This window comes from Pongo abelii, chromosome 1, assembly GCF_028885655.2.
Source record: "Pongo abelii isolate AG06213 chromosome 1, NHGRI_mPonAbe1-v2.0_pri, whole genome shotgun sequence".
Taxonomy (NCBI): Eukaryota; Metazoa; Chordata; class Mammalia; order Primates; family Hominidae; genus Pongo; species Pongo abelii.
Window position 1 is genome coordinate 99,929,813 of NC_071985.2, and position 130,381 is coordinate 100,060,193.

The window sequence follows — 130,381 nt, forward strand, 5'->3', positions numbered from 1 at the left end:
TGGGTAACAAGAATGAAACTCTGTCTCAAGAAAAAAAAGAGACAATCTAAAAGATATTCTAGTGGTCTATATGTGTGGTGATAAAGCCCTAAACTAACTAAATATATCATTTCTGAAAACAGCAAAAAAATAAAAATAAAGCAAATCTGGGAGCCATCACAGAGTAAAAGTTGACAGAATTTTAAAACGTATAATAAAAGTAAAGAAACAGTGCTCGCTTTGGCAGCACATATACTAAAATTTGAATGATACAGAGAAGATTAACCAAAAAATTTGAAAAATTATATTAAAAAAAGAAACAAGAAGATTTAAATATTCCAGAACTAGGCATCCATGAGACAATGCCATTAAAACATGTAACATAAATATGACAGATACTTAGTATTTCCTTTCTCTTGTCTTTTTTCCTTTCTTTTTTTTTTTTTTTTTGAGACAGGGTCTCGCTCTGTCACCCAGGCTGGAGTGCAGTGGTGCCATCACTACTCACTGCAGCCTTGAACTCTTGAACTTAAGCTATTTTCTCACCTCACACACCTTCCCCACCCCTCCACTAGCTGGGACTAGAGGTGCAAGCCACCATTTCTGGCGTGTGTGTGTGTGTGTGTGTGTGTGTGTGTGTGTGTGTGTGTGTGTGTGTGTGTGTGTGTGTGTGTGTGTGTGTGTGTGTGTGTGTGTGTGTGTGTGTGTGTGTGTGTGTGTGTGTGTGTGTGTGTGTGTGTAGAGATGGGAGTCTCATTATGTTGCCCAGGCTGGTCTCCAACTCTTGGCCTCAAGTGATCCTCCCACTTTGGTCTCCCAAAGTACTGGGATTACAGGCATAAGACTTATTATTTCTTTGAATCAAATTATTATTTTCTGACTCTTCTCTTCTTGATGATGCTTCAAGTATGCATACTCTAAGTTAGCAGAAAGACTATAAATCAGAACATGTAACAAAGGGGGCCAGGTGCAGTGGCTCATGCCTGTAATCCCAGCACTTTGGGAGGCCAATGCAAGCCGATCACCTGAGGTCAGGAGTTCGAGGCTAGCCTGGCCAACATGGCAAAATGCCGCCTCTACTAAAAATACAAAGATTAGCCTGGCGTGGTGGTGGACGCCTGTAATCCCAGTTACTTGGGAGGCTGAGGCAGGAGAATTGCTTGAACCCAGGAAGGGGAGGTTGCAGTGAGCCAAGATCATGCCACTGCACTCCAGTCTGGGTGACAGAGCAAGACTCTGTCCCAAAAAAAATGAAAATAGGCCTGGCATAGTAGTTAATGCCTGAAACACTTTGGCAGGCTAAGGCAGGAGTATCACTTAAGGCCAGTAGTTCAAGATCAGTCTACATAACATAGCAAGACCCTGACTCTACAAAAAAATTAAAAAGTAGCCGAGAGTTGTGGCACACACCTGCAGTCCTAGTTGTTACAGAGGCTGAGGAGGGAGGATTGCTTGAGCCAGGAGTTTGAGGCTGCAGTGAGGTATGATTGCACCACTGCACTCCAGCCTGGGAGACTGAAAGAGACCCTGCCTCTAAAGAAAAAAAAGTGGCTGGGCACAGTGGCTCACGCCTGTAATCCCAGCATTTTGGGAGTTCAAGGTGGGCGAATCACCTGAGGTCAGGAGTTCAAGACCAGTCTGGCCAACATGGTGAAACCTCGTCTCTACTAAAAATACAAAAATTAGTTGGATGTGGTGGTGCATGCCTGTAATCCCAGCTACTGGGGAGGCTGAGGCAGGAGAATCCCTTGAACCCGGGAGGTGGAGGTTGCAGTGAGCCAAGATTGTGCCACTGCACTCCAGCCTGGGCAAAAGAGTGAGACTCCGTCTCAAAAACAACAACAACAACAACCAAAAAAAAAAATACACACACAAAACAATGACTTAATTATAATTCAAAATAATTATTAGACCAAGATTTTCACTATTTTTAATCCTAGTAACAAGGTTCTAGTCTTCATTTTTCTCCTAGTTGAATGACTTTGGGCAAATCTTTTCATATCTAGTGGCTGTTTTCTCCTTTGTAATGAAGATATGTCAAAGTTTATGAGTACAGGCTTATCTTGTTTTATTGTGCTTTGCTTTATTGTGCTTTGCAGATATTGCTTTTTTTAAATAAATTGCAGGTTTGTAGCAACCCAGCATCAAGTAAGTCTGTCAGTGCCGTTTCCCAACAGCATATGCTTACTTCATGTCTTTGTGTCACATTTTGGTAATTCTTGCAATATTTTAAACTTTTTCATTATTATTATTATCTGCTATGGTGATCTGTGATCAGTGATCTTTGATGTTACTATATAATTGTCATAGGATGTCAAAAACCGCACCCATGTAAAATGGCGAATATAATCAATAAATGTGTGTGTTCTAACTGCTCCATTTACTGGCTGTGTCCCCATCTCTCTCCCTCTCCTTGGGCCTCCCTATTTTCTAAGACACAACAATATTAAATTAAGCCAATTCATAACCCTACAATGTTGTCTATGTGTTCAAGTGAAAGAAAGAGTTGCATGCCTCTCACTTAAAAGCTAAAAATGATTAAGCTTAGTGAGGAAGGCATGCCAAAAGCCAAGATAGGCTGAAAGGCCTCTTGTGCCAAATAGTTCACCAAGTTGTGAATGTAAAGGGAAAGTTCTTGGAGGAAATTACAAGTGCTACTCCAGTGAACACATGAATGATAAGAAAGTGAAGCAGCTTTATTGGTGATATGGAGAAAGTTTGAGTGGTCTAGATAGAAGATTGAGCCAGCCACAACATGCTCTTCAACCAAAGTCTAATCCAGAGCAACGCCCTAACTCCTCAATTCTAGAAAGGCTGACAGAGATGCAGAAGCTGCAGAAGAAAAGTCTGAAGCTAGCAGATGTTGGTTCATGAGGTTTCAGGGATGAAGCCATTCTCCATAACACAAAAGTGCTGAGATCGCGCCACTGCACTCCAGCCTGGGCGACAGAGTGAGACTCCGTCTCAAAAAAAAAAAAAAAAAAAAGTGCAAGGTGGAGCATCAAGGGCTGATGTGGAAGCTGCAGCAAGTTATCCAGAAGATCTAGCTAAGATAACTGATGCAGGTGGCTATACTAAACAGCACATTTTCCACATAGGTGAAACAGCTTTGTGGAAGAAGATTCCACTGAAAACTTTCATAGCTAGAGAAGAGAAATTAATGCCTTCAAAGCTTTAAAGGACAGGATGAATTTCTCATACGAGGATAATGCAGCTGGTGACTTACATTTGAAGCCAATGCTCCCTTAACATTCTGCAAATTCTAGGGCGGTTAAGAATTATACTAAATCTACTCTGCCTGTGATCTATAAATGGAACAACAAAGGCTGGATGACACCACATCTGCTTACAACATAGTTTACTGGATATTTTAAGCACATGGTTGAGACCTACTGCTGCTTAGGAAAAAAGATTCCTTTCAACATATTACTCATATTGCTCATTGTCAATGCACTTGGTCACTCAAGAGCTCTAATGGAGATGAACATGGAGATTAATGTTGTCTTCATGCCTGCTAACAAAAAGACCATTCTGCAGCCCATGGATCAAGAAGTAATTTTGACTTTCAAGCCTTATAAGTTAAGAAATACATTTTAAAAGGGCTGTAGCTGCCATAGTGATTCCTCTGATGGATGTAGACAAAGAAAATTGAAAACCTTCTGGAAAGGAGTCACTATTCTAGATGCCATTAAGAATATCTGTGATTCATAGGAGGGGGTCAAAATATCAACATTAGCAGAAGTTTAGAAGAAGTTACTCCAATCCTCATGGATGACTTTGAGAAGTTCGAGACTGCCATGGAGGAAGTAACTGCAGATGTGGAAATAGCAAGAGTACCAGAACTGGAAGTAGAACCTGAAGATGAGAAGATGGGACTGAATTGCTACAATCTCATGACAAAATTTGAACTGCTGAGAAATTGCTTCTTTTTTTTATTTAGATGGTGTCTTGCTCTGTTGCCCAGGCTGGAGTGCAGTGGCATGATTTCAGCTCACTGCAACCTCAGCTTCCTGGGTTCAAGCGATTCTCCCACCTCAGCCTCCCTAGTAGCTGGGATTATAGGTGTGCTATCACGCCTGGCTGATTTTTGTATTTTTAGTAGAGACGGGGTTTCACCATATTGGCCAGACTAGTCTCAAACTCCTGACTTCGTGATCCACCCGCCTCAGCCTCCCAAAGTGCTGGGATTACAGGTGTGAGCCACTACTCCCAGCCGAATTGCTTCTTATGGATGATTGAGGAAAGTGATTTATTGAGATGGAATCGATGGAATCTACTCCTGGTGAAGATGCTGAGAACAAGGTTGAAATGGTAACAAAGGATTTATTTAGAATGTTACATAAACTTAGTTGACAAAGTAGCAGCAGGGTTTGAAAGGACTGACTCCAATTCTGAAGGAATTTCTACTGTGGGTAAAATGCTGTAAAACAGCATCACATGCTACAGAGAAATCTTTTGTAAAAGGAAGAGTCAATCGATGTGGTGAATGTCATTGTTGTCCTAATTTAAGAAATTGCCACAGACATCCCAACATGCAGAAACACTTCCCTGATCAGTCAGCAGCCATTAACATCAAGGCAAGACCCTCCACCAGCAAAAAGATGATTATTCAGATGATCATTAGCACTTTTTAGCAATAAAGTATTTTTAAATTAAAGTATGTGCGTTGTGTTTCTAGACATTATGCTCCTGCACACTTAACAGACTACAGTAAGCATAAGATATGTACAATAAATATATTAAGATATTAATAGTGTAACTATAATTTTTTTTTTTTTTTTGAAACAAGAGTCTCACTCTGTCGCCTAGGCAGGAGTGCAGTGGCTCAAACAGGGCTCACTGCAACTGCAGACTCCTGGGCTCAAGGGATCCTCCTGCCTAAGCATCCTGAGTAGCTGGGACTACAGGTGTGTGCCACTACCTCTGCCTAATTTTTTTTATTTTTTGTAGAGACAGGGTCTCACTTTGTTGCCCAAGCTGATCCCTAATTTCTGGCCTCAAGCAATCGTTCTGCCTCAGCCTCCCAAAGCGCTGGGATTATTGGCATGAGCCACCACATCCAGCCAACATAATCTTTATACATATGGAAAACTAAAAAATTGTGTAATTTGCTTTATTGTGTTATTTGCTTTATTGGATGGTCTGGAACTGAACTTGCAATATCTCCAAGGTATGCCTGTAATTGAATGTTTACACTGGTAAGAAATGTATTTGGATATATAATAATCTGTAAACTAAGAAGCTTGTACTACTGAATAATCTCCAACTATTAATACCTACCCACTCTGATTTTATTTTATTTCTAAATGAGACAAATTACATTCAAAGCTATCCATTGTCCCCAATGACATAACACAGTGGAAGTGGCTAAGTAGAAGACTGCTAAAGCAAATGGTTTCCTGAAGATACAGGAAAGGTGGGAATGCAATTTGTGGTAGTTCCAATAAGAAAATCAAAAGTCAGCCGGGTGTGGTGGCTCACGACTGTAATCCCAGCACTTTGGGAGGCCGAGGGAGGCAGGTCACCTGAGGTCGGGAGTTTGAGACCAGCTTGGCCAACATGGCAAAACCCCGTCTCTACTAAAAATACAAAAATTAGCTGGGCGTGGTGGCGGGCGCCTGTAATCCCAGCTACTTGGGAGGCTGAGGCAGGAGAATCACTTGAACCCTGGAGGCAGAGGTTGCAGTGAGCCAAGATCATGCCACTGCACTTCAGCCTGGAGGACAAGAGCAAAACTCCGTCTCAAAAAAAAAAAAAAAAAGAAACAAAATCAAAAGTCAGAAAACGATCAGAAATTCAGTAACTGCACATGCAGTTACTTAACCTTCCCCCTTCTGTCTGGCTTTTCTCCTCCCTGAGACGTGGAGCTGAGCCTTCCCGTGTCTGAGGCTCCCAGTGCGCCTTGCGCTGCGCTTGGCGGGAAAGGTGACCTCGACCAGGGATCAAAAAGCCACTGTCGCGCCCCAGCGGGTGACCGTTGAAGGAAAGCGCATGCGCGTCGGGCACAGCGCGTGCAGCCTCGTGCAGCTCTTCTGGTCTCCGGCGCCCGCCCCTCAGACGTAATGTAATATATATTAGTGTGTATATATGTGTGTGTGTGTGCGTATATTTTACTTTTTAATCTCTTTGTCTGTCAGCTTCCCCCTACTTTTAAGTTTCTTAAGGTCTTAGTGGTAAAACATTTGCGGTAAAAATGTATACCCACTTACTTGTCAACAGAGGTTCTTGAGATGGGGTGAGTACAGACGGCGAATTCAGGATTTGTCGGGATAAATTTAAACGTTTAACGTAAATAGGTTCTTCTATGAAGTTTGCCTCTTTAGTAAACTCTTCCAGCTGAATTGTCTGATTAAGAAAAGTGAAATTGGGGCCGGACACGGTGGTTCATGCCTGTAATCCCAGCAAGTTGGGCGGCTGAGGCCGGAGGATCATTTGAGACCAGCCTGACCAACATGGCGAAACCCCGTCTCTACTAAAAATAGAAAAAAAATTAGCGGCCGGGCACGGTGCTTCACGCCTATAATCCCAACACTTTGGGGGCCGAGGCGGGCAGATCACGAGGTCAGGAGTTTCCTGGCCAACATGGTGAAACCCCGTGTCTACTAGAAATACAAAAATTAGCTGGGCGTGGTGGCGCGCCTGGAGTCCCAGCTACTCGGGAGGCTGAGGCAGGAGAAACGCTTGAACCCGGGAGGCGGAGCTTGCAGTGAGCTGAGATCGCGCCACTGCACTCCAGCCTGGCGACAGAGCGAGACTCCGTCTCAAAAAAATGAAAAATAAAAAGAAATAAAACTGAAAAAGTTTAGAGGGTTTGCCAGGCAATTTTTCATTACTGAATACCTACCTGTACAATGTTATCATTGTTTGAATATGTATAGGGAATAAAAATAGGAAGATTGTGCCTTTTTAAAAAGTTCTCTTAAACAGTTTCTTAATAACCCATTTGTTTGAGACTTGCTAGTCAAATGGCTTCAAATCAGGACCCTACTCAAAATAGTTCTACTGCAATATCGACCTGTACGTTTTTGAAGACTCTATTTTAATTAAAGAAATTCAAATTTATTCACATAAAATTGTTTTGAATTTTATATGTGGTAAACTGAAATGTTAGAGAAAAAAATGAGCTCTAAGTTAAAGCTTGTATTTGTGTCACAAGGTTGAATTAAAGAAAATACTTTATCAGAAGAAGATGGCCACTGCCCAGTTGCAGAGGACTCCCATGGTATGATTTCTTGTATTTTGGTATATCTTAATATAGCTGCTTTTATTGTTTCTTGAAGTCTCAACTACTCTGTTGGAAGTTAGGGCTCAACTGTTTGAGGGTTTTATGATACCAGGAAACTACATGTTTTAAGAAATGAAGATATTTGCTAAAGTATTTTGAATTAATTGAGACTTCTATTGGATGTTTGCTGCATTGCATTAAATTGCTCATTCACATTTAATTTACATTAGGTATTAATGAATACTGCTTTATTGCTTTGATTGTTGTTCATAGCAGTCCACCTCCAGAACATGAATGTTCAATATATAAGCAGAATAAAAATAAATAAATAAGAAAATGAGGCCGGGCACGGTGGCTCACGCCTGTAATCCCAGCTATGAAGGTGGCTGAGGCAGGAGAATCACTTGAACTCAGAAAGGGGAGGTTGCAGTGAGCCGAGATCACACCACTGCACTCCAGCCTTCTTTTGAGACTCCGTCTCAAAAAGAAAGAAAATGAATGTTTGTAACCCAGAGACAAATATGCATTGCTATATTTGTATAGGATTTTGCATTACACTTAACCTCTGTTAAACCTACTCAGTGACCAAAGAGAAAAATCAATGTAATCTATCCATGTGTTATGCATTTACAGACAGTTAATCTGCAAAGGGATTCTTAAGATTTTTAGGTACTTTTTGAGCTGAGACTGAGGTGAGAGGATCGCTTGAGCGCAAGAGTTTGAGATCAGCCTGGGTAACATAGTGAGATCTCATCTCTACAAAAAAAAAAAAAAAAATTAGCCAGGCATGGTGGTGCATGCCTGTAGTTTCAGCTGCTTTAGAGGTTGTGCGAGGATATATGAAATGTCATATATGAAATGTCTAGAATAGGCAAATTTATAGGGACAGATAGGCTAATGGGTAGGACATGGGATGGGATAAGGGACAGGGAGTGATTGCTAATTGGTATGGGTTTCCTTTTTGGGATGAAGAAAATGTTATGAAATTGATGTTGATTGTTGCACACATATTTCTGTGAATAAACTAAAAACCATTAAACTGAAAAACACTTTATATGGGTGTCCCAAAAAGGCGTTTTTAAAATACCAGCCACTATTAACATTTGTTTTATTCATCCTCAAAATACTAGCATTTGATATATTTGAATATAATCTGAAGAATTATATAATTATTATATACTTTTTTTTTTTTGAGATGGAGTCTCGCTTTGTCACTCAGGCTGGAGTGCAGTGGTGCGATCTTGGCTCACAGCAACCTCTGCCGCCTGGGCTCAAGCAATTCCCTGCCTCAGTCTCCCGAGTGCTGGGATTACAAGAGTAGCTGGGATTACAGGCGCCTGCCACCACGCCCAGCTAATTTTTGTATTTTTAGTAGAGACAGGGTTTCACCATTTGGCCAGGCTGGTCTTGAACTCCTGACCTCGTGATCCACCCGCCTCAGCCTCCCAAAGTGCTGGGATTACAGGCGTGAGCCACTGCACCTGGCCTCTGCTTTTTTAATGAAATACTTTGTGCCCATCAACTTGCATCCAATGGAGGTTGTAGGCAGCTGTGATCGTGCCACTGCACTCCAGCCTGGGCAATAGAGTGAGACCCTGTCTCAATTTTTTAAAAAATAAAAAAAAATTTAAAAGATTTTTAGGTACTTTTTGCATATGTCCTTTAGGCTATTACCCTAGAAATACCCTCACATTTTACATGCCGCTCTGACTTTTTGGGGATTACTAACCAATATAGGGAGGAATTCTTGGGGCGAGTACTATGCTTATACAAAATTGGATCTATGTTAAGTCAAGAGAAACTTTATTTTTAATAAATTTAAATAAAGTGTTCTACTTTCCCTTGAATTTTAGAGTGCACTGGTATTTCCCAATAAGATATCAACTGAACACCAGTCTTTGGTGTTAGTGAAGAGGCTTCTAGCAGTTTCAGTATCCTGTATCACGTATTTGAGAGGAATATTCCCAGAATGCGCTTATGGAACAAGATATCTAGATGGTAATACAATATTTATTTTAAAGCTTTCTTTTAAAATGGTATTTTTATTTTTGCTTGCTCTAAAACTATAATTTTTGACTTAGAAATTTTATTTTAATAGAAGCTTTATTAATACAATTCACATAACTGACAGTTCACTTGTTTAAAGTGTACATTTCAATGATTTTTTTTTTTTTGAGACGGGGTCTCGCACTGTCACCCGGGCTGGAGTGCAGTGGCGCCATCTCAGCTCACTGCAAGCTCCGCCTCCTGGGTTCACACCATTCTCCTGCCTCAGCCTCCCGAGTAGCTGGGACTACAGGCGCCCGCCACCACGCCCGGCTAATTTTTTGTATTTTCAGTAGAGACGGGGTTTCACCGTGTTAGCCGGGATGGTCTCGATCTCCTCACCTTATGATCTGCCCGCCTCGGCCTCCCAAAGTGCTGTGATTACAGGCGTGAGCCACCGCGCCCGGCCCATTTCAATGATTTTTAATAAATTAACAGATTTGTACAACCATCACCACAGTCAGTTTTAGAACATTTCTTCATCCCAAAAAGAAACTCCATACCCCTTAAGCTACTATGCACTTCCCCTCAACCTTCCCAGTCCTAGGCAATCACCAATCTACTTTCTGTCTGTACAGATTTACTTATTCTGGACATTTCATATAAATGAAATAATATAAAATATGGTCCTGGCCGGGTGCAGTGGCTCACGCCTGTAATCCCAGCACTTTGGGAGGCCGAGGCGAGTGGATCACAAAGTCAAGCGATGGAGACCATCCTGGCCAACATGGTGAAACCCTGTCTCTACAAAAAATACAAAAATTAGCCAGGCATGGTGGTGCATGCCTGCAGTCCCAGCTACTTGGGAGGCTGAGCAGGAGAATCGCTTCAACACGGGAGGCGGAGGTTGCAGTGAGCCCAGATTGTGCCACTGCACTCCAGTCTGGCAACAGAGCAAGTCTCAGTCTCAAAAAAAAAAAAAAAAGTGGTCCTTTGTGACTGGCTTTCACTTAGCATGTTTTCAAGTTTCCTCCATATTGTAGCATGGATAAGTGCTTCATCCCTTTTTGTTGCTGAATAATGTTCTATTGTATGGCTGTACCACATTTTATTTATCCCTTTATCAGTTGATGAACATTTGGGTTCTCTTTTTGGCTATTATGAATAATGCTGCGTTGATGTACAAGTTTTTGTTTGGATACCTAAATGGTTTTAAAATATATACATATATATATTCAATACCTTTAGAAGCACTTAATCATAAAATTTTTCCTCAGTTTCTCAAGTATAATTTTACCTGAAATTATGCTTATAATGATGAAAGAAATCGATAGAAAACATACAGTAGTAGTGTATGTTCTTGTGCTATTTTAAGGAATTAAAAATAATACAGCCAGGGCCAGGCATGGAAGCTCATGTCTGTAATCCCAGCACTTTGGGAGGCTGAGGCAGGAGGATCACTTGAGGCCAGGAGTTCAAGACCAGCCTGGTCAACATAGGGAGACTCCATCTCTATTTTTTTAATTAAAATAATAATAATAATACAGCCAGTTTATTCTACAATAATAACTTATTTCTCAGTACATTATACATGCATACTATTGTACACCAGTTATGTGCTGGGCAATATGGTAAGCACTATGTTATGTACGATATCTTATTAATTCATGTAACAGTCCTACAAATACCTGTTTTTCAATTAAGGAACCTGAGGATATGAGATATTCTCAGTCTTTTCCACTGTGTTACATGTTGCTTCTTTGCAGGCCTCTTTGTTTTTGATAGCCAGTTAACTTCTTGGCCTTTACAAGTATTTTACTGGGATAAGATTCTAAGATTCTTGTATAACAATGGCATGAAAGCAACATATCTAATTTCATGGATTCTATAATTTTTTTACGAAATATTTTTGTACCCATCAACTTGCATCCTAATTATCATGATGGCATCTTATAATAAATATTAAAAGACTACTTTCATATAACCTTTCTTCCTTTAATTACATTAATAATATTAATTATTGCTATTAATAATTTACCTATGCTGGGCAAGGTGGCTCATGCCTGTAATCCCAGCACTTTGGGAGGTTGAGGCAAGCAGGTCACCTGAGGTCAGGAGTTCGAGACTAGCCTGGCCAACATGAGGAAACCCTGTCTCTACCAAGAAATACAAAAATTAGCCAGTCATGGTGGCGCACCTGAAGTCCCAGCTACTGGGGAGGCTGAGATGGGAGAATGGCTTGAACTTGGAAGGCAGAAGTTCCAGTGAGCTGAGATCATGTCACTGCACTCCATCCTGGGTGATAGAGTGAGACCCTGTCTCAAAATAATAATAATTATAATAATAATTTGCCTGTAATACACAGCTGAAGAAAATAAACTTCATTTAAAATTTCTAGTTGTTTACTTTTCCTAAGTAACTATATTTCATCATTTTTGTGTTTAGATCTTTGTGTCAAAATACTGAGAGAAGATAGAAATTGCCCAGGATCTACACAGTTAGTGAAATGGCAAGTAAAAGAATACCTAAAGAGAGAAAATTATTTTTTTCTCATTTTACTTTTTTTTGTACCTTGGATACCTTTTGGTGTTTAACCAAATTTTAGTGAATCACCCTTTAATGCTAGATAGCATTTTTGTAGGTCATTAAATTTTCCACTGAAGTTTTCCTCTCCTTGAAGTCTGGGTATTTGGAAGAATAAATTTTAAAAATAAATGTTTCTTTATTTTATGCCCCATGCAAGCAGGCTTTATTTATTTTATTATCGTTCCCCACAAATAGCTATCAGATATTTTGTATTTTCCCTTCCATCTCTATCATCATTTTACATTTCTGCCACATTGTTTTTTATGTTGTCTTGTTTTAAGCTAGTTAATAAGAAGGGAGCTTTAATAAGACATTTTTGTATTATTTAGTAATGAGATAATATGGAAATTTATGAAAATAACTATTTTCTGGAAATGCATTCAGTCTAAAAATGAATCCTTGATTTTTTTTTTTTTAGGATGCTAGGATGTTATGATGCTTTACAGAAAAAATATGTAAGTCTTGCAATCTCTTTATCCTTTTTTTCTATAGTTTATGATCTACAAATATAACTGGAATTATCATGTAGTAAAACATTCATTTGAACTAACTTGAGTGTAGGTCAGTCTGAGTTACTGAAAAGCCTGAACATTTGAATATTTTAAAGACTAATCATCAACTCATTTAAAGCTAATGGAATTAATACTAAACAAATTTTTCCAAGCTATTTTTTTAAGACTTATTTGTATTAATAACACATGTTAACTTATAAAAAAATTAATGAATTAAAGAGTCTTTTCAAATAGTTTATTCATTAGTTTCACATGCATTCTACAAGCTTGTTTATACTAATAATTTAATAAATTATTTCCTTGTTAGGGTTCAAAAATAAATTTCCACATAATCTAGGTTAAATTGTCACAAATTCTGAATTAGCAAAATTAAGAAGGTTTTAAGATGTATTGTAATCCTTTTTGCATACTTAGTATAATTTAGTATCAACATGCACAATGAAGTCCAGCACTAGGCTAATTGTGAAGAAGATGATTTTTTTTTTTTTTTTTTTGTGTTGGAGTCTTGCTCTGTCGCCCAGGCTGGAGTGCAGTGGCACCATCTCGGCTCACTGCAAGCTCCGCCTCCCAGGTTCATGCCATTCTCTTGCCTCAGTCTCAAGAAGATGAATTTTTATTCATGGTTCCTAACCTTCCCCCTTAAGGCGTAGTAAATATTGAGCACCTGTTATGTGCTAGGCATCTCTTCTGGGTAGGAACTGGGTAAGCTAACAGTGATCAACAAAACAAAAAGGGTCCCTTGTATCGTAGGAAAACAAGTAGTTAATAAAACAAATCATATATTTTTCAATAATGTTAAATTGCCATTAAAATTTTTAGCAAAAGTATGTGGTAAATGGAAAGGTGAAGTAACTTTAGATGGGATGGTCATAGGAGCTTCTCTGAGGAAGTGACATTTAAGAGACCTGAATGAGAAGAAACCAGCCAGGCGTTGATTTTAGGAGAGAATATTCCTGGCAGAGCAGCAAATGCAAAGAATTGGAAGGAAGTTTAGAGAGTTCCAGGAACAAAAAGAAGGCCAATATGACTGAGGGCAATTGTGCAGTGGGGGAGAATAACATGAGATGAGCCCGGGCAGATAAGCAGGGCCAGAGCACTCAGTGGCTTTTATTTTAGGTGCAAAGAAAAGCCATTCAAAGGTTATACATACAAATGTAATATTTTATTTACATTTAAAAATTGTTTTAGGCCAGGCATGGTGGCTCACGCCTGTAATCCTAACACCTTGGGAGGCCAAAACAGGTGGGTCACCTGGGGTTAGGAGTTTGAGACCAGCCTGGCCAACATGGTGAAACCTTGTCTCTACTAAAAATACAAAAATGAGCTAGGCGTGGTGGCGTGCCTGTAATCCCAGCTACTCAGGAGGCTGAGGCAGGAGAATCGCTTGAACCTGGGAGGTGGAGATTGCAGTAAGCTGAGATCATGCCACTATACTCCAGCCTGAGTGACAGAGTGATACTCTGTCTTAAAAAAAAATTGTTTTAAATCACTTTCCCACAACTTAGAGAATATGCTGTAGAAGGAGAATAAGATTGGGAGTAAGGAGAATAGCACCTAGGCCATTACTGTAGTACTGGTGAGAAATAATGGTTGCTTAGACCAGGATAGCAGAGAGAGGAGATTCAGGATAGATTTGGCAGTAGAACTGATTGGATTTGTTGATGGACTGGCTGTGTAATACAAGGAAAAGATCAGAATCAAGGTTGACTCTTAGATTTTTGGCAGATCACTTGATTAAATTATTTTCTATGATTTTATTTTCCTATGGTCTCCAAAACTTCCTCCCTCTGTTAAATTCATAGGGCCCTCAACTCTGCTTTTTCTTTTTTCAAAATCAGTTCTCATTGTTTTCAGTATAACACATATATTGTGTTATTTCACAATATATATATTTTTTCCTTGTAACTGGCAGTAATGTCCTTTTTGCTTAAGTCAATGAAATAAAGTGCTGACATGAATTTCAATCATCAGTAATTTTAGTAGCAATAGATATTTCAGGGGATAGGGAAGCATATCTAAGGTACTGCGTTATAGGCATTGATCTTATGCAGTCAAGATCTGCAATGATTATTTGTTATTAGGAATACATGTTGAAATAGGACAAAGAATTCTTATGATTCGTAATGAAAAAATATTTTACAGACTACAAGTAAGATTTTTGTTCTTTGTTGTATTTCAGCTAAGGATGGTTGTTCTGGCTGTAAGTATTTTTAAATTGTGTGTTCTTTTCTTAATACTGCCAAATTTGGCCTTGCTTAATTAAATGACACTAAAACTATCAATTGATTATGTCACATTATTCAAATAACTGATCTATTCAATGGAATGAAAAAGTAATATTTTGGGTGGTCATTTTTATTTGTTTGTTTTGCTGAGTTCACATGAAGTTTAGTCTAAACATCTAATTTAGTTCTTGAATACTTAGCCTTAGATAACTCAATTGTAAATTGTTTTTAAATAGGTATACACAAACCCAGAAGATCCTCAGGTAAGTGTGCTTGAGTTACTAAAGAAACATAATGCCTCTAATATCTAAAAATAACACGAAACATAATATAAGAATATCTTATGCTTTTAATTATGCTTTAATCAATATACTTTCATATATATTTTCACATTTGAACTTCATAAAACTCTTCTGAGGTAAGGCAGGGCTTGGATTGTTACCTTTAAACAGATTAGCATGACAGAGATTATATGACTGATCTTAGGCCACAAAGCTTACAAACTGTTAGAAATAACTTAAATCTCCTGACGTCTAATTCTTTACAGTATTTTTTATACTATATTTTAGAATTATGAAAGGGCTTGAGTTTTAGGAAAGTAAGAAGGTCATCCTTAGACTTCGAATATTCATCCCAATCCATTCATAGCTACCTATTTATCTTACCATTAAAGGAGAGAAGGGAGAACATGGAAGGGAAAACCAGAAGATAAAAAACAAGGGGGAAAGATCTACTGAGTGCTTACTTTATATTAGGCTCTGTTCTTTGGGGCTTTATGTGCATTATCTCATTTATTCATCCCAACCTTCATGAGGTAACCACTATTAGCATCTCCACTTCACAGATTAGGAAATCTAAGTACAAGGGGTTTCTTGCCTAAGGTCATAGTGGCTGAAGTGGCAGAACGAGGTTTTTGAACCTAGGAAGGCCAGTTCACAATTTGGGTGTTTACCCATTAGGCTATAGCTGTTACAATATAATGTTTCATTTAGTCAAGCAGAGGTAGATTTAAACTGGTGTTAAAAATAGATGTTTAAAAACATCACTATGTAAACAATGAAATATAAAGAAAGCAATAAAAGTATTCACGCTTCAGGAGGGCTGAGAATGTGTCTTTTCTTTGATACTCACACCTGCAATTAATGCTTAATATGTGTCCATGCTGACAAAGCAGATCATTTGGGTTAAGGCTGTGAATTAATAGATTGTGTTCAGAAAACTAATTGATTGTTCAGAAAATGTTCATTTATTTTCATATGTTTTATAATTGTGCATTTTTTCTATCAGTAAATTAGCAACCTTGTTGATACAATAATAATATTTATTGAATGTTTACTATATGTCAGGCACTTTATAAAGTACCCTGTATAAATTATCCCATTTGTGAATATTTATTCATAACTACCAATGAGATATGTACTGTCTTTAATCTCTTTTTTAGCTGGGGAAACTAAAACTTAAACTAAGGCTTAAGTGGCTTGCCTGTGGTTACAGTATAGCAAAGATTTAAGCCCTGTGTTAGCCACTCTGCTGAGGTATGTTGCCTCCCTTATCTTCCTGCTAAGGAGTTCCTTCCATGTGGTATAAATAACTGAAGGGGTGGCCTGCCCCTCCACACCTGTGGGTATTTCTAGTCGGGTGGGATGAGAGACTGAGAAAAGAAATAAGACAGAGACAAAGTATAGAGAAACAATAGTAGGCCCAGGGGACCGGCACTCAGCATACCAAGGACCTGCACCGGCACCGGTCTCTGAGTTCCCTCAGTTTTTATTGATTATTATCTTCATTATTTTAGTAAAAAGAAATGTAGGAGGGCAAGATGATAATAAGGAGAAGGTCAGCAACAAACATGTGAGCAATAGAATCTATGTCACAATTAAGTTCAAGGGAAGGTACTATGACTGGACGTACACGTAAGCCAGATTTGTTTCTCTCCACCCAAACATCTCAGTGGAGTAAAGAATAACAAGGCAGCATTGCTGCAAACATGTCTCGCCTCCCACCATAGGGCGGTTTTTCTCCTATCTCAGAATTGAACAAATGTACAATCGGGTTTTATACCGAGACATTCAGTTCCCAGGGGCAGGCCGGAGACAGTGGCCTTCCTCTATCTCAACTGCAAGAGGCTTTCCTCTTTTACTAATCCACCTCAGCACAGACCCTTTACGGGTGTCGGGCTGGGGGACGGTCAGGTCTTTCTCATCCCACGAGGCCATATTTCAGACTATCACATGGGGAGAAACCTTGGACAATACCCCGCTTTCAAGGGCAGGGGTCCCTGCGGCTTTCCGCAGTGCATTGTGCCCCTGGTTTATTGAGACTAGAGAATGGCAATGACTTTTACTAAGTATACTGCTTGTAAACATTTTGTTAACAAGGCACGTCCTGCACAGCCCTAGATCCCTTAAACCTTGATTTCATACAACATATGTTTCTGTGAGCTCCAGATTGGATCAAAGTGGTTGGGTCAAAGTGGCTGGGGCAAAGCTACAAATTAACAACATCTCAGCAAAGCAATTATTTAAAGTACAGGTCTTTTTCAAAATGGAGTCTCTTATGTCTTCCCTTTCTACATAGACACAGTAACAGTCTGATCTCTCTTTCTTTTCCCTACAATAACATACATTACAATGAGTTGGGAAATAAATGTCTCTCCAAGACTGAAGCCCCAAACCCAAACCATGAAAACTGACTATGAGGAATCAAAAGCTTCAATGGATCAATAGGGATTAATATAGCAGAAAAAAGTATTGACTAAATGTTGAGTCATACAAAACAGAATATAGCTATTTAGCAGCTAGTACTGAATATCAGAAGCATAACTGCAATATTTTCTATTTAAGACAATTTCAGAATGTTACCAATTCAAATTCAAATACACCAATAATGGACCACTCATGGACTTCATAAGGTATTGTTCTGTAGTTTTTTGTATTACAGATTGCCACTTATTCATATTAATGCTATATAGCTAAACTTCAGGATTTATTCTGAAACTGCGGGGACATCCCCAATTAACCATCAAGCTGTGGCTATGCAAAATGGAGTGGTGGCTTGGAGTAGCTTCAAGCCAGGATTCTGTGGCTAATAATAAGCAATTTTAATTGTGGAAAGAGAACTTAGGTGATTAGAAATATAGAAATATAATTTTAAAACATCATTTGCTTTCTTTAAACACTTCATATAAAATGCACTTAAGTAAAACTAAGTTATTATTTATAGCAATGATATTAATATTAAAATTTTATAATAGTAACATTAAAACACAAGGTAACTTTCAAGTTAACAGCTTAATGCTATAATAGAAATAAGAATCTCAAATAGTTAAAATGTAAAGTTATGATATTAGAAGCCACAGGTTTTATAAAATAAATTAATATGTGATTCTCTTCTAGTAAAAACCAAAGCAACGAATCTAGCATGTCATCTACTGACACCAAGAAAGCAAGCATTCTCCTCATTCGCAAGATTTATATCCTAATGCAAAATCTGGGGCCTTTACCTAATGATGTTTGTTTGACCATGAAACTTTTTTACTATGATGAAGGTACTATTTGCAGTACATCCTGTTTCAGTTGGTACCTATGTTTTATCATTATTGAAACAATTGGTTTCCATTCCAAATATTTTTAGCACCTAAATTTTTTGAAATTATAAAATTTACACTTAATATCACTATTCAAGAAAGAAAGATTTGCAAAATTAAGCTTTAAAATAGATGCTTCTCTAGTGATAGGAACATATCCATGTGAAGTATAACCTCACTCAAATTTAACAATGAGTTAACAGTTTTCACTTATCGGATTGGTAAAACGTGTTAATCCGTTATTGATAAGGATGTGGGGAAACAGGAACTTTTTTTTGTTTGAGACAGAGTCTTGCTCTGTCTCCCAGGCTGGAGTGTAGTGGCACAATCTTGGCTCACTGCAGCCTCCACCTCCTGGGTTCAAGCGATTCTCCTGCCTCAGCCTCCTGAGTAGCTGGGACTACAGGCACTCGCCACTATGTCTGGCTAATTTTTGTATTTTTAGTACAGACGGGGTTTCACCGTGTTGGCCAGGCTAGTCTTGAACTCCTGATCTCAAGTGATTCACCCGCCTTGGCCTCCCAAAGTACTGGGATAACAGGCGTGAGCCACCACACCCGGCCGAGCAGGCACTTTTATACACTCGAGGGACTGTATGCAGGTGCAACATTTTTAGAGGACAATTTGGCAGTATCAAAATTTTAAATGCACATTATCTTTAATCCAGAAATTCTATAGTGAGAAAAATATATTGAAAATATAATTGTGCAAATATGCAAAGTTATATAAGGATTTTGATTATAGCATTGGCTAAAATAGGAAAAAAATGGAAACAGCTTGAGTGTCCTTCATTGGGGAGTGAGTAAATAAATTATGATCTATCTGCATAATAGAATACTACACAAGCTGTTAAAAAGAAGGTGCTGATAAATTACGTTATCCAAGATATATTATTAAGTTAAAACCAGCTAGGTATGGAACGGTATGAGCTCATTTGTGTTTTTTAAGGAATTTTATATATATTTCCTAAAACCTATGTAAATATGAAATATCTTTTATTATATGCATGTCTTCTAGAAGAACATAAAGCAACAAAAATAGCAACTAACATTTATTGAGTATTTACTATGTGCCAGTTCTGTTCTCAACATTTTACAACACTTTATTTTATTCCCACAATGACCCTATGAAGTAGGTACTATTATTTTCACCATTTGACAGATGAGAAAATCAAATCAGGGATGATGAATAGTTTACTCAAGGTCACAGACAATCAAAGAAAACAAAGCTTACCTTTAGGGAATAAAATGGGGACTTGGACATAGTAGGAGAGTAATTCTTATGTTTTACCTTGAAATACCTGCAATCTGCATGTGTTTTTATAATAATAATAATATTTTCTTTAATTTCATGAACAGCACAGTTTACACTTACTTTTTTGCAGTTACACCCCCAGATTACCAGCCTCCCGGTTTTAAGGATGGTGATTGTGAAGGAGTTATATTTGAAGGGGAGCCTATGTATTTAAATGTGGGAGAAGTCTCAACACCTTTTCACATCTTCAAAGTAAAAGTGACCACTGAGAGAGAACGAATGGAAAATATTGATTCAACTATACTATCACCAAAACAAATAAAAACACCATTTCAAAAAATCCTGAGGGACAAAGATGTAGAAGATGAACAGGAGCATTATACAAGTGTAAGTGTATTTCAAGAGTTATAAAGAACAATAATAACAAATGTTTGACTCAATTCTGAAGATTTTTCATAGCTCCCATTAACATTTGTGTAAATTCTGTGTTATAATCATAAACTCAAGGTTGAAAGGGACCTTAAAGTCTAGGCCTATGTTTTAAAACTTTTTACTTAGCCCAAACAACATTGTACTAGAACTTAAAAGCACAACTATTCTGGTTGAAGTAGGGAATGTTCCTGGAGGCTCTGCCACTCCCTATGTCACTTACCTTCATAGCGGACTCTGAGGAAACCCCTAGGACTCTAAGGCATAATTTGAAAAGCATTGCACTAGTCTAACTCCTGGCTAATGATGGAATCTTTTCTACAACATGTCTACTAAGTGTTCAGGTAGGCTGTGCTTGAATTTCTCTAGGGCCTGGAAAGTCACTGTTCTGAAGCAGCCTGGAAGTTCCTGGAAGTCAGGAAAAGTGTCTCATTCAACTTTTTAATCATCCTGTGCCTAGCACTTGGATTTCTAGTTAGTGCGTCCTAAGTATTAGTCGAGTGAATGGATGAATAGAAGTATAAAAGAGTTTTTTTGTTGCCTCACTTCCAGCAATTGTGAAAGTCATTATTGCTTTAATCTTTCAAGCATTAACATTATGTTCTTTAATCTCACCTCTCTTGTATTCTCTGTCTCAATTTATTCTAAATTATGACTACAGTACTTATGTACAGAGATTCACTATTCTGATTAGGCTGTCTTACCACATCTTTACACATGGAAAATTCAATCAATTTTCAACCAATTCAGTCAAAGAAAAAAACTTTTTTCTAAGACCTAAATCCCAGTCTTGCTTTATAACAAATACAGCTGAGGTGTTTGTAGCATTCTTTAAAATATTTAAATCTCTTTCACATGTATCACAAAGGGAACAATAATTGTAATGTAGACATTAAACCTGTTGCAATTTCTACCATAACATGACTGAGCTTATCCTTCAATAACTCTCTGAAGAGTTTTTGTTTATTACTTTTTTCTTTGAGACAGAGTTTCACTCTTGTTGCCCAGGCTGGAGTGCAATGGCACGATCTCAGCTCACAGCAACCTCCTCCTCCTGGGTTCAAGCGATTCTCCTGCCTCAGCTTCCCAAGTAGCTGGGATTACAAGCATGTGCCACCATGCTTGGCTACTTTTGTATTTTTAGTAGAGACAGGGTTTCTCCATGTTGGTCAGGCTAGTCTCGAACTCTTGACCTCAGGTGATCCGCCCACCTCTGCCTCCCAAAGTGCTGGGATTACAGGCATGAGCCACCACACCTGGCCGAAAGTTGTATATTTTTATCATTTGTCCTTAAAGCAACCCTGCAAAATAAAGAAAAATAGTATTTTGTACTTTATTTGGATTAATAAATTGCCTTTTGATAGAAATTCTAGGAACACTTTTATTTCTAGCAAGCATAAGGTAGTTGTAGGTTTTTGGGGTTTTCTGGTTTGTTTGTTTTGTTTGTTTTGTTTTTTGAGACAGAGTCTTGCTCTGTTGCCCAGGCTGGAGTGCAGTGGCAGATCTTGGTTCACTGCAACCTCTAGCCTCCTGGGTTCAAGGTATTCTCCTGCCTCAGCCTCCTGAGTAGCTGGGATTACAAGCGTGTGCCACCACGCCAGGCTAATTTTTGTATTTTTAGTAGAGACGGGATTTCACCATGTTAGCCAGGCTGGTCTCCAACTCCTGACCCCAAGTGATCTGCCCACCTCAGCCTCCCAAAGTGCTGGGATTACAGGCGTAAGCCATTGCGCCCGGCCTAGGTTTTTTTGTTTGTTTGTTTTTGAGTCAGGGTCTCGTCCTGTCTCCCAGGCTGGAGTGCAGTGGGATGATCACGGCTACTGCAGCCTCAAACTTCTGGGCTCAAGCAATCCTCTCACCTCAGCCTCAGGTGACAGAAACATGCCACCACACCTGGCTAATTTATAAAATTTTTTCATAGAGATGAGGTCTCATCATATTGCCCAGGCTAATCTGGAACTACTAGTCTCAAGCAATCCTCCCTCCATGGCCTTCCAAAGTGCTAGGAATACAAGCATGAGCCACCATGCCCAGCCAGTAGTTTTATATTGTATTTAGTCTTCACATGAAACAAATTTGTTCATAAATGCTTTCTGCTCAGTTGTTTTAATACCTTTTTGAAATGTGTCAATTTTTTTCTTCACATAATTATGTAGGATGATTTGGACATTGAAACTAAAATGGAAGAACAGGAAAAAAACCCTGCATCTTCCGAACTTGGAGGTAAGAAGTTAATGAAAATGTACATTAACTCGCTTCCAACTCAATTTTATACCCGTGTAACTTTTTTTTTTTTTTTTTTTTTTTTACAGAACCAAGTTTAGTTTGTGAGGAAGATGAAATTATGAGGTCTAAAGAAAGTCCAGATCTTTCTATTTCTCATTCTCAGGTATAAACTTGATAGTTCCATCTCACTTTTGTTTTGTTCACAGGACAGTTGCTTATATGCTATTTTTTTATTTTTCAGATTTTCTTATTCCAGGTCTTTTAGAATAAAATTCAATATTTAGAATGCTTGTTATTAACTAAATCTGGAAATTATATGTTGATGAATTTTGAGTATATTACTGGTGGATTTGTTTAGTAATAAACCTAAATACTATTGGTAGAATCTGAGAATTTCAGAGCTGGATGGAATCTTACGCAGTTATTTATTCCGCCCTGCTTTGTATTTATAAGTGGAATATATAACACATTTGTGTTGCCTTGGAGCATACATGTTTTATTTTGCTTTTCAAATACAGTAAAATCCTGAAATAAGAGATTTAGGTAATATGAACTTGGAAATAATATGATTGATGATTGATTGTCTGTATTCCTCTGCCCAGCCCATTTCTCAAATAAGTAGACTAAATTTCTTGTCTTCTGGAAGGGTGGTGCCTGGTAATCATTTGGTACTTTCTCAGTTCAGTGGTTGGCCAATTATGTAAAGTGTCAGTTTCACTATCTTTAATTTGTGCTTTTTGAACAGTATGAACCAACTCAAAATTATTGGTTTTAACTTGACAAGACCCTAAATTTTATGTGGTTAAATTTTTGGACCCCATTTATTGTGTTATGAAAAGGTTTTATTATACTAAGTTATATTTTTTGTAATTATTTTCTTTTTTAGGTTGAGCAGTTAGTCAATAAAACATCTGAACTTGATATGTCTGAAAGCAAAACAAGAAGTGGAAAAGTCTTTCAGAATAAAATGGTAAATATCCCTTTAGGTTTGTTTTCCATTGTAACCTTGCAATTCTCCCTCATATGTGAGTTTATTTTAATATTTCATTTATTAGACCAGTATTTTTTAAGTACCTATTATGTGTCAGGTACTTTACTAGGTGCTTAGGATATAACCTGAATAACACATACTTCTTGGTCTTAGCTAAAGTTTAGTAACTGGAAATAAACAAACAATGATATAGAGCCGTTATAGAAGTCTGAATAGGCTACATAGGCACAAAGAAAGGAATGGTTAATTTTACTGAAGGTATATTAAAGAGAGGGATCCAGGAAAGGTTTTGGGAAGAAGTGATACTATCATCCAGACTCCCAGAGAAATTTCCTAGAATGCCAGAATGTTCCCATGCTTGATCTTTTTTTTCTTTTTAAATTTCATTTAATTTAAATTCCAAGATACATGTGCAGGACGTGCAGGTTTGTTACACAGGTAAACGTGTGCCAGTGATTTGCTGCACCTATCAATCTGTTACCTAGATATTAAGCCCCACATGCATTAGCTATTTATCCTAATGCTCTCCCTCTCTCCAACCCCCTGACAGGCCCCAGTGTGTATTGTTCCCCTTTTTGTGTCCATGTGTTCTCATTGTTTAGCTACCACTTATAAGCGAGAACATGTGGTGTTTGGTTTTCTGTGCCTGTGTTAGTTTGCTGAGGATAATGGCTTCCAGCTCCATCCATGTCCCTGCAAAGGACATGATTTCATTTCTTTTTATGGCTGCATATTTTCTTTATCCAGTCTGTCACTGATGGGCATGTGGGTTGATTCTGTCTTTGCTATTGTGAATAGTGGTGCAGTGAACATATGGGTGCATGTATCTTTGTAATAGAATAATTTATATTCCTCTGGGTATATACCTAGTAATGGGATTACTGGGTCAAATGGTATTTCTGGTTCTAGGTCTTTGAAGAATCACCACACTGTCTTCTACAATGGTTGAACTAATTTACATTCCAACCAACAGTGTAAAAGTGTTCCTATTTCTCCATAGCCTCGCCAGCATCTGTTGTTTCTTAACTTTTAATAATCACCATTCTGACTGGCATGAGATGGTATCTCACTGTGGTTTTGATTTGCATTTCTCTAATGATCAGTGATGTTGAGTGTTTTTCATATGCTTGTTGGCCACATAAATGTCTTCTTTTGAGAAGTATCTGTTCATGTCCTTTACCCACTTTTTAATGGGGTTGTTTTTTTTTTTCTTGTAAATTTGTTTAAGTTCCTTATAGATTCTGGATGTTAGACTGTTTAAGTTCCTTATAGATTCTGGATATTAGTCAGATGGATAGATTGCAGAAATTTTCTCCCATTCTGTAGGTTCTCTGTTCACTCTGAAAAATATGGAATGCTTCATGAATTTGCATGTCATCCTTGTGCAAGGGACATGCTAATCTTCTCTATATTGTTCTAGTTTTAGTATATGTGCTGCTGAAGTGAGCACCATGCTCAATCTTATAAATTGAGTATCTTGTTAATAAGACATTACAAATTAATCTTTTGTATATATCTTGTATAAAATGAATCTCATATTCTTAAGGGAAAAAAATCACTGCTTTATTTTAGCTTTTGGTATGAATTATACTAAATCAAAATTCACATTTGATTTTAGACCTTTAAGTTGCTCTCAAAGGTTCATTGGGTGAAGAAAAGCATTCTGTAAAATACATAAAATATCCAAAGTTTAGGAAATAAATAGCTCACTCTGTTAGTGGTGTGCTAGAACATTTCTTCCCAACTCCTCACTCGGAGATATCATGTTGGTAGCTTAAATTGGACATGTTGGTAGTATTCACAGCACAGAAATCAGCAAATGCCTCAGGTTTGTTTCTCTCCTAGAGCTGGTTATTAAACATTTATCGGAACACTACTCGTTATAGTGCCATTTTTAAGTGTCTTCCCCCACCCCTATTCTCAATGGGAAGTTAGAACTGGCAGAAGGCAGCATTCAAATGAGTATCTCATGAAAGCAAGAGATAAAGGAATGTCAAGATTTACTACTTCTAGAAGCAAAATGTTCATCCTAGCCAGTTTATATGTAGGATGAATAACCTTTGCTAGGATATAGGGATAGAGACCAGCATTTTAGAAATTATTAAGCAAGATCTCCTTGTAATGTAACATTAAGATGCTTTGGGGACATAAATTTATTTCTGAAATTGCACATGTTTTTGGATATGAACTCTGAGCCAGTGTACTCCTGATTTTGAGAATTATTACTGAATTGTGGTTAGAAAATGGCAAGAAATGAAAATATTCATTATTATATATACTAAGGAATTATCATTGGAAAGCTCATTTCAAGCATCAGAAAAGAAGTATGTCCTTTTAGAGAATAGTTATATGACACCTAATCATTAGTCATTTTCCAATATTCATTTTAATAACTATATATACAGCATTATTCACAATAGCCAAAAGATGGGAAAAGCCTAAATATACATCAGCAGATGAATGGATAAAAAAATGTGGTATATTCATACAATTGAATATCAGCCATAAAAAAAATGAAGTGCCAATACAGGCCACAACTTAGATGAACCTTGAAAACATGCTAATTAAAGGAAGTTACTCACAAAAGTCCACATATTATATTATTCCATTCATTTGAAAGTCAGAACTGGGAAAGTTATTGAGACAGTCTTAAGGCTGGTGGGAGGATGGCAGAATAAGAGAGTGATAGCTAAGGTATATGGGGTTTGTTTTTGGGGTGATGAAAGTGATCTAAAATTGATTGTAGTGATGGTTGTACAACTCTGTGAATGTACTGAAAATCATTGAATTGTACACTTATAAATGGGTGAATCATATAGTATCTAAATTATATCTCAATAAAGCTGTTTTTTAAAAAAATTGTATATCCAGCTGGGCACTGTAGCTCATTCCTGTAATCCCAGCACTTTGGCAGGCTGAGGCAGGAGGATCGCTTGAGGCCAGAAGTTTCAGGCTGCAGTGAGCCATGATGGTGCCACTGCATTCTAGCCTGGGTGACAGAGGGAGACCCTGACCCTAAAAAGTAAATAAATAAATAAATATTGCATATCATTGCATAAGATTGAAAAATCAAATGTTGGCTGTTCTTTGAGAAATAACCAATTAGTAATTATTCTATCTTTGTGGAGGCAAATGGAAATCAACCAGTAAAATCTTCCAAAGAAAATCGGAAGAGAAGTCAACATGAATCTGGGAGAATAGTAAGTCTTATGATAATGTATAGTTTGAATACAATGGCAAGGATCAGAATATCATTACTACAGATTAAATTTAAAATGACGAATTTGATATCTTTCGATGTACCTGAGAGTTCTGATATTCAAATTTTGTTTAAATATATTTTGTTCTAAAAATCGAGGTGATTTTCAAATAAGATGCCCTATGTTGGTTTATTAGTTTTTTCCATGTAAACATCTCCTGTCTCATTCCATGAATGATTTAAATTGGAGGAATTTATAATATATAAATTAAAAATCGGCTGGGCGCAGTGGCTCACACCTGTAATCCCAGCACTTTGGGAGGCTGAGGCAGGTGGATCACGAGGTCAAGAGATCGAGACCATCCTGGCCAATATGGTGAAACCCTGTCTCTACCAAAAATACAAAAAAAAAAAAAAAAAAATAGCTGGGCATGGTGGCGCACGCCTGTAGTCCCAGCTACTTGGGAGGGTGAGGCAGGAGAATCGCTTGAACCTGGGAGGTGGAGGTTGCAGTGAGCTGAGACTGAGATCACGCCACTGTACTATAGCCTGGCGACAGACCAAGACTCCGTCTTAAAAAAAAAAAAAAAAAAAAATCAGTGCCAGGAAAAATATAAGAGAATATAGAATGAGAAAGTGACAGTACAAGAATACTAAGGCCATTTTGTTTATATAGAACTGAAATTGGGCCACAAATTTGATCTGAGCTTTCTAGAAACCAAAACTGAAGTAGAAGGAGGATAATTTACTAAATACATGTGTTCCCTAAAAATATAGGGTCTCCTCCTAGTACCTCTGGAGAAAAAAATCTTTTCCTGACTTAAACCCTATAGTTGTTTCATATTTAGAACCTTATTTTACCAAATCAGATAATGTATTTGCCATTTCTGAGATGATTATTCATATTTTTCCAACTAGATATTTTAGTATTATTAGTAGGTTAGAATTAGACAACTGAAAACCTAAGACTATTTTTAAAACTCAAATGTTAACGTCTCAAGAGTACAAAAGCAAGACATTATTTAAATCTTACATGATTCCAAGGTAGAATGTTTTTCTATTTGTAGTTCATTTTTAAATCTTTTTTCCCTTCTTATTGCTCTGAAATATTTGGCTATTTTGAGGACATAATGTTAAATCTATCTTCTCACTTCTACAGCAACCCTACTGAAGATTATACATTTTGCAAGTACATACTTGCAGCAGCCATTGGAAGATGTTAATAATAAATTTTACTCTACTTTTAAGAAACCCAGATACAGTTATGCTAGGTATGCTAGGCATAAATTTTTTAAAAAAGAATAGAAATCTCAGATACATGAAAAAATCTACAATTAAAGATATTTAAACAGGAAAGTATCTATTCTTAGTAGTTGTTTTCTTTTGACAGGTCCTCCATCACTTTGATTCTTCTAGTCAAGAGTCACTGCCAAAAAGGAGAAAGTTTAGTGAACCAAAGGAACATATATAAAAATTATTTTTGTTCTGCAGGCTTGCAGAGTTCTTCTCAACATTTAAACTGAAGGACCCTATATTATATTTCCCTAACTCTGAAGATGTATATGTAGTTTAAAGCAGTTTGTATACTAAAATTAAGTTTTTGGCTGACTGTCATATTGTGGTCCTTAATCTTGAGATAAATCCAATAGAACTTTTGAATAAAAGCAAGAGTACAAATGTCATAATTGATTCTGTAATAAGTAAAATTTCAAAATTGATTTTGTTCATTACCTACTTAATATTTCCTTTAAATATATACTGTTAAGGCCCTCTAATGCCATTTTTCTAAACAGTAATGTTTACTTTGTTATTAAAATTTGGTATGGATTCACTTTTTACTTATGTTAAAATTATACCATTTAACTGGCTCTTTTGTCATTGTGCTGTTATTAAAACAATGTTCTTCAATATTTTGATATAATGTATTAACATTTTAATATATAATGTACAATTTAAAAATTGGTGCTTTACCTTTACTATACTTTTTTTACAGGACAAAAAGACTGATTTTTAAAGTATGGCATTTTTTGCAGCATAAATAAAATATGGTTCAGTACGTAGGTCCTTTCATCGCTTCTAATTTTTGTTTAAGTAGCAGGAAATATGGCTCCATTCATTTGAAAGGCTGGTAGGAGGATGGGGTGATAGGGAATACTAATTTTTAGATGATTTCGGTAGCTATTACTTTGCAAGAAGAGTTGAGCACACTTTCTAGAATTTTTGAGTGGTAGTATGAAAAATGCTGTGCTTTTAATGAGAAACCTGGGAGCTAGTTCCAGCCCTGCCTGCTTTCTTTGCTTTAGAAAAAGGAAGACTCAAAACTTGGTCTGTTTGCCTCTTGTAGTTTCAGCAGCCATATTCCAAAAACATACACATCCATGGGTTTGTCATTAATAAGCGCTATAGGGAATGCTGGTAGGTATGCGATGGTAGAAATGTATTCATCCTGTTTAAGGTAAACCACATAAACGTACACAAACTGATCCAGATCATGTTTTTCTGGAACAGTCGTCAAGGATAAACTGACTGTCAGAAACAACCAATGTAAAAATATTTATTTATTCTTAGCTGTATTGCTTGGATCCCAACACATCTCACTTAATTGTCCCGGTATACGTTACTACAGCAACACACCTGCTACACTGAAATTAACCAACAGAAACCTTTCGAGATAGGCAGCCCAAGTTAGCTCACTCAGCGCTTTGATTGGCTGATTTAATGGGGGTGGGGAGCGCAGCCCTCTTTCCTCTCTTCCACCAAGGTTCCTTCATTGGATTGACCAGCTGTCAGGTTGAACGCAAACCTGCCTCCTTTTGGTGGTGTTTGTCTGGATCGCAACAGAATAGCTGGGGGAGAGCCTCCCCCTATGAGCTCCGATTGGCGGGACTCAACCTTGGTGATTTCTGATTGGCCCAATGAAGAAATACCAAGGTAGGTTGCCTAGTGATCCTGAGGAAGCTGATGTGTTATTCTTTCTCTGCATCGAAGGATCAGGAAGTTTGTGCTCTCTGCGTGGCTAAGTTTTTCACCTACTAGGACGGGGGTGGGGTGGGGGGAACAGGTGTCCTTCTAAAATACAGCACAAGCTACAGCCTGCGTCCAGCCATAACCCAGGAGTAACATCAGGTAAGCAACGAGAAAATTACATTTCCTAACGTCCCTTCCCCCCACCAAAAAAACCCCTCTATTTTTTAAAATTATTATTTTATGGGAGGGAAAGGTTTTTATTCATTTGGGCCATTTGTTTTCTTTCAAGTAGGATTTTTAACTAGTAAATGTCCAGATGAAACTAATTTCTCAAAGAAACCGTCCCCCCGCCCCCCCGCCCCGCGAAGGTTTAAAGTTTCTTGGATTGGTTTAGGAAATAGTCCCTATTCACAGTGCCAGATAGGCTTGGTGCCCTTAAGCATTTATTTCATGGTTCTCTTCCTCCTTCACTTTTCTTCCCACCTCCCATAACAAATTATATGTGAAATATACCCTTGTACAAAAAACCTTTTGTAGCTCACTTCATTTGTATTTCTATTTTAAATGTTCACATGCACTTCTGAGTATTCATTTTAATCAGTATAAATTTATTGAGCAATTACAATGTTAAAGACACTGGTAGTTGCTATGGAGAATATATAAACCCAAGAAGACAATATCCCTGTTCTTAAGTTTACAGTTGAGAGACAGCTATACCAAGAGAAAGACTATAATAAATACTTTAAAGGAAGTGAGTATAAATAAAGCTCTGTGAAAGTACAGCTGAGGGAGTGGCCATGAGACACATAGGTAATAGAAAAGAAGAAGTCACTTAAAGGCCTTCACAAGGCCTTTAAAGAATGGGTAGAATGTAGAGAGGAAGAGAAAAGGGTGAGGACCCCAGCAAGTACAGAGGAGCAGAAGCAGAAAGAAACCATGAGACATTTTTGAGAAAAAGTCTGGCAACACTACTTATTAGGAGTAATGGGAAATATTGCTAGAGGAGTAGAAACGAGTCCAGTCATAGCAACTCTTAAATACCATTATTTTGATCTTGAAAAAGATGCTCTTTTATATAATTGCGGATTTAAAATATTTGTTGTATATTATCTTAAAAACTGATATCTAGATTTATATAAAATAAAGTATGCTAACTATAAACTTTATCACAAATGATTTAGTGCAGTTTCTTTTGACCGTAGTACATAGAATAAAAGACATGTTCTTTGATTTTTTTAAAAAAAATTGAGAACATTTGTTAATCTTTCAACACTCTCTTGCCAGTAATTTTGGTTTGCAGCTCCTTGTGTATTTGCAAGATATGGCTAGCTAGGACTAGAGCTGCTAAGTTTACTGACTGGAATTACTACACATGATTTTCTGAATGTTATCGTCTAGACTCGTGGTCTCCAAAGTGAATACATGAAATGAGTCATTAGGGTATGGGAAGAAAATCTAGAACATGTATTTCTATTTAGTTTTTCGTATTCTTTTTTACTTTCTATTTTTTGTGTATGTTTTATAATGTGGTACCATTGAATGTTTATAGAAATTAGATACAAATTATTATATGCATTTTCGGGCTGGATGCTCACAATTTTTTGTTGTTCCATCTTACTTAACTTGGGATCCATTTTGTGAAAGAGGAGTGACAATAGTGGACATTCACTCCTTCTTTATAGATTATGCAGAAAAAATCAGCAGGCTTGGCTGGGCCTGGTGGCTCGTGCCTGTAATCCTAGCACTTTGGGAAGCCCAGGCAGGCAGATTACTTGAGGTCAGGAGTTCAAGACCAGCCTGGCCAACATGGTGAAACCCCGTCTCTACTAAAAATACAAAAATTAGCCAGACATGGTGGCGCACACCTGTAATCCCAACTACTCAGGAGGCTGAGGCACAAGAATCACTTGAACCTGGGAAGCGGAGGTTGCAGTGAGCCAACATCGCACCACTGCACTCCAGCCTGGGCAACAGAGCAAGACTCCCTCTCGAGAAAAAATAAGAAGAAGAAGAAGAAAAAAAGAAGTCAACAGGCTTGAAAGATGACCATTTCTACTGGAGTTTAGAATTACTCATTTGATCTTTTGTCAGTGCCATCTGTGAAGTCCAAGCTATTGTACTTTGGAAAAGATACTGTATTACCCACCCATTTTTTTCTGGTCATTACTCCTTCCTTTCTTTCTATATTTAAATCTGTAAATATTTCCTATTTGTATGGATGTTTAGTATGCATGTATGAATATATGATTTATTTACGTAAGCATACACATGGATTTTTTTTTTCACCACTCCCTCCAGAAACAGGTGAGAATGACCACTTTAACTCACCGGGCCCGTCGCACTGAAGTAAGCAAGAACTCTGAAAAGAAGATGGAAAGTGAGGAAGACAGTAATTGGGAGAAAAGTCCAGACAATGAAGATTCTGCAGACTCTAAGGATATCCGCCTTACTCTTATGGAAGAAGTATTGCTTCTGGGATTAAAAGATAAAGAGGTAATGCAGTTAGGTTTGCTAGGCTATCTCAAAGACTATTAAATATTGGAATGTTTTAGGAAGTAATCTAATGGAATATATTTAATAATAAATTGGTCTTAGAATTGTGCTCCAACCATCTGGAAGATGGAGGAGTTGGGACAGTGACCGATACTTGGAGGGTAAAAATCCAGAAATAGAATTACGTGAAGTGTATTTAATTACAAAATTACTCCAAAATTTTAGAAGATACAGGACAGGAGGATATAGTATAAAGTTTTGTACTTGTAGTTTCCCAAGTCAGATTAAGGCGAAATAATACCCCTTATTAAAGTAAGAACGAGGGCCCACACATTGAAGTCTTCTTCAGCTTTGAGGAGAAATAGTCTTTTACATGAAAAGACAAGGAACATGTGTGATTAGTTGCCTTACAGAAATAGACAATTGGTAGGTTTCTTATAGCAGAAATAATTTTTTATTTTCCTCTGTGCATCTTTATAAGTCAAATATCAACAATTGGATCGGGCATGGTGGCTCACGCCTGTAATCCCAGCACTTTGGGGAGCCGAGGTGAGTGAATCACTTGAGGCCAGGAGTTCAAGACTAGCCTGGCCAACATGGTGAAACTCCGTCTCTACTAAAAATACAAAAATTAGCCGTGTGTGGCAGCGGGTGCCTGTAATCCCAGGTACTCAGGAGGCTGAGGCAGGAGAATCCCTTGAACCTGGGAGGCGGAGGTTGCAGTGAGCCAAGATTGCACCACTGCACTCCCGCCTGGATGACAGTATATATATACACACACACATACACACACACACACATAAACAATTGAGGATTATTTTAATTTTTGAAAATTTTTAAAAATAATTTTAGCTTTTCCCTTTTTTCCCTAAATGTCTCCTATTTAATGGAACATTTATTTTATAGTACAGTTAGTCTTAAGGTCCTGAGTCTTGTGATATAACCAGAAATTTTCCTGGCTTCTCTACTACTAATATACATCATCATCCTTCATTCGTAACTTTTTACTGTGTTTTCTCGTCACACTATTCCCTCATGAAGAAGTTACGAAGGTAACATTTTAAACAATCTGCTTTCTTTCCAGGAAAGCCTTAGTAAATAACCGCCCCCACCCGCCCACCACCTGCAAAAAAAGAAAGAGGTATATTTATTACTGGCCTCAGTTTTGAAAACATACAAAATTAGAATGTTATTTTAGATTTTAAAAGTACTAAATTTGGCTTTGATAATTATCCTTAGCTAGAAGTGAATTGGCTGCATACAAGTAGTAACAGCTCTTCTTTTCTACATCAATTCTTCGACTTGGGAATACCATTGTTGTTTAGATTTTGCCTTTCATTTATTTACTATTTTCCTTTTTACTTTTTTTCTTGTTAAATTACCAACTTGAACAAAATTTACAGACCAGTTATAGTCTGTGTATTGTTAAAACTAATATTAGAGACATGCTTATGTGTACCTGGCCAAGATATAGGTATATCAGAAATTCTTGCCCGGAAATATATTTTCCTGTTTGCTGAGAAGTTGATGAGGCTTCAGTTTTATAAAAGGCAAATAAATGAAAAGGCAAAACCAGCTCTCCAAGAGAATGTCAGAATAGGACTGAAGATTAGGTGGTATAAATACTCTTTTGAGACGTTTACACATTACCTAGGAAACAGTCACTGACTGTATAAAAAGAGGATATAGAACTAAAAGCTATTTGGTTTGTTTTAGCTTTGAATAGGAATGATTAATTTCCTGCTGACCTTATGCACTGGAATTTTTGCTTTGGGGCTTGTCTTCATGTGTTTATAATGGTTAATATAAATTTTAGGAAATAGAATAAAAAATAAAGCAGCTCATTAAGAGCTATGGCCATGGTGAGTACTTAACATATTGGTGAGATACTGTACAAAATAAGCAGATGGCTGGATGCAATGACTAATTCCTGTAATCCTAACACTTGGGAGGCCAAGGTGAGAGGATTGCTTGGGCCCAGGAGTTCAAGACCAGCCTGGGCAACATGGTGAGACCCCATCTCTGCAAAAAATTTAAAACAAAAAAATTAGCTGGGCATGGCGGCACATGCCTGTAGTCCTAGCTACTCAGGAGGCCGAGTCAAGAGGATTGCTTAAGCCTGGGAGGTCGAGGCTTCAGTGAACCGAGATTGTGTCACTGCACTTCAGCCTGAACAACAGAGCAAGGCCTCAAAAAATAAATAAATAAATAAGAGCACATAACAATTAACCACCTTTTGAATTGCTCTCATTTTATTTTTGAGGATAGTTAACAAATATTTAGCTTTTATTTGGCTCAGGAAGAATAAAAGACAATAAATCCTTAGGTATAAATGAATAGAAGAGGTAAAACCTTGTGATTTATTTAAATAGTAGTAGTTACAAAAGGCCAGTTACATAACTATCTCTAAAAATATTAAATTGATTCGCAACTGTACTTATTTTTTTCTTACCTCTCAAACTATCAATAGATTCATTTAATCAATATTTAATGTGATTGAGGACACCCTTTATGTGCTTAGGATTATGCTAAATATTAATACTAAGGTAAATATAAAATAGTATAGTATATGGTCCCTGCCTTCAAGAAACTTGCATTCTAGCTGGAGAGACAAAAAGATACATACTTTTTAAAAGTTAAGTAACCGAAAGGTCCATCAACAGCAGAAAGGATAAAAATGAATCATCAAAAAAAAAAAAGAATCATCTATTTGTTTAAATGAGTATAAATATGTTTTCTATACAGAATGAAAATGAACATTGTTATACAACATGTATATTTCTCACATTATGTTCAATAAAAAAAGCCAAACACAAAAATATACATACTGTATGATTCCATTTATATGAAACTCAAAAAACTATTGTATCTGAGGTTGCATATTTAGGTGGTACAATTATAAACAAAATCAAGCCAGGAATTACTATAGTTTTTAGAATAGTGATTATCTTTTTGTAAGGGACAGGGGAAAGAAAAGGGTGTTAGTGATTAGGAAGGAAAATGAAGAGGATTTCTAGATAGTAACAATTTTCTGTTTCTGGACCTAGAGGAAGTTTCATAGTTTTGTTTTTGTTTTTAAGACAGAGTCTTGCTCTGTCACCCAGGTTGGAGTATAGTGGCACCATCTTGGCTCACTGCAACCTCCGCCTCCCGAGTTCAAGCAATTCTCCTGTCTCAATCTCCTGAGTAGCTGGGATTACAGGTGCCCGCCACCATACCTGGCTAATTTTTGTATTTTTAGTAGAGATGGGGTTTCACCATATTGGTCAGGCTGGCTTGAACTCCTGACCTCTCAGGTGACCCGCCCACTTTGGCCTCCCAAAGTGCTGGGATTATAGGTGTGGCCTTCCAAAGTGCTGGGATTACAGGCGTAAACTACTGCTCCTGGCCTTTTTTATTTATTTATTTATTTTTGATACGGAGTCTTGCTCTGTCACTTCTGGCTAATTTTTGTATTCTTAGTAGGGAAGGGTTTTCACCATGTTAGCCAGGCTAGTCTTGAACTCCTGATCTCAAGTGATCCACCTGCCTTGGCCTCCCAAAGTGCTGGGATTACAAGCATGAGCCACTGCACCTGGGCCATAGATCTTCACTTTGGAATAATTAAGCTTCTTACTTTGTTTTGTTTATTCTTCTGTGTGTACCTTATATTTCACAATGCAAAATATTTTTTTTTTAAGTAAACAACAATAAAAAGCAAGTTTTTGCATGTTAGAATGAGCCAAGGGAGTTAGAGAGAGGAGAAACCATCATGAGATAGAGTAATTCGGGGAAGAATAGAAAAAGGCAGTAAAACAAGCCATGCCTTTAAAAATGGGAGGATTAACATGAATGGAGAAAAGGAAACACGTTCTGGATGAGGGAACCTGAGTGAGCAAAGGTATCATGAGCTTGATGAGTTTGGGAGATAACTGTGAGTAGACCAGTATGACTGAAGTAGGTGGAGAACAATGGGATTCAAAATCAGTAAATTCGATTTGGACCAGATTATAGATTTTGTTACCAGGCAGAGACTTTTAGACTCTTTCCTTTAGGGAAAAGAGAATCAGCCTAATGAAAACAGCAAAGCCCATTTAATTTTTGTGTCCAAATTAAGGACTTAATGACATTTTTATGTTCTTTGTGAGTATATGTTTTAATGTGTATGTAATTGCTTGTTTTTACATGGTTTGAGATTTATGACAAGTCAAAAAAAGAAAAAATCCTAAATGTTAAATTTTGTGTCCCAAACTCCCAAACTTTTACTGGAGAGTTCCCTAAGATCCTCTGTTTAGAACCCAGTATTATCATTTTTTTAGAAACTATGTCTCTTTCAAGCAGGCACGGTGGCTCCTGTCTGTAATCCCAGCACTTTGGGAGACAGAAGGATTGCCTGAGGCCAGGAATTCTAGACCAACCTGGGCAACATAGTGAGACCTCATCTCTACAAAAAATATAAAAATTAGCCTGGCATGGTGTCACACACCTGTAGTTTCAGCTACTTGGGAGGCTGAGGCGAGAGGATTGCTTGAGCCCAGGAGTTCAAGGCTGGAGTGAGCTATGATTGTGCCACTGTACTCCAACCTGGGTGACAGAGTGAGACCCTGTCTTAAAAGAAAAAAAAAATTCTTCTGAGGGGTAACTACCACAGACTGGTTTTAAAATATTAAGCATCTGGCCAGACGCAGTGGCTCACATCTATAATCCCAGCACTTTGGGAGGTTTGAGGTGGGCAGATCACTTGAGGCCAGGAGTTCAAGACCAGCCTGACCAACATGGCGAAACCCCATCTCTACTAAAGGAAAAAAAAATTAGCTGAGCGCGGTGGCATGCACCTGTAATCCTAGCTATGCTGATGGGAGAATCTCTTGAACCCAAGAGGCAGAGGCTGCAATGAGCCAAGGGTCACACTACTGCACTCTAGCCTGGGTGACAGAGTAAGACTGCCTCAAAAAATATAAACTAATTAAATTGAATATTAAGCATCATTGTCTTATAAAAACAATCAAGAAATTTAAATATAATTTGAAGAGTGTAACCTTTCAAGCACAGTTAAAATTAGATACTATCTCAGTTCAATAACACTGACCTCAACTGAGAAAGTAAACATTGAGCACAAGCCTGACCAAAATAAAATAGGTTTATCTCCTGTTGAAATCAGGAATCTGCTTATTTGTTATTATTGCCTTTGATAAGAGTTTTGATGTAGATTATTAACTCATGAACAGTGTTTTAATTGACTTGCTAATATATAAAACTTTTCATTTATTAGAATCGTTTCTTAAGTTACCTGTAAGGGGAGTGAGCCTATTACTGCTTTTGACTCCTAGTGATCTTTTCATTTCTCATCTATTTAATTTGTGGATAATGTTTTTCAACTGTCCTCTCTTTCTTGGAAAGCTTTCTCCTAGCAATGCCATTTATTGAATACTTACTACTTACTGTGAAAGAAAAGCTTTTCATCATATTTCTCATGTCACTGTAGTAAAAATTGGCAAGAAGTATTATCCATTGGAAATATGGAAATACATTTTCACTTATTTGTTTAATCACCAGAAATTTTATTGAATGCCTCATGTGTCATAGAAAGAGAGAACAAAAACAATTGTCCCTGCTTTTGAGGTCAATTTATGGTTTAGTGGCATAGGGATAGTTGGAGATGCTGGGAGTAGAAGCCAGAAAGTCAGCAGACCATTTCAGGACAATGTGATATGTGTATAAGTGTGTTCTGAGTAGGAAGGAAACACAGAGGAAAAGCACGTAAGTCAGATGGGTGGTGGGAAGGAGCAGTAGGAGAGGGAAGGAGAAGAGATGTTGGGAAAGACTTACAGGAGGTGATAACTCTTTTTCTTGTTGTTGTTTGTTTGTTTGAGATGGCATCTCATTCTGTCACCCAGGCTGCAGTGCGGTGGCTTGATCATGGCTCACTGCAACCTCCACCTCCTGGGTTCAAGCGATTCTGCTTCCTCAGCCTCCCAAGTAGCTGGTATTACACGCACCTGCCACCATCCCTGGCTAATTTTTGTATTTTTGTAGAGACGGGGTTTCACCATGTTGGCCAGGCTGGTCTCGAATTCCTGACCTCAGGTGATCCAACCGCCTCGGCCTCCCAAAGTGCTGGGATTACAGGCGTGAGCCACCACACCCCACCGGGAGGTAACAACTCTTAACTGGAATAAGAGTGAGTTAGTCTGTAAAGAGACAGGTTCTAGGAAAAAAGAACATCAACTGGATGTTCGTAATAATTTCAGTGATTTGCAACTGGAATAACCACAGATGTCTGAAAGCATCCCATCTCCTTTTAATGAACGCCAGTGTTTTAAAACTGAAGTATCAGAGCTGAATATCCAGTTACATGCTTTATTGTTTAAGTTTTCTAAAATTGTGAAATACAGTGTATCCAGAAAATTGTATAAAGCACATATATACAGTTTAACAAGTAGTTTGAAAGCCAACAGTCATGTAATCACCAATAGAACAATATCAGCATCCTGGAAGGCTTCTCTTATGCCTGCCCCTAATCACATGCTGCCCACCTCCCTGTAGTTTTGACATGTATGTATATCCCTAAACAATATATTTTAGTTTTGCCTGTTTTTAAACTCTATTATATTGGGTTAATATTTTAGTGTATTCTTTTGATCAATATAATGTTTGTGAAATTTATCCATGTTGTTGCATATAATTTAATTTAATCCAGTTCAGCCTGATTAATATTTCATTATGTGAATATACCCCTATTCATTCTATGGGTTAATGCACATTCAAGAGTTCATTATGAACAGTGCTGCTAAAATTCCCCTGGTACTTGTCAGTTATCTTTTTTCAAACAATCTACTATTATCCACTATATGTATGGGAATTATACGTATGAAATTCATATGTATTTTTAATTATAAAGTATGTTAATGCTACGCTTTTTCAAGCTGCTAATGATCCTCCATCAAGTATAGTTCATCTTTATTAGCAATAGATTAGAAGTAAAAGCTTCTTTAAAGCTGGTAAAAAAAAATTCACTAATCAAAAAGTTTTTTTGTTTTTTTTTGAGACAGAGTTTCGCTCTTGTTACCCAAGCTAGAGTGCAGTGGCACCATCTTGGCTCACTGCAACCTCTGCCTCCCGCATTCAATTCTCCTGTGTCAGCCTCCCCAGTAGCTGGGATTACAGGCATGCACCACCACGCCCGGCTAATTTTTTGTATTTTTAGTAGAAATGGGGTTTCACCATGTTAGCCAGGCTGGTGTCGAGCTCCTGACCTCAGGTGATCCGCCTGCCTCGGCCTCCCAAAGTGCTGGGATTACAGATGTGAGCCACCGCGCCCAGCCCAAAAAGGTTTTTAAAATCTGTCACAGTCAGTCAGTGTCCAACTTGTCGATTATTGGCTATGAATGAAGAAAATTGCTCTCCTTAAAAAGTGACTCAATCCTAAAGCATTTTATTATAATTAAAATATTAATAGCAGGCTGAGCAAAGAACAAGACCTTGTCTTAAAAAAAAAAATTAAAAGTCTAATTTAAGTTACTACCTGGTCTTTCCTTTTAGTTTCCTGATTGCGCAAAATGAACAATAAGTCTCCCAGTAGTTACTGCGATTGTGAATAGGGCAACTGTATCAGAAGGGCTTGTTTGTCAGGTTTTTTTCTTTAAACATAAGCTGTTAAAAAAAATTAACTTTTGTTTTTTATTATATCCAGGCATATTAACCCCAAATAACTATTTACTATTGGTATAAAAGGAAATAAACTGGAAGACCAAAGACCTGTTTTAATAGTAGGAAAATATAGCTTAAGCTATTTCATTAAGATCTTGTCCCTAATTCTCCCAATCCCCAAATGCACACAGTACTCTTCCAAAATATAAAATATCTAGTATTGATATTGAGACAAAGCTGCCCACTTGAATTTGGGATTTTGGCTGTAACCACTGTGCCTATAAACTTGCTGTCAGCCATTTCATCACTTTTGCCTCCATATTTTGTTTGTATAATTTATTTTCAAAACATTTTGCAGTTTCTATTGTTTAATCCTGCAAGGCAGGTATCATTCTCTTTATAGGAGTCAAAGTTAAATGATCATTTGGGCAATAAATTGTGGAATTTACATTCAAACTGACTCTGCAACTGGGCGTAGTGTTTCACTGCCTGTATTCCCAGCAGTTTGGGAGGCCAAAATGAGAGGACTGCTTCAGGCCAGGAGTTCAAGACAAGCCAGGACAACAAAATGAGACCCAGTCTCTACAAAAAAATGAAAACAGCCCTGCATGAACCTATAGTCCCAGCTACTCAGGAGGTTGAGGTGAGAGGATCACTTGAGCCCAGGAGTTCGAAGCTGCAGTGAGCTACGATCACAGCACTGTGCTCCAGCCTGGGCCACAGAGCAAGACTCTGTCTCAAAACAGGAAAAACAAAACAAAAACAAATATCTGACTTTGCAGTTTAAAAAGGACATGCTGGCTGGGTGCGGTAGCTCACGCCTGTTATCCTAGCACTTTGGGAGGCCGAGGCAGGCGGATCATGAGGTCAGGAATTCAAGACCAGCCTGGCCAATATGGTGAAACCCCATCCGTACTAAAAATACAAAAATTAGCCAGGTGTGGTGGCGCGAACCTGTAATCTCAGCTACTCGGGAGGCTGAGGCAGGAGAATTGCTTGAACCAGGGAGGCAGAGGTTGCAGTGAGCCAAGGGTGCACCACTGCACTCTAGCCTGGGCAACAGAGCAAGACTCTGTCTCAAAAAAAAAAAAAAAAAGACATGCTTACAAAGCAAGTTTCACATGTTTCTCTGTATTTCTTCCTGAAATAAAGAGAATTGTTCAGGATCGTTAACTGTTTAGTGTGACCCAAATAATTTCACCTCCTTGAGTAGATTCATATGGATTTTATTTTTTATATTTTTATTTTTTGAGACGGACTCTCATTCTGTTGCCCAGGCTAGAGTGCAGTGGTGCGATCTCAACCCACTGCAAGTTCCACCTCACGGGTTCAAGCAATTCTCTTGCCTCAGCCTCCTGAGTAGCTGGGACTATAAGGTGCATGCCACCATGCCTGGCTAATTTTTTATTTTTAGTAGAGACAGGGTTTCACTATGTTGGCTAGGCTAGTCTCAAACTCCTGACCTCAAGTGATCCACCTGCTTCAGCCTCCCAAAGTGCCAGGATTACAGGCGTAAGCCACTGCATCTGGCCAGATTCATATGGATTTTAATTTATGCCTCCTATTAAGATAAAAGATTATTATGTTTCACAATAATATTTGGCATATGAGTTATTTTTCATATCCATATCTTTCTTGTTCAAATGTTTAATACCCCAGCAAAGCTCACTCCTGGAAAAAGATTTTGGGATCCTATAAAAAACATTAACTAGGCATCAGTAATGTCAGAAAAAGGGAAAATACTACTGTAAGGAATTCGGAATGATTTTATTAGTTTTATTTTTACTTCAAATTTTCCATTCCATTGCCTCAAATATTAAGGAGGAAATAGGAAAATTCTATACATTATTTTTCCCTTCTCCTTTTTCAAACAAGGTATTCTAGTCATAAAGGGCAGTAAGTCCAAGTAAGAAGTTTGAATAACCCAACTGGCAAAAGGAAGATACGTTTAAAGAAGAAGTAAATAATATTTAATTATAATTATCATATTATCACCGGGCACGGTGGCTCATGCCTGTAATCCCAGCACTTTGGGAGGCCGAGGCGGGTGGATCACCTGAGGTCAGGAATTCGAGACCAGCCTGGCCAACATGGTGAAACCCCATCTCTACTAATAATACAAAAATTAGCTGGGCGTGGTGCTGCATGCCTGTAATCCCAGCTACTTGGGAGGCTGAGGCAGAAGAATTGCTTAAACCTGGGAGGCGGAGTTTGTAGTGAGCTGAGATCACGCCATTGCACTACAGTCTTGGCAACAAGAGTGAAACTCTGTCTCCAAAAAAAATTAAAATAAAAATAATCACATCAGAAGGTCTAGTGTACAGTCATTATTTTTCTTGTCAGTTCACTCTTCAGTTATAGATTAGAACCCATGTCACGCATGTTCCTTATGGAAGGAAGGAGAGACCATTATACTAAAAAGAGATAAATATGAGTAAGCAAATAGTTATTTTTTCTTGCATCTTAAAGCTTAAAACCAAGGCTGGGCATTGTGTCTCACGCCTGTAATCTCGGCACTTTGGGAGGCTGAGGCAGGAGGATTGTTTGAGCCCAGGAGTTTGAAACCAGCCTAGGCAACATAGTGAGACTCTGTCTCTAAAAATAAATAAAACATTAAAAAAGCTTAAGACTAAATGAATAGACAAGCCTCTTCTTGATTTTTCTGTGAGAGTAGGATTATATTAGTTTGCTAAAGATGCCGTGCTAAAATACCACAGACTTAGTGGCTTAAATGACAGAAATTAATTTTCTCACAGTTCTAGGGATGAGAAGTCCAAGATCAAGATTGATGGGTTTGGTTTCTTCTGAGACTTCTCACCTTGCCCTGCAGTCTTCTTGCTGTGTCCTCTATGCAAATGCCTTCCTGGTGTCTCTAGGTGTCCAAATCTCCTCCTCTCAAAAGAACACCAGTCAGATTGGTTTAGGGCCCACTGTAACACCCTCATTTTAAGTTAATCACCTCTTCTAAAAGCCCTATCTCCAAAGACAGGTGTATTCTGAGGTACTGGGGGTTATAACTTCAACATATGAAATTTGAGGGGACACAATTCAGCTCATAACAATGATTTAGAAAGGTTTTAGAAAAAATAGGTTATGAAGATAATTGCATAGTTATTTATGTACATCGGCCCGACGGGCAGCTCACTCTCAGGAAGTATCATTAAATTGTCTAATGATGTGATTTTTTTTCTTCAGCTCAAGTCAGCCAACATTTATTGAGTATCTCTTTTTCTGTTTTTTTTGAGACGGAGTCTCGCTCTGTCACCCAAGCTGGAGTGCAGCAGCGTGATCTTGGCTCGCTGCCTCCGCCTCCTGGGTTCAGGCACTTCTCGTACCTCAGCCTCCCAAGTAGCTGGGATTACAGGCTCCCACCACCAAGCCCAGCTAATTTTTTTTTTTTGAGACAGTCTCTGTCACCCAGGCTGGAGTGCAGTGGCGCGATCTCGGCTCACTGCAAGCTCCGCCTCCCAGGTTCACGCCATTCTCCTGCCTCAGCCTCCCGAGTAGCTGGGACTACAGGCGCCCACCACCATGCCCGGCTAATTTTTTGTATTTTTAGTAGAGACGGGGTTTCACCATGTTGACCAGGATGGTCTCGATCTCCTGACCTCGTGATCCGCCCGCCTCGGCCTCCCAAAGTGCTGGGATTACAGGCGTGAGCCACCGCGTCAGGCCAATTTTTGTATTTTTAATAGCGATGGGGTTTCGCCATGTTGCCCAGGCAGGTCGTGAACTCCTGGCCTCATGTGATCTGCCTGCCTCGGCCTCCCAGAGTGCTGGGACTACAGGCATGAGCCACTGCACCCGGCCTTGAGTACCTCCTTGATGCAAGGCACTGAGAAAAGTAAGGAAAATATAAAAGTAAGTAAGATGCGCTTATCTTCCTACAGAAGCATAGGGATTTGATAGAGGAGAAAAGATATTTATGCAATAACCATACAGCTAGACACAGTATGTAAGTACTAGGAGAAAGGTACCAAAAAAGTGCTATAGGAACATGGAAGAGGAAGAAAGTCCGTGCCAGTTATTCTTTATTTTCTCTGTTTGACCTTACCTATTCACAGTTGTCCAAGAAGTTTAAGGTAGGAATGGCAAATAGAAAAAAATACAGAATCAAAGGGTTTGAAGTTACTGTATTCTTTTTTATTTGTTTTCTTTTTTTACTTAGTTTTTAAAATTTGTCTAAGATATAAAAGTAATTTTATTACTTTCTGATATTTTAAAAGTGAAATACATTTACCCTGAGAAATTCAGACAGAGATCTACATGAGAACACTTTTTTTTTTTTTTTTTTTTTTTTTGAGAAAGAGTCTGTCACCAAGGCTGGAGTGCAGTGGCACTATCAGGGCTCACTGAAGCCTCGCCTTCCCCAGGAGCAGGTGATCCCCCTGCCTTAGCTTCTCAAGTAGCTGGAACTACAGGTGCAGGCCACCACGCCCAGCTAATTCTTTGTAATTTTTATAGAGATGGGATTTTGCCATGTTGCCCAGGCTGGTCTCAAACTCCTAGACTCAAGTGATCTACCTGCCTCAGCCTCCCAAAGTGCTGGGATTACAGGTGTGAGCCACCACTCCTGGCCCTCCATGAGAACACTTACTGGGATAATAGAAGTGTTCCAGATCTTGCTTGGAGTGTGAGATAACATGGATATATGCTTCTGTCAAAACTCACTGAACTTAACATCTGTGCATTTCACTCTATGTAAATTATACCTTTTTTTTTAAAGGTGTAAAAAAGAAAATAAAAACCACCTATAATCTTGCACCTTTACACCTGTAATCTATACACCTTTATACCTATAAAGGTGTAAAGAAGAAAATAAAAACCACCTATAATCTTGCTTCCCAAGATGGGATTACAGGCGCCTGCCACATACTCGGCTAATTTTTGTATTTTTAATAGAGACAGGGCTTTGCCACGCTGGCCAGGCTGGTCTCGAATTCATGGCCTCAAGTGATCCACCTGCCTCAGCCTCCCAAAGTGCTAGGATTACAGGTGTGAACCACCATGCCCAGCCGCAGATGCATAATTACCAAAAAATTGATTATAATCAGACATATCATTTTGTAGCCTTCTTTTTCCATGTATTATAATGTGGACACATTTTATGCCAATCAATATAAACATGCCCCATTATTTTTAATGGTTTCATAGGATTCCATTGAATAAATGTATATTATTATTAACTTTAAGGTTAGTCTGCAACCTCCCTGAGGGCAGGACTGTGTTTTCCTGGCTTTCTAAGCCCCACTTCATCTGACTAACCTTATTTCTTGCTGCTCAGTCTACTTACCACTCCAGTCCCATTTGTCTGTTTTATATATTCCTGCCATGTTTCCTTCCCATATTTTATTTTAAAGCCCATCACAAATCCAGCACTGAACTTTACATTCTCTGAATTCTCTTGCATTTATCATACCTCTCAGTGTGCTTAGTAACCATCTTTTATTTTCTAATTTTTTTATTAGCAGTGGATAAAAGCACAGGCTTTGGAATCAGACACATCTACATTCAAATCCAAGTTCTACCACTTATCAGCTGTATGACTTGGGCTCCATTTTCACATTTTTTCCCTTCATTCTTATTTAATAGAGATAATATTGACTTGATAGTGCTATTGTAGGATTAGATTAACTAACTATATTAAAAAAAAAAATTTTTTTTTGAGGCGGAGTTTCGCTCTTGTCACCCAGACTGGAGTGCAGTGGTGCGATCTCAGCTCACTGCATTCGCCTCCCAGGTTCAAGTGGTTCTCCTGCCTCAGCCTCCCGAGTAGCTGGGATTCTAGGTGTCCACCACCATGCCTGGCTAGTTTTTGTATTTTCGGTAGAGACAGGGTTCCACCATGTTGCCCAGTATGGTCTTGAACTCCTGACCTCAGGTGCCTCAGCCTCCCAAAGTGCTGGGATTACAGGCGTGAGCCACTGCGCCCAGCCTGATTATATAAAAATTTTAACTCAGAGCATGACACATGTAAATGCTCAATAAATAATAACCATTATTATTATGTTTTTGTTGTTGTTTAAACCATTAGTCTTGGCTCTTAATTAAATGGTCATTTTCTTATGGCCAAAGAGACCTTAGTTGAATGCTGGGCATAAATAGCCACTTACATGCTTTAAAGTAAATATCTGTAGGATAGCCTTAAACTTTCAAAGCAGTAGTTTCTTATTTTAGACTTGAAAATGATCAGTTGAATCAGCTCTTACAAACTGAGCAACCAATGGCCTGACCTTAGTTGTTGGAACAAAAGGGCACTGAAAAATGTTTCCTAGAAGAGAGCCTAACCTAGTATTCTTAGTAATCTTTGACTTTTATTTCAGTGGCCTCACACATAGGATGAAAAAAAGTAAATACAATTGTTCACTATTTTCTTACTTGGATAATGTATCATCCTTTAAAAAAAACTCTAAATTTACTTGGGGATATAATCTGGGGGATAGAAAACCCACTTGATATCTGAATTAGTTCTGTGTGGCTTCTAGGGATTTTAGATGAATTATTGAGGTGTAGAGGAAGGGTAACAGTTTATTTTGTTTTCATATACCTCTCTCTGGGTACTGGTGGTAGTTCCAGAGTTGGAAATACATAAAAGAATTCTTGCAGTCTTAGATCTGCACTCTTTGCCATTAATACCTCCTTTCCATTCCCATTTTTGCTTCTTTATTTTATTACCTCCAATCTAAACTGTTGCAGAAGCGTCCTGTTGAAACTCCCTACTTCTCTGGATTTTGTTCCCTCTGCTAAATAAGGAATCATTTCTGTGGAGTCTAGCTCTTAAATTCATCTGAATTAGGATTCGATAAAAATTTAGCAATAATCATTTTATTCTTTATTATTATTCTTTTTTTTTTTAATAGAGACAGGGTTTCACTGTGTTAGCCAGGTGGGTCTCGAACTCCCAGCCTCAAGTGATCTGCCTGCTTCAGTCTCCCGAAGTGTGGGGATTACAGGCGTGAGCCACCACACTTGGCCTTTTTATTATTATTTTTTTTTGGGTAACAGTCTCCACTCTGTTGTCCAGGCTGGGGTGAACATGCCTCACTGCAGCCTCCACCTCTTGGGCTCAAGGGATATTCTCACCTTGGCCTCCCAAATAGCTGGTACTACAGACGTATGCCACCATGCCGGGCTAATTTTTTTTATTTTCTTGTAGAGACAGGGAGTTTCACTTTGTTGCCCAGGCTGGTCTCTTAACTCCTGACCTCAAGCAGTCCTGCTTTGGTCTCTCAAAGTGCTAGGATTGCAGGTGCGAGCCATTGCACTCAGCCCTTTTTATTATTTCTAATCAGCTTTAAATTTTGGCTAATTAACTTTTGAGATAAGATTTGTGACTGCATGCAATTAAGTTTTGGGGTCTTTCATTTTGGTAATAGGTGAGGAACTTAAATGTCTGCCAGAAGACTAAATTCTAGATTTCATTTTCAACTTTAATCTAGAATTTCTGCCTAGTAGAATAGTGAGAAAACTGTGCTGTGATTTCTGAGCTTCTGTACATTGCTATTTGGGGTAGTGCTTTGGGTTGGTCAAGTAGAATACTGCAGACATAATACCACTGCCCATTCTATGTATGCATCTAATTGTACTATTTATGCTAACGTGATAAATCTTTCTCAGCACTATCACCCTTTTGACATTTTCACTCATAAGAAAGATTTAAAGGAATAATACCGGTCTTAAAATTGTGAAGGTTCACACAAACTTATTTTTCCTGTTTGTTTTAGGAAAAAAATGCTCTTGATAAAGAATTTAAGCAATAAAGGGAAGTATAATTAACAACATTAAAAAAAAGAAGAAATCTTACTTCCCAGAAATACTGTAAATATTGTTAAACTTTTTTTTTTTTTTTTGAGACGGAGCCTTGCTCCCTCGCCAGGCTGGATCTTGGCTCTCGGCTCACTGCAACCTCTGCCTCCCAGGTTCAAGCAGTTCTGCCTCAGGCTCCTGAGTAGCTGGGACTACAGGCGTGTGCCACCATGCCAGCTAATTTTTGTGTTTTTACTAGAGATGGGGTTTCACCATGTTGGCCGGGATGGTCTTGATCTCTTGACCTTATGATCTGCCTGCCTCGGTGGCATGAGCCACCGCACCCTGCCAAACATCATTTTTTAGTTTAAAACATTCCTTTTTTTCTAAATTACAAATAATTCAGGCATACAAAAATGTGTAAAAAACAATATAATAAACTCTTATGTAACCAGCATCAGCTCTCTATGCATACATTCAGATAAAGTAGAGCAGATCTGGTGAATTATAGTTATAGAATAGAATATACATATTATGAGTCTCCACAGAATAAAAGTTTTAAAATTGGGAAGTAAGGTAATAAAATATGGGAAGGATATTAACTTGTATCTTTCACAATAAGGAGTCACTTAGACATTATCTAAAATTGAAACATCTAGTTTTTAAAAATGACCCCAACCTCTTAATAATCTCTTTTTTAAATCTTAGAAAGAAATTTGTAGGACATTTGTCCTTTTTTTTTTGAGACGGAGTTTCGATCTTGTTGCCCAGGGCGATCTCGGCTCACTGAAACCTCCGCCTCCCGAGTTCAAGCGATTCTCCTGCCTCAGCCTCCCGAGTAGCTGGGATTACAGGTATGTGTCACCACGCCCAGCTAATTTTGTATTTTTAGTAGAGACGGGGTTTCTCCACGTTGGTAAGGCTGGTCTCGAACTCCTGACCTCAGGTGATCCGCCCCCATCAGCCTCCCAAAGTGCTGAGATTACAGGCATGAGCCACCGTGCGCAGCCACATTTCTCTTTAAAAAAATTTTTTTTTTCCCGTTTACTTGATAACACATAGCCAACATCATGACATATCTCTTATAATAAAGAACTGTTTGAGGCCAGATGTGGTGGCTCATGCCTGTAATCCTAGCACTTTGGGAGGCCAAGGTGGGAGGATCACTTGAGTATGAGTTTGAGACGAGCCTGGGCAACATAGCGAGACCCTCATCTCTAAAAGAATTAAAAAATTAGATGGGCATGGTGGCATGTGCCCGTAGTTCCATCCACTTAGGAGGCTGAGGTGGTAGGATTGCTTGAGCTCGAGAGGTAGGGGGTGCAGTGAGCTACGATTATGCACTCCAGCGTGGGTGACCGAGTGAGACCCTGTCTCAAATTAAAAAAAAAAAAAAAAAAGGAAAGAAATGTTTGAAGTTTAGTAATTGTTTCACTTCATTTTTTTTCTGTTAAGTAAAATTATATTTCATTTTACTTTTAAAATTACACATGTAGGCTGGGCACGGTGGCTCATGCCTGTAATCCCAGCATTTTTTGGAGGCTGAGGCAGGTGGGTCACCTGAGGTCAGGAGTTCAAGACCAGCCTGGCCAACATGATGAAACCCCATCTCTACTAAAAATACAAAAAATTAGCCGGGCACAGTGACATAACGCCTGTAATCCCAGCTACTCAGGTGGTTGAGGCAAGAGAATCGCTTGGACCCAGGAGGCAGAGGTTGCGGTAAGCCAAGATCAGACCACTGCACTCCAGCCTGGGCAATGGAGCAAGACTCTGTCTCAAAAATAAATAAATAAATAGGCCAGGCACGGTGGCTCATGCCTGTAATCCCAGCTACTCAGGAGGCTGAAACAGGAGAATTGCTTGAACCTGGGAGGTAGAGGTTGCAGTGAGCCAAGATTGCGCCACTGCACTCCAGCTTGGGTGACAGAGCGAGACTCCATGTCATAAATAAATAAATAAATAAATAAATAAATAAAATTAAACATGTAGCCTGGTACGGTGGCTCACACCTGTAATCTCAGCACTTTGGGAGTCTGAGGCCCCAAATGAAATGAAATTATATTTCATTTTACTTTTAAAATTACACATGTAGTGTGGGCACGGTGGCTCACACCTGTAATGCCAGCATTTTTTGGAGGCTGAGGCAGGAGGATCACCTGAGGTCAGGAGTTCAAGACCACCCTGGCCAACATGATGAAACCCAGTCTCTACTAAAAATACAAAAATTAGCCAGGCTTGGTGGCGGGTGGCTGTAATCCCAACTACTCGGGAGTCTGAGGCAGGAGAATTGCTTGAACCTGGGAGGCGGAGGTTGCAGTGAGCCAAGATCGAGCCATTGCATTCCAGCCTGCTAGCCTGGGTGACAGAGCGAAACTCCATCTCAAAAAAAAAAGAAAAATAGAATGTATGAAATCCAGAAGACTAAGTATGGACTTTGGCTCCGGATTCAAACAAAGCAAATGTAAAAAAAAATTTACTAAACAATTGATGGAATATGAAGGCTTACTGGAGTTCTTATTGGGTTGTTTTAGGTATGATATTGGTATTACAGTTCTTTTTTTAAAAAATCCTAATCTCTTGGGGAGAATATGCAGTATTTTTTGGATGAAATTACATAGTAGCTGGAATTTGTACAGAAATAATCTGGGTTTGGGTGGGGTGGGTGATAAAGATGAAAGATTATATTGATAACTGTTGAAACTAGGTGATGGCTACGTAGAGCTACATAATCTCTCTACTTTGTGTATGTTTGAAACTGTTGGCTGGGCGTGGTGGCTCAGCCTGTAATCCCAGCACTTTGAGAGGCCAAGGCGGGAGCATCACCTGAGCTCAGGAGTTGGAGACTAGCTTGGACAACATCAGGAAACCTTGTCTCTGCAAAAAATACAAAAATTAGCCAGGCATGGTGGCATGCGCCAGTAGTTCCAGCTAATTAGGAGGCTGAGGCCAGAGGATTGTTTGAGCCTAGGAGGTTGGGGCTACAGTGAGCCATGTTCACACCATTGCACCTCTACTGCAGCCTGGTTGAGTGACAAAGAGAGACACAAAAAAAAAGGAAGGAAGGGAGGGAGGGAGGGAGGAGTTCAATCAAAAATGTTAAAAAAAAATTGGGGTTGTGTTTTCTTACCACATTACTCAGTTTTAGACAATATCCTACTGACTCCCTGTAGTGAAAGATGATGAAATCAGTACTCTTCACCGTTTCTTCTATCTCTACTCCTCAATACTTTTTTTTTTTTTTTTGGAGAGAGAGTCTCTTTTACTCTGTCACCCAGGCTGGGGTGTAGTGGCGCAAGCTTGGCTCACCGCAACCTCCACCTCCCACCTTCCAGATTCAAGCAGTTCTCCTGCCTCAGCCTCCCAAGTAGCTGGGACTACAGGCACATGCCACCACACCTAGCTAATTTTTTGTATTTTTAGTAGAGACGGGGTTTCAACATGCTGCCCAGGCTGGTAATATTTTGTTGAGGTTTATAACATATATCATACTGTTGTTCTGTAATTCACACAAACTTTTGCTATGAAGGGACGCCCCAGAATTGGGGTTGGGAGAGAAGGAGATGGGAAAATAGGTTGATGGGTAGAAGATACATGTATTTTATGTATACAGAAAAGTTTGGTTGTACATACAGCCATATGATGCAGCCATATGATACAGCCATATGATCATAGGGTGATCAAAAATTTATGGGTGATTTTTATTTTTTATGAATTTTTTTGTTTTCAAATTTTCTACAATGTGTATATGCTAGTAATCAAGGAGAGAAAAGCTATTTGACCACAAAAAAAAAAAAAATCTACACTTACCTAGTTTTGCTCTTCTAAGGTTTGAACGTAACATAATTGCTTGTGTTTCTAAGTCCATTTTAAATCATTGGAAGCCAGGCCAGGTGGCTCACATCTGTAATCCTAGCTACTTGGGAGGCTGAGGTGGGAGGATCACTCGAGGCCAGGTCTTCAACACCAGCCTGGGCAACATAGCCAGACCCTATTGCTACAAAATTTTTTTTTTTAAATTAGCCAGACGTGGTGGTGCACACCTGTAGGCCTAACCACAAGGGAGGATAATTCAAGCCTAGGAGTTTGAGGCTGCAGTGAGCCATGATTGTGCCACTGTACTCCAGCCTGTGTGACAGAGTGAAACCCTGTTTCTCTCTTTTTTTTCCTTTGAGACAGGGTCTCACTCTCTTGCCCAGGCTGGAGTGCAGTGGCATGATCATGGCTCACTGCCCCCTTGACTTCCTGGGCTTGAGGGATCCTTCCACCTCAGCCTCCTGAGTAAGTGGGACTACAGGCATGCGCCACCACTCCTGGCTAATTTTTTAAATTTTTTATATAGATGAGGTCTCAGTATGTTGCCTAGGCTGTTTACGAACTTTGGGCTCAAGTGATCCTCCTGCCTCAGCTATCCTCCCGCCTCAGCTTGGCAAAGTGCTGGGATTATAGGTAGGAGACGCCATACCAGGCCAAGACCTCATCTCTTTAAAAAAAAAGAAAAAGGCCGGGTGCGGTGGTTCACACCTGTAATACCAGCACTTTGGGAGGCCAAGGCAGGCAGATCACCTGAGGTCAAGAGTTCGAAACTACCCTGGCCAACATGGTGAAACCCTGTCTGTACTCAAAGTACAAAAAAAATTAGCTAGGCATAGTGACATATGCCTGTAATCCCAGCTACTGGGGAGGCTGAGGCAGGAGAATCGCTTGAACCCAGGAGGCGGAGGTTGCATTGAGCCGAGATCATGTCACTGCACTCCAGCCTGGGTGACAGGGAAAGACTCCATCTCAAAAAAAAAAAAAAAAAAAATTCTCCCACTCTGTAGGTTACCTGTTCACTCTAATGATAGTTTATTTTGCTCTTTTAACAAACATATGAAAACTTCTGTATTCAAAAGAGTACTGCCTCTTTTGAAGTTGTCCCTTAAGATGGCTAAATACTTATTGTAATGATACTATAATTGGTCAAAATATGCTTGGAAATATTTGGACTACCATTTATAGATATATTGCTTTGAGAATCCTTATATAAGGAAAAATGTCTTTTGGGGATGGATTTTAATTTCTAAAATTTCCATAAGTCATTCAGAGTCAAGCTAAATATAATGGATGAATAAATTGATAAATATTTTATTGTTTAAAAAAATCACTGAGTTGTGGGGAGATAGAGCCTGGACATGTTTTCCATTTTTTTTCTCTTTTTTTTTTTTTTTTTTTTTTTGGAGATGGGAGTCTCACTTTGTCACCCAGGTTGGAGTACAGCGGTACAATCTCTGCTCACTGCAACCTCCACCTCCCGGGTTCAAGCAGTTCTCCTGCCTCAGCCTCCCAAGTAGCTGGGACTCGCAGATGCACCCGGCCAGTTTTTTTTGTATTTTTGGTAGAGACAGGGTTTCACTGTGTTGCCCAGGCTGGTCCTAAACTCCCGGGCTCAGGCAGTCCTCCCACCTTGGCCTCCCAAAGTACTAGGATTACTGGCGTGAGCCACCGAGCCTGGCCTGTTTTCAAATTTTTGCTCCCCCTTCTCAACTTTCTCTTTTCTTCTGTTTTCTTTTGTTTTTTGTTTTGTTTTGTTTTTTGAGACGGAGTCTTGCACTGTCACCCGGGCTGGAGTGCAGTGGTGCGATCTCAGCTCACTGCAACCTCCGCCTCCGGATTCACACGGTTCTCCTGCCTCAGCCTCCCAAGTAGCTGGGATTACAGGCACCCGCCACCACGCCCAGCTGATTTTTTGTATTTTTAGTAGAGACAGAGTTTCACTATGTTGGCCAGCCTGGTCTCGAACTTCTAACCTTGTGATCCGCCCACCTCGGCCTCCCAAAGTGCTGGGATTACAGGCGTGAGCCACCACACCCGGCCTTTCTTCTGTTTTCTTTGGACAATGTGTAGCAATTAAAATTCCTTTTTCTGGCCAGGTCACTCCAGCCTGGGTGACAGAGGGAGACTATGTCTCAAAAACAAAAAATAAAAAAAATAAAAATTTTTAGAGTAAAACAACTAATGATATTTTTACTGACCAGAATGAGATTTAAAGCTTATATAGGAATTCAGAGATGACCAGTTGCTTTCCTTTATTTTGCATTTCTCTTTCACTGACAATACATTAGCATGTTGTTTTTATTTGCTAAACTTTTGATAAGGAAAAAAAAAAACAGAAGCCCTGCAAAAACTAATAAACTGATCATTGTAACTAGCTTTGCATCTTTCTACCCACCTTTTAAAATAAACCTGAAAGGATATAATCTTCATTTTGTTCATTGAGAAATCCTGTCCATTTGCCTATATTTATAATCCATTCCTCACGATCAGGCTGAAATTATCTGTTAAACCAGAACAACATCAGGTCACAGTTCTTCATTCTCCAGTAGGATTAAACAGAGTGGGCTTTTAATGCTTGATCTATTTTATAAAATGTCTTGGCCAGGCGCCATGGCTCACACCTGTAATCCCAGCACTTTGGGAGGCTGAGGTGGGTGGATCACCTGAGGTCAGGAGTTCGAGACCAGCCTGGCCAACATGATGAAACCCCGTCTCTACTAAAAATACAAAAATTAACTGGACGTGGTGGCAGGCCCCTGTAATCCTAGGGAGGCTGAGGCAGGAGAATCGCTTGAACCCGGGAGGCAGAGGTTGCAGTGAGCCATGATTGTGCCACTGCACTCCAGCCTGGGCAATAGATTGAGACTCCATCTCAAATACATACATACGTACATACATACATACATACATACATACATACATACATACATAAAATGTCTTTATGAGCTGTGTGGATGTAGATATAGGAATTGGAGTTTCGATGAATCACATTAATTTGTAAAAGAGGAATTTACATCAAATCCTAAATACCACTCTTTTAATAGAGTGATTCAAGGACAAACAGTACACTAACTTTTCTTAGAGTAATTTTTTAGGAGGAAAAAATAATAAAATTAGTTTTGCTTGTAGAATTTTTGATAACCCCTGAAGATCATTATACTTTCCTTTGGCTTTGGAATTGGGCAGATATAAAAGGGTTCAAAGCAACATGATAACATTCCTTCTCTCGTGGAAGGTGAAGCAATTTTAATGTTAAATCTTCAGACTTGGGGAGATGGAAGGGTTCTTTTTTTCTGAAAATTTTCCTTTAAAAAGTGATATTTTCTCACTGTAGATAATTTGGAAAGGTTAAAAAGCCATGTTTTAATGTAGACATTATTTTATATCATTGTAATAATCCTGGATACTCAATTATATATCTGGCTATTTTTCATTCAGCTTTATCACAAGTATTTTCTAATGTTATTTTAAAAACTCCTTATGAGCATATTTTTTAATGATGCTTTAAGTTGTTTTGTTTTCTTTCCTTTTTTTTTGAGACGGAGTTTTGCTCTTGTTGTCCAGGTTGGAGTGCAATGGTGTGATCTTGGCTCACTGCAACCTCCGCCTCCTGGGTTCAAGCGATTCTGCTTGTCTCAGCCTCCCGAATAGCTGGGATTACAGGCATGCGCCACCACGCCTGGCTAATTTTGTATGACAGATTTTCACCATGTTGGCCAGGCTGGTCTCAAACTCTGACCTTAGGTGATCCGCCCGCCTCAGCCTCCCAAAGTGCTGGGATTACAGGCGTGAGCCACCGTGCGGCCCTTCTTTCCTCTTTTTTTGCCAAGCAGGCAACTTTTAAGATCTTTAACCTTCAGAGTTGTTTTAAGGTGTGTCTTCAAGGAAGTTTGAATAAGGAAGGGCACTTTGAATACTTGACTAAGTGGAAATTCAGCATAAAGTGTTGACTGTCTGAATTTATTGAATTCCCACTGTACAGTCTTTAAAGTTTAAATATGTGTAATATTTGACCCAGAATTTTCTTCTAGGTATTCAACAGAAATACACACACAAACGAATACTTCTTTACTTTTTTTTTTTTTTTGAGATGGAGTCTTACTCTGCCGCCCAGGCTGGAGTGCAGTGGCACGAACTCACCTCACTGCAGCCTCTGCCTCCTGGATTCATGGGATTCTTCTGCCTCACCCTCCCGAGTAGCTGGGATTACAGGCACGAGCCACCATGCCCAGCTAATTTTTTTGTATTTTTAGTAGAGACTGGGTTTCATCATGTTGGCCAGGCTGGTCTCAAACTCCTGACCTCAGGTGATCCGCCCACCATGGCCTCCCAAAGTGCTGGGATTACAGGCTTGAGCCACCATGCCCAGCCAACATTTTTTAATAATAGCAAAATACTGTCAGCAACCTAAATGTACATCAGTAGGGGCTTGGATAGATAAAATTATAGTGCATCTAAAATGCAATACTATGCAGTCATTACAAGGGATGAAGAAGTATATTTACTGATGTGGAATGATACCCAAAATAATGGGTTAATGAAAAAAGTTACCACTCAGTGTAATGCCATTTCTATAAATAATATTAATAAGTGTAAACATAGAATATGTATATAAAAATCTAGAAAAGTACCCATTAAACTGTTAATAGTGATCCTCTAGAGGGGATAAGATTCTAGAACACTTTTACTTTCTAAAGTCTACATTTCTTTTTATTTATTTATTTATTTTTTGAGACAGAGTCTTGCTCTGTTTCCCAAGCTGGAGTGCAGTGGTGCAATCTCAGCTCACTGCAAGCTCCGCCTCCTGGATTCATGCCATTCTCCTGCCTCAGCCTCCCGAGTAGCTGGGACTACAGGCGCCCACCACCACGCCCGGCTAATTTTTTGTATTTTTAGTAGAGACGGGGTTTTACCGTGTTAGCCAGGATGGTCTCGATCTCCTGACCTCACGATCCACTCTCCTCAGCCTCCCAAAGTGCTGGGATTACAGGCGTGAGCCACCACACCCAGCCTAAAGTATACATTTCTATAATGGGATTTTTCTTTCTTTTTTACAATTTTTTTTTTTTTGAGATAGAGTTTCAATCTTGTCGCCCAGGCTGGAATGCAGTGGCGTGATCTCAGCTCACTGCAACCTCCGCCTCTGGGGTTCAAGCAATTCTCCTGCCTCAGCTTCCTGCGTGGCTGGGATTACAGGCGTCTACCACCACGCCTGGCCAATTTTTGTATTTTTAGTAGAAACGGAGTTTCACCATGTTGGCCAGGCTGGTCTTGAACTGCTGACCTCAGGTTATCCACCCACGACAGCCTCCCAAAATGCTGGGATTACAGGCGTGAGTGACCACGCTGAGCCTGCAGTTTTTTTTTTGAGACGGAGTTTTGCTCTTGTTGCCCAGGGTGGAGTGCGGTGGTGTGATCTCGGCTAACTGCAACCTCCGCCTCCCAGGTTCAAGCGATTATCCTGCCTCAGCCTCCTGAGTAGCTGGGATTACAGGCACGTGCCGCCATGCCCAGCTAATTTTTGTATTTTTAGTAGGGATGGGGTTTCATCGTGTTGGCCAGGCTGGTCTCGAACTCCTGACCTCAGGTGATCCACCCGCCTTGGCCTCCCAAAGTGCAGGGATTACAGGTGTGAGCCACCATGCCTGGCCTACAGATGTATATTAAAGTACACTATCTGAATATCTTATTCTGCAAATTCTCTGAGATTCTCCATTAGTCATGAGACAATGTGCAATTCCATCTGTGTTGAGTAGGTCCTAAAATTTTCTTTAGATAGCCTTTGGTAATGAGATTTAATGATCAAATGGTGAAGTTTAGTATGTACTGTTAGGTCTTCCTGCTCAGACATACCAAAGCATTGGCCCTTTAATATAGAATCTTTATTATGAATGGCTGGAGAATTCACTAAGTTAGACAGATACACTAAGAGGAAAATGACCTTTAAATATAAATAATTGTATTTTCCCTTACCTCCAGGCTATTCTGCACCTAAATTTGTTTCAGTCTGTTCTAAGCTATTACTATAGATTACAATATTATAGTCTTTATTGGTCATATGTACCCACAGTACAGGGGGACATTTACTATCATGTTCTCTCTTTTCTCAGTTATTTTCTTTTTCTAAATCCAGTCTCTTTCTTGTAGTTATACAGGTGTTTGTTTTATAATTATTTTCTTAAAACTCTACATATATGTTTTTATACTTTTGTCTATTATTGCATATTCTTAATAAAGTTACGAACTCATTTGGAAAGTTTTGTATGTTTTGAGATGCTACAATAGGAAAGTGTGACATTCAAAAATGTAGTTTCTTTATCCTGATCTTCGTCATTTCCTTATACTGCTTCTCATTTATAGTTTTTTGACAATCTGATGTCACTGTCACTGAAACAGAAGTTACATGGTCAGGAGGAAATGAGACAACAAAAGAAAATTTTCTTCCAGTTGCTTTAATATTGGCTAAAATGTTTGCACACCTGTTAAGATTTATTACCAGAATAAATAATGCCTACATAATTATGTGTTCTGAAGGAAGTTATAGTTTAACTTTAATTAGGTAGCTAAACTATAAAAAAAAAACAAGTGTTAACCTAAAAAAATAGCCTACCCCCTTCCTTAAAGAGGAGTCACAAATATGAGTTGGGGCCAAGCACAGTGGCTCACACCTGTAATTTTAGTACTTCAGGAGACTGAGATGGGCATATCACTTGAGCTCAGGAGTTCGAGACCAGCCTGGGCAACATAGCAAAACCCCATCTCCACTAAAAATACAAATATTAGCTGGGTGTGGTGGCACGCTCCTGTAGTCCCAACTACTTGGGAGGCTGAGGTGAGAGGATTGCTTGAACCAGGGAGGTGGAGGTTGCAGTGAGATGAGATCATGCCACTGCACCCCAGCCTGGGCGACAGAACGATACCCTGTCTCAAAACAAAAACAAAACCAGAAAAACAAATATGACTTGGAGTAGCCATGAGGCAGTCAGGGGAGGGAACTAATCCCAACCTTGAGTCAAAGATCAGACCCTAGGAAATTTGGAGATGTCTAAGGAATATTTTATGGCTCAAGCTGAGCTTTTGCCAGGTTAACATTTACTTTTAAGCATAAATTTATGCTTTCAAAAATATTTTTGAGGCATAAGGGATATTCTCTCCTTAAGGAGTTTGTAGTCTGGTCAGGAGAAATAGTTGATTGCAATATGATATAGTAGAAGTTATGAGAGAAGTATGTATGGGCACACCCAGGTGCAGAACCTAATACAGAGGGTGGAGTGGAGAAGTAAAAAATGTTAGAGAAGGTTATGTGGAAATGTGACCTCTGTACTTAATGCTTAACTACAAGGAGGAGTTGTGGAAGGAAGAATATTGGTTCTTCTCAACAGAGCAGTGTGTGCAAAGGCCAATAGGGGAAAGAGGCCAAAGAAAAGACTAGTGGGCCGGGCACGGTGGCTCACGCCTGTAATCCCAGCACTTTGGGAGGCCGAGGCAGGTGGGTCACGAGGTCAGGAGATCGAGACCATCCTGGCTAATACGGTGAAACCCCATCTCTACCAAAAATATAAAAAAATTTAGCTGGGCGTGGTGGCGGGCGCCTGTAGTCCAAGCTACTCGGAGGCTGAGGCAGGAGAATGGCGTGAACCCAGGAGGCGGAGCTTACAGTCAGCCGAGATTGCGCCACTGCACTCCAGCCTGGGTGACAGAGAGAGACTCCATCTCAAAAAAAAAAAAAGAAAAGAAAAAAAAACTAGTGAATAGCCACTTTTGTTTTGTTTTGTTTTTAGAGACAAGGTCTCGCTATGTTCCCAAAGGCTGGCCAACTCTTGGCCTCAAGCAATCCTCCTGCATTAGCCATTTGGATTCCATCCTGAAGGCTGAGAGGAATGTTTGAAAGATTTTTAAGCATGAGGGGAGGGAGTTATATCATTACACTTGATGTTAAAGATTACCCTGGCTATAGCAGGACAAATAGAATTAGAGGTCCTCTAGCCCTGGCAGTATGGTGGTCAGATATTAAGTCTTGAATAAGCTTAATTTTTAATGTACTGAGTCTTGGAAAGTAGAAATAATCTTCAAGGGGCCCCCAAACACCAAAATTAAAATCCAAGAGGTGAGCAATAAAGATAACATGAAGATCAAATTACCCTGGGGCAAATTACCAAATCAATCTTGAGATTCAAGAGTTGGTTGGTCAGGAATAAACTTGATGGTTGAGGTAAAGTGGGGAAACTAGGCTTAAATGTGCTCCCAGTTGTGTGGCACTCCCACGATCCCTCTGTACTTGGCTCTCAGCAGAAACAGATCTTTCCCTCTGAAGGAAGATGTCCTCAATTTAGGCCTCCAGAATCTCATGAATTCACAAAACGTTAAACGTGAACCTCTTAATCAAAGATCATCAAACATACAAACAAGGAAGAAGTGACAAAGTCCTCAGATATTGTCAGATATCAAGGACCTCATATATTGTCCCATACTAAAATAATCAGACTAAAAATATGACATTTTTAAAGAAATAAAATAATCACAAAATAAACAGCAAAAAATCACAAATCACCAAACAAATGTGAAAAATAACTAACTAAAACTTTTACTAATGAAAAATTGTTGAAATCAAAATCTCAGGGTTAGTTTGAATTAGTAAATAGGAAGCCAGATATTTTTTAAAAACTCTCCAGAGGCCAGGCGTGGTGGCTCATGCTTGTAATTCCAGCACTTTGGGAGGCCAAGGCAGGCAGATCACCTGAGGTCAGGAGTTCAAGACCAGCCTGGCCAACATGATATAACCCCTTCTCCACAAAAACACAAAAATTAGCTGGGCGTGGTGAGGTGCACCTGTAATCCCAGCTACTTGGGAGGCTGAGGCAGGAGAATTGCTTGAACCTGGGAGGCGGAGGTTGCAGTGAGCTGAGATTGTGCCATTGCACTCCAGCCTGGGTGACAGGTGAGACTCCATCTCAGAAACAAACAAACAAACAAAAGCTCTCCAGAAAGCAATATAGAGAACAAGCAAATGGAAAATATAAAAGGTTAAAAGACAGGGGGTTAAAATAAGAAAGACTGAAGTCCTAGAAAGACAGAAAAAAGAAAATAAAGGAGAGCCAAAGTGCTTAGAGACCAAAGAGCTAAGAATTTTTGAAGCTAAGAAATGAAACCACAGTTATGGGAAGCACAACATATACCAAACAGAATAAATAAATTCATGCACAGTCATGTTATAGTAAAACTGCAAAACACCAAAAGAGAAGATCTTAAAGGACCAAAGAAAAGATACACCACCTACAAAAAAACCACAATCAATAAGAAAGATAGATTTCTCATTGCTATATTAGAAGCTGGAAGAGGAGGGCATACTATCTTCATAAGTATATGAAGAGGCAATGATCAACCTGGAATTTTATGTCCAGAGAAACTATCTTTCAAGGATGATGGTGAAATACAAAGACGTTTCAGATAAGCAAAATAGAAACTGCCTCCAACAGACTTTCACTTAAGGAAATTCTACTTTAGGAAGAAGGAAAATGGTGCCAGAAAGGAAGTCTGAGATACAGGAAGGAACGGTGAGCAAAGAAATTCATAAGCACCTGTGTAAATCTAAACAAGTGCTACCTGTATAAAATGATGATGATGATGATATCTAATTTATGAGGCTAAAAAAAGAAAATACTGGATAACTAAAAGAGTGGTTAAAATATTAATATTTAAAATTTAGGTTTTATGTTAATTTTAAATTAATGTATCATGCATGTTAAAATTTCAAGGATAACTCCTAAAAGAAAAGTACATAACTTCCAAGCCAATAAAGAGGAAAATTGAATTTAAAAATTTTTTTAAATAAAAAGTTATTTTAGCTAGGTGCAGTGGCTCATGCCTGTAGTCTGAGCTACTCAGGAGGCTGAGGCAGGACAATTGTTTGAGCCTCAGCCTCCCGAGAATTGTTGAGTTCAAGTCTACAGTGAGCTATGATGGCCCCACTGCATTTCAGCCTGGATAACGGAGCAAGACCCCACCTGTCTCTTAAAAAAAAAAAAAGTAACCCCAAAATACGCACAACTATGATCTATCAGTAAAACAACACCAAAAAAACAACCACTTAAAAATTTCTGTATTTAGTTTTGTGACCTCTGTTATGCTGTATAACCTCTGTAAGCCTTAGTTTTCTCATCTTTAATGTGTGGGTACTAGTAGTACTTCCTTTATAGGGTTGTTGTGAAGATATAATCAGATAGTGCATGTAAAAAGCTTAGCACAAATCTAGTACATGATAAGTATTAGCACATATCTAGTATATAATAAGTATTCAATAGACATTAGTAATTAGACGTCACTGCTGTTTGACAATACCAGTGGCTCTCTTATATGTATATTCCCTATACAAAGGGAAGGGGAGCTAACATTTTAAGTGCCTGCTATATGCTAGGCACTATACTAAATACTTTCTTATATATTGTATCTCATGTAACCCTCACAACAATCTTGTGAAAATATATTTTAGTGTCTGCATTTTATAGATGAGGACAATGTACTTCAGAAAGTTTAAGTAACATAACCAAGGCACTTAATGACAGTAGGTTTCTACTGTACCTCCCATCAAAAGAACTTCAAATTGGCCGGGCACGGTGGCTCACTCCTGTATTCCCAGCACTTTGGGAGACTGAGGTTGGTGGATGACGAGGTCAGGAGTTTGAGACCAGCCTGACCAACATAGTGAAATCCTGTCTATACTAAAAATACAAAAATTAGCTGGGTGTGGCAGTGCACACCTGTAATCCCAGCTACTCAGGAGGCTGAGGCAGGAGAATCGCTTGAACTTGGGAGGCAGAGGTTGCAGTGAGCCGAGATCACATCACTGCACTCCAGCCTGGGCGACAGAGCAAGCCTCCATCTCAAAAAAAAGAAAAAATAACTTCAAATTAATACATATCTAGGAGGATTAAAAGCTCAAATGCTTTTTACTTTTTTCTGACTTATTTTACCCCACTCTGAAATTTAGTGTCATGGAAACAGATTTCAAAAAAGCCAAAATTCTCAAAAATTAAAATTGTGCATGTCAAGCCAGGCGCAGTCACTAATGTCTGTAATCCCAACACTTTGGGAGGCCAAGGTGGGAGGATAGCTTGAGGCCAGGAGTTGGAGACCAGCGTGGGCAACATAGCAAGACCTTGTCTCTACAAAAAAAATTTTTTTAAAAACAGCCAGGCATGGTGGCACATAAATGTAGTCCCAGCTACTCAGGAGGCTGAGGTGGAAGGATTGCTTGAGCCCAGGAGGTCAAGGATGCAGTGAGCCATGATCATGCCACCGCATTTCAGCCTAGGGGAAAGAGCGAGACCCTGTCTCAAAAAAAAAAAATTGCACATCATTTATTGACTGACAGCAAACCATGGGAATTCACTAAAGATCTTGAAGTCAGACAGAAAATCATATTTGGGGGTGTTTAAGAGGATTAAAGAAACATCCTCTTACTCTATACTTTACTTTGAGTTCGTGTAGTATGATGTGAAACGAATCACAACAAAGTGGCCTGTTCTTAGGGTGCCTGCTGGAAGTCAGTATTCCTCTCAAAACATTCTTTCTCTTCTCTTTTCTCCTTTCCTAGGGGTACACATCTTTCTGGAATGACTGCATATCATCAGGCCTGCGAGGGGGCATCCTGATAGAGCTGGCCATGCGGGGTCGAATCTGTCTGGAACCCCTGACCATGCGTAAGAAGCGACTACTAGACAGAAAGGTACTGAATCCTCTGTGAACGTCCATGGCTTATGGAAAGGCAAATACCAACAGTACATTTGGGAAGAATAGAAAGATTTGAGTAGTAAGATAAAATAAATATCACTGACTCAGCAGTTCCATTGTCTAAACAGGTTAATTACCCTATAGCAAGAGGGAGAAATCAAAGTATCCATAGTCCAAAGAGTTATAGGAAGCTCCTGGTTTTGTCTTCCTTTTTTATGCAGAAAAATCATACTTAGGATGCTGTTGATTAAACTCCTCCTATATCTATAGCTATAACATTATGAAATAGCCGGGCACAGTGGCTCACGCTTGTAATCCCAGCACTTTGGGAGGCCGAGGCGGGCGGATCACGAGGTCAGGAGATTGAGACCATCCTGGCTAACACGGTGAAATCCCATCTCTACGAAAAGTATTAAAAAAAAAAAATTAGCGGGGCGTTGTGGCGGGCGCCTGTAGTCACAGCTACTTGGGTGGCTGAAGCAGGAGAATGGCATGAACCCGGAAGGTGGAGCTTGCAGTGAGCCGAGATTGCGCCACTGCACTCCAGCCTGGGGGACAGTGCAAGACTCCGTCTCAAAAAAAACAAATTATGAAGTAGAGTATGATGTAGGGGGAGGGACTCATATGGATCAGGTCAGTCATTGATTAACCCTGGTTATTCTCCAATAACTATTCTGTTTCCTTCCATTTACTGCAAGTCCTTTTCAACCATACTCCTGTATCCATTTTCTTACTGAATTTTTCCACTCACAACTTCTTTATCATCCTAAGCACTCTACTTAAACTACATTCTTAGGTATCACCAGCTTCTTTCAGTCTTTGATTTATTTTTCTCTTTTAACCTATACGTGGCATTTGACACTTTTTATCACTTTGAAACTTTCTTCATTCTTGGCCTTTGTTATTATCTTATTCTCTTGCTTCTCTGACTATACACTGTTTCCTTACTTCTCCATTCCTTAGCATCCAAGTCTCAGTTTGTTTCACTTGAGTGATTTTCTATCCTTTCAGAGATGATATTTACCTTTATAGCTTCATCTGTCACCTTCATGAGATTAATTTTCAAATTTCTAGGCAGGTCTTGTTTTTCCACCTCCAGAAACATATTTAACTATTGGCTAGAAATTTCAACTTGGCTATCCCATATCATTTAAAACCAAACTTAACAAAAAAGAAAGAAAACCAAATTATCAACCTTTCCCCAAAACTGACTTCCTTTTCTGACTTTCCTGCCTCTGTTTATTTATTTATTTATTTAAATTTTTATTTTTTTAATAGAGAAAAGATTTTGCCACGTTGCCCAGGCTGGTCTCAAACTCCTGAGCTCAGGTTATCTACCCGCCTCAGCCTCCCAAAGTGCTAAGATTACAGGCATGAGCCACTGAGCCCAGCTGTTTCCTACCTTTATTAATGGTTTCAAAAGTTGGTTTCCAGACTCAAAATGAGTTGTTATTAAAACTTTTCTCCATTATCATTCATATCCAGTTTGTCACTAAGGGCCGACTTCAAATGTTATTTTTGTCTTCACACTATCACTCCATACTATATTTTAAACTTCTTGAGGACAGGGACAGTATATTATGCTTCCTTACATTCTTGCAATTTTTAACCAGTAACATATACATGATATATTGAAAGATTTTAACTTGAATGAAGTGAAGGAATCAGGGTTCCTTCTTTCTCCTTTTCTCAAAGGTACTGCTAAAGTCAGACAGCCCAACAGGTGATGTTTTACTGGATGAAACTCTGAAACACATCAAAGCAACTGAACCCACAGAAACTGTCCAAACATGGATAGAGCTACTCACTGGTAAGATGACTTAAGATAATTTATGAATTTCACACTTCGTTATCTTTATCCTACCCTGAAATTTAGTAAAAGATGTACCAAAATTCATCATGCTGGATGAGATAGATGTGGTTCACTATTTAATTTTAATGAGGGACAGAAAAAGCATGGTTAATTGATACCTAAAGTTTTCCAAAGCTTCACCTTATCTTCTGCCACCCCACCCTGAAAGCTCTTAAACAGTATTCTTCACAAGAAACTTTTAAAACATCTTTATTGAGAGGACAATGAGAATATTGGCGTCGATGCAATCTATTATTCTAATTAGAATTTCCCAGTTTTAATTCGTCAGATAATTTTATTGCATGGCCATACCACATTTGTTTATCCAGTCATCAGTTGATGAATATTTGAGTTATTTCCACATTTTGGGTATTGTGAATAATGTTGCTGTGAACACGCATGGACAAGTTTTTGTTTGAACATGTTTTCATTTCTTGTGGGTATGTAGCTAGGAGTAGATAACTGGGTCATATGGTAAATCAATGAGTAACATTCTTATTGTGGTAAAATATACATAACATTTATTATTATTATTGTTTTTTCGAGATGGAGTCTTGCTCTGTCGTCCAGGCTGGAGTACAGTGACACAATCTCAGCTCACTGCAACCTCTGCCTCCCGGGTTCAAGCGATTCTCCTGCCTCAGCCTCCCAAGTAGCTGGGATTACAGGCACGTGCCACCACGCCTGGCTAATTTTTGTATTCTTAGTAGAGACGGGGTTTCACCATGTTGGCCAGGCTGGTCTCGAACTCTTGACTTCGTGATCTGCCTGCCTTGGCCTCCCAAAGTGCTGGGATTACAGGCGTGAGCCACCGCGCCCAGCCAACATTTATTATTATTTTAGCCATTCTTAAATGTACAATTCTGTGAAATTAAATATATTTGCAATATTTTGTAACCGTCACCTCTATACTATACCCAAAGCTTCCTCATCATTACCCATTAAAACTCTGTACCTATTAAATGATAACTTCCTCTTTCTCTCTCCCCCCAGTCCCTGGCAACCTCTATTCTACTTTCTTTTTCTATGAATTTGCTTACTCTAGGTACCTCATGTAAGTAGAATCATACAATGTCTGTCATTACTTTGCCTAGCTTATTCACTAAGCATAATGTTTTCAATGTCCATTCATGTCACAGCATGTATCAAAGTTTCATTCCTTTTTATGGCTGAGTGATATTCCGTTGTATGTATATAACACTTTTGTTTAACCATTCATCTGTTGATGGACACTTGCCTTGTTTCCACCTTTTAGCTATTGTGAATAATGCTGCTGTGAACATTGATACACAAATATCTGTTCAAGTTCCTGCTTTTAATTCTTTTGGATATATACATAGGAATAGAATTGCTGGGTCATATGGCAGTTTTATGTTTAACCTTTTGAGAAATCACCAAACATTTCCACAGAGACTGCACCATTTTATATTCCCACCAGTAGTGCACCAGGGTTCCAATTTGTCCACATGCTGATTACCACTTGTTCTTCTCTTTTCTTTTTTTAATTATAGGCATCCGAGTAGGCCTAAAATGTTATCTCATTGTGGTTTTGATTTTTATTTTCAAATGAAAATAGTTTTCATGTCATTCCTAATGACTAAAAATATTGAGCATATTTTTATGTGCTTACCATTTATATATCTTCTTTGGATAAACATAAAATACTTTTCCCATTTTTAAGTTTAATTGTTTTGTTGTTGTTGAGGTTTTTTTATATTTATTTATGAGATACAGTCTCTGTCACCCAGGATGGAGTGCAGTGGTGCAATCTCGGCTCACTGCAACCTCTATCTCCCGGGCTCAAGGATCCTCCCACCTCAGCCTCCCGAGTAACTGGGACTATGGGCGCGCACCATCACACTTGGCTAATTTTTTGTATTTTTGGTGGAGACAGGGTTTTGCTATGTTGCCCAGGCTGGTCTCTGAACTCCTGAGCTCAGACAGTCTACCCATCTTGGTCTCCCAAAGTGATGGGATTACAGGCGTAAGCCACCGTGCCTGGCCAGAAGTTCTTTATATATATTCTGGATATTAATCTTGCCGAGACCAGCTTGGTTATGGAGACCCTAACCCAGCGGCACTAGAGGAATTAAAGACACACACACACAGAAATATAGAGTGTGGAGTGGGAAATCAGGGGTCTCACAGCCTTCAGAGCTGAGAGCCTTGAACAGAGATTTACCCACATATTTATTGACAGCAAGCCAGTCATAAGGTTTACTAAAAGTATTCCTTATGGGAAATAAAGGGATGGGCCGAAATAAAGGGACGGGCTCTGGCTAGTTATCTGCAGCATGAACATGTCCTTAAGGCACAGATCTCTCATGCTATTGTTTGTGGTTTAAGAACACCTTAAGCGGTTTTCTGCCCCGGGTGGGCCAGGTGTTCCTTGCCCTCATTCCAGTAAACCCACAACCTTCAGCGTGGGCATCAAGGCCATCACAAGCATGTCACAGTGCTGCAGAGATTTTGTTTATGGCCAGTTTTGGGGCCAGTTTATGGCCAGATTTTTGAGGTCTATTCCCAACATGTCTCCCTTCTTTGTTTTACAAAGCAATAAAAGCAAAGGCAGCTTTGTCAAGGTGAGCTACTTCTCACAGGAGTCAGGATCCGCATCTGCAGACTATACAGAGACAAACAATACGATTAGTAACACAGTCATCATTGAAATCAAAGGGCTTCCAAGTGTTTTTATCCATTTTAATGGGTTACTAGCTGTTAATCTATCTGCAGCTCCTTCAAGCACTCCAGTTCCTGGCATTAAGGTCAGGTGTGCCTGGGATGCTTTAAATATTTGTTCTTTTAATTTTGCAATATCCAAAGACAAGTTTGTAGAGTGTCCTTCTAGATGCTTTTTTATTCTTTCCCAAATTTGGATCTTATTAAGAGCCATTAATAGTTTCCACAAATCCTTATGTTTAGCTCCTACAGCGGGCCATATCATTTGAGGTTGAGGTGCCACTCTACCGCCATGTTTCCAGATAATAGGAATTCTTGCCATACTTCTTACCATTTCTACCATCTGACCATTTTGTTTAGACCAGCTGAACATAGTGTGGCCATGACACGCAAACTGAGAGGTGCAATTCAAGCTAAACATCCCCTTAGGGGACCAATCAATAATGATTCCGTAGGAATCATTGCGCAGCACCTCTTCCTGTTCTGCAATGCAATCTTCCTAAACAAGTACGTTCATTTTCTGTGGCCAGGTTCAATTTTGTTTACAAATAGGTTTTTGAGGGCGGTATGCCTCAATTATAGGAGCAGATTTATTATGGTAAATACTGAGATCAGAAAGCATGTGTAACTGTGTCATAGAGCGATTACATCCAGGCATTATTGCCAGCCAAGATTGATAAATATGCCCAATGAGTATAATTGTTCTCTGTGTCAGCCCTTGTTGAAGGAATACTCACAGCAATGGTGATCACCACTATCATAGCTACCATTAAATTACTCATTGTGACTGGTTGTCCCGATTTCCTCAGGTTTTTTTCCTCCATCTGTGACAGCTTCTTGATCTGCCCTCAGGTGGGTGGCTGTGTTCAACGGGTGTTGCTCGTGACATTTGGGGTCCTCCTCAGCATCAGTCTCAACATGGCTGCAACCGGGGGGTCCTCGGGATCCTCCCGGAATCTCTTCCTCGGCATCTGGCTCATGATAAGGTTTCAGGTGTCTTGATGGTATCCAAATCAGCTGTTGATTCGGTCCTGGAGAAACACAAGCATAACCTCTACCCCAAGTTATTATTTTACCTATTTCCCAACTTTTTGTTATCGGATCTCTCCACCAAACCAGTTGTTTTGCTTCTGTCTTTGCAGCTGGTTAGATGCTGTTCAGCTGCTGCTAACATCTGGTCTTTAGGCAGGCTCAAAAAATTTAAAGTTAACGATGCTAGATTCAGTTGTATATGGGGTGTCCCATAATCCCTGTTTCCCCCCATGTTTTGTTTTTCCAACTGCTGTTTCAGGGAGAGATTCATTCTTTCCACTGTGGCTTGTCCTTGAGAATTATGTGGGATACCAGTAATGTGTTTAATATTCCATATAGAGAAAAATGTAGCTAGAGCTTGGCTAGTATAGCCTGGGGCATTATCTGTTTTAATAGAAGCTGGAATGCTCATCACCACAAACACTGCAAAAGGTGACATTTAACACAGGCAGGAGAGTCTCCTGATTGGCATGTAGCCCAGACAAAGTGAGAAAAGGTGTCCACACATACGTGTACATAAGCTAGTCTCCCAAATGAGGGAACATGTGTGACATCCATTTGCCAAAGAGAATTAGGTTCCAGTCCTCAAGGATTAACTCCTCCTGTAAAAGATGAGGAATATACCATTTGACAAGTTGGGCATCGCTGGATAATAGCTTTAGCTTCTTTCCAGGTAATGCTGTATCTGCGTTTGAGACCAGAGGCATTAACATGAGTTAAATTGTGAAAGTATTTAGCATTAGATATTGCATTAGCAGCTAGGCAATCAGCCATTTGATTCCCTTTGGTTAAATGTCCGGGAAGATGTTTATGAGCCCTAATGTGAGTGATGTAAAAAGGGTGCATTCTACTCCTAACTGCTGTTTGCAACTGGGTAAATAAAGTCATCATTTGTTCATCTGTATGAAATCGTAACTGAGCATTTTCAATTAACTGTGTGGAATGAACCACGTATGAAGAATCAGAAATCACATGAATAGGCATATTAAAAGCAGTCAGTACCTCAGTTACAGCTACAAGCTCTGCTTTTTGAGGTGAAGTATAGGGCGTCTGGAAAACTTTACCTTTAGAGCCAGAATAAGAAGCTTTGCCATTACCAGACCCATCTGTAAAAACATTCTCAGCACCTTCAATTGGTTTAAATTTAGTTATTCTAGGGAGAATCCAATCAGTTAATTTCAAAAATTGAAACAGTTTCGTTTTAGGAAAATGATTATCAAGAATACCCACAAAGTCAGCTAAGTGGGTTTGCCAAGTAAGATTATTTATAAAAGCTTGCTGTATTTGTGCCTTCGTGAGACGGACAATAATTTTTTCAGGATCATATCCATGTAATTTAACAATCCGAGTTCTCCCATTTCCTATCATAGTAGTGATTTGATCCAAATAAGGAGTTAGAGTCTGTGAATTAGTATGTGAAAGAAAAAGCCATTCTACCAAGTCCTGCTCTTGGACAATAACACCAGTAGGTGAATGCTGAGTTGGAAAAATTAGCAAATCTAGAGTCTTCTTTGGATCTATTCTATTTATTTTAGCTTTATGGACTTGCTTTTCGATTTGCTGCAGCTCTGCCTCAGCTTCTTTTGTTAATTGCCGAGGGCTAGTGAGACTAGGATCTCCTCTAAGGATAGAAAATAGATTGCTCATGGCATAGGTAGGGATGCCTAGAGCAGGTCGTATCCAATTAATGTCCCCTAGTAATTTTTGAAAGTCATTTAATGTTTTCAGTTGATCCCTGCGTATGGCTACTTCTTGTGGCACAATAGTAGTATCATTTACTGAGGTCCCCAAGTAGGAGTAAGGCGTAGTAGTCTGAATTTTGTCAGGAGCTGTAATTAAACCAGCACGAGAAATCGAAATTTGCAAGTGATCATAACATTGGAGTAATATTTCTCGAGTGGGGGCAGCACAAAGTATATCATCCATATAATGAATAATGTAACACTGTGAAAATTTTTTACGAGTAGGTTCAATTGTTTGCCCTACATAAGTCTGGCAAATTGTTGGACTGTTTAACATGCCTTGTGGCAACACTTTCCAGTGAAAACGCTTAGCAGGCTGCAGGTTGTTTACTGCAGGAATTGTAAATGCAAACCATTCACAGTCTTGCTCAGCTAAGGGGATAGTAAAGAAACAGTCTTTTAAATCTATGACTATTAAAGGCCAATATTTCAGAATTATAGTAGGAGAAAGCAGTCCTAGCTGTAATGCTCCCATAGGTTGTATAACTGAATTGATGGCTCTAAGATCTGTTAACATTCTCCATTTACCTGATTTTTTCTTAATTACGAAAACTGGAGAATTCCAAGAGGAAAATATTGGAGCTATGTGTCCGTTTTCTAATTGTTCATTAACGAAGTCCTTTAAAGCCTCTAGTTTCTCTTTACTTAGTGGCCATCGTTCTATCCAAATTGGCTTATCTGTTAACCATTTTAAAGGTATAGGTTCTGGAGGCTTAACAATGGCCACCATCAAAAATGATATCCTAAACCTTGGCGGGAACTTTGTCTTTCCGCTTGAAGCAGTTCCTTCAAACCTTGCAAATTTTTTCCTAGTCCCATACCAGGGACATGCCCCATTTCATGCATCATATGTTGATTTTGAGGGCTATATAATTGCTCTGGAATTAGAACTTGTGCTCCCCATTGTTGTAATAAATTTCTTCTCCATAAATTTATCGGTACATAAGTTATAACTGGTTGAATAGTCCCAGGTTGTCCATTGGGCCCTTCACAATGGAAAATGTGACTACTTTGATACACTTCAGGGGCCTTACCAACTCCAACTATGTTAAATTGAGCGGGTTGAATTGGCCACGCAGACGGCCAGTGCTGTAGAGAAATGATTAAAATGTCTGCTCCTATAGCTACCAAACCTTTAAATTTCTTTCCCTGAATAGTTATTTCACAGGTAGCACATTTATCAGTAATTTGATTCATCCAATAAGCAGCTTTGCCTTGTTTATTTGTGCTTCCAAATCCTCCTGTTCATTTAATTTCACTTTTCCCCATTTCCACATACGGTACAATCAGGAGCTGTGCTATACACTTTCCTGGCTCTGCTTTCCAGGGAACACAAGTAGATATAACAATTTGAATTTCCCCACTGTAATCTGAATCAAGGACTCCTGTATGTATTTGTACTCCTTTTAAACTTAAACTAGATCTTCCTAGAAGTAATCTTATCGTTCCCGCTGGCAAGGGTCCACAGACTCCTGTTGGGACCTTTTGCGGGGGTTCCCCAGGCAGAAGGCTCACAGCTTTTGTGCAGCATAAATCTACTGCGGCACTACCGGCTATGGCGGGGGACAGACATTGTACAGGGGTGAGGGAATGGCCTAAGCTGGAAATGCCCTGGTTTGGAACGGGCCCCAGACGGGCCCCTCATGGCATTTCCCAAATTTAAAAGGAAAAGGCTCAAATGTAGCTATAATATTTCCTTGTTGATCTGGAGGGTGTATCCTAACGGGGAATTGATTGCTGATTATTTCTTCTGCTTCTTCAAATTTGTTTGTTTTTCGTTTTTTTTTTTTTTTTTTTTTTTTTTTTGCAACGGAATGTCTTGCTCTGTCTCCCAGGCTGGAGTGCAGTGGCACAATCTTGGCTCACTGCAACCTCTGCCTCCTAGGTTCAAGCACTTCTCCCTGCCTCAGCCTCCTGAGTAGCAGGGATTATAGGCTCCTACCACCACACTGGCTAATTTTTGTATTTTCAGTAGAGATAGGGTTTCCCTATATTGGCCAGGCTGGTCTTGAACTCCTGACCTCAAGTGACTCACCCACCTTGGCCTCCCAAAGTGCTGGGATTACAGGCATGAGCCACCACGCCTGGCCCCCCATTATATTTTTTTATTTCAGTTATTATAAGTTTTAGCTCCAGAATTTCCTTTTGGTCCCTTTCTCTATCTCTTTATTGATATTATCATTTTGTTTATACATTATTTTCCTGTCTTTATCCATTTTTTTAATATTTGAGCATCTTTAAGACAGTTGTGGCCGGGCACGGTGGCTCACACCTGTAATCCCAGCACTTTGGAAGGCCAAGGCAGTTGGATCACTGGAGGTCAGGAGTTCAACACCAGCCTGGCCAACATGGTGAAACCCCATCTGTACTGAAAATACAAAAGTTAGCTGGGCGTGGTGGCGGACACCTGTAATCCCAGCTACTTGGGAGGCTGAGGCAGGAGAATCACCTGAACCTGGGAGGTGGAGGTTGCAGTGGGCCAAGATTGTGCCGCTGCACTCCAGCCTGGGCGACAAGAGTGAAACTCCATCTCAAAAACAAAACACAAAAAATAAAAGATAGTTGTAGTGGGTGTGGTGGCTCACACTTGTAATCCCAGTACTTTGGGACACTCAGGTGGGAAGATCACTTGAGTCCAGGAATTTGAGACTAGCCTGGTCAACAGTGAGACCTCATCTCTACAAAACATAAAATTAGCTGAACATGGTGGTACATGCCTATAGTCCCAGCTACTCAGGAGGCTGAGACGGGAGGATCGCTTGGGCTGGGGAGGTGGTGGCTGCAGTGAGCCAAGATCACACCACTCCACTCCAGCCTGGCAACAAAGCAAGACCCTGTCTCAAAAAAAAAAAAAGTTGCTTTCAAGTCTTTCTCCAGTAAATCTAACATAGGAGGCTGAGGCAGGAGAACCACTTGAACCCGGCAGGTGGAGGTTGCAGTGACCCGAGATCGCGCCTTTGCCCTCCAGCCAGGGCGACAGTGCGAGACTCCGTCTCAAAAAAAAAAAAAAAAAAAAAAAAAAGATTTATACCAAGTTTAATTCCAAGGAAACTTTACTTCTATATAACTCTATTCCCTCTCCTTTTTGTGTTAATATTGCTATATGTTTCTTTTCTTTTTTTTTTTTTTGGCTTTTGGGGTTTTTCGTTGTTGTTGTTGTTGTTGTTGTTGTTTTAGACAAAGTTTCACTATGTTACCCAGGCTGGTCTTAAACTGCTGGGCTCAAGCAATCTGCCCATCTTGGCATCCCAAAGTTCTGGGATTACAGGCATGGGACCACCATGCCAATATTGTTACACGTATTACATCTCTATGTGTTACAAATTCAACAATTCATTGTTGTAATTATTAAAGAAGAGAAGAAAGCACAAATATATACTTATAGAGTTTGTTATATTAACCTCCTTATTTACCATTTCTGGTTTTCTTCATTTCTTCCTGTGGATTCAAGTTACCATCTGTTGTCATTTTCCTTACTTCAACACAACTTTTTTCCCGCCCTCTTTCTTTGTGCTATTATTACATTTCTATATGTTATAACCTTGTGCAAAAGTTTAAAAAGTTAAAAATTATAACTCAACAATAACAATCATATAAATATTGTTTTGTGCAATTGCTTTATAAATCAGTTGAGATGAAGTAAAACATAATTACTTTTACTGTTTGTTCATATGGATTCAAATTACTGTCCAGTGTGTCCTGCTCTCAGCCTTAACAACTTCCCTTTAGTTTTAGTATTAATATTTCTTATAAGGCAGGTCTGCTAGCAGTGAACTCTTTCAGATCTAGGAATGTATTTATTTTTTCTCCTTTTTAGAAATTTTTCTTTGCCTTCATTTTTGTTTTGTTTTGGTTTTTTGGGTTTTTTTTTTTTTTTTTTTTTTGAGACAGAGTCTCACTCTGTCACCCAGTCTGGAGTGCAGTGGCATGATCTCAGCTCACTGCAACCTCCACTTCCTGGGTTCAAGTGATTCTCCTGCCTCAGCCTCCTGAGCAGCTGGGACTACAGGTGCATGCCACCACACCTGCTTTGCTTTTATTTCTGAAAGATAGTTTGGCAGTTATAAGATTCTTGGCTAATAGTTTCTACCCTCACTTTGAATAAGTCTACTCATTCTTCTGGCCTGCATTTTTTCTAATGGGAAGTCAGTTATTAAGCTTACAAAGTTCCACTGTGATGTGATAAGTCATTTTTCTCTTCTGCTTTCATGATTTTCCACTTATTTTTGGTTTTCAACATTTTTACTACGATGTTGGATATGGGTCTCTTTGTGTTCATCCAACTTGGAGTTTGTTGAGCTTCTCCAATGTGTGGTTGAGTGTTTTTCATCATGTTTGGCAAGATTTTAGCCATTACTTCCTTGAGTATTTTTTCTGCCTCTTTCTCTCCTTTCCTTCTGGTGCTTCCATTTTATGTATGTTTGTCAAGTTGATGATATTGTATATTTCTCTGAGTCTGTTCATTTTTCTTCATTCTCTGTTCTCCTTGTTCTTCATATTACATAATTTCTTTGATCTCTAAGTTTGCTAATTCTTTATTTTGCCAGCTCAGATCTCTTGTTGGGTCCCTTGAGTGAATTTTTCATTTTGTTTGTTGTACTTTTTTTTTTTTTTTTTTTTGAGTTTCGCTCTGTCGCCTAGGCTGGAGTGTAATGGTGTGATCTTAGCTCATTGCAACCTCTGCCTCTTGGGTTCAAGTGATTCTCCTGCCTCAGCCTCCTGAGTAGCTGGAATTACAGGCGCACACCACCATACCCAGCTAATTTTGTATTTTTAGAGGCAGGGTTTCACCATATTGGCCAGGCTGGTCTCAAACTCCTGGCTTCAAGTAATCCACCCGCCTCAGCCTCCCAAAGTGCTGGGATTACAGACATGAGCCACCATGCCCAGTCTGTTTGTCGTACTTTTAAACTCTAGGATTTCTAAATGGTTTTTTTGTTTTTGTTTTTTTGAGATGGAGTCTTGCTTTGTTGCCCAGGCTGGAGTGCAGTGGCGCTATTTCGGCTCATTGCAGCCTCCACCTCCCAGGTTCAAGCGATTCTCTGCCTCAGCCTCCTGAGCAGCTGGGATTACAGGTGCCCACCATACCCGGCTAATTTTTGTATTTTTAGTAGAGATGGGGTTTCGCCATGTTGGCCAGGCTTGTCTTGAACTCCTGGCCTCAAGTGATCCACCCACCTCAGCCTCCCAAAGTGCTGGGATTACAGGCGTGAGCCACTGCACCCGGCCTAAATGGTTCTTTTTTATAATTTCTGTCTTTATTGATATTCTCTATATGATAAGTCATGGTTTCCCTTAGGTCTTTGAACATATTTATAAAAGCTGCTTTATAGTCTTTGTAAAGTCCAACATTTTAGCGTTCTCAAAGGCAGTTTCCATTGCCTGCTTTTTTTCTTCTGAATGGGTCAATGGGTCACAATTTATTCTTTGTATACTTCATACGTTTTTGTCAAAAACTGGACATTTTAGATAATTGTGCAACTCTGGATACTATACTGCAGCTGTCCCCAACCTTTCTGGCACCAGGACAGGTTCCATGGAAGACAATTTTTCCACTGGGGTGGGGGACGGGGGGATGGTTTCGGTATGATTCAAGTGTATGCATTTATTAGAGTCTCACAAGGAACATGCAACCTAGATTCCTCCCATGTGCAGTTCACAATAGGGTTCACACTCCTGTGGGAACCTAATGCCACTGCTGATCTGATGGGAGGCGGAGCTCAACTTTACTCACCCATGGCTCACCTCCTGCTGTGCAGCCAGGTCCCTAACAGGCTACAGACCAGTACCAGTCCATGGTCCAGGGGTTGGGGACACCTGCTATACTGGTTTCTCCTTCCCACTAGAGGTTGATTGTGTTGTTTGCTTGGTCATTTGTTTCCTTAGTGACTTGCCTGCAGTAGCTCTCTGAAGTCTGTTTCTCTTGTAGTGTGCAGCCTCTGATGTCACTGCTCATATTTTCTTGTTTTTATCTTTTAGCCTAACTCCCTGTGTGTTGCCAGTGGGTCAGTAGAAGCCACTTATTAGTCAAAGGTTGTGCTTAAGACCTTTTAGCCAATTAAATTTTTTTATCCTTTACTGTTGGATATGTGTGTATGATTTTGACATAGCCATCACAAATCAGGGAGTTTACATTTTGCCCCACATTCAGTGAGGAACTAGCAGCTTGGAAGTTCCCTCTCTGATTTCTTCTCGGAGAGAGTACATCCTTGGACATACACCAGGGGTGCATGTGATTTTTTTAATTTTATTTTTATTTTTTATTTTTCATTTCTTGAGATGAAATCTCGCTCTGTCACTCAGGCTGGAGTGCAGTGGCACAATCTCAGCTGACTGAAACCTCCGCCTCCTGGGTTCAAGCAATTTTCCTGCCTAAGCCTCCAAGTAGCTGGGACTACAGGTGTGTACCACCACACCTGGCTATTATAATTATTTTTAAGCTTAGCTTCCTAGGAGTTGCCTCTGAGTTAGAGTAGCTTATTGTTCAGCCAGTGTTGGTTCAGTGGTTGTGCTTTAGCCCTTGGTGCCAGTGAAGCATCCACCCTTTTTTGATAGATCTATGTGTGGTCTGGGGAATACTCTCAACTCAAGCCCCACGTCCTGCTCTGATTGCTCCTGAGTGGGTGCAGCCTGGTGCAAGCACAGTCTTCCCAACCCCCAGTGTTGGTCATGATTCCAGAAGGGCTTTTCTTGGCTTTCTGTTTCTCTGGTTCTGCCTGTTAAACTTCTGGAGGCTTTGCCATTTGGGTTTGTCATACCAGTGCCATAGAGCTAGCAGCACCTTGTAATTGCTCTCCACCAAGATCTCTATGGTTTTCAACACCCTTAGGCATAGAATTCTCCACACTGTGTTCCAAATAAAGTCAGTCCTCTCAGGCAGAGCTTTGGAGCTCTTCATTCTTCAGGCCATCCTTCCCTCCTGGGCAGAACTTCTGCACAAGGGCCCACTTCTACAGTGATACCCACCTGCTGTATGAGTAAGTGCTGGGGGAAAGAGGTGTTAGCCCCTGGTCTTCTTGACTTGCCTTTTCTGTTGCAGAATCTCTAATCTATGAACAAGCTGGAATGGGAGCAATTGAAGTCTAAATATTGTCAGCCTACCAGGCCTGGGATAGAGCTTCTGCTCTACAAATAGGGTAGGGAACCTCAGTCCTCTCAGCTTCACCAGCAAATAGAACTTCTGCAATACAGAGTAGAAATCATCTGGGAGAGACTGGTGTCCTAAAGAGAATTTGAAAAATACATAAATAATTACAGTGTCACAGAGAGGTCACATAAGAACAGAAATAAAGTCCATAAGCTCTAGCAATATGGAAGTCCTTGGTGACATTTTTTGAAGCTGGTTTAATGTGAAATATGGTTGGAGTCAAAGCCAGATTATAAAGGACTAAGGATTAAATGAATTGAGGAATGAAGATTATGCTTTTAAACATTTTAGCCATTCAAGGTTCCAAACAACTGCATATTTCATTTTGTTTTTCTCTTTCTGTTCACTATGTCCTATTTCTTTTTTCTCATAGGCGAGACCTGGAACCCCTTCAAATTACAGTACCAGCTGAGAAATGTACGAGAGCGCATCGCAAAGAACCTAGTAGAGAAGGGTATTCTAACCACTGAGAAGCAGAATTTCCTGCTATTTGACATGACTACTCATCCAGTGACCAATACAACAGAGAAACAGCGACTAGTGAAAAAACTTCAAGATAGTGTACTAGAGCGGTGGGTAAATGACCCTCAGCGTATGGACAAGCGAACACTAGCACTCCTGGTGCTAGCCCACTCCTCTGATGTGCTAGAGAATGTCTTCTCCTCTCTGACAGATGACAAGTATGATGTGGCAATGAATCGAGCCAAGGACTTAGTAGAACTGGACCCTGAAGTGGAAGGGACAAAGCCTAGTGCCACAGAAATGATCTGGGCTGTGCTGGCAGCCTTCAATAAATCTTAAAGCCAGCAGGTGGATTTTTCCTTTTCCCCTGATGGCTGGTGACTGTCAGAGACCCCATCACTGAGTTTTGTGTGATGAGATGTTTTCATCATTTTTGTTTCCTTTTCTTGAATCAGACTTGTGATTTGGGGAGAGCAACTTCAGGGCTTCTCCATAGACCTTGACCATTATAAGCAGACTTTATTTCTCCCTACACTTCCACTCCATAGGTGAATAGACTGGGTGAACCCACACACACCCAATGAACATTTTCTCCCACTTCATGGTTTAGTTTCACTCAGTGTGCTTTTGGATAAGTAGAAATATCTAAATGGGATTTTGAGTTCTCCAGCTATAGAATGTGAATGAGATAAAAAGCGAACTATTCTATTTTTCTGAGTTTGTTTTCTATCTTAAATACATGTTTTCACAGCCTTTGTCTCTCAGACTCTGCTAAATAATGTAGCTTATTGAAATAACTGTCGCTGACTAAGGAGCAATGAGAAACAAAACTAATTTTTGGAGCAGATGGTCTCTGGAATTGCATATCCTGCTAGTGATTTTCTCATCTTTCCTTTTCTAACCTAATAAGAATGTCCCAGATTCAATTACCTGGATCTCAAAGTCCTAGAGCCAGAAATACATTCTCTCATCCCTCTTAGCATTCTCTTGCTCCCTCATTCACTAGGGCAAAAGTCTAAATGAAGAAAAGTCTCTCTCAACACCTCGTTCATGCAATCAGCATTAGAATTTGTAAGGAAGGAAGGGAGGTGGCATGAAAATTTCCATTCTTGGGGTATATGACTGTCCTGTTTCCCCCAGGCCACTTTTTTTTCTTTTTTTCTTTTGAGACAGGGTCTTGCTCTTGCCCAGGCAGGAGTACAGTGGTGCAATCACAGCTGACTGCAGCCTTGACCTCCAGGGCTCAAGGATCCTCCTGCCTCAGTCTCCCAACTAAGTGGGACTACAGGCATGTGCCGCCATACTCAGCTTTTTTTTTTTTTTTTTTTTTTTAAAAAGAGAGACAGAGTCTCGCTTTGTTGCCCAGGCTGGTCTTGAATTCCTGGGCTCAAGCAATTCTTCCACCTCAGCCTCCCAAAGTGCTGAGATTACTGGCGTGAGCCACTGCACCCACCCCTCCAGACTACTTTAAATGTCTCTGCTCTGACTGAATTGAAGGAATTGTAAGTTTCAGTTGCTGAATATATCAGTATATCTGAACTCCAGATCTTTTTATTTCCTATTTTTGGCTTCCTACATAAATTAATAAAGTCTGTCTATATTTAAGGGTTCTGGGAGTAGTTTTGTCTATATTTAATCCATAGATGTGCTCCTAGTCATCAGTCTTATTTCAGTAAAACCATCTTTCTGGCCAAATCTCTAACATGTTTTTTACTTCAGTAGTGAGGGCAATGAGAAGCTTTATTAAGAAAGATCCTATTTAAAGGGCTAATTTGGTATTGAAAGCATGCTGATATAAAGTCCAGTATTTGAGGATATAAAGAGGACGTGCACTGAACTGTGCTGATGTTAAGCATTTATTATACTTTAATGGGATAGTGCTTCTTGACCATTATAGAACAACAAACTGTCAAAGGGCTAATACAGATGACCCAGACTTGACATTAAATCCTCTTGATTAGAAATAATTAAATGAATTATTTATTCATTTCTCTCCTCTACCAAATCTACTTAGCCCCACAAAAATTCCCCAGCTCAGTTAACATTTTTTTGTTTTTCACTTTAGTATCTCTTAGGCAAATAGAGATATAAATTGTAATAGGAAACAAACTCTAAATGTGAAGCTGAATACAGCTTCAGTCTGGCTCTCTAATAGGACAAAAGCCAGTCCATGTGTTGTCTCTACCTGATTTAGCTTTTTCTTTTCTTTGAACAATTCAGCATGAATTGAAACCAGGTTTTCCTGTGGAAAGTTATAGCTTGATTGGGGGGTAGAAGTTGAACTGAGTTCTTTCTTGCAACTCTTAGTGTTTATTTTTATATCTCAATAAGATGAGGATCTCTTCAGTTTGAATCTGCATAATGTTCACTGCCAAACTCCTTCTCATTTAATGCTTATGGCCTTCACATTTCTGTATAATAAAGATCAATTATCAGCTCTCTGGTCTCTCTGTGCACAATTTTACAACTTAAATTGTTTTAATTGGAAATAAGGACTTTCCATACACGGCTAGTAATGCCTCCCCCTTTACACTAGCATACCAGCCTGTTTTATCCTATGTAGAAAATGAGGGATACAAAAACAATTGTAACATGCATAGGCTGAGGGGCAGGACACATCAAAGCTGACCACGTGAACACTAGCTAATACTATAAAGCCTAAATAGTGTCTCCATCTCAATCAAAATAAATTAAGAAATTATACCATTATTACCATGAAGAGAATACTAATATCTACTTGCAATGACACCTGAATTTAGGAGCTGAAAGTCAAGTTCCAAATGTAGGTGACATGCCTGACTATAACAGAGTTAACATGTAAAAATGTAAGTGTGCTTATAATTGGCTTATTGTTCTCCCTTTCTTTATCTATAGCACAAGGGACAATAATACATTTGTTTACTAGGATTGTTTATACTTTTCTAATATTTTTATTTAAGACAAAGTACTGTTTACATAAGTCATGCTTTATACAATGTTTCTCAAAGTATATTGCAAAGACCATTGCACCAAAATGTGTGTGTGAGATAGGAGGGTACCTTGCTAAAATGCAGATCCTAGTAAATCAGTCTCTGGAGTTAGGAGGAAGCTGCATTTTAAAGAAATTCTCAGCCAGGCACGGTGGCTCATGCCTGTAATCCCAGCACTTTGGGAGGCTGAGGCGGGCGGATCATCTGAGGTCAGGAGTTCAAGACCAGCCTGGCCAACACGGTGAAACCCCATCTCTACTAAAAATACAAAATTAGCTGGGCATGGTGGTGCACTCCTGTAATCCCAGCTACTCGGGAGGCTGAGGCAGGAGAATTGCTTGAATCTGGGAGGCGGAGGTTGCAGTGAGCCGAGATCGTGCCTCTACACTCCAGCCTGGGTGATAGAGTGAGACTCCGTCTCAAAAAAAAAGAAACTCTCTAAAAGCTTGCATGTTAAAATTTGAGAACGCCACTCTATATCTTATTGTCTATAATTCATTCATTAAAAAAATATTGAGTACTTACAAATTGATGGGCACTTGCTAGGCACTGACAATAAAACATTGCATAGGGCACCATTCTAGCTCCCAAGAATGCACATTTATGTGGGCAAATAATATAATTTGTGACAAATGCTCAAATAGAAGTATAAACATAATATTTGGAAGCACAAATAAATAGTATTCTCCCCGGGAATGTTAGGGAAGACTTTGAGATGTTGTATTTCTTTATTATGGTTATCATATATTGAGTACTTTTGTTGTGAGGTAGGTACTATGCTAACTGCTTTGTATATTATCTCATTTATTACAACACTAAAAAAAAAAAAAACTCTACAGTGTTCTTTTAAAGAAAACTCAGGTGACTGGGTGTGGTGGCTCATGCCTGTATTCCCAGCACTTTGGGAGGCCAAGGCGGCTGGATCACCTGAGGTCAGGAGTTCAAGACCAGCCTGGCCAACGTGGTGAAATCCCATCTCTATTAAAAATACAAAAATTAGCCCGGCGTGGTGGCACATGCCTGTAGTCCCAGCTACTCGGGAGGCTGAGGCAGGAGAATCGCTGGAACCCGGGAGGTGGAAGCTGTAGTGAGTCAAGATCGTGTCACTATACTCCAGCCTGGGTGACAGAGCAAGACTGTGTCTCAAAAAAAAAAAAAAAGAAAGAAAGAAAACTCAGGTAATGGGGCTTGCCTGAGGACATAGTGCAGAGCTTCAGTTCAAACACCTACTTTTTAATCACTACCCTTTCTTGCCTTCATTTGAACTAAATCTCAAAGGATCAGCTGGGCCAAGGTGGCTTATGCCTGTAGTCCCAGCACTTTAGGAGGCCAAGGTGGGAGGATCACTGGAGTCCAGGAGTTCAAGACCAACCTGGGCCATAGCAAGACCTTGTCTCTATTTTTTAAAAAAATTTTTTAAAGTCTCAAAGGGTCTTTTCAGACTAAGAGGGAAGAGCCAAGGCTACCCTTTGCAGAGGAAATAATATGTACAAGATAATTGGTGATGTGCTAGAATTTCATGAATGCATGTAGTTTTCACATATTTCCAGAAAAAAAAAATTTTTTTTTTTTTTGAGATGGAGTTTCACTCTTGTTGCCCAGGCTGGAGTGCAGTGGCACGATCTCAGCTCACTGCAACCTCCGCCTCGCAGGTTCAAGTGATTCTCCTGCCTCAGCCTCTTTAGTAGCTGGGATTACAAAAAGTAGGTGTTTGAACTGAAGCTCTGCACTATGTCCTCAGGCAAGCCTCATTACCTGAGTTTTCTTTTTTTTTTTTTGAGACACAGTCTTGCTCTGTCACCCAGGCTGGAGTATAGTGACACGATCTTGACTCACTACAGCTTCCACCACGCCTGGCTAATTTCTTATATTTTTAGTAGAGACGGGGTTTCACAATGTTGGCCAGACTAGTCTCAAACTCCTGACTGCAGGTGATCCACCTGCCTCAGCCTCCCAAAGTGCTGGGATTACAGGCATGAGCCACCGCGCTCAGCCCAGAAAATAAGAGAATATATTCAAGTTGTAAACTAAACAAAGGATTTTGAAACTGGCAGCTCTTTGTTTAGAGATGGGGTCTCACTTTGTTGCCAAGGCTGGAGTGCAGTGGCTATTCACAGGCGCTGTCATAGCCCAATAATGCCTCAAACTCCTGGCCTCAAGGGATCCTCCCGCCTCAGCCTCTCCTGGGATTACAGGCAGGTGCACCACGACAAGCTAAATTTTTTTGTTGTTTGTTTACCTTTACTTATTCCTTTCCTGTTGCTTTTCTTCATATAGAACTGAGTTTCCAGCCAGGCGCAGTGGCTCACACCTGTAATCCTAGTACTTTGGGAGCCCGAACAGGCAGATTGCCTAAGGTCAGGGGTTCGAGACCAGCCTGGCCAACCCGGCAAAACCCCATCTCTACTAAAAATACAAAAATTAGATGGGTGTGGTGGCGGTCACCTATAATCCCAGCTACTGGGGAGGCTGAGGCAGGAAAATTGCTTGAACTTGGAGGGCAGAGGTTGCAGTGAGCCAAGATCGTGCCACTTAATTCCAGCCTGGGTGAAAGAACAAAACTCAAAAAAAATAGAACTGAGTTTCCTACTTATCATTTTCCCTCTCTCAATAACATTTCTTACAGAGCAAGTCAGCTGGACATGAATTCCCTCAGTTTTTGTCTAAGAAAGTCTTTATTTATCCTTCATTTTTGAAGGATAATTTAACTGGAAATAGAATTCTAGGTTGGGCTAGGTACAATAGCTCACACCTGTAATCCCAGCACTTTGGGAGGCCGAGGCAGGAGGATCACTTGAGGCTAGGATTTTATGACTAGCCTGGGCAACATAGCCAGAGCCCCAGTTCTACAAGAACAACAACAACATAAATAATTCTAGGTTGGTGGGTTGTTTTTGTCTTTCAACACTTTATATATTCCACTGTCTTGCATGTATGCATGTGTGCTTTCTGACATTAAATTACAACAAAACTGAAATTTAATTTAGATTCTAACAGATAAAATTTGTTCTTCCTTTTTGCCACACAGCTAAAATGCCCATAAGTGTATATTCATATTATTTCTTAAAATGTGTGTTACTCTCCCTAAAGAATAAAAATAATCACTTTAATGCTGAAATGTTAGGTAACACTGCTTTTTTGATATTTTTCTATTATCTGTTACATGTGTGTATGTACTCTTTGTTTCTGTGTCCACAATTCTTCTCAAAGCCTTGATCTGTCTTATTTTTCTCCTCAGTGAGTTCCAAGTTGTCTAGGTAATTTGGAAAGAGACAAACCAAACATGCTTTTTTTGTTGTTTTGTAGAGGCGGGGGAGTCTCCCTATGTTGCCCAGCCTGGTCTCAAATTCCTGGGCTCAAGGGATCCTCCTGTCTCGGCCTCCCAAAGTGCTAGGATTATAGGCATGAGCCACCGTGCCCAGCTGAAAAGTGACTTTTTATTGATAATTGGGGGAGCCATCTCTCCCAGAAAGCAGTAAAATTTTATCGAATGCAAGTCAAAGCGAGAGTCACTTCCTGGCAGAAATCTCCGTTTTCTAGCAGCCCAGCTCACTTACCGTGTCAGTTTTCCTTTGCATTCCAAATTGTAAAAAAGTAAATTGAACCAGAGGGGAAAAACCAAATATTCGCTAAGAGCTCTGAAGACAGACATCTTTTGTGTAGAATTTTTCCCCAGAGTATAAATAATCTGGCTACCACTTTGTTTTTCTTAATCTAATTCAACCTCCCAAAATATGACAGTAGATTTATCTGAATTTACTTCAGAAGCTTACCTGGGAATCTACGGCCTTCTACTCCTTCAGAAGGGCTTCTTGACTGAATCCATGTTTCTGCCACAAGAAGAAAATCAGTGCAATAAATGTACATTATTTTCCTGATTTAAAGAGAAAGATTTTAAGCCTAAGTTTTTCTTGTATTTCAGAGATACTGAAATGTTTCCTCCTTATCTGAAAGTGAGACTTCTTCAAAGACTTATGGATATTTAAACCCATAAAATACCTCAAAATATTTGTAGGTTAGCCTTAATAATAATTATTATTATTATTTTCCCCCTAGTTCTATCACCTCACTTTCATGCATGTCTGTGTGAAGAGACCACCAAACAGGCTTTGTGTGAGCAACATGGCTGTTTATTTCACCCGGGTGCAGGCGGGATGAGTCCGAAAAGAGAGTCAGCAAAGGGAGATAAGGGTGGGGCCGTTTTATAGGATTTGGGTAGATAAAGGAAAATTACAGTCAAAGGGGAGTTGTTCTCTGGCGGGCAGAGTGAGGGGTCGGTCACAAGGTGCTCAGTAGGGGAGCTTTTTGAGACAGGATGAGCCAGGAAAAGGAATTTCGCAAGACAATGTCATCAGTTAAGGCAGGAACAGGCCATCTGGATGTGTATGTGCAGGTCACAGGGGATATGATGGCTTAGCTTGGGCTCAGAGGCCTGACACTCACCTTCTCTTGAACCCCCAAGTAGAGGCCAAAAAAGTCTTGAATAAGTTAGATTAAACTGATTTATATTAATCCAAAGTAGATATTTTTTCTTTTGGGGAGTAGGGAAGAAATGGGTCTAATTGAGGAGGGGAAGGCTGGAGAAGGGTGAAGATAACAGAATAGCCAAATGGATTCTCAGGAGCATTATGAATATTTAAAAGGCTGAACATTCAATCTGAGAAAGCTGATTGAAGAAAACACTGAATAAATTTTCTTTTTGTCTTTGAGACAGAGTCTCTCTCTGTCACCCAGACTGGAGTGCAGTGACACCATCTTGGCTCACTGCAACATCCACCTCCCGGGTTCCAGCCATTCTCCTGCCACGTTGGCCAGGCTGGAGGCTTCAAGTGATCCACTTGCCTGGGCCTCCCAAAATACTGGGATTACAGGCGTGAGCCACAGCGTCTGGCCAAAAAATACTTTTTAAATGCTGAAAAAGTAATAAAAGACTTTTTTTTTTTTTGAGATGGAGTCTCACTCAGTCGCCCAGGCTGGAGGGCAATGGCACGGTCTCGACTCGGCAACCTCGCCTCCCAGATTCAAATGATTCTCCTGCCTCAGCCTCCTGAGTAGCTGGGATTACAGGCCTGCCCCACCGCACCCATCTAATTTTTTTTTTTCCTGAGATGGAATTTTGCTCTTGTTGCCCAGGCAGGAGTGCAATGGCGTAATCTCGGGTCACTGCAACCTCCGCCTCCCAGGTTCAAGCAATTCTCCTGCCTCAGCCTCCCAAGTAGGATTACAGGCATATGCCACCATGCCTGGCTAATTTTTTTTGTATTTTTAGTAGAGACAGGGTTTCTGCATGTTGGTCAGGCTGGTCTCGAACTCCTGACCTCAGGTGATCCACCCACATCAGCCTCCCAAAGTGCTGGGATTACAGGCATGAGCCACTGTGCCCAGCCTAATTTTTTTTGTTTTCTGTTTGTTTGTTTGGTTTTGTTTTTTGTTTTTTGTTTTTGAGACGGAGTCTCACTCTGTCGCCCAGGCTGGAGTGCAGTGGTGCCATCTCAGCTCACTGCAAGCTCCACCTCCCGGGTTCACGCCATTCTCCTGCCTCAGCCTCCCAAGTAGCTGGGACTACAGGTGCCCGCCACCATGCCCGGCTAATTTTTTGTATTTTTAGTAGAGATGGTGTTTCACCGTGTTACCTAGAATGGTCTCGATCTCCTGACCTAGTGATCCACCTGCCTCGGCCTCCCAAAGTGCTGGGATTACAGGCGTGAACCACCACACCCGGCAACTAATTTTGTAATTTTAGGAGAGTTGAGGTTTCACCATGTTGGCCAGGCTGCTTGACCCCAACCCGCCTTGGCCTCCCAAAGTGCTGGAATTACAGGCGTGAGCCACTGCACCTGGCCAGGTAATACTATTTTAAATGAGGTGGCTAGCTGGGAATGGTGGCTCACTCCTGTAATCCAAGCACTTTGGGAGGCCGAGGTGGGAGAACTGCTTGAGGCCAAGAGTTTAAGACCAGCCTGGGCAACATAGTGAGACCCTGTGTCTATTTTTAAAAAATGAATAGTGAACATATATAGCCAGCACCCAAATCAAGAAACAGATCCATTACCAGCACCCTAGAATCCCCCCTCATACCTTTTCCCAGTTGCTATTTTCTCCCTTAAAGGTAACCACAATCTTGACTTGTAATACCATAGATTGGTTTTGCTTTTGAGGTTTATACAAATGAAATTATGAAATATGTATGTTTTGTGACCATGAATTAACTATTTTACTTTTTTTGAAGATTTGATTGACCTAGTTTGGGGCAACTATAAATAGAACTACTATGAACACGTGTTTTGGTATAACGTAAGAATGCATTTCTTTTTTAATTTTTTTTTTTTTTTTTGAGACAGAGTTTTGCTCTTATTGCCCAGGCAGGAGTGCCATGGCACGATCTCAGCTCACCGCAACCTCCACCTCCCAGGTTCCAGTGATTCACCTGCCTCAGCCTCCCGAGTAGCTGGGATTACAGGCATGCGCCACCACGCCCGGCTAATTTTGTATTTTTAGTAGAGACAGGGTTTCTCCGTGTTGGTCAGGCTGGTCTTGAACTCCCGACCCCAGGTGATCCACCCGCCTTGGCCTCCCAAAGTGCTGGGATTACAGATGTGAGCCACCATGACCGGCCTCTTTTTTAATTTTTGTGGATACATAGTAGGTGTATATATTTATGGGTTACATGAGATGTTTGATATAGGCATGCAATGTGTAATAATTACATCAGGGTAAATACAATGTTCATCACCTCAAACATCTATCCTTTATATTTCAAACAATCCAATTATACTCTTAGTTTGTTTGTTTGCTTGTTTGTTTGAGATGGAGTTTCACTCTTGTTGCCCAGGCTGGAGTGCAATGACAATCTTGGCTTACTGCCACCTCTGCCTCCCGGGTTCAAGCAATTCTCCACACTCAGCATCCTGAGTAGCTAGGATTACAGGCACCTGCCACCATGCCCAGCTAGTTTTTGTATTTTTAATAGAGACAGGGTTTCACCATGTTGGTCAGGCTGGTCTCGAACTCCTGACTTTAGGCAATCCACTCTCCTCGGCCTCCCAAAGTGTTGGGATTACAGGCATGAGCCACCGCACCTGGCCGCTCTTTTAGTTATTTTTTAATGAACAATTATTTTTTACTATAGTCACCCTGTTGTGATAGCAAATACTAGATCTTACTTTTCTTTCTACTTTTTGTGTACCCATTAACCATCCCCTCTTTACCCGCATTGCAAAGAATGCATTTCAATCGGGTATATATACCTAGGAGAGGGATTGCAAGGTCATGGGTTTTGGATTATGTACAGCTTTAGTATATATTGCCACCAGCTTTCCAAAGTATGTTGTACCAATTTATACCCCAACCAGCCATACTGCAGGTCTTTGGAACTGTCAAGTCATATATTTATGAGCATATGATTGTGCTGAGCAGAAATCTGGATAAATAAAAGCCACTGTTAATTCCTGTGACCTTGCTTTAGTTTTATAGAAACTGAGCTGCATTGGTTGGTTTCAGGGGATCTATGTACATCCTAAAATATGTATAATATTGCATGTATGTATTTGTGCTTAAGCACATTTGGGGGACAGAAGAACCATAGTTTATACCAGATTCTCAAAGATCAGATTTGGAAAAACTGGTGGCAATATATACTAAAGTAAACATAATGCAATACTTTACGCACACCACCCCCACCCCAACAAAAAAAAAAAATTAAAAAGCTTAAGAATCACTGCTTTATGGGAGTCCAACAATCAAGAAACTATTATTACTCAGGAATACTTTGCTTGTTATTAGCAAATACTGTTCCAGGTTGGTGGTGGTCTGTTGACACAGACACACAGTCCAAATAGCCAGGTTTCCTGTGGTTAACAGAGAAGGATTAGCACTCTTGACTACTTAATTTTCCTTTTATTTCTAGTAGGTTAAAATATTTTATTAAAATAGCTTCTGGTGTGGGGGGGGAATAGCTTCATAATGCTTTTCATAATTATATATTTTCAATAACTATATTTTTAGAATAGATTCATTGTGATTATAATTCACATACCATATAGTATACCCATTTAAAGTGAATAGTGGTCAGGCGCAGTGGCTCACGCCTGTAATCCCAGCACTTTGGGAGGCTGAGGTGGGTGAATCGCCTAAGGTCAGGAGTTCAAGACCAGCCTGGCCAATATGGTGAAACCCCATCCCTACTAGAAATACAAAAAGTAGCCGGGCATGGTGGCGGGTGCCTGTAATCCCAGCTACTCCGGAGGCTGAGGCAGGAGAATCGCTTGAACCTGGGAGGCAGAGGTTGTGGTGAGCCGAGATCGCGCCACTGCACTCCACCCGCCTCAGCCTCCTGAAGTGCTGTGATTACAGGCTTAAGGTACTGCGCCCGACCATTTATTGTTATTAACAAATAATATTCCAATGTATGGATATACCATAGTTTATCCATCAGTTGATGGACCTAGTAACTTTTAAATTATGTCTGTATTGAATATAATGTGTCCATAGCAAAATCTATATTTTCCCTCCTAAACCTTCTACTTAAGGCCTCCCGTCTCAGTAAACGATGTTATCATTCACCTAGTTGCTCAGACCAAAAACTCGAAATCATCCTTGAGTCTGCAAATGCTGTTGGTGGTACCTTTAAAATAGATCCCACATCTAGCCATTTTCAACCATCTCCATAGCTACTACACCCTAGTCCAAGTCACTGTCATCTCTTAACTGAACTGTTGTAAAAGCCTAATTGATTTCCTGCTACTACTTCCCCTCTTGGTCCCCATGGAGCAGCGGAAGGATCAGTTTAATACCTAAATCATTTTGTGTCAGTCCCCTGCTCAACACCATCTGATGGGTGCCCATTACACAAGAAATAAAATCCAAGTTCTTACCATGACCTAAGAAGCCAAGAACAATCTCATCCCTGCCTGCATCTCTTCTCTTATTCCGGCTCTTAGCTACATTGACCTTCTCGCTGTTTCTCAAATACACCAAAAATATGCTTTTGCTTTAGGAGCTTTGGATTTGCTGTTCCCTCTGCCTGAACCAGTTTCCCTCCAGATAACTGTTTGGCTCACTCCCCACCCAGATCTCTGCTCAGATACCTCAGGTCTTCCCTAATCACCCGATCTACAGCCCAGAGTGGTGGCTCACACCTGTAATTCCAGCACTTTGGGAGGCAGATGGATCACTTAAGGTCAGGAGTTCAAGACCAGCCTGGCCAACATGGTGAAACCCCATCTCTACTAAAAATAAAAAAATTACTATATATATATACCTCTTCCCACCCAGTCACAAATAGAATAACCTGGGCCCCAGACATTGTGCTAGTTTTTGTGAAACCTCACTCATATTTTACAGGCTGAAAGTTCCACCTTTCCTAATGCTCAGTAATTTAGCTATATCAAGGATAAATGGGCTGGGCAGGGTGACTCATGCCTGTAATCCCAGAACTTTGGGAGGCCCAGATGGGTGGATCACCTGAGGTCAGGAGTTCAAGACCAACCTGGCCAACATGGTGAAACCCCACCTCTACTAAAAAAAAAAAAAAAAATTAGCCAGGCATGGTGGTGTGCACCTGCAATCCCAGCTACTCAGGAGGCTGAGTGAAGGGGTGGCCTGCCCCTCCACACTTGTGGGCATTTCTTGTCAGGTGGAACGAGAGACTTAAGAAAAGAAGGAGACGCAAAGACAAAGTATAGAGAAAGAAAAGTGGGCCCAGGGAACCCGTGCTCAGCATACAGAGGACCCGCGCCGGCACCCGTCTCTGAGTTGCCCTAGTATTTATTGATCATTATCGGGTGTTTCTCGGAGAGGGGGATGTGGCAGGACAATAGGGTAATAATGGAGAGAAGGTCAGCAGGAAAACATGTGAACAAACGTCTCTGCATCATAAACAAGGTAAAGAAAAAAGTACTGTGCTTTTGATGTGCATATACATAAACATCTCAATGCCTTAAAGAGCAGTATTGCTGCCAGCATGTCCCACCTCCAGCCCTAAGGTGGTTTTCCTCTATCTCAGTAGATAGAACATACAATCAGGCTTTACACCAAGACATTGCATTGCCCAGGGACAAGCAGGAGACAGATGCCTTCCTCTTACCTCAACTGCAAAGAGGCCTTCCTTCCTCTTTTACTAATCCTCCTCAGCACAGACCCTTTACGGCTGGGGGATGGTCAGGTCTTTCCCTTCCCACAAGGCCATATTTCAGACTATCACATGGGGAGAAACCTTGGACAATACCTGGCTTTCCTAGGCAGAGGTCCCTGTGGCTTTCCACAGTGTATTGTGTCTCTGGGTACTTGAGATTAGGGAGTGGTGATGAGTCTTAACAAGCATGCTGCCTTCAAGCATTTGTTTAACAAAGCACATCCTGCACAGCCCTTAATCCACTTAACCCTGAGTTGACACAGCACGTGTTTCTGGGAGCACAGGGTTGGGGGTAAGGTTACAGATTAACAGCATCTCAAGGCAGAATAATTTTTCTTAGTACAGAACAAAATGGAGTCTCTTATGTCTACTTCTTTCTACACAGACACAGTAACAGTCTGATCTCTCTTTTCCCCACATTTCCCCATTTTCTTTTTGACAAAACCACCATCGTCATCATGGCTCGTTCTCAATGGTCGCTGTCTCTTCGGAGCTGCTGGGTACACCTGCAGACTAACAACAGACAAAACAGGCACACAAGGATTAATATGAAATTTATAATAGTAGTACTTCCGATGGTCTTAACCCAAGTGACAGGGTTAAGATTTGCGAGGCCATCAGCAACTCCTGCGATTGCCTCAGTTTCTGGTACCAAATTTAAATGGGCTTTTGATGCTTCAAAAATTGGTTCTCTATCTTAAGAGCAGACTCAGACTTAAATAGTAAGAGAATATTAACCCCAGAGGCAACAAAAGAAATTAAATTAGTGGAAGAAAAAATTCAGTCAGCGCAAATAAATAGAATAGATCCCTTAGCCGCACTCCAACTTTTGGTTTTTGCTACTGCACATTCTCCAACAGGCATCATTGTTCAAAATACTGATCTTGTGGAGTGGTCATTCCTTCCTCACAGTACAATTAAGACTTTCACATTGTACTTGGATCAAATAGCTACATTAATTGGTCAGGCAAGATTACAAATAATAAAATTATGTGTAAATGACCCAGACAAAACAGTTGTCCCTTGAACCAAGGAACAAGTTAGACAAGCCTTTATCAATTCTGGTGCATGGCAGATTGGTCTTGCTAATTTTGTGGGAATTATTGATCATCATTACCCAAAAACAAAAATCTTCCAGTTTTTAAAATTGACTACTTGGATTCTACCTAAAATTACCAGACGTGAACCTTTAGAAAATGCTCTGACAGTATTTACTGATGGTTCCAGCAATGGAAAAGCGGCTTACACAGGGCCAAAAGAGCAAGTAATCAAAACTCAATATCAGTCGGCTGGAAGAGCAGAGTTGGTTGCAGTCATTACAGTGTTACAAGATTTTGATCAACCTATCAATATTGTATCAGATTCTGCATATGTAGTACAGACTACAAGGGATGTTAAGACAGCTCTAATTAAATATAGCATGGATGATCAGTTAAACCAGCTATTCAATTTATTACAACAAATTGTAAGAAAAAGAAATTTCCCATTTTATATTACTCATTTTTGAGCACACACTAATTTACCAGGGCCTTTGACTAAAGCAAATGAACAAGCTGACTTACTGGTATCATCTGCATTCATAAAAGCACAAGAACTTCATGCTTTGACTCATGTAAATGCAGCAGGATTAAAAAACAAATTTGATGTCACATGGAAACAGGCAAAAGATATTGTACAACATTGTACCCAGTGTCAAGTCCTACACCTGCCCACTCAAGAGGCAGGAGTTAATCCCAGAGGTCTGTGTCCTAATGAATTATGGCAAATGGATGTCACGCATGTACCTTCATTTGGAAGATTGTTATATGTTCATGATGTAACAGTTGATACTTATTCACATTTCTTATGGGCAACCTGCCAGATAGGAGAAAGTACTTCCCATGTTAAAAAACATTTATTATCTTGTTTTGCTGTAATGGGAGTTCCAGAAAAAATTAAAACTGACAATGGACAGGATACTGTAGTAAAGCTTTCCAAAAATTCTTAAATCAGTGGAAAATTTCACATACAACAGGAATTCCCTATAATTCCCAAGGACAGGCCATAGTTGAAAGAACTAATAGAACACTCAAAACTCAATTAGTTAAATAAAAAGAAGGGGGAGACAGTAAGGAATGTACCACGCCTCAGATGCAACTTAATCTAGCACTCTATACTTTACATTTTTTAAACATTTATAGAAATCAGACTACTACTTCTGCAGAACAACATCTTACTGGTAAAAAGAACAGCCCACATGAAGGAAAACTGATTTGGTGGAAAGATAATAAAAATAAGACATGGGAAGTAGGGAAGGTGGTAACGTTGGGGAGGGGTTTTACTTGTGTTCCACCAGAAGAAAATCAGCTTCCTGTTTGGATACCTACTAGACATTTGAAATTCTACAATGAACCCATCGGAGATGCAAATAAAAGCACCTCCACGGAGACAGAAACACCGCAATCGAGCACCATCGACTCACAAGATGAACAAAATGGAGTCTCTTATATCTACTTCTTTCTACACAGACACAGTAACAGTCTGATCTCGCTTTCTTTTCCCCACAGCTGAGGCAGGAGAATCACTTGAACCTGGGAGGGGGAGGTTGCAGTGACCCAAGATATCACATCATTGCACTCCAGCCTGGGCAAGAAGAATGAAACTCAGTCTCAAAAAAAAGGATAAATGTATAATTTAAATCAATCATTCCTTTAGCAATCATAGTTTTTACACATTATTCTTAAGCAGAGCTTGGAATTAGAAATAGCTTGATCAGAAAGTATTTCCCAAAAGAATTTTTCATCTTTTAGATATTTCAACTAATCTCTTAAACACATTCATAATGTATATTCACCATAATTGCCTAAACCTGCATTCAACCAATAGTGTCCATTTTCTTTCTCCACATCACCTAGCATAAATATAACCTGACTTATTTTATATCGCTTTCTTAACCTTTTTTTTTTTTCTTTCTTTCTGAAACAGGGTCTCGCTCTGTTACCTAGGCTGGAGTGCAGTGGTGCAATCATGGCTCACTGCAGCCTCGACCTCTCGGGCTTAAGCCATCCTCGAACCTCAGCCTCCCAAGTAGTTAGGACCACAGAAATGTGCCACCACACCTGGCTAATTTTCTTTCTTTCTTTTCTTTTCTTTTTTTTTTTTTTTTTTTTTAGAGAAGGGGTCTTGCCATGTTGCCCAGGCTGGTTTCAAACTCCTGGACTCAACCAACCCTCCTGTCTTGGCCTCCCAAAGTGCTGGGATTATAGGCATGAGGAGCCACTATGCTCAGATTTTTTTTTTTTTTTTTTTTTGAGACAGAGTCTCACTTTGTCACCAAGCAGGCTACAGTACAGTGGTGTGATCACAACTCCAACTCCCTGCTCAAGCAATCCTCCCACCTCAGCCTCCCAAGTAGCTGGGCCACAGGCCTGCACCACCATGCCTGGCTAATTATTTTATTTTTTATTGTAGAGATGGGGTCTTGTTGTGTTGCCCAGGCTGGTCTCAAACTTCTGGGCTCACATGATTCTCCTGCCTTGGACTCCCAAACTGCTGGGATTATAGGTATGAGCCACCCACCCAGCTACTCCTTTCTTATATCCAACTGAGCTAGTTCTGTCGATCTTTTCTTTTTTTCTTTTCTTTTTTTTTTTTTTTGATACAGAGTTTCGCTCTTGTTGCCCAGGCTGGAGTGCAGTAGCGAGCGATCTCGGCTCACTGCAACCTCCGCCTCCCGGGTTCAAGCAATTCTCCTGCCTCAGCCTCCTGTAGCTGGGATTACAGGTGCCCTCCACCACGCCTGACTAATTTTTGAATTTTTATTAGAGACGGGGTTTCGCCATGTTGGCCAGGCTGGTCTCGAACTCCTGACCTCAGCTTATCCGCTGTCCTCAGCCTCCCAAAGTGCTAGGATTACAAGCATAAGCCATGGTGCCTGGCCCTCTTAGTTCCCTTATTTTTATGAGTTATGATTTTATCTTTTTGAAATTTACCTTTAACCCTGCACTATTCTGATTACTTGGCTACTTTCCTTAAGCTACATTTAAAGACAGCCCTGACTGCAAAGGAGACAAGGACAGTACAGGACTTGATTACGTTCCTGGTATTCTCAGTTTGGCCCATCAGAGGAATGGTATGTGTTTTAAACCCAGCCATTGGCTGGGCACGGTGGCTCATGCCTGTAATCCCAGCACTTTGGGAGGCCGAGGAGGGTGAATCATTCAAGCCCAGGAGTTCAAGACCAGTCTGGGCAACATAGTGAAAACCTGTCTCTACAAAAAATACAAAAATTGGCCAGGCGTGGTGGCACCCACCTGTGGTCCCATCTATTTGGGAGCCTGATGTGGGAGGATCACCTGAGCCCAAGAGGTGGAGGTTGTGGTGAGCTGAGATCAGACCACTGCACTCCATCCTGGGCAACAGAGCAAGACCCTGTCTCAAAAGAAAAAAAAAAGTTAAACCCAGCCATTTCTGTAGTCTCACAACTTTTTTTTTTTTTTTAAGACAGAGTCTCACTCTGTTGCCCAGGCCGGAGTGCAGTGGCACGATCTCGGCTCACTGCAACCTCTGCCTCCCAGCACTTTTAATTCCAGCTACTTGGGAGGCCAAGGCGTGAGAATCCCTTAAACCGGGGAGGCAGAAGTTGCAGTGAGCCGAGATCATGCCACTGCACTCCGGCCTGAGCAACAGAGTGAAACTGAGACTGTCTCAAAAAAAAGAGAAAGAAGAGAAATTAGAGGCTCCCTTTGTCTTCATAAAACCCCAGTACTCTAGCATGATTATCAAGGCTTCTCAGGACCCCAGCAACGTGAAAAACTTCGTGTTGCTACTTCACACAGGTTCCCGGATCAGCCTTCTTTTCCAACTTTCCTCCGGGAGCTTTTCAAAAATATGTATTTCCAGGCCCCACTGTAGAGATGCTGACTCAATTGGAGTGACATAGGGTCAAGAGTTTCTGTATTTTTATAAAGTTCCCTGGGAGCTTCTAATCAAACAAGTTTGAGAACCAGGGATCCACATGGAGGTTTCTTACGGTTTTGTGTCTTTTCACATGAAGCTCCTTCTGCCTGAAAAAGTCTTCCTCGCCTTCTTTTCTTTTTAATCTGAATTATTACTATACTTCCTTCAAATGTCACATTCTCCTGGAAGCTGCCTTTGATACCCTTTTTCCAGTGTAAACTGTCTTTATCTCCTCACTCACCTGTGAACAACTTGAAAAGACCGTCCATTATCTTTGCATCCACAGTGCCCAGAACAATACCTAGCACATAGTGAATGCTCAGAAAGTTTGTTGGATGAAAGGAGCCTCTTGCTGCACTAGCAGAACCTCATTCCCTCTAGGGAACTCTTGCTACAATTTCCCTCTTCTTTTCCTACTGTCCTCTGTCAGGGGTCAGTCACCCTCTGTCTGACCTTTTATAAGATGAGGTGGTCCTCTAAATTGTCTTCCCTTCCTCTCTCCCCTTGCCAGTCTCCAACCTTCCCATTCATCCTCATAATCCCGGCTTAGTTTCTATCCCATCTGAAATGTTCCGTAACCACCTTGCCCAGAAATGATCCTTTAAACACTGAACATACAAATCATTTGATAAGGGTTGTACAGTTGTTTCTACATAGTATGTGTTGGAGATATACAGCTCATGCCCAAATATGGGTCATGGTCACCCTATCCTAACCTCCTCCCAATTATTATGCTCTAGGACTTCAACATTTGCAGCTTCCCACTTACTTGATTACATGAAGTGACTTTTTTTTTTTTTTGAGACGGAGTTTAGCTGTTGTTGCCCAGGCTGGAGTGCAGTGGCGTGATCTCGGCTCACTGCAACCTCCACTTCCCAGGTTCAAGCGATTCTCCTGCCTCAGCCTCCCAAGCAGCTGGGATTACAGGCATCCACCGTGCCCGGCTAATTTTGTATTTCTAGTAGAGACGGGGTTTCACCATGTTGGCCACGCTGGTTTTGAACCCCTGACCTCAGGTGATCCACCTGCTTTGGCCTCCCAAAGTGCTGGGATTACAGGCGTGAGCCACCATGCCAAGCCATCAAGTGACTTTTTTTTCAGATGGAGTTTTACTCTTGTTGCCCAGGCTGGAGTGCAATGGCTTGATCTTGGCTCACCGCAACCTCTGCCTCCCAGGTTCAAGCAATTCTCCACTTCAGCCTCCCCAGTAGCTGGGATTACAGGCATGCATCTACATGCCCGGCTAATTTTTTTGTATTTCTAGTAGAGACAGGGTTTCTCCATGTGGCCAGGCTGGTCTCGAACTCCTGACCTCGGGTGATCCGCCTGCCTCCGCCTCCCAAAGTGCTGGGATTACAGGCGTGAGCCACCGCATCCGGCCTATCAAGTGACTTTTATAGCCATGCCATATCTGCCATCAATTATCGTTATTATGGGATAAAGCTTAACATAATCTGTAATTTCTCTACCTCCCAAGATATAAACTAACATTTTAGTCTCATTGCAACCTCCTACTCTTCAGCCTCTCTCACTCATTCCCACCAAATCTGTGCTTCATCTGTCTCATGTTCTTCATGAGACAGTTCTTCAACACCTTCCTGTTCTCCTAGTTCATCTGTCTCATTCCATCTTTTGTAAAGAGCCTAGATGCCGTGGTCAGCTATTTCAACAAACTGCAAACCAATCTCTAGACTTCCTTATTGCCCTCCTCCCACTCTTTCCTCTCTACTAGTCCTGTTTTTTCCATTCTAAAGCAGCCAGGAGTTACTGACCAAAGTCACAAAGCCATGCTGATTGGGACTACTATAAATTCTAATCTACTATTTAATCTCAGCTCTTTCTTGCTATTTGGAATCATTGCCATTTTCTATAGAACTATTTCCAACCTCTATTTTTTCCTAGATCCTCTATCTCACCCCCATCCTTTTTATTTTGTTTTTTTTTATTTTTATTTTTTGAGATGCAGTTTCGCTCTTGTTGCCCAGGCTGGAGTGCAATGGCGCAATCTCAGTTCATTGCAACCTCCACCTCCCGGGTTCAAGTGATTCTCCTGCCTCAGCCTCCCAAGTAGCTGGGATTACAGGAGTGAGCCACCACGCCCAGCCATTATTGCCTCTGTAAAGTAAATAATTACATTTTTAGTTTTTCTCTCTCAGTCAGCTCACTCCCCTTTTCTTTTCCTTCTTTTTATTTTATTTTTGTTTATTTATTTATTTTTGAGATGGAGTCTCACTCTGTCGCCCAGGCTAGAGTGCAGTGGCACGATCTCAGCTCACTGCAACCTCCGCCTCCTGGGTTCAAGTGATTCTCCTGCCTCAGCCTCCTGAATAGCTGGGATTACAGGTGCATGCCACCACCCCGGCTAATTTTTTTATTTTTAGTAGAGACAGGGTTTCACCATGTTGGTCAGGCTGGTCTCGAACTCTTGACCTCGTGATCTGCCCACCTCAGCCTCCCAAAGTGCTGGGGTTACAGATGTGAGCCACCACGTCCAGCCTCATTCGCCTTTTCTAAAAACATGCTTGAGTCTTGCCTATTCCCCAAAAGAAAATCTGCTGCTACAGCTCTGCCCTTTCCTTGCTTTACTGTTAAATATTGCTACCACTTTTCAATATTGGTACCACCTCCTCGCTCCTTAACGTCTTGCGATTCACCTCTATCACCTCCATCTTTAATTTCTGTATCACATTTAACATTGACAACCTGCCCTCCCTTTCTTCATTTGCTTTCCATGGCTCTTCTCTCTTCTAATTCTCTCCCTAACACTCTGATCATTTGTCTGTATGTCTTTTGCCAACTTTTCCCCACGTTTCTGTCTTGGGAGTTTTTTTTTTTTTTTTTTTTTAAGAGACGGGTTCACTCTGTTGCCCAGGCTGGAGTGCAATGGCACAATCATAGCTCACTGTAACCTCAAACTCTTGGCTTCAGGCGATCCTCTCACCTTGACCATCCAAAGTGTTGGGATTACAGGTATAAGCCACCGCACCTGACTGGAATCTCTTTTTTTCCTACATTCTCCTTTGTGATCCCATCAACTTCCACAACTTTACTTAGATTTACGTGCAAAAGTCCAAAATTTGTACATCTTTAGCCTCTACTTTTCTCCCAAACTCCCACACTTAAATTTCCTAGAACCCTAAAATTTCAGATATGGAGATCTTAGAGGTCATTTATCCTAAGTCTTCACTGCCTGGATGTCGCCACCAAATGGTTCATTCGCTTTTAATAAAGTCCATGTTTTCAGGCCGGGCACGGTGGCTCACGCCTGTAATCCCAGCATTTGGGAGGCCGAGGCAGGCAGGTCACCTGAGTTCAGGAGTTTGACACCAGCCTGGCCAAGATGGCGAAACTCTGTCTCTACTAAAAATACAAAAATTAGCCGGGCATGGTGGCGCGCTCCTGTGGTCGGGAGGCTGAGGCAGGAGAATCACTTTAACCCGGGAGGCAGAGGTTGTAGGGAACCGAGATTGTGCTACTGCACTACAGCCTGGGTGACAGAGCGAGATTCCGTCTCAAAAAAAAAAAAAAAGAAAAGTCCATTTTTTCAAAACTGAATGCCTCATTTTCTCTCTGCTTTTCAGTTCCATTCCCAAATTGACTCCTCTTCTTGAATTTATTGTTTCTATAAATAATCACCTTGAGGCACACAGTCTTCTCATTCTCTATTCAATCAGCTGCTAGTCTAGTGGATTGCATTGTCACAGACTCTCTTGGTTAGGTTCACTATTTTCTATTCTTAACTACCACGTTTCTAGGTTAAATCCTAATTATCTCCCACCTAACGTTTGCAGAGGACTCCGCTAGACTGTTCATCTCTGGTAGTTTTCTGCTTAGAATTCTGAGTCTTTTTATTTATTACCACCAAATTATCTCCATAAAGAGCAATTCTTATCTGCCACTCTTTTTTTTTTTTTTGAGACGGACTCTCACTCTGTCACCCAGGCTGGAGTTCAGTGGCGAGATGCGATCTCGGTTCACTGCAACCTCAGCCTCCCAGGTAGAAGCGATTCTCCTGCCTCAGGCTCCTGAGTAGCTGGGACTACAGGCGCACGCCACCACGCCTGGCTAATTTTTGTATTTTTAGTGGAGACAGGGTTTCTCCATGTTGACCAGGATGGTTTCTATCGCCTGACTTCATGATCCACCCTCCTAGGCTTCCCAAGGTGCTGGGATTACAGGCGTGGGCCACCGCGCCCAGCCTTGTTTTGTATTTCTAGTAGAGACAGGGTTTCACCATGTTGGCCAGGCTGGTTTCGAACTCCTGACCTCAAGTGATTCGCCCGCCTAGGCCTCCCAGAGTGCTGGCATTACAGGTGTGAGTCACCGCGCCCAGCCAGGCCTGTAAGCTTTCTAAGGGCAGAGACTGCCTTACTATACACGTACCCTCCCAACTAACACAGTACCATCCACATAGACGCCCAGGAAATGCTAAACTGTAATTCTGGATAGGTTAACTAGTATTAACCGTATTTACTACATGTTTACTACATACTTACACTGTCCTCCTTGTTTCAAGGAGCTTAGTCCCCAAGGGATCACCCTGATGGAATATAAAAACTACACATAAAAGTTAAATTACGGAACGTAAGCCATTAGTGTTTTGCAAGACAACTCGGGTTGAGACTCAGTCTCTCTCTCTCTGCCACAGGCCAAGTGACACATAGTAATACCATTGGTACCGTTTTATTTTATTTTTATTTTTCGCGACAAAGTCTCGTCCTGTCGCCCAGGCTGGAGTGCAGTGGCGCGATTTCGGCTCACTGCAACCTCCGCCTGCAGGGCTCAAGCGATTCTCCTGCCTCAGCCTCCCAAGTAATTGGGATTATAAACGCCCGTCACCACGCCCGGCTAATATTTGTATTTTTAGTAGAGACGGGGTTTCACCATGTTGGTCAGGTTGGTCTCTAACTCCTAACCTCAGGTGATTCGCCCACCTCGGCCTCCCAAAGTGCTAGGATTACAGGCGTGAGGCACCGCGCCCGGCCTGTTAGTACTATTTTAAAATCGAATCTGACCTCCAAATCATTTTCTGGAGCTCGATCATTTTCTGCTAACACCGCAAAGCTTAATCCTCTCCACCTGAGAATAAAAGGTTCCATCCTTCCGCTCTCCAGTTTGACGCCCTGCTAAGTCTCTCAGACGCGGGGGGCTGAAGAGAAGGAAGCTGGAGCCCACCAAAGCTGCAAAAATACCACAGCCAGCAGCCCCGCCCCCGATATCTCCCACAGGCTTCCAATTGGTCCTTGTGGCTCACTCTCTTTCCAGGTTGGTGTTCCAGCTTGCCGGTCGCCTCTATAGAGCCCACCTTTAGACGGCGACTATTGGTAGATCGTTACGTCATTGCCCTACCTAGCTCACTCTCACTGGCTCTCATAGGAAGGGGCGGTCGCAACGTCACGGGCAAGGGCCGCCATTTTGACTGAGCAACCCTAGTGACAGGAGCCGAAGCAGCAGCGCAGGTTGTCCCCGTTTCCCCTCCCCCTTCCCTTCTCCGGTTGCCTTCCCGGGCCCCTTACACTCCACAGTCCCGGTCCCGCCATGTCCCAGAAACAAGAAGAAGAGAACCCTGCGGAGGAGACCGGCGAGGAGAAGCAGGTGAAGTGGAGGGGGTGCGGGCGGGCGGGCGGGCGGGCGAGCTGGGGAGACCGTGATGGGGCGGGAGACGGTCTCCCACCAGTGCGGATTGGTCGCCATGGTCTCAGGCTCCGCAGGGGTTGGCCACTTTTTGCGTCACGCGGGGTGAGCTTCAACACGACCTGCTGCTTTGGCGCTGGTTAGTTGGGTCGTTTGTCACTCAGTAGTGTACTCTTCCTGATTGGCCAATAGGCCTACCGCTCATACCTTGGACGCTGTGCTATAATTGGCCGAGCATGGACGCAGGGCGGGTGGTTGGAAAGACGGTGAATGGAAAGGGGATGGCTGGTGGTCTTGGGTGTGATGTGTGTTATTTGGTTTGTAGAGGTAAGTGACCCAGCAACCGGGCTGGGGCCCGCAGCCTCAATCCGCAAAGATAGGGGTCGAGGTAAAGACGTTTAAAAAAAACCAGTATTGGGGGAGGGGATAAGTGTAATTATTATAATGGCTAGTTTAAGGCGGCAGCTTTCTCAAGAGACCTATTTTAGTAGCTAAGGATGGTCTATTGCTCGCTTTCAATGAGGAACCAACAAGATTGAAGAGGGCTAGAGTTCCAAACAGAATCATGGTGATTAAACTTGGAAAAGACGCCGACAGGGTCGTGAGAAAGACACTACTCTCTTCCCCTAGACTTCAAGGCAGGGACTTAGTGCACCTGCGATTCCGTGATGGAAACACTAACGCCAAATAAACCGCTTATTGGGGTTTGTATTTGACTTTTAAAATTTAGTACTGGGTTCAGGTACTCATTAAATACACTTGATGTTATATCTGTGCGTAATTTTCAAGAGAAAGGAATATAATTCCACTAAAAAGAGCCATACGTTGACTTCATATCTTTTCAAAAAGTCACTAAAGGGCAGCAGGGACCACAAGAAACAAAAAGATTGACTACAGTAGTGAGAGCCCCTGCACCACCAGGGTAGGTATTGATTTTTTTGATGAAAGCTGATGGGTAAATACTAGTGAGCCTACTGTATCTTTGTTTTCCTGAGGTTAAAAACAGTATCATTTTCCTGTTTATCAGCTTGCTACCATAATATTTGTGGAAATGTTGAAGCAAGGCTGTGCCATTACTCAGGTGGAGATCTTTGGAGAAGGCCACATAGCTAGCCGCCTCCACAGGGAGACCTAACAGGTGGCTTAGACCTTGAATAAGGAAGAAACTGCCTTGTCGTGTAGCAATTTTAAAAAAGAAAGAAAAAATGAATAAGGAAACATTTAGCAAACTATTTTTTGTTGTTGTAGAGACGGGGTTTCAACATATTGTCCAGGCGGGTAGTGAATTCATGAGCTCAAGTGATGCACCCGCCTCAGCCTCCCAAAGTGCTGGGATTACAGGCATGAGTCACTGCTCCCAGCCCAAAACTTTTTTTTTTTTAATTTCTCATGTGACATGTAGGAAAACCTAGGGAACCCTGCTACTCATCCTCTACCACCAGAAGCCCTGCTAGCTCTTTTTTCTCTTTGTCTTTCTTAGCATTTGTGCTGAGTGATATGGCCCACTCTGTGATTAAAGTATTGTGTTTAGTATTACCTTTAGCCCAATACGCACAGGTCCCTGGCTGGTTCCTTGGGTGGAGTGTGAGAAGCAGCTTGTCTTTTTCTTCTCACAATAGTCACCTTGAGCTTTAGGGATTTTAACAAAGGTCTAGCTTTAACAGCAGAGTAGAGATAGCATATTTACAAGTGGGTGGATCTCCAGGAGAAGTTGATAGTATAGTTGTTATCAGATGTGAGAAGCAGTTGTTTCTCAGTCTTTAATTTTATTTGGCTCATTTGTTTTCTCCAGGACACGCAGGAGAAAGAAGGTATTCTCCCTGAGAGAGCTGAAGAGGCAAAGCTAAAGGCCAAATACCCAAGCCTAGGACAAAAGCCTGGAGGCTCCGACTTCCTCATGAAGAGACTCCAGAAAGGGGTATGGGGCGTAGTCTCTTACCCTCTTTCTTTGGAGCCAAAGGGGGTTCTTGGAATGAAGTCTGTAGAGGTTCTACTGGATCCTTTTCTGGAGGTTTTGTTGTTGAACAGAAGTAGAGGCGAATTTGAAATTTGAAAAGAGCAAGTCAAATTAATGTAAATCCCTGATGTGGTATCAATTCCCTCCTGATTTTCCATGTAGGAAATTAAGGCCTAAATTGGAGCATTTGGGTGTGTGGGGAAATGAGGGAAAGATGTTAGAAACTGAAATGCAGACTGCCCCCAGGCATTTGCCTGTTTGAATGTTGGAGATTTTAGGATTGTGCACTTTTTAAGCATTAGAGATAAATTTTGGGATGCATCATTTCAGAAGAAGATCGAACCATCTCTCCTACAGAAATAAATCCTCAACTTGAAATGAATCAGTTTCTTCATACCCTTGAAGTGAGCACCAGCCATTAATTATACTCCTGCAACAAATGTATTTTTCTTGTTCAGAGGGGTCCTCCTCACCAAGAGAGAGTCTACTTTCATAGCCATGTAGCTCCTGATCAGCTTTTAGTTCCCAAAGGTACCTAAAGCTGACTGAGGGATTATATTATCTTTTTTTAAAAAAAAATTTGGCCAGGCGCGGTGGCTCACGCCTGTAATCCCAGCACTTTGGGAGGCCAAGGCGGGCGGATCACAAGGTCAGGAGATCCAAGACCAGAGTGAAACCCCGTCTCTATTAATAATACAAAAACTTAGCCGGGCGTGGTGGTGGGCGCCTGTAGTCCCAGCTACTCGGGAGGCTGAAGCAGGAGAATGGCGTGAACCCGGGAGGCAGAGCTTGCAGTGAGCCGAGATCGCGCCACTGCACTCCAGTCTGGGCGACATAGCGAGATTCCATCTCAAAAAAAAAAAAATTTTATTTCCCTTACTCTCCTCTGCAATGACTGTAGGATTATAAGTCATTACATTGGAGTGTGCTTCTCTGTGTGGATGAAATGGAGGGTGAAGCATCCCTGTGGAGGATCCCAGTTATTGAGTCTTAGTCACAGATGATAATATGATGCTGATTTGCATTTACCTTGCTGGAGGCAAGGCAGGCGTGGGCAGGCTGTCACAGTCGTGGAACATGTGTGGGAGCTGTGAGAGTCAGAAGGAAAATACATTATCCTCATGAACAGGCCCAGTTTCTATTCCTGGTCTAGGAGAATAATCATTTTGAGGTTGTTGGCTTGTGGTTGATCTCCTGGTGGCTAGGATAGCCCCATATTTATCCTTCTCTATATCTTATTCATTTCTGTTTCTGCAGTTCCAGGCCATTGCCCTGTACCCAGTAAGGTCCTCAGTTACCCTTTATGAACAAGTGATTTTGGTTGAACGATCCTATACTGAGTGGAGTACAAAGGATGGCAGGGGCTATCCCTTGACTCCAAAACCGTATACTCTAGCTGGGAAATTGCTTACGTACCTGAAAAAGTCAGAACACACTGGGGAGAAGACATAAGTACATGTAATTAATGTTAAACTGTGTATGCATGAGGTTAATCAGGGAAGACTTCTTGAAAGATCTGAGTGTGCATGAGGGTTTATAATGGATGTGAGATGTGAGTCTCCTTGTTTTTGAGGAAGGCCAGAGTGCCTCACTCACCTAAACCTCCCTCTTATCTCTTAGCAAAAGTACTTTGACTCAGGAGACTACAACATGGCCAAAGCCAAGATGAAGAATAAGCAGCTGCCAAGTGCAGGACCAGACAAGAACCTGGTGACTGGTGATCACATCCCCACCCCACAGGATCTGCCCCAGAGAAAGTCCTCGCTCGTCACCAGCAAGCTTGCGGGGTAACCTGAGCCCCCCTCTCCTCCCCTTCCTCAACCACTGGACTTTTATATATTATAGGCAGGGATGAAATGGGCACCTAGTCAGATCTTCTCAGCTTGCTAGCCAGAAATGACTGTGATTCTGCTGGGGGCTGCTGAGAAGGTAATGTAGGTTGAAAAGGGGCTCTAAGTTTATTTATTTCGTTAGATTGACACTTCCACACACTCCCTGTAGTCCAGGTAGGGCCCAGAAATAGGAAAGGCTAGGATTGGATAATGCTGCAAATGCTTTTTTTGTGTGAGAAACTGGAGAGGTGTGATTTCTCCTTTTGGGAGAGAATGTCCCAAAATTGATTAGGCTGAGCCTTGGGAATAATTTGGCAGGTTTAACATCCCGAGGCTAACCTAACATAGTTGGCAAAGGTAGATTGAATGAGACATGTTTTCTGTGCTTCTAAGTGTTCTGTCCCTTAGGCTGCTATTGCTTCATGTTTCCATTATGGCAGGTTTAGAGAATCCTTAAAAAGAAAAATTGACTTGCTTGCCTACAACTACAGTTCCCCCTTAGCCTCCATTACTTAGTATCTCTTACAGTTTGCTCTGGCTCTCAAATAATATAAAGATTGATGAACATTATTCACAGAAAATGGGCACCTTCTCTCTCTTTTCCAGCATGTTGCTTTTGAAAGTATCATGGGATAGTGGGACGAGCACTGGTTTAGGAGTCAAGATATCTGGGTTCTCACTCTACTCAGTCCCAGCAGAGCTGTTGTATAACCTTGGTTAAGTCATGTAGCCATCTCTGGATTTCTATTTCCTCATCTGTAAAATAGAGTTAAATGTATGTAAGATTGATTCTGATTCTGAAGTCATAACTGCCAGCAGAAAAACTCCGTACTGTTCATTGTAAAACTAAAAGTGAGGAAGGCTCGTGGGTGGTGAACCTCTGCTCTGTAATACTGGGAAAGTACTACAGAGGGGAACCATTTGAGGGATACATGAGGAGAGAGTAAATTGAGGTTTGGGGATTATAAATTCAGGCAAGAGAACCTTATAGATACCACAGTCTTGAGGGTCAAAAAAAAAAATACTTAGGAAGCTAGCCATGGAACCTTCTTGCCTCTGACCCAGCCCACTTTCCCAGCCTACCTCTGGGCCTTAGCTGCTAAAAAGCTTCTCTGGCAGCGGAGCTGCAGGCCTGAGGAAACATGCTCAGTCATGCACATATGTTGACCCATGTTTCAGATGCAGTCTGATGTCAGGTATATTGTTAGGGAAAGAAGAAGGGTAAACTGAGCTAGCCCCTGGGGCTGAGTACTCTTGCAGGGCTGGAGGAGCAGGTTCTTAGAAGATGATTCACCTTGGAGGAAGCTGGGGAAAGTGGTTAGGGAGGGAGAGGAGGAAGACTGAGAAATCTCTGCATTCCCAGAACTCAGCAACCCAGCTCTTTTATGATGAGGAGAGGTAGCCATGCTGACTCATGAACAGGTGGAGGAAAGGGGTTGCAGGTGACCAGCATCTTCAATCTAGTTATCACCAGCTTGGCTAGAATCTTATTGAACGCAACTTGCTAGTTATGACAGTGAGGGCCAGGGTGAGAACTAATGTTCTAGAGAGCAAGATTCTGTAATCCTCTTGCCCTCTCACATCACAAATTCTGATATGCCAAACATTTGGCCAAATGAGAATGACTGATAGACTTGCTGATGTGCATGTGGGGGGATGAGGTGTGTATATACTTTTCTCCTGACTGGCCATTTAGTGTTCAGGCTGTCATTCAAATTGGATAGGAAAAAGTTGGTGAGGAAGGAATGGAGAGAGCAGGATCCCTGGACTCCCTGGTCCCCAAACTCCTTGACTGTCACTTGTAATTGTATATAATTTTTGTGTTTCTTGCTCCATTTCCTCATGCTTTCATCCTTAAAGTCCATGTGGGAAGGGGAAAATGCTGAACACCATTGTATAGTTTCTTCAACTGTCCCAGCCATGTTGTACATAGATATGTCATGTTATTATATATATAAATATATATATAATTTTGTACGTTTTCTTCATCTCCGATCTTCTCGAATTCTGTACTTTTTTTCTTTTCTGTCTGAGCTGCCTTCTCTATCATTCAGCTTGAGTCCTCAAGACTACTGGTCACAATGAGTCTGATTTTTAGGAAGGAATAGGAGGAGCAGGGAAATCAGAAAAACTGTTGGTCTCACTCTGTCTCTCTACCTGGTCATCTTCAAGGCTAAGAAAACAAAGAAACAAGCTACATTCTGTATTTGCCAGTTGCCACAGCATGAAGTACATAGCTTCCTTAGCAAGGAGTGGTCATTCCAAAATGCAAATGCAAATTGCTTTGATTAAACCTAGATTATTAAATCCATTCAGAACAGCATGTGTGTGGTCTGGTTCTGGCCTCCACACAGTCACCACCTCATCACTGTGCTACCTCAGTCTTTGCAAGTAGCTGTGGCCATGCCTCTGAAACAGCCTGCTCAGAGCCAGGCAGCTTACCCACCTGGAAACCTCCAGTTATTTTGATCTTATCTAAAGAATTGTTTTTCTATGTTTGTTATCCATGGATATCCCAGAAAGGCAGATAACGTTTCGTGGATAGGAAAAGACTGAAATTCTATTTTTTGATTTTTTTTTGCAACTCCCTTATGGATAGGATTGAGACAAGCCAGGTAGCCTAATGGTTGTTAAATGTGGAGGAATCATAGGGTAGAGACTGGGTTGGAGTTCAGGGTTTTTTCCCCTATTACTTGACAGTGTTTTTTTTTTTTTTTCTTCTGTGTTCGTCCACAGTGGCCAAGTTGAATGATGCTGCCCGGGGCTCCGCCAGATCCTGAGACGCTTCCGCCCCCCGCCCCACCCGGGTCCTGTGCTGGCTCCTGCCCCTTCCTGCTTTTGCAGCCAGGGGTCAGAAGGTGGCTCGGGTACGGGCTGGAGAGGCAGAAGCCCTTGCCTGTTGGTGTCCCAGCACATGGAGCCCCTTGGGCTGAGCACCAAGACCTTGAACCTTTTTTGTTTTACCTTTTTTCCAAATAACAGTTGGGAGAAATCTCAGTGAAATTCTGGGGGTGGGGGTGGGGTTGAAAGGGTGGGGTGGGAGATATGGAGGAGTATGAATTAGGGCTTGGAGTTGGTAAAAACATTCCTGACTATCCTTCTTCTTAACCCACGTGGCTGATGTGGGGTAGGTGTAAGGGGAAGGAAGTGGAGTAGCCTAATGAAAAGGGGTTCTAGTTGAGCTCTGTAGATAAATGCCTTGTTTCAGTGTGGTTGGAGACCTGGTGTCACATAAAAGAAACTCCATCCACACAGACAGATGCAAACAGCTCCTCTGGTTCTGCAGAGCTAGTTGATAACTCAACATTAATCATTTTAAAAAGTACTGTCCTTGAAATAGATTTGCTGTGGGGAGAAGAGCAGTGAGTGTGGGAGAAAGGAGCTGTGAGCATGGGGAACCCCACAGAGCCCAAAGGACTTTTTCAGTATTCGAAATAAACAAAACAAAAACCCGTGAAAAAACCCAACCCAGAAATACTCTGAAGCAGTTGGTGTCTTTTATTGGGGTTTGGGAGGGGAAGAAAACAATACTGAAGACATTGTTAATGTGAGATGCGGCTGAGTTCCCCAATACCATCACTTAGGGAAAGGGAGCAGGAATGTTGGCATAAACCTTGCCCATCCCTTTGTTTCTGTAACTAATGTAGAAGATGCATCAACCTCAGTTTGTGGCTCACAAGATGAGGCATTTAAGGTATTTGATCTAAATGGTTTCTTGACACCTAAGCCTAGTCCAGGCTTAGCAAAAAAGGAGGCCCATTCTCCTTTTTCTCTCTGTCTTCCATTCCTTTTCAAGTTCCCATGTTCGTGAGGGAGAAATGTGACAAACCAAAAGAAATATATTATTTCTTTGTAATAAGCCAAAAGAAACTCAAGTCTTTCTGCTGGTGGCCAGCAGGAGGCAGAGTGATTTCTTTCCTCATGATGTGCCAATCTGCATTGCTGGAAACCTGCTACTGAAAGAAGTTAAAAGCTGCCTGTGAATGTAATGTACAAAAGAAAGGTTACCAAAGGAGAAACAAACTCCAGCGGGTATACGGTGGCTCACACCTGTAATCCCAGCACTTTGGGAGGCCAAGGTGGGTGGATCACTTGAGGTCAGGAGTTTGAGACCAGCCTAGCCAACATAGTGAAACCCCCTCTCTACTAAAAATACAAAAATCAGCCGGGCGTGGTGGCACATGCCTATAATCCCACTTACTTGGGAGGCTGAGGCAGGAGAATCACTTGAACCCAGGAGGCAGAGTTTGCAGTGAGCCGAGATTCCCTGGTTTGTGTTTGCTAGCTGGGGAATGAGGTGAGGTCTGTGAGGCTGAATGTGGGATCATTCAATTTCTTTCCTTTTTTTTTTTGAGGCAGGATCTTGCTCAGTCACTCAGAATGGAGTGAAGGGTGCAAACACTCACTGTAGCCTCAACCTCCTGGGCTTAAGTAATCTTCCCATCTCAGCCTCCCAAGTAGCTGGGATTACAAGCACACGCCACCACACCTGGCTAATTATTTTTTGTAGAGATGAGGATTCACCATGTTGTCCAGGTGAGTCTCAGAACACAGGCTTAAGCACTCCTCCCATCTCAGCCTCCCAAAGTGCTGAGATTACAGGAATAAGCCACTGCGCCTGGCTGAGAATATATTTTATTCCTTTCTTTTGTAGACAGGATCTCGTTTTGTTGTGTAGGCTGCTCCTGAACTCCTGGCCTCAAGCAGTCTTTCCACCTCAGCCTCCCAAAGTGCAGGGATTACAGTTGTGAGCCACTACACCCAGCAGTTAGTGCAATTTCATTTTAATACAAGTGAGGAAGTTAAGGTATAGAGATAAGTTACTTGTAAAGTAGAAAAGCTAGTTAGCTGAAGAGCTTGAGTTAGTATCTTAGGCTTTTATATTATTTCTTCCCACTATTCCTGGCTTCCCTGGTCCTCAATTTTAATTTGTGGCCTTAAGAAGCCTGGGGTGCCAAAAATGTTTGGGACTATCTGTATTTCATGTTACTCCTTAGCCTTTTTTTTTCCTTTTAGTTCTTCACCACTGCACACTTGGCAGGATGTATTTCATTTTAAAACTTGCCAGTTCATCTCCTTCACTCCCATGCTATAGGGCTAGGCAAGCAAAGCAGACTGATTCTGCAATGCTTCTAATAGTTATTCCTGCTCATTATTTTAGCTAGATGTATTCTAAAGTCTTTATCCCAAAGAGTTGAATCAAAGGTTCTTCCACTCCTCCAACATGATTGTGCTGACAAGCCTCTAAGCTGAGCCATCTAATATACAGGGTGGCAGGGATGAAGTCACCATTACTGTCCAACAGTTTTTATTTTAAGCTGGTGTGGGCTGGGCATATCAAAGACAGGCAAAGAAAAATAACTTGGAGAGTTGCCATTGAGGATATATCCACAGTGAGCCAACAGCACCCACACAAGCAGCCCTCGTCTGTATAATGCCCTCTACTGGGTCTTGAGGGAGATTAAAAAGAAAGATCTGTTCCACCCTGGGGAACCTGAGATATGACAGTAGCACACAAATATAGGCAGATTTATAGTTCTGAGCAGAGTTCCAATAGCTAAGCTAAGGGAAGGAGAGTCAGGAGATAAGCTGTTAGCTGAATTTTATTAAAGACAGATGACTTTACTAGTAAAGATAAGGTGGGACCTCCCATGGTTGGGCTGCAATATTTTAAGTCCCAAGTGACTGTTGAATACTCGCTTTGCAGTTGGAAAAATAAGCTGGTTTTGGCCAGATAAACAGTGTAAGAGGTCATTTCTGCTCTAGAGGAACATGTAACCTAATTGAGACACTAATACATATAATGCAAGATAGCATATGGTTAGTCAGGTAGTAGAATTCTGAGAAGAGAAAATCTGACTGGACTCATTAGGTAAACACAAGTGGTGGAAATGGAAATTTAACTGGGCCTTGAAAGGTGGGTAGTATTTAAACAGTCCAGTTACTTAATAAGTGTCCACAATATGCCTGGCATTGTGCTAAAATACAAGGTAAATGGTATGTGGCTGCCTCTTTCAAGGAGATTACATTGTAGTGACCTACACATGAAGAAATCATATTACAGTGTTAAACTTGCAGCAGTGGTGGTCTAGCTATACATAGGAATAGGGACAAGTAATTAATTAATAATAGTTGCTTTTTTTTTTTTTTTTTTTTTCCTGAGAATCTCACTTCGTCACCCAGGCTGGAGTGTAGTGGTGTGATCTTGGCTCACTGGAACCTCCACTTCTGGGTTCAAGTGATTCTGCCTCAGCCTACCAAATAGCTGGGATTAGAGATTGTGCCATCATGCCCCACTAATTTTTGTGTTTTTGGTAGAGATGGTGTATCACCATGTTGGCCAGGCCAGTCTTGAACTGCTCATCTCAAGTGATCCACCCACCTTGGCCTCCCAAAGTGCTGGGATTGCAGGCTTGAGCCATTGCTCCTGGCCTGTTTGGTTTTTTTTTTTCTTTTTGTGACAGAGTCTCACTCTTGTAGCCCAGGCTGGAGTGCAGTAGCGAGATCTTGACTCACTGCAACTTCCGCCTCCTGGGTTCAAGCTATTCTCCTGCCTCAGCCACCTGAGTAGCTGGGATTACAGGTGACTGCCACCATGCCTGGCTAATTTTTGTACTTTTAGTAGAGACGGGGTTTCGCCATGTTGCCCAGGCTGGTCTTGAACTCCTGACCTCAGGTGATCCACCTGCCTCAGCCTCCCAAAGTGCTAGGATTACAGGTGTGAGCCACTGTGCCCGGCCATGGTTTTTTGTTTTTGTTTTTTGTTTTGTTTTTGTTTTTGTTTTGAGGCAAGGTCTTGCTCTGTTGCCCAAGCTAGAGTGCAGTGGTGTGATCTCAGCTCACTGCAACCTCCACCTTTTGTGTTCAAGCGATTCTCGTGCCTCAGCCTACCAAGTACCTGGGACTACAGCCGCGCACCACCATGCCCGGCTAATTTTTGTATTTTTAGTAGAGACGGAGTTTTGCCATGTTGGCCAGGCTGGTCTTGAACTCCTGACCTCAAGTGATCTGCCCGCCTTGACCTCCCAAAGTGCTGGGATTACAGGCATGAGCCACCGCACCTGGCCTTTTTTTTTTTTTTTTTTTTTTTTTTTTTTTTTTTTTTTTTTTGATACAGGGTCTCTATCCCCCAGGCTGGAATGCTGGAATGCAGTGGTGTAATCATGGCTCACTACAGTCTCAACTTTCTGGGCTCAAGTGATCCTCCCACCTCAGCCTCTTGAGTAGCTGGGACTATAGGCTCAAGCCACTGTGCCCAGCTAATTTTTGTATTTTTTGTAGAGACAGGGTTTTGCTATGTTGCCTAGGCTGGTTTTGAACCCCTGAACTGAGTTCAAGTGATGTGCCCTCATCGCCTCCCGAAGTGCTGAGATTACAGGTGTGAGCTGCCACGGGGGCCTAGTATTTTGAGTACTTAATATGTGTCAAGCCCCATGCTAAGTGCTTACTTTACATCTCATTTAATCCTTACAACAATTTTATGAAGTATATACTCTTAGTATGTCCATTCTACAGATGATAAAACTAAGACAAAATAACTTGCCCAAGCCCTAAGTTACACAGTTTCTGAGAGCAGTGACAGGATTTACTCCACTGCCTGCAGAGGGATAGGGAAAAGAATGGTCAGGAAAGGTTTCATGGAGAAAGTTCTGAAGGATGAGCAGGATTTCTCCAGAAGGGTAAGGTGAAGGGGCATTTTGGTGGAGGGACCAACAAGTAGAGAAGGATGAGAAGGATGGACTCTTTGGTGTTTCTATAGTGGCAGTATCAAGTGAGTCCTGGAGAGTGTCTGGAGACCTGGCCAGGAAGGTAGACAGGAGTCATGTTAGTAGAGGATATGATACGCAGGCAGGCCTACATTACAAACAAGGGATATAGTCAGATTTGTGTTTTAGATAGGTTGCTGCCAAATTGTGTGGAAAAGGTATTTAAAGGGGGATGGATTTAGTGATGGACTGGTTCTAGCATTAGGCTGCCTGGTGTTAAATCCTGATTTTGGCTGGGCACGGTGGCTCACACCTGTACTTTCAGCACTTTGGGAGGCCGAGGCAGGTGGATCCCCTGAGGTCAGAAGTTCGAGACCATGGCTGGGTGTGGTGGCTCACGCCTGTAATCCCAGCACTTTGGGAGGCAGAGGTGGGCGGATCACGAGGTCAGGAGATTGAGACCATTCTGGCTAACACGGTGAAACCCCGTCTCTACTAAAAATACAAAAAATTAGCCGGGCGTGGTTGCAGGCGCCTGTAGTCCCAGCTACTCGGGAGGCTGAGGCAGGAGAATGGCCTGAACCCAGGAGGCGAAGCTTGCAGTGAGCCGAGATCACGCCACTACACTTCAGCCTGGGCAACAGAGCCAGACTCCGTCTCAAAAAAAAAAAAAAAAGTTCGAGACCAGCCTGGCCAACATGGTGAAACCCCCATCTCTACTAAAAATACAAAAATTAGCCAGGCGTGGTGGTGGGTGCCTGTAATCCCAGCTACTCCACAGGCTAAGGCAGGAGAATCACTTGAACCCAGCAGGCGGAGGTTGCAGCGAGCCGAGATCAAGCTACAGCACTCTAGCCTGGGCAATAAGAGTGAAACTCCATCTTGAAAAAAATAAATAAAATTTTAAAATCCTGTTTTTTTTAATAACTCTGGACAAGTTTCTTTAACTCTCTGCCTCAATTTACTTACTTGCATAATAGTAAAGACATGGTACCTACCATGAGGGTGGTTGTGATGATTAAGCAAGATAAGGCTTGTAAAGTCCTTACTTCAGGGACTACAGAAGTGCGTAAAACATGGTTCCGGCTGGGCGCGGTGGCTCACGTCTGTAATCTCAGCACTTTGGGAGGCCGAGGTGGGCGGATGGCCTGATATCAGGAGTTCGAGACCAGCCTGACCAATGTGGTGAAACCCTGTCTGTACTAAAAATACAAAATTAGCCAGATGTGGTGGTGCATGCCTGTAATTCTAGCTACTTGGGAGGCTGAGGCACGAGAATTGCTTGAACCCGGGAGGTGGGGGTTGCAGTGAGCCGAGATTGCGCCACTGTACTCCAGCCTGGGCAACAAGAGCGAAACTCCGTCTCCAAAAAAAAATAAAACATGGTTCCTGCCCTCAAGGAGTTTACAGCCTATAGAGGGATATAATAAAAACAGATAGATAAGAAATTAGAAGGGATTGGTGCTAAGACAGGGACAAACACAAAATGCTCTAGAAGCACAGAGTGGGGGAACCTACCCAATTTGAGGAGGTGGCGGAAGGACAGGAAAATCCTGTCACAGAAAATAGCTTCTAAGCTGAGATGTGATGAAGTAGAAGAATTTATTCAGGTAAAGGGGTTAGATCGGGAAAGGGGTCTTCTGGGTAGAAAGAACTATGTAAAGTGATTCAGAGTTATTACATTCTGCAAACTGGGAATAATTCAGAGTAACTGTAGTAAGCATCCAAGGGGCAAGGCCAAGCTGGGAGTAGTGGCAGGTGCCTGTAATCCCAGTTACTCAAGAGGCTGAGACAGGAGAATCGCTTGAATCCGGGAGGCGGAGGTTGCAGTGGGCCGAGTTAGCACCATTGCACTCCAGCCTGGGTGACAGAGTGAGACTCCGTCTCAAAAAATAATAATAAATGAAGTAACAATGGTGAAGTTTGAAGTAACTCAGGTGAAGTAACACCTAAGTGGAAATTCCATACTCCGCTCAGTAAATCATTACATTGGGCTAGTTGAATTGTAAGACACTTTATTATGTTGCTACAATATTTCAAGTGAGAGATGATTAGGAACCAAGGAAGGTAATGACCGTGGGTATAAAGAAGAGTAGACAGGGCTGGGCATGGTGGCTTACGCCTGTAATCCCAGCACTTTGGGAGACCGAGGGAGGGGGGATCACCTGAGGTTGGCTCGGGATCACCTGAGGTTGGGAATTCAAGACCAGCCTTGCCAACATGGTGAAACCCCATCTCTGCCAAAAATAGTAAAAATTAGCCGGGCATGGTGGTGGGTGCCTGTAATCCCAGCTACTCAGGAGGCTGAGACAGGAGAATCACTTAATCCAGGAGGCGGAGGTTGCAGTGAGCCAAGATCTCACCATTGCACTCCAGCCTGGGCGACAAGAGCAAGACTCCGTCTCAAAAAAAAAAAAAAAACCCAAACACCAAATACAAAAGAAAAGGGACTAGAGTATCCATTTGATTTGGCAGTTAGTAACCTTTTTGAGACCAATTTCAGTGGATTTGTAGAGGTGAAATCTGGCTTGTAGAACTAAGTAATATGGAGAGGTTTTGTGGTTGTTTTAGGATGGGAACAATTCAGGCATATTTATTGAAAGAGTGAAAGGAATAAGTAAAAGCTGGAGCTCAGTAGAGAATGATAATAACCAAAAAGCAGGGTTCTGAAGAGAAAGGAGGTGAAATGAGCACAGGTGGATGTGATTTAGTTACATGGTCTACTTCTGCAGACATTTGCTGAGCACTTACCATGTGCCAGCCACTCTACTAGGTGGTGGGGTTAGTCTAGTTGGGAAGCCAACTGAGTAAGAAAGTGGTCTCAAGTAGGACTATATATGCTTCATCCTGCTGGAGACTCAAGGTGAAAATATAACAGTAAACTCCCAGCTGATTGTTTTTGACTGGGGCTAAGTAATTTATAGGAGTCCTTGTCTGACAGCTTTAGTCAGACTTGTAAAGTAGGATGTTAGAGAGGTGGGAGTGTAAAAAGTATAGCCATAAAAGGACATAGAAGAGAGGAGGGGCTGGGCCCAATGACTCAGGTGCCTATAATCCCGACAGTTTGGGAGGCTGAGGCAGGAGGATTGCTTGAGTCTAGGAGTTCCAGACCAGCCTGTACAACATGGTAAGAACTCATCTCTACAAAAAATAAAATTAGCCAGGCATGGTGGCACACGCCTATAGTCCCAGCTACTTGGGAGGGTGAGGTAGGAAGATCTTGAGCCCAGGGGTTCAAGACTGCAGTGCACAATTATCGTGCTTGGGAATAGTCACTGCACTCCAGCCTGGGCAACATAACCAAACCCCATCTCTTAAAAAAGGTGGGGAGGAGTGGTTAGGAAGCAAGCAATGTTGAGGTTCTAACAGATTGGTACCATGAACATGTAATGGTACCAATCCATATCTTTGTGCTATTTTCTCTAGAAGCACCTAGCTCCCTGGATACAAGAGCAGGGAAGACATTATCGTTTAGATCCTGGGTTGTGATTTGTAGACAGATAAAGTATACTAAGAAGGAAGCAAGGGGATGAAAGTGCTGGTGAAAGATTAAAGAATCTCTCTGATTATAGCTAGATAAGAAAATAGGCTAAGGAAGTTGTGATAAACTGGTCAAGCCAGGCACAGTGGCCCACACCTGTAATCCTAGCACTTTGGGAGGCTGGGGTGGGTGGATCATGAGGTCAGGTCAGGAGTTCGAGACCAGCCTGGCCAACATAGTGAAACTCCGTCTCTGCTAAAAATACAAAAAATTAGCTGGGCGTGGTGGCATGCGCCTGTAATCCCAGCTACCAGGGAGGCTGAGGCAGGAGAATCTCTTGAACCCGGGAGGCGGAGGTTGCAGTGAGGCAAGATTGCACCATTGCACTCCAGCCTGGGCAACAAGAGCAAAACCCTGTCTCAAAAAAAAAAAAAAAAAAAAACTCTGGTCAAGAGAATTCTTTGTTTCTTTCTTTATTATTTATTTATTTTTAGGAGAACTCTTTATAAGGTCAAAGAGCAGATGATTTAGAAGCAGAAATGATTAACCTGGAAGTTGAAGACATTGTAGCAAGAATATAAAATTTTAGATTGGACCCAGGTGGTGGCTCATGCCTGTAATACCAGCACTTTGGGAGGGGAAGATTGCTTGTGCCCAGGAGTTCCAGACCACCCTGGGCAACAAAATGAGACCCCCATCTCTACAAAAACATTAAAAAATTAGCCATGCGTGATGGCATGCACCTGTGGTCCCAGCTACACGGGAGGCTGAGGCTGGAGGATAGCCTGAGTCCAGGAGGTGAAGGCTGCAGTGAGCTGTGTTTGCACCACTGCACTCCAGCCTGGGCAACAGAATGAGACTCTGTGTATAAATCAATAAAACTAAGGGAGTTCTCACATCCAGCTGTGAAGGTAGTTTGCTAATACATCTGGGGTTTTGCTGTTATCTTTTGTTAAAAATCAACTTGCTGGGGTGAGGTGGCTCACGTCTGTAATGCCATCACTTTGGGAGGCTGAGGTGGGAAGATCACTTGAGTACAGGAGTTTGAGACCAGCCTGGGCAATGTAAGGAGACCCTGTCTGAAAAATTAAAAAAAATTAGCCGGGTGTGTTGTCATGTTCCTGTAGTTCCAGCAATGGCAGGCTGAGGTGGGAACATCGATTGGGCACAGGAGGTTGAGGCTGCAGTGAGCTGTGATTGCACCGCTGCACTCCAGCCTGGGCAACAGAGCAAGACCCTGTCTCAATAAATAAAATAAAGTAGCATCAAATTGATACATATCCTAGAGTAGTTATCTTTTTTCCTCTGAGCTCCAACAAGAAACAACAGTATTTACATTTTTAACTGGAGACAAAACTCTGCATAGGAGAAATTCAAACCTCCGCAGACACATGAGGGCGTTTTTTGGCAGAGGCAACTTACTGTCAATAAAGTCACCCCTGGTGAATGCCACCTGCTCACATGTACAAACGGGAAGTCATTTCGTGATCATGAATCCTGGTTTGACATTAAGGTCCATGTCTGAAGTGTTTATGATTAGGGGAGTGTGAGTCATCCTTAGGCTTCCTCTATTGCATTTGAGTCATTTCCTTTTCTACAGACCCAAACTGTACAGCCCAGGATATTTCTTAAATGTCCAAAAGTACAGAGTTTTGGAACTAAAGGGACATTCGAGATCACTGAGTTCAGTGTACTCATTTTACAAATGGTGAAACTAAGGCCAAGAGGAGCATGCCCTTTGCCTGATTGCATAGCTTCTGTGGGGCAGTTTTGCCTATACCAAGAAGGGTATAGGAAAAAACCCTATTCTCTAGAACCAGCTGATTTCACAGCAAATTTGGATTCTGGCTTGAATTTATTTTTGTCAGAAGTAAGCTAAAAATACTTGGTCTGAAAGTCTGAGAGGGACTCATGGCCCAGGGGAACAAGCAGGCATCTCTGGTATATCCCCCTCAAATAGTTTTTTGTTTGTTTGTTTTAGACAGAGTTTTGCTCTTGTTTCCCAGGCTGGAGAGCAATGGCGCAATCTCGGCTCACTGCAACCTCCACCTCCTGGATTCAAGCGATTCTCCTGCCTCAGCCTCCCAGGTAGCCATCACATCCGGCTAATTTTTTGTATTTTTAATAGAAACGGAGTTTCATCATGTTGGCAAGGCTGGTCTCGAATTCCTGATCTCAGGTGATCCACCCACCTTGGCCTCCCAAAGTGTTGGGATTACAGGCGTGAGCCACCGTGCCTGGCCCCCCTCAAATGGTTTTATCTGTCACACTGGTGCTCTTGCAATGGACAAAGGAGACGTTTCCTGTAGGACCAGCATCTCTTTACTTAGGTTTTTCAATCTTGGAACTGCTGACATTTTGGGCCAAGTAATTCTTTGTTGCAGGGACTGTCCTGTGCATTTCAGGATGTTTAACAGCATCTTTGTCCTCTACCCATTAGTTGCTTAGTCAGAATAATCAGAAAAGTCCCCAGACATTGCCAAATGCCCCCTGGAGTTGCCTGGTTGAGAATCACTGTGCTTAAGAAAGGGGCTCTTGTAATCCCAGCACTTTGGGAGGCCGAGGCGGGAGGATCATGAGTTCAGGAGATTGAGACCATCCTGGTTAACACGGTGAAACCCCATCTCTACTAAAAATACAAAAATTAGCCGGGCATGGTGGCAAGCGTCTGTAGTCCCAGCTACTCGGCAGGCTGAGGCAGGAGAATGGCGTGAACCCCGGGAGGTGGAGCTTGCAGTGAGCCGAGATCGCGCCACTGCAGTCCAGCCTGGGCGACAGAGAGAGGCTCCATCTCAAAAAAAAAACGGGGGTGGGGGGCTCTTTTAACTCAGGTCTGGGCCCATTTAGTCCTCATGGCAGTATCTATTCTTATTCCTGCATCCCCATGCCTAGCTGCCTTTTTCTCACCTTTCTTTCTGGGGCTACCACACCTTTATCAGATGAGATCCTCCAACCTCTCTCTACCCTCAGTATCTCCAAAAGTGCCACCTGGGTTGAAAATGAGAAGCAAAAGCATCTACCCTTCCCCCTTTTGCACCAAGGGTATCCCCTAATTAGATAGGAATTTACATAATTGGTAAAAATAAGATATCATGGGCTGGCCACAGTGGCTCACACCTGTAATGCCAGCATTTTGAGAGGCTGAGGCAGGAGGAATTCTTGAGCCCAGGAGTTTGAGACCAGGCTGGGCAATACAGTGAGACATTGTCTCTACAAAAAATTTTAAAATTAACCGAGTGGTGGCAGGCGCCTGTAGTCCCAGCTACTCGGGAGGCTGAGGCAAGAGGATTGCTTGAACTTCGGAGGAAGAGGTTGCAGTAAGCCAAGATCACACCACCGCATTCCAGCCTGGGTGACAGAGCCAGACTCTGTCTCCAAAACAAAAGACAAAGTACGTACAAGGCTCAGCTCTTAGCAATGACTGCTGTGAATCAAGGAAAGACCCCTTCCTTGAGGGTGTGCTGGAAGGGGATAGATGAGGGCATACCAAGAGAACCTTTGCCTTTTTTGCACAATTTCCCCTTGACTCAGCGGTCCCACTTCCCTTCCCCAGCCCACACTTGTCCTCACCAGTGCCTGTATTTAGAAATGCAAGCCCGTGTTGTCATAGAAAAACAGAAACCAGATGGTTGCTATGGAGATTTGTTTAAATACACACCTAGAACATGGCCCAGACTCTGGCAGTGGTGAGTAGCAATTCTTGCTAGGACCTGCATTTTTCTTCCTCTTAATTTGCTATTTCCCCACCCTTTTCTATTCTTGCTACATTTTCATGCTTCTCACTCCTGCTCCGAAATGCCACTTCCCACCTACCAGTACTGTTCTTAAACATCCCCTGTGTCTCAGGAAGTCACTGTTTAAGAACAGACTTATTTACCCTTTGAGCCTTAGTCCCTTCATCTGTCATGTGGGAATAATGACAATAAAAACTTTATATGGGGCCAGGTGCAGTGGCTCAAGCATGTAATCCCAGCAATTTGGGAGGCCAAGACAGGTGGATCACTTGAGGTCAGGAGTTCAGGACCAGCCTGGCCAATGTGGTGAAAACCTGTCTCTACTAAAAATACAAAAATTAGCTGGGCGTGGTGGTGCGCACCTGTAATCCCAGCTACTGGAGAGGCTGAGGCAGGAGAATCGCTTGAACCCGGGAGGCAGAGGTTGCAGTGAGCTGAGATTGTGCCACTGCACCCCAGCTTGGGCAACAGAGCAAAACTCTGTCTTAAAAAAAAAAAAAAAAAACTTATATGGGCTGGGCTGGGCATGGTGCCTCATGCCCACAATCCCAGCATTTTGGGAGGCCAAGATGGGAGGATCACTTGAGCCCAGGAGTTTGAGACCAGCCTAGGCTACAAAGTAAGACCCCATCTCTACAAGAAAAACGTTAAAAATTAGCCAGGTGTGGTGGCACGCACTGTGGTCCCAGCTGTACCAGAGGCTGAAGCAGGAGGATCCCTTGAGCCCAGGAGGTCAAGGCTGCAGTAAGCCATATCTACACCACTGCACTCCAGCCTGGGCAACAGCCTGTCTCAAAAACTAAACTAAAAACCTTATATGCTTTTGTTAGAATTAAATTAGATATACAAAAAGAGGGGCCGGGCAGGGTGGCTCACGCCTGTAATACCAGCACTTTGGGAGGCCGAGGCAGGTAGATTACTTGAGGTCAGGAGTTCGAGACCAGCCTGACCAACATGGTGAAACCCTGTCTGTACTAAAAAATAAAAAAATCAGTCTAGCATGGTGGTGGGCGCCTGTAATCCCAGCTATTCGGGAGGCTGAGGCAGGAGAATTGCTTGATTCTGGGAGACAGAGGTTGCAGTGAGCTGAGATCATGCCACTGCACTCCAGCCTGGGCGACAGAGTGAGACTCCGTCTCAAAAAGAAACTTGTATCATGGCTGGCAAAGTGGAATTTGGTTTTATGCTAAAATAAAATTCTAGAGCCAGGTGTGGAGGCGAGTGCCTATAATCCCAGCTACTCAGAGGCTGAGGCAGGAGGATTCGTTGAGCCCAGGAGTTCAAGACCAGGCTGGGCAATATAATAAGACCTCATCTCAAAAAAAAATAAATAAAGTAAAATAAAATAAAAATCGTACTCTAGGGCACCTGGGAACCAACCAGTGGTGCCTCTGTAAATCTTGGTTTATGCTTCCTCTCTGACAGTAGGAAAAAGCTATTGTGAGAGTTTCCCCTGCCATGTAGAGTGATGGAAGAGCAGAATTGTGGAGGAGCAGGGTTGCTTTGTTTTGTCTTTGTTGTACTCAGCTGGAAAGCTGTTTAAGGAAAGAATCTGGTCATATGACCTCCTTTCTGCAATTGGAAGTGAATGCCACAGGGAACAGAAGATATAAGACACAGAATCCTCCTTGCCTGGCTAAAATGGAAGAGGACAAAGGAAGCAGAATACTTTCTGGGCTTTTGGCTTTTGCTACCCTCCTCTGGCAGACCCCTGTCCAAGAGGCTGGCTGTGTTGTGTGCCAGGCTAGAGCTTGTTCCTACTGTAAAATCTGTGTGTGATGTCTGTTGAGTTTTTTGGAAAACAAAAAACTTGTATTTTAAAATACAAGGTATTAGAGGGCAGATAATTCCACCCTTGGAAATAAAAAAGATTTTCTTTTCTTCAGCTTGAATGTACTGTACAGCTGTGTTTCTGCGGAACGAGAAAAAGGAAAACATTACCCACTTTGCATTTCACTTCTGTTCTTTTCCTGTGAGACAGATACTACTATCCTATTTTTATGGGTTAAAAAACACAGATCAATTGAAAAAGAACTGGAAGGATAACTACTAAACTGAGAATTGTTACAGCCAGGCACGTTGACTCACGCCTGTAATCCCAACACTTTGGGAAGCTGAGGCAGGTGGATCAGGAGGTCAGGAGATCGAAACCATCCTGGCCAACATGGTGAAACCCCGTCTCTACTAAAAATACAAAAATTAGCTGGGTGTGGTGGCATGTGCCTTAATCCCAGCTACTCGGGAGGCTGAGGCACAAGAATCGCTTGAACCCAAGAGGCGGAGGTTGCAGTGAGCTGAGATCGTACCACTGCACTCCAGCCCGGCAACAGAGCGAGACTCTGTCTCAAAAAACAAAAAAAAGAATTGTGGTTACTTCCAGAAGAGAATTAGGGGAGTGAGATTGGAAGTGGTAATCGTAGGAACTTTAGTGTTATCTATATTTTCCTTTTTTCCAAGGAAAATATTCATGTATTAATTGTTTAATTAAAAATTAAATTTTGGCTGGGCACGGTGGCTCACGCCTGTAATCCCGGCACTTTGGGAGGCCGAGGTGGGTGGATCACGAGGTCAGGAGATCAAGACCATCCTGGCTAACATGGTGAAACCCCATCTCTACTAAAAAATACAACAAAAATTAGCCGGGCATGCTGTCAGGCGCCTGTAGTCCCAGCTACTCTGGAGGCTGAAGCAGGAAAATGGCGTGAACCACGGAGGCGGAGCTTGTAGTGAGCCGAGATCATGCCACTGCACTCCAGCCTGGGCGACAGAGCAAGACTCCGTCTCAAAAAAAAAAAAAAAATTTTAAGTTTTGTGCAGTGGCAGTATCATAGCCAATGAGATTTGTCCAATGTACAATTATTGCTAATTGAAAACGTTTCAGGCCAAGCATGGTGGCTCACGCCTATAATCCCAGCACTTTGGGAGGCCGAGACAGGCGGATCATGAGGTCAGGAGATCGAGACCATCCTGGCTAACACGGTGAAATCCCATCTCTAGTAAAAATACAAAAATTAGCTGGGTGTGGTGGCAGGCGCCTGTTAGTCCCAGCTACTTGGGAGGCTGAGGCAGGAGAATGGTGTGAACTCGGGAGGCAGAGCTTTCAGTGAGCCGAGATTGCGCCACTGCACTCCAGCCTGGGCGACAGAGCAAGACTCTCTCCCAAAAAAAAAAAAGTTTCAAGCCAGGCACAGTGGCTCATGCCTGTAATCCCAATACTTTGGGAGGCCAAGATGGGTGGATCACCTGAGGTCAGGAGTTCGAGACCAGCACAGCCAACATAGCGAAACCCCATCTACTAAAAATACAGAAATTAGCCGGGTGTGGTGGCACACGCCTGTAATCTCAGCTATTCGGGAGGCTGAGGCAGGAAAATCACTTGAACCTGGGAGGTGGAGGTTGCAGTGAGCCAAGATTGCACCACTGCACTCTAGCCTGGGCAACAGAGTGAGACTCCAGAGTTGAGACTCTGTCTCAAAAGAAAAAAAAAAAGAAAAGGTTTCTGTTGGGCCAGGCCCAGTGGCTCACACCTGTTATCCCAGCATTTTGGGAGTCCAAGGCAGGCAGATCACTTGAGTCTAGGAGTTTTGAGACCAGCTTGGGCAACTTCGAGAGACCCCATCTTTACAAAAAATTAGCCAGACATGGTGGCATGTGCCATGGAAGGATCACTTGAGCCCGTGAAGTCGAGGTTGCAGTGAACTGTGATCTTGCCACTGCACTCCAGCCTGGGTGATGGAGACCATGTCTCAAAAAAAAAAAAAAGAATTTTCACATATCCCACTGTGATGACTTACAATATAGTTGGCATTGGCAATTTTTGAGAGTCTCTACAGAGACTGACTTTTAAAAAATAAATAAATAAATTTCAGGTTGGGCATAGTGGCTCATGCCCACAATCCCAGCACTTTGGGAGGCCAAGGCGGGTAGATCACCTGAGGTCAGGAGATTGAGACCAGCCTGGCCAATGTGGTGAAACCCTGTCTCTACTAAAAATACAAAAATTAGCTGGTGATGATGCACACCTGTAATCCCAGCTACTCGGTAGGCTGAGGCAGGAGAATTGCTTGAACCCAGGAGGCAGGAGGTTGCCGTGAGCTGAGATTGTGGCATTGCACTTTAGGCTAGGCGACAAAAGTGAAACTCTGTCTCAAAAAATAAATAAATAAATTTCAAATTGAAAGGTGAGGCTATTTTATAAAATTTTTTTTTTTTTTAAATTTGAGACAGAGTCTCGCTCTATCATCCAGGCTAGAGTGCAGTAGTGCAATCTCGGTTCACTGCAACCTCCACCTCCCGGGTTCAAACAATTCTCCTGCCTCAGCCTCCCAAGTAGCTGGGATTATGGGCACCCGTAACCACACCTGGCTTATTTTTGTATTTTTAGTAGAGATGGAGTTTCACCATGTTGGCCAAGCTGTCGAACTCCTGACCTCAAGTGATCTGCCTGCCTCAGCCTCCCAAAGGCTCATGCCCACAGGCATGAGCCACGGTGCCTGGCCCTATTTTATAAAATTGTAATGAAGCTGAGAAAAGATAATTCATCTAAGACCACTTGATAAATGACAGACTCCAAAGCCCATGGCTACTTGACCAAATCACTTTGCTCTGTGTACATCCTTATAGAGAACTAGGTTTAGAGCCAAGAGGGACTCCTGATTTATCCCTCTCATGGGCAGTAGGTTTGTTATAGTGGGCCCTTGGCCTTAGCTTGGTTTTCTTTATCAGTAAAGAAGAGCATGACCAGATCATGCCATACCAACTTGATGGCCTAGGCCTAGGGCTTGGCTTGTGAGGTGTGACTAAATCACATAGCCTCAGATAAGGAATGAGGGAAGATTTAAAGCAGGATTGATAAAGGAGATTATGTTTTACACTTAACAAAATCTTAAACTGGATGTTTCAGCTGGGGTATCAAGATCTAATAGATATGAAACTCCAAAGGGAGACAGCAGATGTAAATGCAGTATTTTAAAGGAAACCAAGGACCAGTTGCACAACTCTTGAACCCCCTCACCCATTTCAAGAGTATAAAAAGTGAAAATAGAAGGCCAGATGCAGTGGCTCACTCCTGTAATCCTAGCACTTTGGGAGGCTGAGGCGGGAGGATCACTTCAGGCTAGTTCAAGACCAACCTGGGCTACATGGTGAGACCTTGTCTCCACAAAAAAATTAAAAAATTAGGCCAGGCGCGGTGGCTCACGCCTGTAATCCCAGCACTTTGGGAGGCCGAGGCGGGCGGATCACGAGGTCAAGAGATCGAGACCATCCTGGTCAACATGGTGAAACCCTGTCTCTACTAAAAATACAAAAAATTAGCTGGGCATGGTGGCACGTGCCTGTAGTCCCAGCTACTCGAGAGGCTGAGGCAGGAAAATTGCTTGAACCTGAGAGGTAGAGATTGCAGTGAGCACCGAGATCACACCACTGGACTCCAGCCTGGTGACAGAGCAAGACTCTGTCTCAAAAAAAATAAATAAATAATTTTAAAAAATTAAAAAATTTAAAAAAATTAAAAAGGCAGGGGCAGAGGCTCATGCCTGTAATCCCAGCACTTTGGGAAGCTGAGGCCAGGCGGATCACTTGAGGTCATCAGGAGTTCAAGACCAGCCTGGCCAAATGGTGAAACCCCGTTTTTACTAAAAATACAAAAATTAGCAGGGTGTGATGTGGGCGCCTATAATCCCAGCTACTCTGGAGGCTGAGGCAGGAGAATCACTTGAACTCGGGAGGTGGAGGTTGCAGTGAACTGAGATTGCACCAGTATACTCCAGCCTGGGCGACAGAGCAAGAGTAATCCATCTAAAAAAAAATAAAATTAGCCAAGCATGGTGGCGCATGCCTGTAATCCCAGCTACTACTCAGGAGGCTGAGGCAGGAGGATCACATGAGCCCAGGAGTTTGAGGCTGCCATGAGCCATCATCATACCACTGCACTTCAGCCTGGGCCACAGAGTGAGACCCTGTCTCAAAAAAAAAAAAAAAACAACAAAAAAGCGGAGATTGGGTTTATAAAAGAGCTTTCTTTGGAGAGAGCTACTACCATGCTGTGAGCCCTATTCAGTCCCAAAGAGAAGAGGTGGGGAAGGGCCAGGCGAGGTGGCTGACGCCTGTAATCCCAGCACTTTGGGAAGCTGAGGTGGGCGGGTCACCTGAGGTTAGGAGTTCGAGACTAGCCTGGCTAACATGGTGAAACCCCGTCTCTACTAAAAATACAAAAAAATTAGCCAGGCGCGGTGACGGGTGCCTGTAGTCCCGGCTACTCAGGAGGCTGAGGCAGGAGAATCGCTTGAACCCGGGAGGTGGAGGTTGCAGTGAGCTGAGATCGCACCACTGTAGTCCAGCCTGGGCAAGGGGAGCAAAACTCCATCCCAAAAAAAAAAAAAGAGGTGAGGTGAAGAGTAATTCTATCTTCTCAATCCTAGAGACAGTGGCTTCAAGACCACTGAAACATTTTGTATTTGTCCTTGGGTAAGGGATAATCATTAGACTGTGTATGACTCACGGTAGAGGAATTTCAAGGCAAAGGCTGACTAACAACAGAGCCTGATGTAACAAAGTAGAGAGTCACATCCTGGAAGTCACCACACTGGCTTCTGATAAAGGGTCAGATATACATGAATCCTGTGGAATATGTGTGGAGCCAGTTTAAATCCTACTCAAGAGAACTGCCTGGATGCATAATGGGGCTCTTCAAGTGGAAAAAACACTGGAAAACAAAAGGATAATGAGAGAGTGGTGGCTATAGAAATAGAATACATCACCTCACTTCAAGAAGTTGCCACTGCCTTTGGAAAGCGCCCCCAGGGAAGCCTCTGATGGAGCCATACAAATGCTCATGAGATAATTCTTAACATCAGCCAGGCCTAGACAGCATGAAGCCACTAATAACCCTTCCTCTTCATTCTGCCCCATTCCTAGAAATATCAGTGTAGCAAAAGGAGAGAAGCCAACTACCCCTCTTTCACAGAGGCGAGCTGGCTGGCTCTGTTGACCCTAGCTGTGGAGTAGACAGATTCTTACCTATGATGAAAACTGATGTGTTAATATATTTCTGAACCAAGAGTATGTTTTGCTACTTAAAGTGATTGCAAAGACTGTTACCTAAAGGTGATCCACATCTGAGGAAAACCTCTCCCACTGAAATAAATTGTGCAGAGACAGGGGAAAACAAATTAAACTTTAACTTTCATTACATTTCTTCAGTTGGTACTTGTTAAACATTCCAGTTATAGTCATCTTTGTATTCTCTGAGGCACTTAATTGGCACTCATGTTATTGAGATTATTCCTTCCGGATTGTAGTGTGTAACCTGGTTAATATCCTCTCTATAATAAAACAAAAGACAGTTTTAAGGACTTAAATTTCAGTAAATCTGGTTGAAGCCAAGGAAACTTGAAATACATTGAAATAAAGTTAGTTGGAAACTAACTTTAAGATCATCTAGTTCCAGGCCAGACACGTGGCTCACCCTGTAATCCCATCACTTTGGCAGGCTGAGGCAAGCGGATCTCTTGAGTTTAGGAGTTAGAGACCAGCCTGGGTAACATAGCAGAACCCTGTCTCTTACAAAAAAAAAAAAAAAAAAAAAAAAAAATCTAGTTCCCACGAATGCCTCCTCAGTGAATCTTTTTCACAGTATCCCTGGAAAGTGAACATTTAGTCTCTTGAATAACTCCAGTATCTTGAAATCTACTATCTTCACCCTCATGAAAACGTCAAGAGTTTGAGGACCACCTCTTTCTACATCTACTAGCCTAAACATTCTCCCTCCCTTTAGCTAGTCCTCCTTGACATAGTGTGGACTCCTGGCATCACCTTGTCTACTCTCTGGATGAGCTCAAATGTGTCAGTGTGCCTGTCTAACTTTGGTCCAGATGTGGCCTCACCAAGCCAAATAGAACTAAACCATTACCTGCGTGCTTGTAGACCTGGACCGTAAGAGAGCCCAAGGCCCCCTTAGGTTTTCTTTACTACTTATGCTACTGACTCATATCAAACTGACACCTAAGCTGGACATGGTGGTGCACACCTGTAGTCTTAGCTATTCGAGAGGCTGAGGCAGAAGATAGCTTGAGCTCCAAGAGTTTGAAACCGGCCTGGGCAACATAGAAAGATGCCCATTTGACAACTGACAAAAACCTACAGGTGTTATTTTCGGGGTAAGGTAGGGTTGTTTTGATTTCATAATAATAAATTAATGCATTAATTTTATACAACATATAACATTAAAAACCTTCATTCAAAAAAATAACAAAACAAAACTACAGGTTGGACGTGGTGGCTCACGCCTGTAGTCCTAGCACTTTAGGAGGCCAAGGTGGGCGGATTGCCTGAGCTTAGGAGTTTGAGACCAGCCTGGGCAACATAGTGAAACCCCATCTATACTAAAATACAAAAAATTAGCTGGGCATGGTGTACTCCTATAGTCCCAGCTACTCGGCAGGCTGAGGCGAGAGAATGGCTTGAACCCAGGAGGTGGAGGTTGCAGTGAGCCGAGATCGTGCCACTGCACTTCAGCCTGGATGACAGAGCAGGACTCCAACTCAAAAACAAAAACAACAACAACAAAAAAAGCCGGGCATGGTGACTCATGCCTGTAATCCCAGCACTTTGGGAGGCTGAGGCCGGCCGATCACTTGAGGTCAGAAGTTTGAGACCGGCCTGGCTAACATGGTGAAACCCTGTCTCTACTAAAAAAAAAAAAAAAAAGAATACAAAAATTATCTGGCCGTGGTGGCAGACACCTGTAATCCTAGCTACTCAGGAGGCTGAGGCAGGAGAATCGATTAAACCTGGGAGGCGGAGAGGCGGAGGTGCAGTGAGCTGAGATGACACCACTGCACTCCAGCCTGGGCGATAGAGTGAGACTCCTCAAAAACGACAAAAAAAAAAAAAAACTACAAACAAGGCTTCCTTGCCATTATTCCAAGTCCTGGTCCTTTCCTTCCAGAGATAAACACTGTTTAATATTGATTATATATCCTTCCAGCCCTTTTTCTATATATTTACATGTAGAAATAAATGAGACTTTTTTTTTTTTAGATGGTCTCACTCTGTTGCCCAGACTGGAGTTTAGTGATGTGATCTTGGATCATTGCACCCTCTGCCTCCCGGACCAAGCAGTCCTCCCACTTTGGCCTCCAGAGTAGCTGGGACTACAGGCACATGCCACCACGCCTGGATAATTTTTGTACATTTTTTGTAGAGACAGAGTTTTGCCATGTTGCCCAGGCTGATCTTGAATTCCTGGACTCAAGCAATCTGCCTGCCTTGGCCTCCCAAAGTGCTGAGATTATAGGCATGAGCCACCACACCTGGCTAGTTATATGAGACTTTTAAAACATAAATGGACCAGGCATAGTGCCTCACACCTGTAACCCCAGCACTTTGGGAGGCTAAGGCAGGAAAATCACTCGAGGCCAGGAGTTTGAGACCATCCTGGGTAACATAGTTTTGTGTCTACAAAAACTAAAAAATAGCCAGGTGTGGTGGCACACACTTGTAGTCCCAGCTACAGGGAGGCTGAGGTGGGAAGATTGCTTGAGCCCTGGAGGTCAAGGCTGCAATGAGCCATGATAGTGCCACTGGATTCCAGCCTGGGCAATAGAGCCAGACCCTGTCTCAAAAAAAAAAAAAAGTATCACATGGTTTGTATTATTCCAGATCTTCTTTTTATGCTTAACATGTTTCAGAGAACTTGCATCTCAATACGTATAAAGATGTCTCATTCATAAGAACTGTTATATTGTATCCTATAGTATGAATGTATCACAGTTTACTTAACCATTCTGTTGTTGGACATATAGATTGTTTCCAATTGTTTGCTATTACAATGTTTCAGTGAAAATTCTTTATGCCTCTTAGTGCTATATGGGAGTATTTCTCTATAGTAAAATATAAATATATATAAATATAAATATATAAATATAAATATATATATATATAAAATATTGTTTTATTTTATTTTAGGCAAAGTTTTGCTCTTATCACCCAGGCTGGAGTGCAATGGCACAATCTCGGCTCATTGCTACCTCAACCTCCCGGGTTCAAGCGATTCTCCTGCCTCAGCCTCCCGAGTAGCTGGGATTACAGGCATGCAACACCACGCCTGACTAATTTTTTAATTTTTTGTAGAGACGGGGTTTCATCATGTTGGCCAGGCTGGTCTCGAACTCCTGACCTCAGGTAATCCACCTCACCTCGGCCTCCCAGAGTGCTGGGATTACAGGCATAAGCCACTGCACCTGGCCTCTCTAGGGTAAATATTGAAAGTTGCTAAGTCACAGGGTATGCACATTTAAAATTTTTTTTTCTTTTTAAAGGGATGGAGTCTTGCTCTGTTGCCCAGGCTGGAGTACAGTGACTCAATCTTGGCTCAATGCAACCTCCGCCTCCCGGATTCAAGTGATTCTTCTGCCTCAGCCTCCGAGTAGCTGGGCCTACAGGCGCGTGCCACCACACCCAGCTAATTTTTGTATTTTTAATACAGACGGAGTTTCACCATA

At 41.3% G+C, this 130,381-nt stretch overlaps 3 protein-coding genes and 1 non-coding gene across 5 annotated transcripts; 3 read left to right on the forward strand and 1 right to left on the reverse strand.

Annotated features, from left to right (window-relative positions):
• Positions 1-5,939: 5,939 nt before the first annotated feature.
• Positions 5,940-28,258, forward strand: HORMAD1 (HORMA domain containing 1). Of its 2 annotated transcripts, none has more exons than XM_002810265.4 (15): positions 5,940-6,043; positions 7,136-7,201; positions 9,058-9,202; positions 11,636-11,699; positions 12,195-12,231; positions 14,468-14,488; positions 14,750-14,776; positions 17,357-17,424; positions 17,909-18,060; positions 19,484-19,740; positions 21,939-22,005; positions 22,095-22,171; positions 22,895-22,978; positions 26,128-26,199; positions 27,589-28,258. In XM_002810265.4, the coding sequence occupies exons 2-15, from the start codon at positions 7,169-7,171 to the stop codon at positions 27,667-27,669; spliced, it is 1,185 nt and encodes a 394-aa protein (XP_002810311.1). In that variant the 5' UTR covers positions 5,940-6,043; positions 7,136-7,168; the 3' UTR covers positions 27,670-28,258. The 2 variants fall into 2 exon arrangements, with proteins under 2 accessions (XP_002810311.1, XP_054409216.1); XM_054553241.1 differs by having other exon boundaries at positions 6,014-6,214.
• On the reverse strand, positions 24,343-24,449 carry LOC112130922 (U6 spliceosomal RNA). The gene has a single exon (XR_002913091.1). It is a non-coding gene; the product is annotated as a U6 spliceosomal RNA (small nuclear RNA).
• An 850-nt stretch (positions 28,259-29,108) lies between the features above and the next one.
• GOLPH3L (golgi phosphoprotein 3 like) lies at positions 29,109-79,932 on the forward strand. Its single transcript, XM_002810269.4, has 5 exons — positions 29,109-29,324; positions 31,464-31,658; positions 62,443-62,574; positions 64,275-64,389; positions 77,405-79,932. Exons 2-5 carry the CDS (start codon positions 31,476-31,478, stop codon positions 77,830-77,832), a joined length of 858 nt encoding a protein of 285 aa, XP_002810315.1. The 5' UTR covers positions 29,109-29,324; positions 31,464-31,475; the 3' UTR covers positions 77,833-79,932.
• Positions 79,933-100,912: 20,980 nt separating this feature from the next.
• On the forward strand, positions 100,913-108,430 carry ENSA (endosulfine alpha). The gene is made up of 4 exons (XM_002810273.6): positions 100,913-101,127; positions 102,959-103,084; positions 104,744-104,910; positions 107,692-108,430. Exons 1-4 carry the CDS (start codon positions 101,071-101,073, stop codon positions 107,705-107,707), a joined length of 366 nt encoding a protein of 121 aa, XP_002810319.1. The 5' UTR covers positions 100,913-101,070; the 3' UTR covers positions 107,708-108,430.
• The last annotated feature ends 21,951 nt before the right edge of the window (positions 108,431-130,381 follow it).

Coding starts and splice junctions, on each gene's coding strand:
- HORMAD1 (XM_002810265.4), top strand. CDS start 7,169: ATGGCCACTGCCCAGTTGCAGAGGACTCCCATG. Junction 9,203..11,635: donor TGGAACAAGATATCTAGATG/GTAATACAATAT, acceptor TTTTGTGTTTAG/ATCTTTGTGTCAAAATACTG. Junction 19,741..21,938: donor AACAGGAGCATTATACAAGT/GTAAGTGTATTT, acceptor ATAATTATGTAG/GATGATTTGGACATTGAAAC.
- GOLPH3L (XM_002810269.4), top strand. CDS start 31,476: ATGACCACTTTAACTCACCGGGCCCGTCGCACTGAAGTAAGCAAGAAC. Junction 62,575..64,274: donor AGCGACTACTAGACAGAAAG/GTACTGAATCCT, acceptor CTTTTCTCAAAG/GTACTGCTAAAGTCAGACAG. Junction 64,390..77,404: donor ATGGATAGAGCTACTCACTG/GTAAGATGACTT, acceptor TTTTTCTCATAG/GCGAGACCTGGAACCCCTTC.
- ENSA (XM_002810273.6), top strand. CDS start 101,071: ATGTCCCAGAAACAAGAAGAAGAGAACCCTGCGGAGGAGACCGGCGAG. Junction 101,128..102,958: donor AGACCGGCGAGGAGAAGCAG/GTGAAGTGGAGG, acceptor TGTTTTCTCCAG/GACACGCAGGAGAAAGAAGG. Junction 103,085..104,743: donor TGAAGAGACTCCAGAAAGGG/GTATGGGGCGTA, acceptor CTTATCTCTTAG/CAAAAGTACTTTGACTCAGG.